General features: G+C 39.2%; 2 protein-coding genes and 1 long non-coding RNA gene across 5 annotated transcripts; 2 read left to right on the plus strand and 1 right to left on the minus strand.

Moving 5' to 3' along the window:
• The first annotated feature begins 16597 nt into the window (after nucleotides 1-16597).
• On the plus strand, nucleotides 16598-29687 carry ZNF518B (zinc finger protein 518B). 2 transcript variants are annotated; one of them, XM_087737530.1, is made up of 2 exons: nucleotides 16598-16723; nucleotides 23528-29687. In XM_087737530.1, the coding sequence occupies exon 2, from the start codon at nucleotides 23736-23738 to the stop codon at nucleotides 26982-26984; it is 3249 nt and encodes a 1082-aa protein (XP_087593656.1). In that variant the 5' UTR covers nucleotides 16598-16723; nucleotides 23528-23735; the 3' UTR covers nucleotides 26985-29687. The 2 variants fall into 2 exon arrangements, with proteins under 2 accessions (XP_087593656.1, XP_087593657.1); XM_087737531.1 differs by lacking the exon at nucleotides 16598-16723 and adding an exon at nucleotides 16822-16889.
• Nucleotides 29688-30743: 1056 nt separating this feature from the next.
• Nucleotides 30744-91319, minus strand: CLNK (cytokine dependent hematopoietic cell linker). Of its 2 annotated transcripts, XM_087737533.1 has the most exons (18): nucleotides 91259-91319; nucleotides 86591-86639; nucleotides 63618-63667; nucleotides 59809-59846; nucleotides 57197-57359; nucleotides 54392-54471; nucleotides 54041-54086; nucleotides 51157-51185; nucleotides 50793-50812; nucleotides 49209-49337; nucleotides 46166-46193; nucleotides 43303-43321; nucleotides 42106-42181; nucleotides 40883-40923; nucleotides 38053-38186; nucleotides 37594-37671; nucleotides 37308-37463; nucleotides 30744-30905 (listed from the first exon to the last, which is right to left on the minus strand). In XM_087737533.1, exons 3-18 carry the CDS (start codon nucleotides 63640-63642, stop codon nucleotides 30759-30761), a joined length of 1209 nt encoding a protein of 402 aa, XP_087593659.1. In that variant the 5' UTR covers nucleotides 63643-63667; nucleotides 86591-86639; nucleotides 91259-91319; the 3' UTR covers nucleotides 30744-30758. The 2 variants fall into 2 exon arrangements, with proteins under 2 accessions (XP_087593659.1, XP_087593658.1); XM_087737532.1 differs by lacking the exons at nucleotides 63618-63667; nucleotides 86591-86639; nucleotides 91259-91319 and having other exon boundaries at nucleotides 59809-59938.
• Nucleotides 49844-62009, plus strand: LOC148051371 (uncharacterized). The gene is made up of 5 exons (XR_015700025.1): nucleotides 49844-49951; nucleotides 50639-50766; nucleotides 54072-54292; nucleotides 57163-57322; nucleotides 61478-62009. It is a non-coding gene; the product is annotated as an uncharacterized LOC148051371 (long non-coding RNA).
• Nucleotides 91320-144179: the final 52860 nt, after the last annotated feature.

Here is a 144179-nt window from a genome sequence, read left to right on the forward strand (position 1 = left end):
GTCCATTTCTTGAAGTTCTCCTTATTAATTTCTAACATACTTGGAGATTGCTCAGACATTCTTCCTCTAAACTAAGGACTGTCTCATCTCTTTAAACAAACAGAGGTCATGTTGGCAGATATATCCTGCACTTGATTGACCTGTTGTGTTGGTTCTTAATGAAGAAGTAAATATTTGCAAACTGGTACTCCAGTGCAAAGCGTCGTGTACCTGATGAGCTATAAAGTTTGCGTATTAGACAAGCATCCTTAATACAAACATGCAACTGAGATTCATCTACACAGTGCCTCTTAGCTGAGAACAGACAGTATGGCAGTCACTTACTTTACGGTGATATCAGCATTGTGATGACTGAACTCCAGATGCTATCTTTGAAAGGTGCTGTAATAATAATATAACTTCAAATGAAGCAAGCTTTTAGGTGTCCATCAGGCACAGTCAGAAACAGCCTTAAGAAAATAACTAGAGAAATAGTGATGCGTGCTGCACAAGTGGTGGGCAGGAAATTTCTAGGAGCTTAGCTACTAAAGCTCTTGACGAGTCATGGCTCAAGGAAGTGTCTGAATATTTTGCTCTACCATCAGAATAGTCATACAGGAGGAAACACTTTACTTCATCATAAAGGCTTTTCCATGATACATATGAAGCCTTTCAGGCAGACAAGAAAACCCACTTCACTCAGCAACAGGATATCTATCATGGCATGTGACAGATGGCACACTACCTATGGCATATTCTGTCTATGAAGGAATACAGCCACAGTTTCACAGCTCAGCATAGTCATTCACTGGTAACTATTGTACATTAGATTGGTAGAATCCAGTTATCTACTCTCAAAATGATTTCTTTTGTCCAAGTGTCAATTTTTTAAACACTATGAAAAAAACGAGTGAAATGTATTAAGTCATTGGTTCATCTTTTTCTCTCTCCTTTAATAGGTATTTTCACAGTTCACTTTGCCATCTCATCATTTTAATTTCAGTTTTTGGAGAACTGCCTTGTTCATGGAATGTTTTCTACAGAACTGTTAAACATTTCCAATGCATGCACACCATCGTGACTGTTGCACCCTATTTCACACTGGTTTGGCAATAAATCACTCCAGTAATAAATCACACTGTCCTGTGGGAAAGTTAGAGCACAAAACAGAGAGAAACAAACTGCTCTTCAAGATACTTATTTACTTACCCTGATTATTTGATAAAAGGAAACTCTTTACATATAACTGCTGGCTCACAGGAGCAAAATGTGGGGAGGTGGCAAATCAGAAAGTGTTCCTTCTCCACTAAAGGTGAGGGAGGTGGCAGCTGTGGTGGAGCAGTGACATTACTCAGACATTTCTCCTCTGTAACTGGAAGAGAGGATGCTGGAGCAATTCCTTTATTTCTGCTCTTCCTTTGCTCCCTAGTAAGGACTGTGACTGTTATTTACACTTGCCTGTGATCTTTGTGTTTTCACTGTATATGGGATGTTTTACATGTGTTAGATACTTCTCTGTTTTCTTTGTGATGCACTAAAACCAGCTCTGCCCGGCTCCGAAGGCTGCATTCCTGCACTGATGAGTCATTGACCTTCTGTGGTTTGTGTTTACACCCCAGCGTGGAGCCTGGCCTCTGCTGTTATCCTCTGCCTGCATTCTCCGGGCCTTTGCGATACTACTGTGAAATCCAGCAGGCTTAAGGCACATAGTGCCAGACCTTCAAAGAGGAGTAGCATCCCAAAGCTCAGTATTAGCATAATAAGCCCCATTGCCCAAGCTCCCTGAGCAGTCAGTGTAGAGAGATAAGCTCTCCAGAGAGAAATTCAAAGTGGTGAAATTGGAGTTTCACTCCCTTCTGAAGCTCCTTGTGACGGACCCCAGCTCCAACAGTCGACGCTAGGAGCCCAATACGTTCAGTCTCAGTAGGTTATATCAGCCTTTGAATACACTGCCCGCCATCCATCATCCCCCGCCTATGCCTCCGCAGCCTTCCTAAGGAAGCGTGATTGTCCTGAGGAGCGATCAGCGTGGGACTGCTGTGCAGCACTAACAGGCGACACCAACAATAAATCCCCCATAAACTAGTTCAGCCAAGGAACTGAATTCAGTTATTGAAAATACAGAGAGGAACAACAACATTTGAAAGATACACTTTAATCCCAGTAAAATTAAAGGAGTGAGTTTTTCCATCTGGTAATGTTATAGTATCACTACAGTATAAGTATATATTCTTGGAGACCCTTTAAAGGACAGAGAGGTTTGTCTTAATTGTTCTCACTCATCAGTCATTCTACTGCTACATCTGGAAAGATTTTTTGGACAGACCTCCTCACTGAGCTCTTCTCAATTAACTCTTATCTTACTTTCTTAACGAGCACTTAGGCCACTGGTGTTCATTCCTATGCTTAATTAATTAACTTCTCGTCTCTGACTCTAAGCTTCCAATTTTTTTAATATCCAAAGTCCACAAGCAAAGTGTCTCAAACTTTGGATCAGTTCTTGTGGATTATAAAATGGTTTTATGGAAGAATAATATAAAAAAGATATGGCAGGTATTCATATTATATAAAATTTATAAAGTAATGGTGCTATTTGGTGAATATCTGAGCCAAATATCAATGGGTAAATTAAATTTCCACATGCTAAAAAACTCCAGATACCTTTGGACTTTTAAGTTACAATCTTGTTATATCACTTTTTAACTTATTCCTTCTGCTCATGTCATAACAAACCTGTTCTTATGTAAGAAATGCCTATTGCTGTTTTTGATGGTAAAATCACCATCAATAGCTTATTATTTAGTTATAGTTTACTGATCCCTAGCAACAGCTTTCTGTTGCTCCTGTCCTTTCTTTTTGACATGGCGGAAGATCATTTGTGCATCAGCACAATACAAATTAAATTTAAGATACAAGCACATAATTGCAGCAGCCTGAAAGTATAAAAATGGCATGTTATGCCAAAGATCCTTCTAACGCAGCAACCTGTAGCAACCAACAGCAGGTGCCCCGTGCAGAGTACAAAAAACAGTAATCATGTAGCGATATTTTCTGAGAGTGCTGTCCCTCTACTTAGCCCCCCGTGGATATCGCTTCTTGTATTTGCCCAATCACTTACTGAATCCATATACACTTGTACAATGAACAACACTATCGCGAGAATTTTTGTAGTTTATTTACTCATGTGGAAGATCACCTCCTGTCGTTTGTTCTGCATCTGCTGCCTGCTTGTTTTATTTGAGAATAACACCCCTATCTCTTGGATTGTAAAAAACAATTGTCCTCTATTTATTGTCTGTGTTGCTAATGGCTGCAGAGGCCTCTATTGTATTCCTTCCTGAGTGGTTTCCTTCTCTTGCTAGCACTTTTTCCTCACAGAGATGGTCCACATCCTGATCATTCCCATTGCCCTTCTCTGAACTCATTCCCTGGAATGGGAAAATCATAACATCCCAGAATACCCAAGATGCAGGCACACATATAGAGAAAAAAATAATGATGTTCCTTGTTCTGTTTCATATAGAGAAAAAAAAATAATGATGTTCCCTGTTCTGTTCTCTATTCCTGTCTTTGTGATTTCTAGCATTTGATTTGTTCATCTGACCCAAGTGCTTGAGCACTTAGTTGGCATTTTCATAAAATTTTCAATTCTAAAGAAAGATCTTTTCCCCGAATGGTTGTAGCAGTCAGAGAGGCCATTATTTTATATATCAAGTTTTCCTGTGTAAATCATCTGATCTTTAATACTTTTCTCACTCTTGGCCAATACTCCTGGCCTTTGTTACCAATAATTCAGTGACGGTTTTGAAAATTTTGTTTTGCTTCAGATCATTTTCAGCTGCTGTCTGCTTTGCATATTGGAAGTACATATCCAATTATTTGATGTAAATCAAAGCTTCCAGGCTACTATTCAATTTAAATTCTGCTTCAAAGCCATGCGTAATTTGAATAGAAAAGGTTAATATCCCCTCTTTTTATTCAGAGACATATTTTAATTCAATAAGGTTTTCATCACACAAGACAGTCCTAAGATTTCTACCTTAGACTATACGCAGTTCTTTTTTAAAAATAAAATGTCCTTATACTTTTTCTCACCAAGACATTTTCGTCAGATTTTTTTACGCCATTAAGTTAGTCCTGATTGGATCTATCATCCTTTATTCTGATCCCACTTTGCTTTTCTCATTCTTTGGAAGTCCTTCATAACTATCCACTTTTCCTTCAGTAGCATGTATATTCCATGTGGAATGTAGTAGGTATGACATTTCTTGAATTTCTGGATTCTTGGTTTTTACAAAACTTATGTTGTCATCTGACAAACAGCACTTGGTCATGCTGCATTATTTTTTGAGATTCAGGCATCTTCCTATGAAGCAATTCAGAGTTCACAACATTTTATGCTGTCACTAATTCTCCCGCCATTACCTATCATCTTGTGCATTTCAGTCCCTTAAGGATAGAGATGCTCTTCTTCTGTTGTGCAATAGACTTTATTGTGTCAGTGCCACAGAGTTGGAAACTTTAGTAAATGTGTTTTTCCTCTTTGCCCTGTCTTCTTGCACCACAAACACACTGTGTTCTAACCAAAATTTGTCATTAACTGCTTGCTGATTGTACTAAACATTCATAAAAGAAACCTCTTTGAAGAAAAAGGCTATCAGCAACTTTGAAGACACAACACGTAATGTTTGGAGAGGGAGAAGAGAGGAAAAAAAGGATATATTTCTTGTCCTGATGGTAGTGGGTAAGTCAGTGCACTGAAACAATGTTATACCTGATTCAGAATGTATGTGCAATTACATGCTAAAGAAAAAGGTAGCAAAAAGGTTTTTTAATTGATGTAAATTTCTTTATGAATGTATATAATTTCTCCACTTGCAGAAACATATGATATTTAGTAATTGATACTGAAATAATTAGTATCTCCTTTTGTGTTGACAGATGTGACATTCGCAGTAGAAGAACTTTTGCATATGTGCATTGTGAGGAGGGACTGGAGTCCTTAATGATTTTTGTTTTTTCTCACGTGTCCTGGTTTCGGCTGGGATAGCGTTAATTTTCTTCCTAGTAGCTGGCATAGTGCTGTGTTTTGGGTTTAGGATGAGAAGAATGTTGATTGATAACACACTGATGTTTTAGTTGTTGCTAAGTAGTGCTTACACTGGTCAAGGACTTTTCAGCTTCCCATGCTCTGCCAGGTGCACAAGAAGCTGGGAGGGGGCACAGCCAGGACAGCGGAACCAGACTGGCCAAAGGGCTACTCCATACCGTATGGCATCATGCTCAGTATATAAACGGGGAGATGGCCAGGGGGCAGCGATCGCTGCTTGGGGACGGGCTGGGTGTCAGTTGGCGGGTGGTGAGTGGTTGCATCACTTGTTTTTTCCTGGGTTTTGTTCTTTTTTGTTGCTGTTTTCCTTTTCAATATTATTTTTATTTTATTTTATTTCAATTATCTTGTTCTTATCTCAACTTGTGAGTTTTCTCACTGATATGAATGGCCACTACTCTGGAGACAACAAAGCTGTGATTGTTTATCATGGGAGGCTCTCATCTGAAGGTTTATGAATGCGAGAGAATTACGGTTTCTTTTAGAAATGGCATACAAATGTAATAACTTGACTTTTCATCCTTTGTTATTTTGTGCTTCAGACCTGGTGTACTCACCATGCAATGCCTACTTCATATTCAGCTTCGTTTCGCTCACCTGATGGCTGTTCACTGTGCTTGTCCTGCAGCTTTATGTCTCTTCCTCTACCTAGGGAGGGTTAGACTCACCCTGTAAACAGATTCATTAAAACTGCTGTGGCCACTGGCATAGCAAACATTGGGGATGACTTTTAAAAGGCACTTTGTTGTACATAACCTATGTAATAATTCAACTGACTATCCATTTTTAAGAAAGACGTGTGTATGTTGGGGTAGTAAGAAAAAACCTGAGACAGTTCAATTCCTGCGGACTTCAGACCTAGAAGCACGTGTGGGGGAGGAAAATGCAACACAAAGACATTGGGCTGTTGGGCAGAGAGAAGCAGCTGGAGGCAAGGATTTCCCTCAGCGCTCTGAGAGGAGCACATAGTCTCACCGATGGGGTAAAAGTCCCTTCTAGCTTACAGGTCTTTGCACTGCCCTCTGCAACATTGCGTGCATGCATCCATTTTGCCAATGCCAAAAATAATTGAAAACAAAGACAGGGAACAGAAATAGCATTCTTAAGTTAATTCTGAAATGTTCACTTTGTAGCAGGTTGTATCAAGAGAAATTACGATCAGAGAACTAAGGTAATTTAATGATACTTGTACAGCAGGTTTCAGGTCTGTCTCTTTAAAATCTGCCTTTACTAGTCTGCTGTTTCATCAGTGGTCTATCCAGTATAGTGAGATTAAATGAGAATTTTGACCTGCTTCATCACTTCTGTAAACAAGCAGATTCAATGAGCTTGTTCATTGACATAATTATCTAGGTCATCTGGTGCTTGACCAAAGCGCAGTGAAAAATCAATGGAAAGACTTCTATCAGGTTTAATGGATTTTGAGTCCTGCCTTTGGAGCTTGGAATAAAGATGACAGAGAGGAAGGCATCCACCTCTGAGCATAAAAGGGACAGATTATACTTCTGTATTTTGTTCTGATCAGTTAATGACTGACTTTTAAATAAAGAATTGAATACAGACATCATGATGTCTCTAATTGTGTTATGAAGTGTCTTGTAGACATTTGTTATAAAGAAAATAGGAATATAAAGGAAATAAATTTAATATTGGTAAAACTGGGTGACACAGAATGTAAAAGGGGAAGCCATTTGCACTTCTTAATTTTAGTTCTGAAGAAATATAGTTAAAGGTACTAGCAAACAAGATATAGCATTTTGTGTTATTAAATAAGTCAGTGATGTGTGCTGTGTAAGGGCTTTAAAGTCCTGTTGATAGCTAAAGAGGTAGATGGGGTCTTGGGGCCATTCAGATATGTAAGAACTGAAAGACCTTCAATACACCGGTTTTGGAGCTCTTAATAGCCAAAATTAGTAATAATTCAAATAAATCAGTGGTTGTTGAATATTGCTCTACAGTTTTAGGGTTTTTTTTAGGCAGAACTCCCAGAAACTCTCAGTAATAACATGAAATCAGACTAGCGCTTTGCTTCTAGGGTAAAACTGCTGTTTGAAGTTACGTGTCTAAAGTCAAGATCTTACACAGAAGAATAGTTCACTTTAAGGAGTTAATGAAATTAATCAATTAAAACTCAGGGCCATGTTTTAGCAATATCAGTGCCAAATAAAATGCACTATGGTAAAGTAACAGCATAAAGAGTGTCTCCATTGGAATGTTGTTGTTGTTGTTGGTTCCCTTTACGTTGAACTATTTCCAGAAATGGAGACGGAAGGCTATATTTTTCTTGAAAAAATACCAATTTGCAGCTGCTAGGAAATGTATTCTAGTCTTGGAATTTTAATTTGACTGAAAGATTTCCCTGTTGCAAACCTCATTCTTTAATGGAATTGTTTACTGCAACTAAAAATATCACTCAGGATGCCTGTTGAGACATCAAATTGACTTCAAAAAGCCAAATAAGCTCATTAGGTGTATTCAAAAGATTAGCTGCATCCATTATTTGTTCGAAGTCAATTAACTGACTTTTATTTAAAGCCAGAAATCCTTTCTACAACTGTGCACACTTTTTTCAGTGACGACTACAAGACTAAATATATGTAAAGAAGTAATCATACTGTAGAATACATTTATATGTAGGTCTCTCCCCATCAAAGGCTGCTCAAAACTATTTCCTTCCTATGTAGCTTGTAGAAGCTGCAAAAGAAATGAGGTATATCAGTCCTCAAACAGGAGCCTCCAGGTATGTAACATTCTGCCAGCACGGTTCTCTCCTAATCTGAGTTGCTCTCTGAACCGTCCAGGCTGATGCCATCAACCTAGACTTAGGCAGCTAAATGCTGAAGCCTAAGAGACTCCCTCAATTCCTCACCCAAGCTCTTGCATGGCACCACTTATGTTTGGCCTTTTGAGCTTGTCTATAGAACTAAGGAGGTTTAAACCTCCAAAGGGGAGGAGAGAGTAAATTTATGTAGGGCTGAAAGTGGTTATACTAAAAAAGCTTGGTTTTTAGCCTTATCTAAAGTACTTTATTGTTTACCACCTTTCTCTACTGGGCACATTTAAAATAAAAATATCTATAGTTGTAGTGTATAGGGAACAAGTGTGATAGTATTTATCAGATCTAATTTCTGATAAACAGTAGAGATGATAACACAGAATTTGTAGTATTCAGTATGTTGTATTTGATGCTTAACAAATTGTTTTTCAGATTTGTGAATATCCAAGGTTTTTGAGGCTCTATTTTGGAGCTGTTTGGTAATGCGATGCAATATTTCCTCTCACTACACTTGGGACTATGCCTGAAGATCAAGGAATTTGCTAAGATTTATTTTGTGACTGTAAAAATCTGAAACGTTATTTTTTTGTTCCTTAATATTAGCTTGGAGAGAGTGAATGATTACTATAAAAGAGCAATGAGACTCTGAATGGAAATGGTAGTTCACCAGAAAGAGAGTTTAATAGACAACTGTGACTCACCAAAGGGGTATTTAAAATGCATTTATTGCTAAAGTTGCCATAGCAGCAGGAAACTTTAAAACCCCATGGATCTCAAGTATGGAAAATCTGTGATTCTGCAGTGTCTTCTAAAATTCAGGCTCTTTTGCATCTAATGATAAACAGGGAATAAGTTCTACAGTAGTAGGCTTGCTGGAAGACTGTCCTAAAAACTACACTCTTATCTCAAATTTTACAGATGCAGCGTTGGCACTCTTAACTATCAGGTGTCTGAGACACTTTCCAGCAATCTATAGGTTCAGAAAAAATTTAAGCCAGAAACTCTATAAACTTTTAATCCCTTTCTAAGGTAAGAAATTAAAAGATGCCCCAGAATGAGGCAGTATGCAGTTCTCAGGCTTTATTGAAACAAGTATTTACTAACTCTAAAAGCTTGAGAACAAATTAAAATATTTCCTTCTATTAATTCATCACCTTTACCTTTTCAGGAATTAAAACTCATAGATACAAAAGTGAAACACAAACAATAATGATGATCTGAATTTCTGAGCTATGGGAGAAAACCAAAACCAAACCACAAACCGACACCAAACTCTTCTTTTGTCCTTTTTCATTTCTTCTAAAGAAAAAGGCACACACTGAGCAGTCTTCTTCTGGATTTACATGTACTCTTGAGTATCTTCTTTAATATGAAACTAGGATCCTTTTAGAAAAAGCCATAAAGGTAAATTATTTTAAATAAAGGAATGTTATTTAAGGCCTCTATAGCTTTAACAGGGTTTGAATATATATAGATTTGACAGGGATGATCTTCCACCTGTCTTTAATTTCCTCATAGATGACATGACAATAATGAGAAAACAGAAGCTTCACAGAGTGGCTAATTATCTGAAAAAAACTCTTATAATAGTTACAATAGGTCTAAGGCACCTTTGAAATTTTGGTAAGTCCAGGGAATGAGGCCCCTATTGCAGTGGCACAAAGCTGCTTTCACAAAAGTATGAAAACAGCTAATTTCTAATGAAAAATATATGTAGTTTTGTTATCACACAGCAGCTAGCACTAATACAGGTAAGAGAACACTCACACTGATTTTAGCACCTGTTTGCTCATCACTGTGTGGTAAGCCTCTCCTGTTTCTCCCAGACAGATATATTTTTCCTTGTATGAACACTCCCCTAGAAAATCTGAAACAGCTAAATTAAGCCTGAGGAGCCAGTGTTGATGGCAGTGGTTCCTAGGAAAGCACTGGGTGTTCATGAGATGTTGGAACAGGATTACTGCAAGGTTTGTTTTTACCAGATTACACCACCATACAGTAGTAATGGATTGTGTTACTGCATGTGTATATATTTGGAAGTGAAACAAATATCTAGCAGAGTATTTATCCCACTTAAAATATACTACATCGTTGGTGTTTTAGTGAACTTTCAGACTGTATATGAAAAGCCTGAAAAGAGTATTAAGACATGTTGTCATGGTTTAACCCCAGTTGGTGACTAAGCACCACACAGCCGCTTGCTCACCCTCCCTCCCTGGTGGGATGGGAGAGAGAATCTGAAGAGCAAAAGTAAGAAAACTCATGGGTTGAGATAAGAACAGTCTAATAATTGAAGTAAAATAAAATAAAAATAAATTGTAATAAAAACGAAAACGGGGCGGGGGGGGGGGGAGAGAGAGAGGGAGAAAACACAGGAAAAAACAAAGTGATGCAACTGCTCACCACCTGCTGACTGACGACGAGCTCGTCCCCAAGCAGTGATCACTGACCCCCAGCCAGCTCCCCCAGTTTATATACTGAGCATGATGCCATACGGTACGGAATAGCCCTTTGGCCAGTCTGGGCCAGCTGTCCTGGCTGTGCCCCCTCCCAGCTTGTTGCTCACGGGGCGTGAGAAGCTGAAAAGTCCTTGACCAGTGTAAGCACTACTTAGCAAGAACTAAAAGATCAGTGTGTTATCAACATTCTTCTCATCCTAAATCCAAAACACAGCACTATGCCATCTACTAGGAAGAAAATTAACTCTATCCCAGCCCAAACCAGGACACTTGTTAATCATATCTGGCTAAGCACTATTTTTCTAACATCTGTGTCAAATGTAAGACTCCATTTCAGATTTCTCTTACTGTATCAGTTTACAGGATACATCTTTACCATGAACACATTTTGTTGCTTGACTAAGATTGTTGCAGGGAAGTTATTCTATCCTTAGGTAATTTCAAATGTTTTTAAGGAATAGCTACAAGCCACAAAAATAAGTGGTGAGAGAGAACTGGTCACTGGTAACTGTGTGTTTTTAATCTAGTTGATCTACTTTTACTTTTTGCTTTCATTAGCTTCATATTTCCTCCGTGTTCTCCTTTAGGAAGCTTTGGGGTGCACTGGGATCCCCACCACTGCCCACTGGCTTCCTTCCTGGGCGCTGCCACTGGAGATCCGCTGGCTGACAGTGGCCATCCCTGGGTCCTTACCCCAGGGGCTTCTCTCAGCTCAGCCACGACCAGGGAACACAGCGCTAGAAGGGGCTGTGGCTCAGCTCCAGTCTCTTTCTTGCAGGTAATCATTGCCTGCTGCCCCTCACAAAAGTGCCCAAGTCTCCCCAAAATTAATAATTGCTCACAGTCTGTCTGTTGAAGAGCCATTGCAGAAGCTCCCGACTCCAGTAGTTCAGAACCTTGTTCCAGTTTCTGCCTTGACTGTACTCTCAGCTGGCTTCTCTCTTCTTCGCCTTAACTTTCATCTGTTAACCTGATTTGCCAAGGGAACAAAGCTTATGTGATCACACAGCCCACAACCTTCACCCTCATACTTAAATCTGTTTCCAAAATTAAACAATTTGATAAACGAGTAGAGATCTACATGAGAATGAGTTCCCTGTAAGACTGTAAAATCTGGTCATTTGCTGGAGGAGCGACAACTAAATTAATCCAACTAGTAGCTGTTCTGCCTTGCTTGCTACTAGCCCATCAAAATGTGTTTTGCTTAGCGAGAGGCCAAATGAGGCACTGCCATGTAGCTCAGGAACAGGGGAGTGAGGCTTTGTGTACATTTTGGGGTGGAGAAAAGAGATACTATTTGTGAATTGGTGAGGTCCCTGACAAATAGGGCCATGGGTGGAAATATTAGAAATGTTGGGGCAAGAGAAGACAGAAAAATGCAAGACTTGTATTTTTAGTTCCTCAAGGCTTGAAGTGTAAATTTCCTTAAACTGAAGGTGAATGTCCGCAGACAGGCTTATAATGTTACAGTAATACACACTGATAACAAAACCTGAAGGCCGTCTATAGAGCACAGCAGCAGGGTTACACGTTGGCCACTAGAGAGCAATAGATAACCGGTACTTGTATGCTTGGTACACCAAAATCTGAGCATCCTGTAGCCATCTAACGCTTTAAAAAATACAGGCGCAGAAATTAACATCATAATGTAAAATGACCCTCTTGACACTTCTTAATAGTCCTAATGCCCTCCAATTAAACAAAATAGCAGAAGGGAGTAGTCTGGTAATTAGCAGGAACGTGTATCTAAAGAAACCTCTAGAATGCATCATATAATGTATGCACGTTGCTTAGCCACTTGAAGTGGCAATGTATTGTACAGCATTAAGATCAGCTGCAGAAATGCAAAGCAACAACTAAGCTGGTTCCTTCAGTCTCAAAGTCCAAGCCTGCATTATGAGGGGATGGGAAACTTTCAGAATTGAAACTTCTTTTGCTGCTATTTTTAATCCTGAGTATTGTCATTGTATGCAGTTTCTGCTTGCACATTTCAGAAAACAAAGATTGCATTTTTCTTTTCTAAGTGCTCTGCATGCTTACGAAGTAGTATATTTTCACCCTGGAAGCCAAAACGTTCCACTCAGCACAATTCAGATCTACAAAGTACATTCACGGAATACATACCCAAAAGAAGCTCTTTCCTCTCTGTTCCCAGAGTTCAATAGACTGTGCTATTGCATTATCACAGCCTGTAGAGTGAAAAACCATATCCACCTGACTGTAGTTATGATAGTGTCCTGAAGTGGGATAGGAGAAGCTCTGATGTGAGGGTACTGCAATGGCTCAGAGAGAAATTCTGTATGTCTCCAAAAAGTGCCCTTTTTCATTTTCAACTCGTGTTACCACTGTTGGTTTTATCCGATTTTCCAGTACATTGCTTTCTTACCTTTTCTGGGGGGGCTTGTAAATTTAGTAACATGCAAAGCAAAACTGTTCCAAGAAAAGCTCCTAGAGCACCTGATTAATCTCGTAGCCCATTTACTCACCCTCTGTATTCTTTCCTCCCAAGCCTTCTCCAAACACAGCTCTTTCATAGTTTTGAAGTTGAGCTGCAAAGCTGAAGCTCTAGAGCAGCAACTGTCTACCTGTGGCTCTCATGGCTTTACAAGTCAGGATCAGCATTTCGTGTCAGATAATCTTCTTGGAGGGTGCAAAGAAATGCAGGACATGCAGCAGAGGAGTCATAGTGAATTCCTGGTATCTGGGTGTCCCACAGCGCATGACAGGACCCATCTCACAGGGGACAGCAATGGTGCAAGGATGCAGGAGGGGCATCTTTGCTACAGAAACCAGGACCCACTATGAAGTAAAACAGGCTACTTGCTTGGCTGCTGCTTCTATTTGCAAAGTAGCAGCGTTATCACCAGCATCTCCTACCTAGGTAACAACCCTTACCATTACTAAGTGATGACCCTCCCGTTAGGGTCCTCAGCGCAGACGCTCACTAGTGCCTAACCAACACCGCGGGGTCAGCGAGCCCCAGGACAAACCGAGAAGGAACAAAAGACCTCGCAAGAGCTGGGAATTCAAAGGTCGCCAAAGAGGACCGGCAAATGGCAAACGAAAGGGGAGCGATAAGGTGGTAACTGCAGCACAATTACACCCTCTGGTAGTCTAAATAGGTTCAGGGCTGGAGACTAAGCAAGAAAGAGGAGCTGTGATCTAAGCTGATCTGGTCGGGTCTGACTCATCCCTGCGAAGACGGCATTCCCACGGCAGGGAAAGGAAAGGGAGCAGCTTTGCACGGAAGGGACTGAATTTACCTAGGTGGAAAACTGAGTAAGACGCAAATTGACTCTCAAGCTTTCCATAACAAAGGCTCTTCTGGGTGACATTGTTTAGTCTGGCCTTATTTAAATACTGAATGCTCTATTTGCATTTGTTACAGGCAATTGCCTTTCTAACTTCAGAGCAAGCTAGCTACACATAGCTAAGGAAGAATGGTAAAAGTGCTTAATCAGAGTTGTGTATCAGATAACTGATTCCATTTTACCGATGTTGCACTCTAGACTGTTTCAGATACAGATAGATGAGCTGAAAAAAACATTTTGACTAGCAAACTATTTCTTGAATTATTACTTGTGTTACAGAATATCGTCTTTTATTTTAGGAATGTTTCTAATTTTTCTGGTTTTGAAGAAAACGATCTGCTGAGTGCAGCTCACTGTTACGGAAAATTTGCCACTGACCTGTGCTGACCAAGGAGAGAGGCTAGGACACAAAGTATAGAATTACACGGGTAAATATTTATTCATGTGCATGCGGTGTGCCAGCCCAACTGGGTCACCCTGAATGTGGTTTTACACAGGGTTCTTATACCCTTCAACCATTCAGGTACAACACGATTTGACTAATTACTAAGACCCACACTACCAATTACTAATCATAGTAAAACTTTGCAAAAGCAACTGTATTTCTGCAGCATTCCTGCTGCTTGTCTATGGACCCAGATATCCCTGGAGTCAGTCTTGCTAGTGTAACTTATCTGTGATGCCAGATGACACTGGGAGGGTTTCAAAGATGTGTTAGAGGGGCTAGGATGCTGGCTTTATCTTGGTTGTCTATGGGTATCCTTTATCCTTCATGGACAGCTCTAAGCTTCCAAGAAGCAAAGTCCTTATTTCCAGGGCCGGGCTGTCCTTCTGTTTGTTCTACTTGAGCGTGAATAATACCAAAGTCTCCAGTAAAATTCCACTACCTCATTACACCGCAGTGTATTATGTGAACTAATATATATTAACAAAGTTAATACACTTTCATATTATAGAGACTGATTGATATAACAGTTAGGAAAGTGAGTTTTCGTAACACCACACAATCACCTTTGCAGAGTAGCTGACACAAGTCAGTAAGTGCAAATTGTCCCTGGTGGCTCTCATGGGATCCACATACACAATTCCCACCTCTGTTTACATTACAATGTACGCTCATGATTTTTAGCCCTTTGTGATATCAAGTAATCTTTTTTCAAACGGAAGCTTACTTAGTTGTTCCTTACATGAAAGTTGAGAGCAAAGTACTTTTGAACATCCTTTTTACCTTTCATTGAACCTTTCTCACTACTATTCTGTCTTTCCTGAGCTGAGGGAACTCGGAACCACCCACAGCTTTGAAGATATGGTCAAATCATGAATTTACACAGCAGCATAAGGATGCTTTGTTCTCTGTTCCTTTTCAAATCTCAGCATACAGCTTGTTTTTCTGAGCCCTATTAAGCACTGAAGTGAGGTTTTCACAGAAACACATTGTAATTCCAAGATTTTGCTCCTGCACAGTACTAGTCAGCTTGGAGCTCATCATTTTATATTTGGAGTTAGGATGTTCTTCCCCACTGTGCATCACTTTTATCTATCCAGAATGTAATCTGCCATTTTACTGCCTAGTCAGTCAGGCTTATAAGGTCCTTCTGCAGATCTTCAGTGGGCTTTTGTCCTTAAGTCCCTGAACAGCTTGGTATCATCAGAAGGCAGTTACCTGAGTGCCCAGCTCCTTTTCCAAGTCACTTGTGACTATGTAGAGCAGGTCCAAGCACAGAGCGCTACAGCAGTGAACCTGTGACCTCGACACTACAAGTACTGCACACTCACTCCCACTCCGTGCACTCCATCTTTAACCAGTTATTCATTCCAAGACATTTGGCCTTATGCCATTACTGCTTAGTTTCTTTGACAGCCTTTGTCAAAAACCTTCTAGAAATCCCAACAGGCTCTGTCAGCCAGAAGACCTTCTTCACAAGTTTTAAAAATGTTCAATAAACCAGAATTTTTCAAACTCCACTGTTAACAGTGTTTTCGTACACTGCTGATCAAAAGATGTAACATCTCATTTTGGATCTAAAAAACTCATAGTTGAGAGGATTCTTTCCCCCCCAAAGTTCCCTGTCCGATAGCTTTAGCTTTCCCTTTCCTTTTTTGTGACCCAAAGAGCCTATCCCAAAATCCAAGATGCCTGAAGATCTGTGTTCTTGTCTAGACAATGGTAAGGACAGGTCAAGCCCTGTTTCCAATCATTCCAGTACGGAATTGATCGGAAGCTGTAACTTACTCGTGGTTCCTCTTATCACACAGAATCCATGCTAACAGAACAATCAGCAAAACAGAGTATAACTTTAAAGTCAAATACCAAAAAGCTCCATTTTAAACCGCCATTTGGAAAGGCTGTGGGCCCTATGTCAAATAAGGTTTCCTTTTTAAGCAGAGTGATTAGATACTGCAGTGATGTCAAAGGTACTTTTAGAGGGCAAGATGCTGGCAGCTAAAATCCTTTTTTCTCCCTTCAAATTTGACCAGGAACAGTTTATTTAAAGAGAAATTTGGATTTTATAGGAAGCATCTGAAAATATGCAACTACTACGTCATCGTGCTACTCAACGGAGCAATCCTCGTGAAACGTGCCCACGCCACACACTAGTAAGACGCGGTGGTGTCAGGGGGAACGCAGAGCGGTTACTGGGAACAACGGCTCTTCCCTCGGCCTGTTGTCCTGTCAGAGCCCTTGAGGGACGGCCTGCCGGCCGCAACCCGGCGCCGCGCCTTTTTCTAGACCCTCGCCTGCCATCTTGCAGGTGCTTCAACACCAGCCTCGCCTCTTCCCCCACGGCTCGCGCTGCGTCCCGCGGGCGGCACCGGGGCCCCCACGGGTGACGGGGCCCCGCGCGGGTGCGGGCCCCGCGGCCCGAGGCGCCACCCCAGCGCCGGGGCCCGCCGCGCGCCTGCGCCGCCGCTGGGGCGCCTCAGTAGAGCTCTACACGGCGCCGCCGGCGGGAGCGGCGGTGCGGCGCTGGCCAATGGGGCGGCGCGGCGCCGCAGCTGCTGCTGAGGTCAGTTCCGTCACCGCGGCGGGCCGTGCTGAGGCGGCGGCGGCGGCGGCGGCGGCGGCGGGGGTCTCGCCCTCGCTCTCGTAAGTACCTCAGGGCGGAGCGGGGGGGTGGGAGCTGCGCGGCGGGGAGGATGAGGCTCGGCGCGGCGTTTCTTGTGCGTCTGGAGACAAGGGGAGCGGTGGCGGCTGGCGGGGTCTGCCCCTGAGGGCGGCAGCCCTTTTTTCTTCTCGGCCTCCTCCGAGCCAGGTAAGGCTCCCCACCTTCGGCCTGTGCCAGCCGGCTCAGCGCCGCCGCCGTCGGCTGCTCGCCGCCGCCCTGCCCGCCTCCCTGCCCGGACCGGGGGGGCCGGGGGTCCCAGCGGTGAGCGCGGGCTGCGGCCCGGCGGCCCGCGCGGTGCTGCCCCCTGCGGGCCGGCGGCGGCACTGCGCGGCGGCGCGGGAGGAGCCGCCTTCCCGGCGGCGGCGGCGGGCGGAGGTCGGTGCGGCCTGCAGAGGGTCCGCCACCCGCCCGGCCGCCTTCGCCCGGGCAGCGGCGGGGCTCGGCCTCCGGAGACGGGCCCTGAGCGAGGGAGGCCTCCCTTCCCCGGAGAAGCGGCAGCACTTGTGCGTGGATGGGCTGGATGCCCAAGAAAATGGGATTTTTTGGTGTTGGCTGGCGGGTGCTGCTGTCTCGTGGACGCCATCAGGCTGCGTTAGACTCGACTGGACTGTAAAGCTGTTGTCCCCAGGTTTGTCATCGTGGTCTTCCTGAAGAAAAGAAGCTTTCGGGTTAGTAACTGTGTTACTGAGCAAAATGGAACATCCTGTATTTTGTATGTAAATTGTGTTCTTTAGAGAACTGTTATTTAGAGAGTTATGTTTGGGCATAAGATTCGCTTAATTAAATCCTACATTAAATTTTGTTGCAAGAGAATCTGTCATAAAAAAGTTTTACATTGGATTTTATCGTTTACTTAGGATAATTCAGACATATAAAATGACTTGGATTTCTTCCAGTGTTATCATAGACGTAGCCGAAGTGTCCCAAAATATATGTTTAATAAAAAAAAGTCTGTTTCATTATTAAGAAGACTAATGGTGTTTTACAGGATTTTGCTGGCATCCTGTTCTGCATTGTTACTACAGTAAATGGTTACAGTCAAGGCCCTTTTCTTGCACATACAGATAGTATGTGGCTAATTTTAGCAGGAATTAAATCTGTAGAAATGAATTTTAGCGTCTACACGAGTGTTTTGAGAACTGGGCATGGAGGGATATGTACTTTTAATGGGACTTTCCCCCCTCCTCTCCCATTTTCTTCAGTGCTGTGCTTCCTTGCTTTATTGCTTACAGGCCGTAAAGCTTAGAGTAAGGTAATGCTAAATACTAGTCAGTATGCTTTGGATATACAGGGAGATTTTGAAAATGGTTGTAAATTGTGTGAAATAACAAAATGTGCAGCATAAATTCAAAAGTTGATCATACATGTAACGATAAACAACTGTATAAACATCTCTGAGCACTCTCTAAAATACTGGTTTTGATACAGTAGTTATTTGAGAATGCCTTACTTAGCTTATTGCAAGAAGACCACCAAGCAATTGAATGATACGTCAGAAATGTGTATCTTTTAGATACAAATAAAGGTAGGCCTCAGTCCTAGAGCCACAGAGAAGCAGACCTCCATTTCAGTAAAATACTGTATAGTTCATATATGTACCTGACTTCTTACAATGCCAATAAATGTCAATAAATTGGACAATTTTTCACCTGTGTATTCTAAAAATAGTGATTTACTTTTACTCGGTATTTTACATAACTTTATATCATAAGTAGTAAAAATTTTGAATGTAATTAATTTTTTTCTGTAGAGTGAAATAACTGTATGTTTTGTAATAAAAGTAAGCGCTGAAAACCTGGTGCATGGTCTTTGCTCTTCGTAATTCTCTGCATTGACATTCCTTATTCATGTTGATGGAAAAACTTCATGTGAATTTCAGATACAAAAAGTGTTATGACTGTGTGATTAGCTGTTATTGTGAAACAGAATGTCTTTTTAAGAAGAAATAATTGTAGATGAAATTTTTTTGGTGTATTTGAATGGTTTGTTTTTAATACAAAATCAGTTCCTTTTATTTATTACAATATGTTACACTTGAGTGAAGCACTTTGGATCTCTCCCCGTCATTAGGCCTAAAATTAATGACTGATAATTGCAGCTGTGTAGTGGGATCAGCAGAACAGCTAACTCTGCTTAACAAGAGATAGTCAATCAATGTTAAATGGATACTATATGGCATATATATAATTGTAAAATACAGACAAGGTAATTTTAAGCTTGCACAGAGATTTAAGTTTTTCACAGAGCCTCAGATTTTACACACTGTATCTTCCTGATACAGTGATGCACAGTGTCTTCCAATTCTGTTTAAACTTTTCTCTTAGGAGATGACTTATATGGGCTTTTCACTACCAAAGCAGGCCTTGATTGTTGGATGCAGTCTGTGAACTTGGTGTGTTAGAGGTGTGCGGTTTGCTAAAGTAAGGTCTTATTTGATCACACATGATAAATGCATGCTGCTCGTCACACCCATTTCATTGATAGCAGTGTGTAATTTGAGATAAAAAAGGAAACTAAAACACTGGAAAATAAATATTTTTCTTTGAAATGATGAACAAAGTATTAATGTATTTGAAGTAAATGGAAATTTCAGGAGTATAGAATAATGGGAAGACACTGGCAATTCCTGTCTGACAGTGGCCACATCAGTGGTTTGTAATCTACTTCAGTGCAAAAAACCTTGTACTGGATGAATTTGGCATAGTCAGGCTGCAGAGGATGTTTCTTCCTATTTTTCTTGTTTTTAACCTTTATGTAAATGTGATACCACCTGTTAGGAATGCCTTTTGACTCCTGCAGATCTACTGATCTATGTGTCTTGAGCAGCAAGGTTCAAGATATGCTAGTGTTGTGTGAAAGGTGGAAGTATTTCCTTTTATTAGTGCACCACTTTTTAATGTCACTCGATTGCAGGTGTTTGGTAGAAGGGGTGAATGAGAAAGTTTGGTTTATCTTCCTTCTGTTGTCCTTTTCCCCTGTGCCTCTGACTTTTTGCTTCCAATTTTTTTCAGAACTACTAGGGCCTCTAAATTTTTTGAATTTCTCCTAATTCGCCTACCTTATTGTATTTCAAAGTATTTTCACAAACTTTTTCTGGATCCATTCCTGTAAAGACAGTGACTGGAATTGATCTTAACACTCCTAGTACCTCTTACTCCATTCTTCATCTATCCTGTTCTTGGGTTTGTCATTCAGACTCCATGTAGACTTTCAGGTCTTCCTTTAATGGTATCTTTGGATTGGTCTGTGTGCTCTGCATTTGATTGTAACTTGAAAAATGGAGTATGTATCTTTTAATTAAATCTTCTGAAGCATATCTCTGCTAACCCTTTAAATATCAAAACAAATCTTCAGGGGAATTCTTCCCCCCCCCCCCCCCCCCCTTTTATAGAGTGAATGGATGGTGGATTGCACCACCTCTCTGTGTACATTGATGGTCTCATTTTTCTGAAGTAACCAGAAAAAGCAAATAGTTTTTTTTAATACAAGAATGAAATTACAATGTACTTTTGGGCTTGTTTTATCCAAAATAATGATAAATGGAACTGTTTGCATTAAAACTTTTGTTAACTACTCAGCGTTCAGGTAAGATTGGTGAAAGTGGAGGAGTGGTGTCACTTCAGCATCACCTGGTTATTCAGTTCTTTTTCACCTTGTACTGGGTCTGGCTGGGATGGAGTTAAATTTCTTGATAGCAGCCTGTACCATGCTGTGTCTTGGATCCGTGGCTGAAACAGTGTTGATAACACACCAGTGTTTTGCCTGTTGCTGAAGAGTGTTTGCACAACGTCAGGGTATTGTTTTACCCCTGTCTCTGCCTCTGCTGCAGTGAGTAGGCATGGGGTGGGCAGGAGACTGGGATGGCATGCTGCTGGGACAGTGACCAGAATTGGTCAAGGGGATAGTCTGTACCATGTAACATCATGCTCAGCAATGAAAACTGGAAGTAGAGAAAGAAGGAAGGGGGGGTTGGCTTCCAAGGTGGCTGTTGCTCGGAGACTGGCCAGGCATGGGTCTACTTGTGGAAGCTGGTGAATGATTTCCTTTGCATCACCTGCCCATCTCTTTCCTTCACCGATTAAACTGCCTTTGTCCTGACCCATAAGCTTTGCTCTTTTTCTCCAGTTCACTCCCCTTCCTACTCAGGGAGGGGTGGGGAGCCAGTGAGTGGCTGTGTGGCTGCTTGGCTGCTGGCTAGGGTCAACCCACCGCACATCTGAAATGCAGTTGCAGTAACTCCAACAACATTTGAAACCTGGATTCTAGGAACATGCTATTTGTCACAGGTCTGAATGAAAGCTTGGTTTTGGGGTTATATACCTATTTGTTTTCACTTTTATATATAAAGCTATTTGAGTTAGGAAAGTTTAGAAGGATTACTAGGCTGTTCTTTGAATTCCCTCTGTAAAATTTTTCTACTGTCCTCTTGGACTGAGCAACCCAGATCTGTCTGGTAAATTGAAGCATTCTTAAAGTGTTTGACAGTGGTTTTTGTACTTTCCTGCTCTTTAAAAGTGGTGGATCCTTTTTCATGTTGTCCCGTAAAGTGAAGCTTACAGTGTTAAAGGATATAGGATAACTCTCCATGTCTTTTAATACTGTTTTTTTGTGGTCCAGGATGTTGATGGCATAAAGTGCTCTATGCTTATCTTTTGATCAGTTCATATGGAGTGCAGTTTCAGTATCAATGGATAGCTGTTAACAGCAAAAAAAGGCAGATATTGATCTAACTTCACCCTTTCCTTTCTAATGCAATTTTAGTGCTTTCTTAAAGCTGTATAGAAATCTTCAAAACATCTTTGGTCTGGATCTTGAGCTTATCAAGATCTCTTACTATCTTTCTCCTGAAATAAAACAGTGGATGTCCTGAACATAGGCCTACCATCACACTTGTGTGTCAACAAGATTAATCTTCAGTCTAAGAAGTGATATTACCAGGGGAAGAATGGTCCATCTCAGATTACCAGAAACATTTGTTTTTCTTTCCTCTTCAGAATCTAGATAACAGAGGGCATAATGTTACCAACATTAGAATTGCTTAAAAAAAAAAATCTTCAGATCATGATACAGTAGTCATATATACTTTTCCTCTGTCCTGGGAGGCTGCCATTGATTTGTTTTTCACACCGGGATATAGAGGTTTTTCACATAGGGATGTACAGCTGTCTGCATTGCAATGAGATGAGATTACTGCAGTCCTAAAAACTACCTGTGGAGGAGTTTTACAGGTGTGCAGCCATCCATCTGCTAAAGAGTGAAAAGCCCTTTATTTTGTCCCTAACCAGTTTTCTAACTTATTTTTACTGTTGTTTGAGGTTACATCAGCATACTTGCTCTTTGCAGACCCCCATCTTTAGGGCAGCATTCCTGTAGCAGTTAGGGATATTGGCAGATGGAGCACAGGGACATGCAAGAAAAACTTTCTGGATCAGATGCTCACTCCTATACATTGTGGAGATGTACCATAGTGTAAAGTTTTCCTCATTCATGTAGGATTATTCTAATATGATGCTACTTAGGTGATCTCAGTGCTGTGCTTTTTGACCCCAAATCAGGCCCTGCTCTCTGTAGATAGACTTGGAGAGTAACTGGATTTCAGAAGCAGAAGCCTTCTGTAGGATGTATTGAGATCTAGAGGAATCTAGAAATAACCTCATGAAATAGGGTCTATATATGAATGCAGATCTGTGCAACAGTGTGTCTGTAAGTAAGAATGTTTGAATAAGAAAGATGTTGAGTAGATTTTACTTGTTTCTGTTAGCTTTGGACTTAATATTGTTTTATGTTTGTCTCGAAAGGCTAATTTAGTTGTTTATTTTCCAAATAACAGTGGTCTCAGACTTGGCAAAAGCTTAAAGGCTGAGCTCTTGCTCATGTCAAATATAGAAAAGAGACAGTAAGAGTGCTGAAACCTGGGGCCAAATATGCTGCACAAGTTCATGTGGTGGTTTTACACTGGCATTACTGTTCTCCCTCTGCTTTCTGTTGCATTGTTTGTTTTGCTTGATTGACACATTCTGTATTATCGGGGTGGAGTGAATAATTCATATGTTTGACCACATATATAGAAATGATTACGTTGTGATATTAGTAGAAGTGAAAGTAATTGATTTTGCAGCCGCAGATTGTTTTGACTCATTACTTTGAGAACATGTGAAGTATAAATCGCACCTTGTTATGAATTAGTGTTCAAGACTGTTTGGATCTGAAACATTGGCACTGATCAGAAAACTTCTTTCTGTACTTCAGGAATTTCCATGTTAACTTAAAAATCCTTGTATTTAAAACAACTCATAGTTGCATGTTTCTAGTAACCATTGTAGTCACTCTCCTTTTTCCTGCTGGGACTCACAAATGAGTGGCACCTGCAGTGTTTCATAATATCTTTTCCTGAGTTAAGGGCTGTATATGAACTGAAATCATTCTGCTGCTCAGTTCTGTTACAGAGTGTCTGTCTTCTTAGGCTTATAAATACATTTCTTAAATATAAAATTCTTCATGATGTGGAAGAAATAGCATGAACTCTTTAGGTTTTGATGCCTAGCAGATACTTTTATGAATTTATGAATATCTTGAATAAGAGCAAATGTTAAAGGATTATTTGATTGGGTATGTTTTGCTTAGAGGTAATGGTTTTATATGCAGAATACAATCAGTGGTATATTAACAGTAGACTTGCACTCTGTAATTCAGCTGTAGTCCACTAATAGTTCAATTATTAGTTCATCATATTTCAACGATCAGTGACTTGTAACTGACTTAATCTTCTGCTTTTTATTCTTCAGTGCTGCAAGTTGATTGAATAAAATTAAGAACATGGAATATAATATGGATCCAGTTCCTTGAGCACCGTTTCTTCCAAAGTGTATATTCTGCAGATTGTTGGCCTGAGTGATTGATTGATAAGCAGCATACACAAGACTAATATCAAGAAAACATTCCATCTGCTGCTGCTGTGTTTGACAAAACTGGTGCAGACTTACGTCTTCTGAAATGCAGTTGAAAAAAATGAGGGAAATTTTACCAAGATTGTACCCTGGCCAAGTTAATGATAAAAATAGTTCCTTAACTACATCCCCAAAGCAATCTTCTGAGGATAAAACAAATCCATCAAAAGGGGATGATGACCAAAACTGCTGTTACCAAGGGACTGAGGCTGAGGATAATAAGTTGTCACTGATAAGCTGTATAAAATGCAGAAGTGTTCAGAAAACTTCAATGCAAGATGTAGAAAAGCATAAGAAGCTTGGGTGGACTGAAGACAAAAATTTCATCTGCAAGAAGTGCAGTCATATTGCACCACCAGCTTTCCATTTTGTTCCTGAGGGTGCCAATGCTGTAGGCTTTGAAAAACATGAAAAAAAATCCCCGAGTAAAACCCAGAAAACATTTAAAGTTAAAAACTTTTTGCCAGGTAAATACTACTGTGATAAATGTAGATTTTCAACAAAGGATCCTTTGCAGTATAAAAAGCATGTAGGTCAACATGAAGAAATTAAATTTATTTGTTCCCATTGTAGTTACGTATCTTACACCAAAGGAGAATTCCAGAGACATTTGGTGAAACACACTGGAACTTTTCCGTATCAGTGTGAATACTGTGAATACGGTGCTGTTAGACATGACTATATAGTAAAACATACGAGAAGAGTACATGAAACACCCACGAAACGGCTGTCAAATACTGTCATAAACCATAAGCAAAAGAAGCCGAGTCAAAGCACTTTATTTGAAAAGCAGAAATACAATAAAATTCCTTTTCAGAATGAACTTTCAAATTCATCTTCAAATATGGTTTGTGAGATTCCAGATAAAGTAACTAAAACAGTCTGTTCATCTCACAATGTAGAATGTAGCGTAAACACAGCATCAGTCCAGGATAAAACAATATTTGAGCCATCTGAAATAAGCGTATGTGAGAATCAGAGTGTGGAAGTTGAGGTTTATTCTCCAAAAACAGAGCCTTTACAACCTGGGATGCCTTTAACAGTAATTGCACCATCTGAACTTGTAGTTCCTTCTAACTGTTTAGCTCAGATAGTAGAGATTAAAATAGTGAATGGAGCACAACAGCTGGTTCTTAAACTAATTCCTATGAAAGAAGCAACGTACAAACCTGTGAGTGGTGCTGAAGAGGAACTTGAGAATCAAGGTACAGAACGATCTGCAGAAGGAAAAAAACAATCTTCTGTATCTCAAAATGAGTTACTAACCATGGAAGTGAATGTAGACAAATTATCCAGTGTTAGTAACCAGCTTAATTTGGATAGTACATATGACAAGAATTCTGAATGTCTTTGTTTTTCTGATTCTCAACTCTCAGACTGTAACTCTGTATCCATACAGAGGGAAGATGCATCGAAATTGTGCTTTCATTTGGTGAAAGGTATTGATGTCCATTCAGGTGTTATAGAACTTTGTTCTCCATCTCTGGTGATGAATAGCACGGAAAAAAAAAGTGATCTTAAATCCTCAAGGTGGGAAGTAGATGGAAAAAATAACTTGCATTATGACTTGTATTGTTATGAAGAAGGTGTGGATATACCCCCTCCAAAATATGCTGCTATTTCTGAAGAGAAAAGTTCCAAGAACATTTCAGTAGAGGCTGCTCAGGAGGGCAAAAATGCCTCTTCTTCTGCAGTCCTTAAACAAAAAGATACTTTGCCTCTAAAGAGGGATGACAAAAAATGTAGGAGTCTGCCAGTCAGCTCTACAGAAACACATTTAGCTGGTAAGGGTTTTGATAAAAAATCCGTTACGTCTTCTGAAACAGGAAAAAACTTCCATGTCACTAAAACTCCACCTTGTGAGGATGTGACTTTTGGCTTTAGCAAAGTGAAGAGAGCTGAAACCATAAGTCAAAAGAACAATCTTCTTCTGGAATCATTAGAACTACAGAAGATGGAAAATAAAGGCAACCCTTCTGAGGGACCTGTTATTTCGTCTGTATTTTCTCTTAGCTCTGGGGCTGAAAATGTTCCAGAGGGTGTCAGATGGGATAACACAACATGCAATAAGAAGTCAGCAACGTTGCTGTGTAGAAAGATTGCTCAGCTCATGTCTGCTGCTGAATCTAACATGAAATCCATGCCTTTGAGATGTCAGGCTTCTAGTAAGAAGGTGCTTTTCCCCCAAGAAAATTCAGCAAGCTGTGAGAGAGTTGTTCCTGCCACTGAGGTGGAACAGTCTGTGTCTTTGCCTCAAGTACATGGTGGAAGCAGTGTGATTAGTAGCGAAGAAGACAGTAAAGATCAGTTGCTTACATTTGCAAGAACATCTAAAAGCAGGGTGACTAAAAATTCCCACGTTGCTACTCCAGTGTTTATCCCCAAAGGGACAATGTTGAGAGTGCTGAATGCTACTAGCAGTCAAAAATCAAATGGAATAGAAAACAGAAGTGAAACATCAGCTCTGTCTATGTATTGCAATGAAATGTTTCTCCCTCGCCCGGTTCCTGTCAGTGTTTCTGAGACACTTAGCAGTAATTTGCCATGTTTGCCTAATCAGAGTGAACCGAATGCTCCGTCCCGAGGTGTATCACTCAGGCAAAGACCAAAGCGAGAGGCAAGTGTTAAAAATAATAGCAAACAAACTGGTGTACTGTTTCAGAAAAGCAGTGATGTGAGTAAGCAAAGCAAACCCTACTCAAAAAGTCAGCTGGGTCCCAAAAATAAGGTGAAACAAGCAAGTTTCAGGGAACTTCCTAAGAGGAAAACAAGAACTCAGTCGGAAACCAGTTCAAGTTCTGACATGTCGTATCTGTTGACAGCAAGGCGTCTTCGGCTTGTCCCTCTGAGAATGAATCAGTTGATAAAATGCCCTCGTCGTAACCAGCCAGTTGTGGTACTAAACCATCCTGATGTTGACTCGCCAGAGATAATTAACGTCATGAAGACTATCAACAAGTATAAAGGTCAAGTCCTGAAAGTAGTTCTGTCAGAACGGACAAGTAGTTGTCTTGGTGTCAAACGTTATCGAAAGCGTCTTACTCTTCAAAATGTTGAGACAGGAAACCAAGCAAAAAAGCAGAGTATGCTAAAAATGAAACTAAAAAAGACCCATAAAAACAACTACCAGGTGGTGGAAGCTTCACCAGCTGAAACACTTCAGTGTATGTTTAAGTGTTGGTTTTGTGGAAGAGTATATATGGACCAAGAAGAATGGATAAGTCATGGACAGAGGCACTTAATAGAGGCAACCAAGGGTTGGGATGTTCTTTCTTTTCCAGCAAAAAAGCATTAATTGAGAGACTGGGGGGCATTCCCCTCTTATTTTTTAATGAGTGCCACTAACTTGCTCGGAAAGTAAGATTGAAATAACTGCTACATTTTGCCAAAAGGCCTCTACTGTTAGCAAAGTGGGAGAGGAGAGCAGAGTTCTAGAGATACAGAGAAGCTGAAAGTGAGGATTCAGCACTACTTTGCACTCTCATGTTTGAAATTTGTATTGGAGATCAACTCCATCTGTTCCATAGGAGAAATTTGACAAAGATTTGCTATGCAAGCATCTTTCTAGTTACCGTTCTCTGTGCTAGGATATGGTGCTGTAACTGGTTTGTGCTAGGTCTGTATGGATTAATATCTTAGACAATGAGATCTTTGTAAATTTAACAGGGTTTAGTTTGCTTTATTACAGCATGGTGTTTCAGAGATTGAGCATACGTGTACCGAAAAAGCACCTTTGATCCTCTGCGGGCAGCAAGTGTATATCCTAGGTTTTAGTGGCAAATTAAGCACCACGCATAAAAAGTAAAACTTAAATGCAAGTACTCTGTTTCAGTGAAACAAAAAAACTTCTGCTGACTTCAGAGGAGATACAAGGTTGTAAATGAAGAATCTGTGGGATTAGAGGTACTCCCACTAGGTCAGATAGCACTAAAACGTTTAATTTTGTTTAGTACTTAGTCTTTACCTATCCTGTATTGCATAGATGTGAGAAAGAGAGCAGAACACTGTCAGCTTTCTGTACCATCTTTGTTCTGAGCAGGCAGAGCCAGAGATGTCATCAGGCTTGGACCAATAGCAGAGAGAAGTTTTTCTCTATCTGGTCTCAAGGCTGCTCTGAAATCTAAGGAAGTAATAGCCAAACGTAAACCCTCTACCACCATGTGTGTGTGTAGCCTGATAGAAACACATTTGCAGAATTGGGCATTTGGTTAGAACTCTAGTCGGTGTGTTAACACTTATTTACAGGGGGAACTTGCTGAAGATGAAGACTTTTCAAAATGAAAAACCATGTTGCACAGCTTTTACATTGACAGTGTTGAACTAGATTTTCAGTGCAATCTTTCATCCTTTGTAATCTTAAGAATTTAGATGTTAGAATATATTTTTTGTAGTTCTCAATTCATACAAGCATGTGCCTAGTTACATATGTATGTCTAACGTGTATGTACTGACTTCAGTGCAGTGTAAACATTGCTCAGTTGCTTAAACACTTTCCTAAATCAGGGCCAAATGTCAAGTTTTTAGTGAAGAGGAGGGATGGATGATACTGAAGTCTAATGTTTCTGTACATGAACAACAGATGTTTTTCTTCATCGTGTCGATTTTAAATCATTTTAAAATCATACAGAACGAACTATATTGAAGCACATACAATTAAAATCACTTCTTACATTTTTACAGATAAGAAAATCAATACTGACTCTAATGCTGGATGTGTGTTATATGTTTGAACTGGGACTACTCTTGGAAAAACTGGTAGTTCCTAACTCTTTTCACTGTTGGTGCATTTTTGTAAGCAGTTTAGGCTGGGAATATTTTTTTATATACTCCAGCAGATTATACATTGTTTTGATAAAGTATGTATTGTATCTGTATTGAAATGTAAATATTTTAAAACTACATCTGACTGAGGCTTATTTTCAAAACCAGTTAAAACATTGCTTTCCAGTCATTTTGCAATACAGTGTTAAAATCCTTCATATAGTTGGTGCTTTATGTCAGATCTTTTTCATCGTATACACATGGAAAGTTTTTGTATCATTTGTATCAGACTAACCTGTTCCACAGAACAAACTTCCTTTTGTCTGTTTTGTCAATAATAATTAAATGACAGTTCTCATTTTGTATTCAAATGGAATTATATTTTTTTAGGTGGGTACACTAGAGGGTTTTTTCACTTCATATACTTTGATGCCAAACCTAACAGTACTATTTGCATTTTCGATTGTGAAAATAGTTCCCATTTTAGAATTCTGGCATATCGCATATAATAAATATTGAAATTGTTAACATAAGAAAACACATGGTTAAAATTCCTCTTTTTTTTTTTTTTTTTTAAACTCCTTCAGTCCAGGTTGCTGTTTGAATTAACTTTGTTTCTGTAGAAGCTAAATAAATAGTTTTGAATTTGCTTCATAAGAGTTGTCACTGGCAAAATTAGAACATTCCGCATAAAAGCTGTACTGGGTGGGGTGGGGAAGTGTTGCTGCTCAGCATTATAAACTCTAGGTGGTTTAAGTATGCTACTAATGCTTGTCTTTTGAAAGGAAGTTTACTGTTGTAGTGAACATCTGCAAAGCTTTGTATGTCACCACCATAATCTGCTATCGAAAAGCTGTGTGTTTTTTATGGGTTTAATTTAGAAAATATTTATTTTTGTTTGTTTTAACATGAAAACCTTTTGTAAGTTAAATTGTGTGGTGGCTATGAAACTCTTAAAGCAGATTACGTCATGCCTCTTTTCCTTTTTATGAGCTCTGCCAAACTAGCAGCTTCTGGTTTGTTAATTTTCATTCTTCTTATTAGATAATGTCATGTCAGAATAATTTCCTTCAAGTTTAACAGTCTCAGTGGTTTGAGAGAAATAATTACAATGAATGTTCTCTTGCATTTTGATGCAGCATTGAGAAATAAAAAGGCTGCAAGGAAATAACGACCAACTGCTAAATTTTTTTAGAGCTAGTTTGTGCCACTACGTACTACATCATAAATTGGGTTGGAATGTCTTGTTTTGGGCTTGAATGTTTTTATTCTTCTTGTTCCTATTCTGTAAGGATAAAGTAATTGAGGTTGCTTTTTTGGTATATTCCAATTACCTAGTCAAGCTTCTGAGTGTGCTTAGAAGGGAAGATTATGGATGCTTTGCAGAAAAATACTGGTTTGCCTTTCATATTTATAATCAATTCAGTTAAGCCTTCCAAAACAGAAATTGTGTGAATAAATATTCCCATATTTTTTGCTGGAAAAATATCACCTTCGTGTCATCTTTGATACATACTGGAACATGTTTTCTTGCTGAGTTTGAGGCACGTCTACTGTTCCTACTGATGATTTTTTATCTCTATATTTGCACATGGTATGAATTCAAAGGGACTGTTTACATAATGGTCCTACTATGTAAATGATCGAAGGCTCAGATATGGAATACAAGTATCTGCTACTTAAGCTAAAGAATAAGTGTTAGTTAAGTAATAGAATTTACATCATTAAAGCTAGCTTTATAATCTGCTCCAATACCTATGAGCACCAGCTGACACCCGCTGACTTCGGTGGCTGCTGAGCACAGCTTGCTATTGTGCAAACACATATACAGACCAAATGAAATTGTTAAACAGTGAATAGTCAGATAAATAGCATTTCGCATGTATTTTTAAAAGCAAGATTTTTTTTTATATGACTGTAGTATGCTTTATTAGGTTTTGCTGCTAACTGAGCTTCAGTGACATTTAGGTAAGCAAGATTGAGTTTGTTTTCTTCTTGTGTTAAAAGGTACAGTGCAAGATAAGCAAATTGCTCAATCATCATCAAGATATCAGGAGTCAGTCTCTCAACACTTTTCTGTGAATTAATACAATGGCATATACTTTACCTCTATCCTCAAAGTTAAGAACAAATTACAAGAATCAAAAAATGGAGTAGATCTGCATTCTCAGTTGGAAAGAAGTTTTTTTAGTGGCTCATTTAGAATGCTTCATAATATTATGGGGAGCTCCTCACTCAAAGGCTAATCTGATTTTTGAGACATTTAAATAATTGTTCTATTTACATCTATACAAACAAATCGGTGTCGTTAAGGCAGAAAACATCTTTTCTGTGACTTGAATGGATACGTAAGGTAGCATTGTTCTCTCTGGATTCCTGATTTATCCTTTCCGTCAATTAGCGTGATGGGAACATATCTGTAGAAGTCAATGATTTCTTTCACAGAATTAAATTTCTGGGGGGAAAAAGAAAAATTGTAATCAGTGACTGAAAATGGAATTGCCACATGTTTTTGTCCATAACATGAAAAGACTTGCAAATGACAGTATTAGAAATAGGCAATATTTTGCATAGAATTATGATTAGATTAGATTAGATGGAAGCTATCATAAAAGGAAAAGCACCAGAATGTAATCCTTTTAATTGCTTTGTGTCTCTGTCTTGTGTAGGAGAAAGCAGCTGGCTGCTTAGGGTAAAAGGGGAGCATGTCTAAGCCCTGAGAATGTAGTATCACCTGTAAAAGTTTGTGATGGTAGATAGGATGATAGATTTTGAAAAGATGAAGCAACTATAAATCATTACTAACTTTCCCCTGTCAAAAGTTACACTTAATGAGCAGTACGTATACTTTATACTGCAAGTTTCTTTGTGCCTTTTTAAATGTACTTTTTTCCCCCCATTGGGTTTACTGAGAAAATTGCTATAAAATCCCTTTAAAGTATGGAACAAGAAGGTTCTCAGCAGGCTTTTAGTCTTGTTCTCTGGTGTTCAAAACAATGACATCTTCCAAGCCCGTTCCTAAAATAATAAAGGTGTGGTTCGAGATTCCTGAACTGATCAAGCAGCAATGGAAATCTATCCAAGGTATTTATCCTCATCTGTCCTGGTGGGAGTCTCTTAATCCTACCATTCTGATGGTTAGCAGTCCTTCAGTTTAAATAGTTCTCCCTGTGTGTAACTTGTAAGCTCTCGTCATACCACTAAGCTGGCATCACTCCAGTGTTTCTCCTCTTCAGCTATTCTTTGGTCTCATTGGTATTAAATCACTAGAACTGTACACAGTAATGCAAGCTTACTGTGACATTGATACTTATCCTGTATCTGTATTATATCGCATTTACTGTAAGCATGGGTATTCATTGTATATGTGATGCTATCTCATGGTAGTCTCTGTCATCTCCACCTGATCCACACCTTGTTCATAACAAGAGAATCCGATTAAATCTGTGATTTGGTGTAATGGTTCCTGTGTTATTTTAAGATGAAAATTCTTTGATCTCAAAACCAGTGTGCTATTTTTTTTAAAGTCTTGTTTCTATATTTTTTACTTGTATACATTTGTTCCACTTTGCTGTTTTGTCTTTGCCTTATGTTCAAGATCACCATTGCTACTAGAAATCTAGGCACAACCGTGGTTTGTATTTCATGCCATACCAAAGTAATCCTAACTTTTTTATTCTCAATTTACCCTTTATCAGCACTGGTTCTTTTTCTGTTTTCTAATGTTTTTTGTTGTTTGGAAAGCTAAAAAGTCTTACTGTAATTGTTCATATTCTTTGGAAATTTAACTTGGCTTATGTCACATTATTCATCATTGTACCTCTAAGCTGTAGCTCTTTGGTAATGAAGGAAGAATCTCTCAGCTGTTACTTAGATCTTTTTTCCATATTTTATTTCATCCTGTACTCTTATTTGAGTTAGTGAGATTTAAATCATTAACCTCTGAGTCTCTTCCTGGCTGCTAGAACATGAAGTTGACTTAGACATCATACTGATGAGCACTGATGGTTCAGAACTTTACGTCCTTGGCCCTTTTAATGGAAACCCACACTTTGTTAGGCATAAAGACGCCTAAAGACATAAAGATGAAGAAAATTGAATACTTCAGAAATGTTCATTTCCCTTCACTGTTTGAAGAGACTCAAACAGATCTCTGCTGTCTCGGGAATGTCCTATCTGCTGGTTTCCAGACTGTTCTGGGGAGATAGGAATAGGGTCTCAAGGATTGCTCGTGAAAGGTGTAGTTTTGAATTGTATTGGGGTGGTGGTAGGACTCTGGATTACATGTCGCACATCCTGAATGAGAACAGTTCATCCTTGAACTGTCATTTAAGCTGTGGACAAGATGTTTACCTTGTAAACATGTCTCAGTTGAAAGTATTAGCATCCCCTGACAGATGTTCACTGTCCCCATTTTCCTGGTGGTAACTTCTGACATACCCCTGTCAGTGGAAGACATTGTGGAAGTGCTCCCTCATCTGCTTTAAAGAGTCAGGCCAGTTTAATGGCTGATGAAGGTAGTTGGAGCTAATCTATTTGACTCACTTTGAAATGAACTGAGTTGAATTGATGTGACCTGTATGACCAATGGTTTGAAAATGAAAGGTAGCTGCAAATAGTGATAGGGAGTAGTGACGATGGAGAAAACATCTGTGGCCAGAACAGCGAGATCCAGAGATACACATTGGGCTGTGCTCTGAGTTTCTGTGTAAAATGGGCACTGAGCTGAAGAGGAGCCTACGTCTGTCTTTCATTTTTAGTTATTGCATTGTGAGTTGAGCCTGATGCTGCAGACATGCTAAAAATGTGTATTTTGTGTGTGGCAGATCTAGTTTTGCAAAGGCAAGAAGAAAAATACTTGTGTCATCATCAGTTTTAAATGTGAGCAAGGTTTTGATTTCTTTATCTTCAAAAGAACTGTGCACATGAAAAGAAGCAGCATTACAGGTATCTCTGGATCTTTCAATATTGAAAACTGACTGGAGTGGGGGAAGGCAACAGCCAAGTAAAGGGTGCTCAGGACAGCAGTTTTGAATATAAATGTATAAATTCCACATACGTCCCATTTGGGGATCTGATCTTTATAGCTTTATGTGATTTGGACTTTAGCGACCTCAGTATAATATATGAAATGTGTATGTAGATGTGAACATCTGTGGCTAAATTGCTAGCAAAAGATATAGCTCTACTAACAGTGTTTGTGGTTTTTTTCCTCTGCTTGTATTTGTTATATTCCAGCTTGATACTAATTTAGCTCCATGGGACTTCAGTTACGTGCTGTTGATCACCACCACATTGACACAGAAGTAACAATTTTTTAAAATAAACAGAAATGTGATGATCAATGCTTCCCCCCCGCCCCTTACGGCCTTCAAAGGCTATATGAGAGCTAATGATGCACTCATGAAATTTGTATTAAATACGTAAAAAGAAAATGGTTAATCAAAAATATTTTTGATCATACAAAGTGCTAACACCTCATAAACTGTGTATGAAAAATCAAGAGTTGTAATCAGATAGGGAAAACTTTGAATAATTATGTGTAAGAAAAACCAATTTTTTAATGGATGGAAATAGACTACTCCAAAAGTGAAAACATGCTGCAGAAAATCAGTAAGATTGAACCTTTGAATAAAATGAACAACTGGGGAGAAATGTAATGGGTCTGCACCTGTTTGTTGTTGTTGAGGTTGCCTTCTCTTTAGCAGGTGAAGAAGGCATATTCAGCTAATCTAGATAAAGCAGCTGGTCTGTCTGCATTGCATACTGCAAAATGTGGTCTAACAAAGGACTTCCCTGTGGAGGGACAACGCAGAGCACTCTGGAAAGTATTTTAACAGGCATTGGAAAATTATAGGCAGCAATTTTGCTGTAATTCACAGCCTTACAAATTGTTTTCACCCTCCTGAGATAAAAACCTTAAGTGAGCTGCAGAAGTTGAGATGACGGTTTTCAAGACAGAGCATTTTTGGGGAATCCTTTCAGACTGCCTGAGATGGAAGCAGCTCTGCTGAGCAAGGTTGGTGCCATCGATTGTTCATTATTGCACATGTGCTCTGTGCCCAGTCCAGTGTTAATTTTCTTTTCATGTCTGCTGCTGAGAATAATGCATAGGAGTGGGAGGCTGTCATTTCTGTGGCTCCCTGGTACTACATGTAGCTGACTAGCAAAACAATTCTGAAATTTTTCTGTTGTAGTTGATCTATGGGAGGATTTCTGAATTTAAGAGAAACAATACTCAAAAAAGAAGGCTTAAGGTAACGTCATGCTTAGAGATTTGGCCTGGTAGAGCTAAGTCTTAGATACACCGTTGGTTATTAACTAGGTGCTTGAAATCCTTATTCTGGAATTGTAACTTTCCAATTTGACCGTTGTCTATCCAGACCCACTGTTTAAGATGCGTGATTTCAGTGCCCAAGTTGGAACATACAACGCAGTAATATATTTTGGTATTTCCTGAGATGGCAGGGATTGCGTTCTCCTTCCTTTTAGTTCAGTAAAAATTGTTCACGTATTGTTCAGGTAATTTTCTAGTTGCCTTAATTGTTAAATCTGTTAAAATGATGAAAATTTAGTTTAATGTCTTTATTCTCTAGTGTACCATACACATACTACATTATCCTGTAGCGTACCGTATTTCAGTTCCATTCCTTTTTTTTAGTCAGTCATCGTTTCTGATCTGAGCCTTTTTTTATCAGGGCCATTACAGGAAGACTAAACAATGTAAAAACAACAGAAAACTAAACTTGCTTTCTCCTAAATCATACTAAAACTTCAGGAAATTATCTGGGAGGTTCAGGTCAGAACATTGTCTGTGTGTTACAGAAGACTGATGGTTCCCTACTGCAATGCCAGGGCGATGGTACCTGCAGTACAGTTCTCGATTTGTTCTACCCTTCTGCTTCCCAAACTGCTGCAGTGTGCTTGAACAATGAAGGGGTTTTTTTTCCTCGTTATTAAGCCAGTGTTCCTGAAGAACAACTTGCCAGTAAACCTTGCCCCTCATCTCTGAAAGGTCATGAATCCTATCCCATGTTTTCTAATAAGAATCCAAATGTAAATCTTGGACCTGCCAAATTCATCAAGTTAGCTTGGGTCAGTTTTGATTTCAGTATTTTTTAAGTCTATCTATAGAAAAGATAAGTTTTGATTATTAACATGCATGAAAAGGACATAATTGAAGATTCAGCTAGAAAGGCTTTGCTGCTTCACCTTAGTTGGATTTCTGTCTGTTGTTTACATAGCCAATAACCCTCACAGGAGTTTGTTGCTTTGCTTTTTTGCATGCAGCGCATCTTTCTGATGCTGAATTTCATGCTCAGCTGAGCATTCTTTAAGTTTCCTTTAATTTTTTTGGCGAGTATCGCATCTTTTTAGAGATTACTGTTTCAGTTTTAACTTTTTTTTTTTTTCCTTCTGTGGAAGACGTGCTGATACAGTATTTGTTATTTAACTATATAGGTAGAATAAGAATTAGACTCTTATCATGAATATGACACTACAGGCTGGGGGAGGAGTGGCTGGAGAGCTGCCCGGCGGAAAAGGACCTGGGGGTGTTGGTTGACAGCCGCCTGAACATGAGCCAGCAGTGTGCTCAGGTGGCCAAGAGGGCCAATGGCATCCTGGCCTGTATCAGGAATAGTGTGGCCAGCAGGACCAGGGAGGTGATAGTGCCCCTGTACTCGGCACTGGTGAGGCCCCACCTCGAGTACTGTGTTCAGTTTTGGGCCCCTCACTACAACAAGGACATTGAGGTGCCGAAGCGTGTCCAGAGAAGGGCAACGAAGCTGGTGAAGGGTCTGGAGCACATGTTTTATGAGGAGCGGCTGAGGGAGCTGGGGTTGTTTAGCCTGGAGAAGAGGAGGCTGAGGGGAGACCTTATTGCTCTCTACAACTACCTGAAAGGAGGTTGTAGTGAGGTGGGGGTCGGTCTCTTCTCCCTAGTAACGAGTGATAGAACGAGAGGAAACGGCCTCAAGCTGCGCCAGGGGAGGTTTAGGTTGGATATTAGGAAAAACTTCTTCACCGAGAGGGTGGTCAAGCACTGGAACAGGCTGCCCAGGGAAGTGGTTGAGTCTCCATCCCTGGAGGTATTTAAAGAACGGATAGATACGGTGCTTGAAGACATGGTATAGATGGACTTGGCAGTGATAGGTTGACGGTTGGACTCGATGATCTTAAGGGTCTTTTCCAACCTTGACGATTCTATGATTCTATGATTGAATTTAATTATGTAAAAAAGCATTGTTAATCTAAAGGGATTTTCTAACTGAAATTTACCATATCTGAAAGACTGATTGGTGGGGACCCACATGATTTAATTGCTTCTGAATATCCATGACAACTTTTGTTCTATTTCCTCATTTTTTTAAAAAGATACTGATTCCCCTTTTGCTATATGAAAGACAGACAATAAGAGACATTATGCAGCAATAACAGCAACAGGCCATGCTGGCAGATATGTGGACTTGTATATATTTGAACATATCTGCTTATATTATAACAAGTTAAAAAATATGCTAAAATAATACGTATACCTGGAAAGGGAGGACTTTTCTTTCCCCTTTACTTTGCAGGTGTTAATTAGAGCAGGTGAAAGTATTATAAGTACTTCGGAAATTTTCACATCGATTTAAATCTGAATGTGGGCATGGTATGTAAAATCCAGTTTTAAATTGTTATCTCGAAGTTGCTTGAAACTTTGAGACATACTTGAAATACAAGAATTGGAAAAGAAACTGTAATGAAACATCAAGTTTGTTATGTGGGAGAGTTTATAACTAATCTTTAGTATTGAGAACTTCTGAAGTGCGACATAAAAGTGATAGACAATGACATTAGATGGGATTTTACTTACATCATCTCCTCTGAGCCCTGTTCCCAGTGCGTATTGTTGGCTCTCTTCCAGAAAACGTACTTTAATGTTGTATACTTTTCTTCCGTAATAGACAACCAAAACGTATGGTTCGGCATTTGATTTCTTTGAACAATCCCTAACCAAGAATGTCTCATCCTGTACGACACGGATTTAAATTATGGATTGTATGGTTAGTTCACAAAAAACCTTGTAAGCTGTCATGGACAGTTTACAGACATTTTCTCCAAGAGTTTACACCCCAGGTTTCAAGGTAAATTGTACTTACAGTGTTTTCCTGTAACAGTGCCTTCTCTGCTTCATGGCGATTATATTCTCCAATGTACCATTCATATTTGTTTAAATCCTTAATTTTAAGATAGTATAATCAGTGTATAGAAATTAACCACAGCTGGCAGAAGCAAAAGCCAGTGAAAATAGATTATATCTAATCTGCATTTAGGGCAAATTTAGCACAGTTTGTAAAAATAATTGTAATGCATGTGTATTGAGAAGTCCTGTTAGGGAATCTGAATCAAATTAGACACGTAAATTCTTATCTGTGGTTTCAGGAACTCACGTGGGACTGCTTTCAGGGGTGCTGAATACCCACAGCTTTTAGACCATTTAACTTCTTGGCGAAAAGTTTTCGGTAAACAGCAGTTCTTACGGGGCGTGTGTGCGCGCCCTATAGTGATAATCCTGTTTTCTAAGAACCTGTCTCCTTATGAAGTGAAGCGTTCTTTACCTTTTCAGTGGGTTGGGTAAGAGATTGCATTTCCTGTTTTACAAGTGAATGTTTGGATTTGTTTTTGCATGCTGTGTACGGCGTAGGAGATGGCGACCTCTTCACTGACAAATTCTCTACATTTAACGTGGACCCTGTAAAAGTAAATTCAGAAGGAAAAAAGTTGTATTTTTTTAAACTTAAGTTATAGTTTCATTTTACCCTATCAGTTTTACTTAGTAAGTCTGAGAATAGCATTTAGAGTTTAGAAATACAGTATTGTGATATTAACCTTTAAAATTTAGAGCTGTTGGTTATGAGTGGTCTTGTGCTAATGCAGCACCAGTGATTTCAGGTTCGTGCCCCAAGAGATTTAACACATTAGTTTCCTGATGTTTTTTTATTGACTTCACTCTGCCAGGTTCTTGCGTACATGAACATAGCAAAATATTAAATATAAACTATTAATAAAATAGCAAATGCTAAACAAAATAATACATATGGGACAAGTGTAACGGTTCATTCTGTTCTACTTTCACCTTTGGAGCCCCTTGTATTTGTGCTGGATCAGAGCTGCTGTTATATTGGATCATATGAAAGCCCCTTATTATCTCATTGCCAGCTAGCACTGCTTCCACCAAGCTGTTGAAACCTTAAAGGATTCAGAGGTTCTGCCATGCCGATGAATTTCAGTCTGCTCTGTGACTTTGGGTCGCCCAGGCAAGCAGCTCTGGTGCTGGCATGATCCAAACATGGACTTGGAAGGAAATTGTAGGATAGCAGGGGAAAGGCCACTTGTTTGTTCTGTCCCTGTTGTTTCATGAGGGCAAGGAATTTACAGAGGAAAAAGGAGATTGTGCCGTCCCAGGGAGCCTGAATGACCTAGAGCGGCAGTAGGGATGGTAGGAAGCCTCTGAAGCGGAGATGGGTGTGGGGCACCTAGGAAAAAGACTGAGAGACTGCTGAGAACAGCAGGAAACACAGCGCTAGATGAGCTTTGTGGATTCTGTAACAACAGATTTTAAGTAGGTATCTAGAGGAGAGTAGGTGGAATTGCACCCCCAGCACAAGAAGGATGTTAATAACCAGAAGTGGCTCAGTGGAAGGCCACCATCAGAATCAGGGAGCTGGAGCCTGTGAAACAAAGCTGGGGGGAGGTGGGCTTGTTCAGCCTGGCAATGACCGAAGTTAAGCTCACTCCTACTTTATCGGAACAAATAATATAGTCCATACATTCTTCCTGGTGTTATTTGCTTTTACCATAAATTCACATTATGCAACTCATAGGTTCTTGGTACAGCTTAGGGGTTTTGATACAAAAGGGCATTTGCAGAGGCAGTTTAAGGAAAATACAAAAGTATAGTAAATGTAGTCAAGGACAGTAGGAAGTTACCAGCATGCATGATTCCTATAGCTCCTTGGTCCCCAAAGCCCCCGGGTCACCCAAGGTATGAACTCTCTTTTTAAGGAACAGAGATACAGCATGAGCTAACTTGGCTGGTGCGTTTTAATGACATTCAAAAAACTAAAAAGACCAAGGTCATGTTATTTATATGTACTCCATCTAAGCTATAGATACACGTCTTTATCAATGAATCTGTTTATGAAAGACAAATACATCAGAGAGTTTCCTTTATAGCATCTTTAGTATGCATTTCTGCAAAAAGAAATCATATTTACACAACAGAATGATAAGTGTTTTCTTTTGCTTACACAGTTCTTATCATGAAGTTTGGCTAATAAAGGGATTCTGCTTTTCAAAAGTTTGTAAGTAGATGCTGGGGTGTTTTTCTGTCTCTTGGGTTTATGGAAATACTTTTAAAAGCAAGTGTAACTATATTGAAAGATAGGGAAGAGCCATAGAAATTTTGGGTTAAATATTAATGAGGTTGTATTTTTCTAAAAGAAATTTGGTAGAGGGGTTGGTGGACAACACATACAATATGATATGAGAGCAAAAAGCTAATACAGCTTTTAGCAGTGTTTGTAGAAGTATCGTCTTCAAGATCAGGGAGACAGTATACGTATGAATCAAGTGATACTGCTCCTGTGTGTTGCATTCAGTTCTGGGAATCTTAAAGAAATCCAGGGAAAATGAGCAGAGGGACATTGCCACGGTTCCTGGGCAAGCCGTACCACAGGCTGTTTCTTGGCAGGGCATCCCACCAATTTTAATGTTGGCTTCCAGTACGTTCCCTTAGGTAAAACCACAGAGTCCAGGGGATGTGTGTCCAGGGATTTCCAACCATAATAATTTGACAGACCTGGCTGACAATGGCACCTACAAGTCCTTCCCTCTAGGAATCTAGGATAACTCTAAAGCAATTTCATCAAAGATGGGTGTATTTGTTTACACAAAGGCATTAAACCTTAGTAGCTGCTCTATAATGTCCTGAACATCTGTAGCTTCCATTTAGCCAGGCTGATTGCATCTCAGCCTGGAAAAGCAGGCTCTTGTGCTCACAGCATGCTCTTTCTCCATGGGTGTCTCTTTGTATGCCCAGTTTGTCTTCTCTTCCTCTCCCCATTGTCCTTCAGTGGGGTGTCCAAATCCCATTCCTTTTCTGGGTGTGGGGGTCTGCAGTGGATTAACATTATAGGCTGGGCATTTCTTAGCTTGAACCAGGCATGGGGTATAGCCAAGCAAGTAACTCTCTGCTTGGTTCTTCACTGCTATTCACTGCGCCATTGTTTTACTTGTTTTCTGCTTGCTTTCTTTAACAATCCCTTTGCACTAACTCAGTGCATTGAAAACCCCAGTGCAGACATACCCACATGGAAACACAAATCTGTTTCTTATTCTTATTTATCCCCGTCTGGTTTAGTTTTCAAAGCAATCTCTGGTTCTTACCTGAGCTGCAAATGCTTTTAGAGCTCTGCATGTATTGAAGGCTAGGAGAAAGCAATGAATTAAAGTAATGTTATAAAAATATTTCTGTTAGTGGCAAGTATTTAAGTAAGAGTCAAATTAGAGAGCAATGCATAGCTGCGCCTCCCCAGAATACCGCTTCCCCCCTCTGCAGATTGCAGCTTTGGGCCTTCCTGGGTTTCAGGCTGTAATTTGGTATTTAGCATCTTTTGACAGATTTCTCTTCCATTAATTTCACCAGCCGTTTTTTGAAGTTATATGAATTTTTACTGTCCACAAGAGACTTTGGCAAGAGGTTCACATTTTAACTGCATGTGTAGTGAAGCACAATTTGCTTTTGTTCATTTTGAGCCCGTTCCCTGCTAATTTCACCTGATGTTCCCAGCCCTTCTGTAGGAAGACCCAGGGCGAAGTTGTTCCCTGTCCTTTCTGATTTTCTAGACCGCTGCTGAGTACCCAGCTGGTATTTGTTGTGCTATTAATGAGAACAGTTACACTGGGAAGAGCACCAACCAAATAACTTCACATAACAGAGCCACTGGTACCACACAAGAAAAACCAAAATACTAGGGGTCTCAAATACTGTCACATTTACTCCAGACAATAATTTTACCTTGGAGAAATGCCATCATCGTAAACAAAGCTAGATGAGAGATCCAGTATTTGTCTAGGAAAGATGTGAAATCATTCATATATTTCCTATACTTTATCCTACACTTTGGTTTTTGTTGAGTACTTCAGGAGGATATAGATTTTAAAACACATTTAGAAAAAAAAGATTTGTTAGAAAAAAATAAGAGTAACTGTGGCAGATTTCTATGGAAGAATAACTGGCCTTTGGAAGGCCAAGTATGTATTCTTTTATATAAAAATAGAAAATAAGGAGGAAAGGAAATGCTGAGACTGGAGATGGCAGAGCTCCGTTATACGGTATATTTAACACCCTATCACAGACAGTGAGGCAGAAAAGTAACACAGTAGGATGCTATTAAAGATAAAAATGGAATGTGCAATTAGAATAGCTTGAAAGCAATTCCCAAAGACGGTTATTGTTATGCGTCAGGGCAAAACATAATATATCACTACATGACATCAGAAAGTGATATCATCTTGCTTTTATTGCATAGTGAAGTATAATTTTCTAGGGCAGAATGTTTAGTCCTTGAAGCATCCGGTACAAGCTCATGAAATTCTTATATTCCTACCTGGCTTCAGGATGATGCTTTGGTTTATACTGTTGTGCTTGAAAAGGTATTTCAGGTTTCTTCCCCAAATCTGTAGCTGTTAATAAAAAGAATAATAACTTACTGTTTCCTCTTATGTGTAACTTTGACAGCATCTACCAACTACTGTGAAATAAATTAACTTAATTAAATTCATATATGAGGGGAGGCAGTTCAATAGAAAAAGTGAATAGGCTACTATCAGTCTGGCTTAAATGAGTCCGCTAACAATTCCAGTGGGAAACATTTATACTAGTACTGAATCTTACATGGTAAACCATACAGGTTTTGCTGATGCCAAATATGGCTTAACATAATGGTAAATAATGCAGAATGCTGTACTAGAAGCATACAGAGGGTTCTTAAATCCTTTTTATAGGACAGGATAGATAAGCATTGAATGTATTAATGCAGTCAATACTATTTCTAGCTGAAGATCAGGAAACTGTACCTTAATCTGCAAAAGGAACTGCCAGAGGAAAGTAGGAACTCATTAACACAGAGGTGTAAACAGCACAAAAATCATGTAGTCTGTATCTGTCTTCAAAGTATTTCAGAGTAACATTTTTTTTTTTCATGGACACACACACAGCCAGTGGCTTAAGCTGTTTTTTCCGAGCTGTATGTACATCTAAAGAATTGACCTGTTTTTAAAACTTTTTTTTTAAAAAAAGCCCCACTTTTTGTAGCTTTAAAAACCTAAAGCTTTTCAAACTCTTTCAAAATTCTCACCCTCAAATTATGGGAGAGGTGTGAGATGGAGAGAGGGGAGATATTCTCTGTGTAGATGCAGTCTTTTCAGGATATCCTTCCCTCAGTTTTTTAGGCTGCAACACTCTTATTTTCCCCAGGACCTTAAGACTTTGATTTGCTTAGAACAAGTGTGATACCCTGGTTCCCCAAATAGCTGCAGTTAATGCCAAATTAAATTCCCTTTTTTTCCACTACATCTTCTGCAACTGTTGAGGTCACTCTAAATCTCTCTGTTCTCAGCAGACATATACCTGGGGGTGTCTCTTACTCATTTAAATATAGAGCCAGACAGCCTGATGCTACAGAGCAGGATAGATGGCAGGGTCCTGTACTGACTACTTCAGCTGGAGTTTTAATGATAGAATATTTTGTTCTTGGAATATGAAGGAAAGACAACAAATTAATACCATATTATTAAGTACTAACCTTGTTCTCTTCCAGGTGCCTATATAAAATGATAACATAGACAGTAAATATTTTTCTTTTGATTACCAACTTGAACTTACCCCAACAGACCCAACTATCTTTTCATTGTAAAACAATTTATGGACATTCAATCATTAATACTTGACCACTTTGTCAAAAGCTCAGGCTGAATGTTGATCTCAGTCCACTGACAACAACGAGAACCAAATTTTTAGGGGTATAAGTGAATGTATGGTTTATCACAATGATTACCATTTCATAATGACTATTGTGCATCAGTTTAACTTACAATATGGTTTTCCATCATTGATCTTGTATTAAATCAAGAGATTGATTTTGATTGACTGGAGATACACTATCCAAAGATCAAAATCAGTCATTTCTTTTCAGGCTTCTTAACTGACAGTACAATTATTTTTACCATCATGGCAGATACTTCGTTCAAAATCACTGTGTTATGAAATCATTATGTTACAAAGAAGTAAATGATAGACAGGTGTCTAGAGACCAGATTTTGACTCACAAACTTTCACTGTATTTCTGTATTATTTGATTCACACAGGAATAGTAATTATTTTTTTCCAATTTCACGAGGCTCCTCTTGACCCTTTCCTACAGCCTGTCTGGGTCCCAGTGAAGGGCAGTCCTGCTCTCAGACCTATTGACCTGCCGTTTGGTGTCTGAAACCCTGACAAGGGCATGCTCTGTCTCCTCCTCCAGGTCACACTGAAACTATTTATGTCTTTGGAACTATATGAATGGGAAGTGATCCAAATGAAATTTTATCTTTTCCATGTTATAAGATATACAATATTTCTCCTTAAGATGTAGCCAAACTAAGAGCCTGTAAGGAGCTGCAGTATTTGTGCAGCTGTACAGTGCCCAGCCAGAAATATTAATTACAGATGTAAGATATTTATTGTTCTTGGGAGCGTTTTCATATTTGGTTTGTAATGAGTCAGTATCTAGCATAAGACAAAGCTTTTTGTGTTAAAATATTGTCTTTCTTGCCAATATATAACTTTTTAGCATTAAATGTTAATTACAATATTGCAATCACACCATGTTTTGTAATGATCTTTCAAACTAAAAGAGTTTCTAGCCATGGAGGACTGAGGTTCTGGCACAGCCTCCCAGTCAGAACTGTGGAGAAAAACTCAAAGGATCTGAAAGTTAGAGGTGGACCAGCGTATAGATTTGTGCTACAGCCCATTGTGATAGGAAATGGCTGGATTTAACTAGTATAGAGATGCCTTTCTTTCCTCTGTTCTCTTATAATGAGATAAAAACCAATATAATAGAAACGTATTTAGTGCAGTAAATAGAACTTGTGGTGAGAAATAGAAAATGCCATAAATTATAACCTATCTTTGAATTTTACAAACATCCTTTAATGCTCTGCGTTGTTGTAGGGACTGTATCTCTTAATACATCTTATAGGAAACCACTTGTCATAACTAAACCCCTTTATTGCTAAACCCATTTCCTCTGCTTTACTTCATTGGCCCGAGTAGAAAGTGAAGGAACTTGTTTAAAACTTTTTACAGAAACTGGGATCTTAAAAAAAAACCAAAACCAAATGCAACCACTTTCCTTTACCAGGCTCTGTGTAAAGGTTACTGCTTTCTGCTTTATATATGCCTATAGGTGAATTCATAGCATTGCCTTTCAGCCGCTGCCCTCTGGCCGCAGCCAGCTGGTGCAGGGGTTGTCGGTGGGGGGCTGCAGGCGGCTGCGCTGGGAGGAGAAGTGGTCAGCCTGGGGGTGCGGGGAGGGAGGGAAGAGCCCTTTTGGTCTCTGTCAGACAGGGGAACTCGGAGCTGCTGCCTCAGCATCGTTGGCATTGAGAGCACGCACATCTCAGCGGTGCCTGGAGCCTAGAGCTGCCCTTGGTGGAGCTTTGCAGACCGGCTTTTAGGATGGTGGGTTGTAAGCTGGAGGATGGGGCCAGTGGGAGATGAACTGGGGGATGTAGTGGGGCTTACTGGCCTGCCCATGGCTCAGGAGGTTTGAGGACACAGCAGAGCGTGAGCTTTGGCAGGTGGGCTGCGCTGGACGGGGCTGCGCTGGGCTCGGAGGGCGGCGAGGACCATGCATTGCTGTGGCTGTGGTCCCCCCCTCGCTGGGGAGGGCGGCGAGGCGTTCAGCTGGGGCACGCCGTAGGACCATGCCGTAGGACCAGGCAGGCGCCTGAGCAGCAGTGTGGTGGCCCCCTCGCTTGCAGCTGGAGCTGTTTTGCAGGCAAAGGTGCCATTTGTCTGAGGTGATGGATTTTGCAGGACTTGAGAGGCCGTAGGGAAGGAGGGGTGGGGGGAGGAGAGGGGGAAGGAAACTGGGGGATGATAGGTGAGGTTCATCCTGGATATAAAATTAGTCAGTTTTTGATTTCTCTTCTTGAAAAGGATCACGTTATTTTTGAGGTAGCCTCATATTTACATCAGAGTAATACTATTATACTGCTCTATTAACCTTATCGTTTCAGTTTTCTGCTTTTAAAAATCTACATGGAATCTCTGTTTCTTTGAAAGAGAGCATCCCTCCTGCTGCTTACCGTTCGTAGGCATCCGCAGCATCTGGCAGTTACGAGGTACGCTTTTATGTGGATAGTTGGGGAAGGTAGCTTTACACCGTATGTATGTTTTTATTTCTGCAAGCAACTTCAGGAACTTACCTTACCGTTCACAGAGTAACAGTATTGAAAATGCTACACACATCAAAGATAGATACATTTATGACCTAAAGCTAATATGTTTCTTATAGTATTTTTACCTAATAGGTTAAAATACTGTTAAAAGAGAGGCAGTGCAGCCATGGAATACGTATGCTTTTTATGGTCATAATATATACAAAGATGATTACTTACTTCATTTAGTTCCTTAACAGATAGATGTCTGGAAAACAAAGAATTATATGCAAGATGTTTCATTATCATAAAATGAAAATCACTTTGAGTACTTAAGTACTTTGGTTACATCATCACTGAAAATTAACAGCCCTTGGCAAGGGAAGGATTTTATTACTGCTATAGAAATTAAGAGGCTGGTTATTTTTTTACATAAATTATTTGCAGGAAAAGGTTATGGACTTCCATAAAAAAGAATAGCATCCACTGAATTCATTATGGTAAATGAGAAAAGCCTTTGTTAAGGATTTATTCTGGGAGGAGGGGAGAAGAGATATGAATGATTATCAGCTTTCTGCACTACTTTTCATCTCACACCAAAATGTCTTATTACAAACTTTAAAGACAGCTATAAATGGAGGTAAATTCCTTGAAGAGTTTCAAAAGAGAAACATTCACAGAGGCAGAATGGAAAGTGTAGAGGAAAGGAGGTGCAAACCAGGAAAAGAGAAATGGAGGATGCTCCTCATGGTCCTGATTCAAGTAGGTGTTTAAGTATTTTTCTGCCTTCTCCTGATATACTTCATCAACAGGAATATCTTCCTTTCCTGAAAAGGATCATTAGAAAATATTCTTCCCCAAAAAGGACAATGTATTGAGTCTGACATATTTCGTTAGATGTCCTGGGTTTGATGAACACTCATGCTTTTTAGCAGCTTGTATCTCATAATAAAAGACCTGATTTTAGAAGTTACTCAGCAGCATAAGGTGTGGATAGGCATCTCATAGTTTTTTGAAGGCTCCAGGATTTAGTCCCTGCTTAGCTTACCTCCTGGACTGAGATAATACGACAGTGAGTTATTTTGCTAAATCAGTCAGAGAGAATGCAAGAGGAAGACATGGTATAGAAAACCCTGGGAGCTACTTTTCAACACTTGTGCAGCGAGAAGGGCTGTGCTGAAAACATGCACATGGAGGGTTAAAGAGGCAAGACATTTGGGAATGATGTGTTAGGGAAAAGTTTCAGGAAGGCTAAGACAAAGGAGAGGAACTGTTTTGGGTTTGGATAGTTGCTTTTGTGTTAGCTTCTGCAATTTGTTAGCTTGGTCTTCAAGGTCATTATTTGACAGGAGAAAGCCTATATTTAAGATATTGGGTGCATGGTAAAGTTAAGCGATAATAAATGTGTGCTTGCTGGGCTGGCCTCCACCATGAGGGAACATGCCACTCATATGGCCTGCTTACCGAAGGCATGTAAAAGTTTAAATCTCACCAAAGCTGCTAAGATACATTCCAGGATCCTGCACATGCTTATGTTTTTTATGAGGCTATTTATAGAGTGTGTAAATAATGATGTGTTTAATTTTCTAAGTCTTCCAAATCTTGTTGGAAAACAGGACTTGCACTGCTAAATCACATCTGCGGTTTGACAGCTTTGCTTACAGTCTAGCAGATAACGGCTGTTGCGCCGTACTCCTCCACACTGCAGCTCATACGTATGTTTTCTCCTTACGAAGCTGTGACTGGACTGAAGATGAGTGAGAAATATTTTGAGTGGAGTGTTTGTGTGGGAAATTTGTGAAGTGCCTTCCCCAGATCATGTGTGGTCTTAGTCTCTTACTCATGTGATTAAAAAAAAATCTAGTACAATTAAAAAAACCTCAACCTATAAGAAATATTTTGGTATCTATAACTGCAGCATGGAGTTTGGTGGTTATGATTTTTGCTCCTGCCTTTTAATTCTAGCATAAGAAATGACATGTATTTATATTACAGATTTTGGCTTTATAATAGGACCTTACAAATCCAAGTGCTTTGCATACTGATGTCTGCTGGCAACCACGGCTTGTAACAGTTCTCACAGAGCTTTCAATGTATGTGCTGCCCTACCGAGGGAGGGGGTCAGTCCGGGGATTTGGAACTTTGCAGCTATAGGTCAGGTCACGCATCTGAATATGAAGCTACTTCGTATTAATAAAATCTCTTAACAACCAACAGCTTTTGGAACCTAATCCATGAAAGAATTTAAGCACCATTCAGGAAAAAAACCCCCATACTTAGAGCTTGCTCCTTAAGTATATACTTAACTTTAAGCAGAAGATTACTTCATAGATTTGTTAGCTTTTTTTCCCCCCATGGGATTTGTAGTGGCCTTTGTAAAATGAAGCAAAATTTTATCCTGATGAACTGAGATTGAAACTATTTACAGAAGGATGGACAGGATTGACACAGCTCAGTTGTGCCCAAACTTCTGGCTGCAATAGGTTTTTGTTGAGAGGCATTTGAGCTCTGTGGCCCCTGGATGTTCCCAGCATGTGTCCACCACCATCCCCATTTATTAATGTCCATTTTGGTCACACAGCAAGAGCGCATACGCATCTGGTTACATGGCAGCGTGTGTTACATGAAAAAAGCAGCCAGACTCATAACCTGACACATACATTTGCTTGGTCATACAGCTGGACACAAGCGGTTGGTGTTTCAGGACTCAGTGCCCATCCACACTGCCATGTCAGGATGCTGAACCAACATGGGTGTTTGTGTGATGGAGGAGGGCAAGACGGAAAGGGCAAGAAGTGACTCATAGTCTGGATTCATTGGTCTCATGGGCTGGAGCAAGACTTCTGGCTACAGATTAGTCATTTCTTTTGCTGAATGTAACGTCCCTGGGATGTGGAGTGCGTTTCTCTGTCGCTGGTGCGGTCAGTGTATTTCCCCATCACTTGGTTCACCAACTGTGCTAAGCAAGTGCAATTGTTTCTACTTAGAAGTGGTTGCAAAACCTCTAAATGTTAGTAAGAAAAAGTAGGACAAACCTTAAACAAAGTGTTCATGAGAGTTCCACCTACTTTCCCACTCCTTTACCATTATTTTGGCAGTTTTTTCTTTAAAAAATGCTAGTGTCACATTACGCTAAATACTTCTCTCAATTATTCACAGCTGTCTAAAGAATAACTGGTTTTTCTTAAGTAAAAGCAGAGGTGCGATGGAGGTAGAGGCTCATGGTTTGACCGGGGAGAGTGTTTTGATTCTCAGGGATTGAGGATGAGGAATGCACTTGTACCTTGTGGCTTTTGCTGATATTGGAAAGGTATGAGCTTGGCTGAGCGTTTTCCTTGTGTGAAAGAACTGGCTGCTTATCTTCGGCTCTGGAGGAAGCGGCTGATACTGCTTTGGCAGCGTCTTCAGAGGCCTGGAGAAGTCAAAGGAGAATTTGAAGAACTATTAGGGCATAAAGGAGGCGGAGGGACTGTGTTGTAAGTGCAAGCTCAAGAAGTAAAACACTGGAATTTTCCAAGAGCATTTCAATGTATTTGTGCCGAGCTTAGCTCAGGTCCAGGAGCTTCTTGGGGCCCTTCAATAGCAATAGTAATTTTGGATAATATTCTACATTTGCAAGTCATTACTGTGCTGTGTTACGTGCCACTTAACACTGCTTTTGTGCACCTCATCAGTATGTGCCAAGTACAGCTCTCCAGTGTTGATATCTCGGGGTGGATATGGCTGTGTATAAGGCCCAGCCAGGGAACACACTGCAGTTCAGACACATGGGAAAAAATGCTCTTCATCCCAGAAAACTCACAGCTAAGACATGCCCGGTGTTTTCTGGCAGACGTGGGCATGCTCTGCCCCTGCTGGGAGACCAGCCAGTCACAGCCCAGCTCCAACTGGGAGCTGTAGCGCAGAGAGCCTGAGTGAGTAAAAGCGGAGGTGCATCTGTCCTGCGCTGCAGACCTGCCCTTCAGCGGTGGGCTCCTGGGGAGGGAGCCTCGTGCGTTTGCACGGCACAGACCAAAATGAAGTCAGGTGAGAGAATTAAGAACCATTCTGGTCACCATAATGCAAATAGAAACAAATAGTGAAATATTGCGGAGTAATGAAACGAGAGTGTTATTTCTGCGCTTTTACAGTTTTGAATTTGTGAAGCTACGCTGTCCTTTTATGATCTTATTTCATATTTTAACTTAAAGAATAACCTGCATATGTCTGTAATGCGAATCATATTTTAAACTTGTTTACAGCTTTTATGGCAGTCAGTACAGGCACTGAGGAATAAGCTTGTCAGTCCTGGATGACCTTTTGGAAGGATGTCTTAATTGTAGCAGTTATTATTAAAGCGATTAATTATTTGTTTGTGGGCATACAATAGAAAAATATATTTGTGGAATACAGCTTGGTCCATTTTTTATGGGAGTAAGTGGCAATATTCCAGGTGATTTCTACGGACATGATTTAGACTTGTACCAAAACAAGGCAGAAGGATTTAAGAGGCAATGAAGTCAATATTATCATGGTGAACAGAGCCTATGGCACCAATACAAATCAATGGAAGATTTTTTTCCTAACAATTTATATCTGGGTTGAACCAGATTCAAGATTTCTAGGCTTTTGACTTGGTTGTAGGCTCAGCCAAGTTGATTTTAAAGATGCAGGCCTGAGCTCCAGCTGTCAACACTTACGGCTCATGTTTTGTTCTCCCTAATTTCATTTCAGAAGCTAAAAAAGTCCAAACAGAGCCAGGTAGTAAAAGGATGCTGGCTCACTTCTAGTCATCTTGTTACCATGAGCGGTACAGATGGATGTGAGCGTTCATGAGCACCGAGTTCCCTGCGGAACCGCAGGTAGGCAATCTCTTAAGTGACCTTACCGTGGGGGAGGCACAGGGTTCTGGAAAAGAGAGGAAACAAAAAATCTGTGTAAGCTTTTTTCCTTGTTTTACTAAGAGAAATGTAAAGAGTTTAGATTAAGCAGACATGCCTGTGTCAACAGTCAAAGTGTTTATGTACTCTACAGCACATAACATCATACTTTAATATGCCGTTTTAAAATCACTGAGGGGTGAAAGACATCTACATAAACCATGAATGCAAATAAGTGAGATAATATAGTACTGCAGATATGAGTTCTCTTATCCTTTAGTTAGTGCTAGCAAAATTGCACCCTGCTTTTAAAAATATATTCAATGGCAAAATGACCTGTGAAAATTTTAATTGATGAAAGATTCTGCTTACCTGGGGTCCATGTATTTTCACTCTTTCTCCTAAAGATAATTATTAATAATTGTTAATAGAGTGCTGTCCATATAATTCACAAATAAAGTTATAGCTTTATTCTGGTGGTGGTGTTATTATTGGCAGTCCAGCCCCATCCTTCCCCCTCCCGGCTCTACCTCCAGAACTCAGCTCCAAGGTCATGATGCTGTCCCCACAGCATTCATCCTACCCGTCACATCTCTGTCTCCATAACTTTTCCTGCTATCAAATGGGAAGCATTAATTTCTGTGAAGGTAGGGCTGGGAGCTTCAGCGGTTCAGTAGGAGGTTGTTAAGTGTGGGAACAAAGGCAAGTCACAGCCTAGACCTGAGTCGGAGGTCACTGAAGCCGGGACTGAGTGTGCGTTTTCGCCATTTAGCTGTTCTGCACATGAGGCCACTGGGCTCGGAATGGGGCTTATTGCACGTGGCGTGGATTTTGTTTGATCTGTGCTTTATTTAGCCTTTTTTAAGGATGGATTTGCGGATGGATTCAGATGCAATTTGTAACTCATTCTCAACCATTTGTGCTTCTCTCCATAAAAAACACAAGACTAAGCGTACTTAGAAAATTATGGTGAGCATAGAAGGGTTAAGAATCTTTTTAGTATCACTCACAAACATTCATTTCATAAGAGACATAACTAGGAATTAGTTAAAGTAGGAAAAAACAAGAATTTTTGTTTTTTTCAGCATAAAATATAAAATAAAGGAAATAAACATCATCATGATACTTGATAAAACAGAGTGAACTTTGGTTTTACCTCTGGCTTTCAGAATGAAACATCTGAGGGTGATATTTATTTAGGTATTGTAAATTTAAATGTTGTTCAGAGACTTTATATATATGCTTATTAAGTTGTTTGGGATGCATTTTTTTGTCTGTTTTGATTTTTGTATAGAAATTTATAGAAATCTTGAAAAGCAATGAAAGTAAATGTATTTTTTTTTTGTTTTCAAATTTACCAAAATATGACTGATTATTTAAATGAACATAGGACATCTTACTAATGAAAAAACCTATCTTACTCTATTTGCATTAGATGTTGATTTTGAAAATATTTTCCTAAGTTCTACATAATGAAATCCTAACTAATGCAAAAAGAAATGCAATATATCTTAAGTTCTCCTTCAAGTAAACGATAACAAATTGCTCTGAATAAAATAATGGTACCTTAAATGTTTAAAAATTCTAGAAAATAACTGTTGACAAGAGTTCTTCTGTGCTGCTCATGCCATCTTGTGGCAAAGCCACTTAATAGCACTGGGCATGAAAATAAATGTTAAGGTACATTTAATAACAGTGTAGTAGTTATCTAAAAAATAATAGAGTCTTCTATAAGCACTATTAGCTCAGGATGTACTAAAATATGCATAAGCTGCATTCTCAAACTGCAGAGGTTACTTGCCTGCACTGACTTTGGTTCGTCTTTCTTAATGTCAGCACAGATCTCATGGAGGCAGACAAACATGTAAATCCAACCTGCTAAATCCTGGTGGAATTTGAAGCTTTATCTAAGCTGGCAAACCGTTAGTGGGACCTTTCCTACTGATTTCTGCAGATTTTGAAGCTGGCTTACTCGAATTTCCCTCAATTCATCTTTTTTACAAGCTACATCAGGATTTGCTCACAAAAGTCAGTCTAACCTTTCATTTTGCAAGCTTATAGTGCTTACTTTCTCATAATCTGCAGGAATTATTTGGCTCTATGATGTTTTGTCTTATAGTATGAACTAAAAGGAAAAAATAAACAAATTCTGTTTGGCATGGAATTCTTTGTGTTATTTTCTGGTTGATCAAATATAATACTTACTCTGAAAATCAGCTGTTACAGCAAACATAGAAAGGATCATATTTTCCCAGCTTGGCAATTGCATTCTTTTTGACCATATTTAGCATATAGTTCAGAGAGTTGAAAATGATAAGAGAAAAAATATCATTCCCTTTCAAGGTTAATCAGATATTTAATCCTTCAGTAGTTGACTTCATGAGATATTGCTACATCTAAAGTATATGAAATATATAGAAAAGTATATAGAAACCTACTTTAAAAATAATCTTATGATTGAATAAAACCATAAATTAAGGGATTTAATAGTTGGACACCTCATTAGGTTCTTGAAGAATAAGATAGCAGTCTGTCTCCAATTTCACCACAAGAAACAAAACAGAACAACAAAAAAATTAAAGGTACATTGGTGACTCAAAATTATAGGATTTTGAAGCAAATTTACAGTTAATGGTAAAGCAGTGGAGAAAAAAATATATGCTAGGCGAGATACCGTATAATTAGCATGTTCTTAGTAGGAGAACATTGTCAGATAGCTTTTGTAAATAGTTACCCTAGGATGTAAATCCTTAGTAGGAATTGCTATAGTTGATATTACTATTTAAAAATAGTTTTTAGATTATGCTTTACAATATATTCGTACAAAATACCTGAGAAGGATAGGGAGCCAAAAAGCAAGAGAGCATGAGAAGAAGTAAAGCATAGCAGGGATCTTGCAGCTCTTTGGTGGAACAGTTCAGGAGACACAGGTTTCCCCCTGCCCTTATGTCCTTGTAATTGTAGGGAAAAGGAAAACCTGATTTTTAAATTGAATGGCTTTCCCCCACCCCACCCTTGAGAAACAGAGAACTCATGAGATAAAATACATCTCCTTTTGCAAAAAAAATTACTTTGATGTTAGATAGTTGAAACGGTATTGCAAATTTTGTGGTATGATTATTTTGTAAAGTGGCTGCTGTTCTGAAAACCACGTCTTTTCTGTCATCTGCAGTCTCTACTTATGTACAAAAGCTAAATATAGAAGCAACAATTTCTATTTTTGATTGCAGAAATGGGTAGATTTTTTTTATCATACCTCTAACACTTGGCACGCTTCTCCCCTCCAGAACGGGCGTGTGTTTCTGTTAATAAAACAAAATAAAGATGTGATGTTCATCATCATCCTTGAAAATATGGCTAGTAGAAACGGCACTGCTCCTGAGAGGGATGCCTCTAACACTTAGTAGATCCCCGGCCGCCAGCAAGTGAAAGCAAGTGGCGAGGACGTTGGTGCAAAGTGAAACAGGAACGGCTCACAGGAACTTGTGCGACCTTGTACAATCAAAGGGTATGTGGCTAAGACTTTAAGTAGACTGCATTTAACTTTAAATGATATTACGGAAAAGGGGAAATCTGTTTGTGAATAGGGTTTAAGATCTTTACTTACAGCTGAGTATTGAGGGGGCTGAGATGTGTGCTGGCTGTTCACTGGGGAAGTGGTACCTGAAGGCCTTAAACAACGTTTATCTGTAAAAGAGGAAGAAAAAGCAAGCCTGAGTAATTAAGTAACACTATGCTTTAAGAAGAAGAGGTTTTAATGTTCAAAATATGTTTTTCAGGTCAGATCTTACCATTTTTATAGCATTTTAATTTTTTCCTTTTCAGAACTTAACCGTTATTTTAGTAGCTCTATTGAGGACACAAGCATGACCTTGGTAATAGCTTCATGGTTAACCTTCTCACCGTGGTTAAAAAACAAAGCCGTCATAAGGTGGTACACAGTTACAGCAGACACTTGACCTAAACTGTGAACAGATTACTGAATTTATTTTTCATTTGAACCTTTGTTCTTGGCAACGCCGTTGTGTTGTTCTGGTTTTGCGAGAGGTGTGGCGGGGGGTTACTCTCTAGAGAGCTTTTTAATTTTTACTTTAGCTTTTAATAAATACTGCACCCCTGGCCATCTAAAAGAAATTCACAGGTTGTATACTAGCATGTGTTTCTGAGTCGTTAATTTTATATCTCAAGGACATTGTTATTTGTTTAGGAAAGATGTCAAAATGGGATGTTAGCACTGAGTTTTGCCTTTCTGAAATACATTCTCAGACCTTTCCTCACTCTTGTATTATGCCACATTATAGTTACTGGGCATAACATGCTTTGGTGGGTTGACCCTGGCTGGACACCAGGTGCCCATCAAAGCTGCTCTATCCCTCCCCTCCTCAGCTGAACAGGGGAGAGAAAATATAACAAAAGGCTCATGGGTTGAGATAAGGACAGGGAGAGATCGTTCACCAATTACCACCATGGGCAAAACAGACTTGACTTGGGGAAATCAGTTTAATTTATTACCAATCAAGTCAGAGTAGGATAATGAGAAATAAAATGAAATCTTAAAACCACCTTCCCCCCACACATCCCTTCTTCCCAGGCTTAACTTCACTCCTGATTTTTTTCTACCTCCTCCCTGCCAGCGGCGCAGGAGGTCAGGGAATGGCGGTTGCGGGTAGTTCATCACACACTGTCTCTGCCGCTCCTTCCTCCTCAGGGGGAGGACCCTTCCATGGGGTGCAGTCCTTCAGGAACAGACTGCTCCAGCAGTCACAAGTCCTGCCAGCAAACCTGCTCCAGCCTGGGCTCCTCTCTCCATGGGACCACAGGTCCTGCCAGGACCCTGCTCCAGCATGGGCTTCCCATGGGGTCACAGCCTCCTTCAGGCATCCACCTGCTCCGGTGTGGGGTCTTCCATGGGCTGCAGGTGGATCTCTGCTCCAGTGTTAACCTCCATGGGCTGCAGGGGGACAGCCTGCCTCACCATGGTCTTCACCACGGGCTGCAGGGGAATCTCTGCTCTGGCACCTGGAGCACCTCCTTCCTCACTGACCTTGGTGTCTGCAGGGTTGGTCCTCTCACATATTCTCACTCCTCTCTCCAGCTGCAGTTGTGCAGGTTTTTTTTTTTTCCCCTTCTTAAATACCTTATCCTAGAGGCGCTACCACTGCCACTGATGGTCTCGGCCTTCGCCAGCGGCGGGTCTGTCGTGGAGCTGGCTGGCATTGGCTCTGTCGGACATGGGGGAAACTTCTAGCAGCTTCTCACCGAAGCCATCCCTGTAGCCCCCTCGCTACCAAAACCTTGCCACACAAACCCAATACACACAGAAGCAAAAAGCAGCTTTTTGTTTAATGTGTCTCTCTGAAGTCACAAAACAAAAATGGTGTCTTTTTGGCATTTCAGGAGTCTTACATAAAAGTCTTTACTACTAACCAAGATAAAAACAGTATTTAGAATTTACTTCAGATTTCCAAATAAAATGCACAAATGAGTCTTTGGAACATAATGTAGAATATCTGGATATTCAGACTGATTGTGATCTGCTGATAAATTTTATCACATTAAAAGCCATCTATTTGTTTAGACATCAAACCAACTCCCACAAAAATAATCAGAAAAGTCTTTGCTGACTTTGACGTGAATTGGAGCAAGCTTTCATACATATATTGATGCTGTATTTTCAGATGTTTTTGGTTTCTGGTTTCCATTCTTCCTTGCTTAGGATTTCCTCCCAGTTTTTTAATGATTTAAAAGCTCCACAGAGTGTTTATAATGGCTTTGATCAATGGATAGCTAGGATGATATTTCACTTCTGTAAACGGGTTATTAATTGGCTATGTATGTTTGGGCATTAAACATGACTTAGAATGGCTTTAGTAAACCAAAACTTGATAAATGCAGCTATCTTGCAAGGTTAAGAATGCCTGAGAAATACACTCAAAGTAATTGGTTATTACTGCTATTGAAAGCAGCAGAGAATGCCTTTAAAAAGAATACGACATTTCTTCATCTGCCAATTATTGTCTAGAGGCAAGTTTCATGTGTTCTTTAATATGTTTTTCATCTTAGAGGTTTCTAGGTTTAAATAGCAGTGGGCTTTTCTGAAACGGTTGTGGGTTTGACCAGTCAGTTTTTTGCACATTCCAGGTCAAATGGAGTCATAGAATTTCTTCCATGAAGTAATATTGAAATTACAAAAGCAGCATGTAATTATTAATTTAATATAATTAATGGAAATAAGGGTAACTGTTGAATATGAAGAGGCAGACAAAGCTCCTCTCTTGTTCCTGCCCACCAGTGTTTCATTTTTCAGTTCAGCCATTTCATTTTAAAAAATATCCAGTCTGAAAACCCCAAGTCTGTACTGTTCCTATTTACCTCTAGGTTTGGCTCACTTTCCACAGACAGCAAAAGTTACCTGCATATTCAGATTCTTGTAGAGGTTTGGCAGGAAGGATTCTCAAAGCACGGATGGCCTCCAGAGTGGAAGATCTTACAGTCTCATAATCACCTTCTTCCTCCTCAGATACCTTGGAGGACGATTGTAAGTCACTCTTGCCCTTCATTGTCAAATCTTTGTTCTGGATAGAAGAAAAGATACACAGATAATACAAATAAATTTAAGTTCAAGATTAATTTCAGATTTGGAAATATTTGATTACCAGAACCAGACATTTTGGTGCACAGGAAATTTTCTGATGGAAATTGAAGGGTTGGAAAGTAGTTGAGCGAGGGTTTTGAGGATCTAAATTTTTTATTTAGATCCATAGAATAGCTATTTGGGAGACAGTTTAGGTCTCTCTCTGAATTTGGCCTGTCACCACTCTTGAAAATATAATGAGTGTGTTTAATGTTGTGATCATTGCAGACATTTGAAACTGTGCCTTTCATTATAATGTTATCCTTGTGGTATTTGTATTGTACTGACTGTTTACATATGTTACTTGTATTAACTAGCTCATCACAAATGTCATGCTTAAAAATAAAAACATGCACTGTTTTTGAGAATTTGTGCTAGCAAATGTGCAGTCCAAGTGAACACGATAGCAAGTATATATTGAACAGTGGAGTCCACAGAAGTGCGGTGCTGCGAGTGACTCAGGATATCTCTGGATGTGTCCATACACTTGCACTATGGTTGTTCAAGATTATTTTCTGGAGTCCTGCTCCACCCTTCATACTCAGTGTTCACACCCTGGAACATAATGGCTGGCTTCCTTCAGGAGCATGCACGAACAGCACAGAGCTGAGATTACTGCCGAGTCACCTCAGCTGAGGGCAGCCAGTCTTTGTAAGTCATATTTTGCTACCAGAGACAGTGTAGGTGCATCCACGCACTGGGATCTTCCCTGATGTTTGTTTTAATCTCTTCTTGAACTCACTAGTAATGGGGAATCAATAGCTTCCTGAGGTCTCTTCTTCCCCTAGTTAACTGTCCTTTCGGTTCACGCTTTTTCTCTTGAGTGCTACAAATGAAACCAATTTGTTTTACCCTCCAAAGAAACTAAAAAAATTGATTACTATCCACTTTATTTCAATTTTTATTATGCTTAATGCCTATAATTATATTTCTTTTTAGTCTTCTCACTAAGCAAGTACAATTCTTTAAAGCTTTCCCAAGTTGTCAACCAACTTAAAAGAGTTTGAACCTCATATCCCCAGTGTTACTTGCCTGTGAACTCTCTCCAGGTTGTATACATCTTTATTACAACATCAAGCAGACCTCCAAGAAGTGTTCTTGACAGTACATTTCAGGATGAGATATGCCTTTTTATAACAGTACATAAAAAAAAATACCACCGTACCCTAGACAGACCCTTGGAGGATACCTGGGTTTGCAGGCTCTTCTGCTGCGTAACTCTCTCCAGTTCAGTAGCAGACTACTGTCAACTAGGCTGAGGGTGGGTATTTTTTCAATCAATTGTGCAAACACTTCACACATTTTCATCTAGACCAGGTTTCCAGGTTTCTACTTGTAAGACTGTCTTCTGGGAAATGTCAAAGACCTAACAAAAATCAAGATATATCACATCTACTGTTTTTTTTCTCCCCATTATGGTCATATTTCTGCTGAGAAGGAAATTACTTTGGTTTGAGGAGCTGATGACATGTTCTTCATGTTCACATTAGCAATTTTTTACATAATCAGACTTACGATTTCCAAAAGATGCTTCCAGACTGACTTTGTTTAATAATCTCTCCAGGTATCCAATGAACCCTCAGGATTTGCTTTCTTTCTTGTAAGAAATTGAGGTTACCACTTTTCCATTGCTTTAGGAACTCAGGACTCCTTGGAGACTTCCCAAAGATAATCAATTAATGTCTCAGAAATTGCTTCAAATACTTCCTTAAGTGCTTTAGCATAAGTAAATATTCTTCTGGCTGTTCTTTCCCTGTTCCACTCTGCGCTATTACTGCCTTCTAGTTGGTGTTAATCCCATATAGCGTCTGATTGTAATTAACCTTCCTATGAAATCTGAAGCAGCCAAAGTATTGATTGCATCAACCTTCTTTAGTCATCCTTTACTTGTTCAACTTGCTTATTAAGCAATAGATCTATGCTTTCTTTTCATCTTTCTCTGACTTGTAAGGTATTTGCAGTCTTTTCTTATATGCCTGAACTGAAACTCAGCTTTCAGATACAAATGGGAAGACATTGAAATGTGTACTGTTTGTTAGCTTTTCAGCTTTCATTTGCAGTGGTTACATATTAAACCTTGAGGTTTGTGACTTACATAGTTGTTCAGCTTGAATCCTGTTATTTTTCACCTGATCTTATGATAAAGGTTTATTTTAGATTCAGACCATAAATGCAGAATTGACTAGTGAGTGAGTCACTTCTCTAATCTAGCTCTCACTAAAACAAAGTAAAAGTTCTCATACATACTTCAAAATTCTCATGCTTTATTTTGCTTTAACAAACAGTGAGGATTACATTTTCTGTTACCAGCGTTATAGCCCAGACAACATCAACACACATCAGGAAGTGAAAGAAAAGTAAAATTTTAGGAAGAACAGTGTGGTACTTACATAATAATAGGTATTAGCAGGCATAGTTCTTCTGTTTTCTGTATGAAATGGAGAAAAAATGTCAGCAGGTGTCATTCTGTAGAAAATTATACAATAACTTACATAAAGGAATAAAAATCTTCCAACTGCACAGTATTTTACAGATACTAAAACAAAGGAGATGAAGCAAATCCACCCATGAGTTTGTTGGCCTATGCAGTGTGTGAGGAAGTGGCTGTGTGGAAATGGGATTCGCAACCACTAGCACGGCTAAGTCCGCCCACAGAATGTACCCAGAGCAGTACGTGCTTGAACTCCTCTCTTGCTCTACTGCGTTTTGCTGCTTGGTGCAGAACTGTGAGGGCTCACCCTGGTGAGCCTGAGGGTCCTGGTCTGGAGATCCCTCTTCTGAATAGAAACATATCTTGTTCCTTTAGTGGCAGAAGAAGATCTGACCTCCTGCTTTCACGACTGAACTGGAAAATGACTTGTGCTGATGCCTTTTCTGTAGTAGCACAACACTTGCCCAGGAAATTGGAGTCCTGGTTTCAGCTTGAGAAGCTCCAAATTCACATTTCCCAAACCCGAGACCACTCCAACTACCAGGCTATAAACTATTCTAGGTAGTGGCTGTCTGCCCGCCCATGGAAGTTATCTCATGGTATAGCCAGAAGAGCATGAGTTACAGGGCCAAAGAGCTGGGGAACAGGAGAGTGAGTTCACTTGAGAAGAGACTCCCAAGTTCTGCCCTTAACCTGATTTACACATTTAATCCAGTGACTGTTTAATGCTAAATGGCCACGGTATGTCCTTGCCCAGTACATGCTCTTGTTCTGGACTGTTGAAGCAATCCTTGCTTTGGCCACCTGTAGCCTCACACATCTTGCATCTGTGGCTACCTAATAGCCTGATTTCAAAAGCAGAGCATGAAACTCCTTCTATTAAGCCTAACCTATAACATATAATTACACCATGCTCTAATACTTAGGAGGAAGGGAGAATGTGGACTGAAACCTTTTTATGCCAAGGAGAGAGTTAAAACCAGACCCACTTCTTGCCCAGGTGTTGTAGCCTGTGCAAGTGTGTGAAAGACAGGCAGCATCCCACAACCCTCCCTTCCAGCTATGTTTTGAAAGAGGCCAGTCTTTATCTAAACAGCCTCTTTACATTTGTCACTATTGTTCTTTTAAGGTCTGAATACTGCATGAGCCTGGTATTGCAGAGTTTTGTATACCCCAGCAGATGGCATTGAATGTTCATTTATTCAATATACGTAGTACAGAGGGTCATTCATGGGGGGGAGGAAGAGTTATTCATGCAAACTAGTCATCCGATTTTCTGTTTAGTTATGCTGGTGCAAATCAGAAGTAAGCCCCGTTAAATCAATGACATTGCCGAGGAAACTGATGCAGACAAGGATAATTGGGTGGTACCAATATAATAACAAAAAAAGGCAGTCAGTGTCTTGAATTGTAGCCTTTTTACTTCTGTTAACAAAAAAATGGTTATTCTATCCTCAACAGTAAGAAATGAATAACAGTGGTAAATATCAAAGCTATTAGCCATGCATTTCATGGCTTAATGCTAAAAGGGGACTGTTTGACACTAGTCTTTGGGGTGATTTATTGCTACCCAACATCAGTTTACAATTTGATGTCCAGGTTAATTTATAATCTATTCTGTTATGCAGGGATCACCAGAGTTTGGAGGAACTCCAGCCCTCCCTCTCCTTTTCTTCTAACACCTCCTTTGCACAGCACCAGTGAAGGGAGAGGCAGTGTTGCTGCTCTCCTGCGAGCATCCCCTTTACATAACGGGAATGCCCAAATATTTGCTCTGTGCCAGCTGAGGAGTGCAAACCAGCTAGAAACCGCTCCTCCTGTTATTTAAGGATGACATTTTGGTAGAGAAGATGAATATTTCATTCTGTCAGCTACGCTGAACATATCGGGCTTTCGGAATGAGAAGTGCTGCGTGCCATCCAGGTGGTGGAAGACTGTCGAAGAGGCTCACTGTTTGGAGGGAGACTATTTCTGCTATTTACTATATATATCACCCTGGAACATCCAATTTCCTGGCTTCTGGTGCACTGGCTGTTGTACAGGGGTGAAAGAGGACAGAATCTTTGTGCCAGGTAGTTGCAATCAGCTGGACTTTCTGACATCAATATTTTTTCACTGCAAGCTAAAGACCTACAGCTGCAGGAGTCAGAGTCTTCTCAAGCTACAGGGACTGATTGTATTTTATTCAGTCTGAAAATTTTTTGTTGCTTTGTTACATCCTCTGTGAAATTAATAAATGGAGTATATCAGTTATAAGAGTAGTAAGGTGTTATATTTCTATAGTAAATGCGTGGGTGTGTTTCTGCCAGTTGACAGAGAATGCCTGATGTCAAAGGACAAAAGGGAAGAAATTAATTTCTCTTTAATTTGCAAGGGAAGAAAATTGTGTGCATCTTGTGGCAACCTTGCCTGCTTTTCATAGTGACCTGTCTGTTCAAAAGGGTGACAGGTTAGCAATTTGTATGTGAAAACCCAATGTCAGAAACGTAGCCCTTCTTTAAATGAGAAAGCAGAAGGTGAATCTGTTCCCATTGACTTCTGTGAGTCTATGAATGCACAGTGATTTTTCAGTCGCTGTTTGTGGTGTTTTGGCCAGTGACAGAAAGCGATAAAGTATTGTGGGTTGTATTTTAATAAACCTTGTGATCCTGACAGGGTATCTCCTAATCAATAGGAAAAAATGAGGCTGGAAATGCTGCAAGGAAGAACCTGCACAGGAGTTTTCAGTCATGTTTTTTCTGTCTGGTCCAAAAGTACGGTGTAAAAACTTGTCCTGTTAAGTATATTGGCATCTTCCTCTAGCCTCTAGAGGGGTGAGGCAAGACAAGTAGGAGCTTCCTGAATTGCATAGGTTTAATTCCAAGACCAATCAAAAGACTAGGCAGGCTTCGCTTCAGAGACTATGAAAAAGGCATGTGAATAAATGCCAGTTATGGTGAGCTTTTGTGATATGGCCAGCTATCCGCAGAGAATAAAAGACTTGCAATAAGATGATAGACTGCTGCGTTTTATTTTTCCAGAACTGCTTCTTCCAGCCCTAAATCTAAATCTTCTGTATTATACTGATATCGAATGCATTTAAGCAAACTTCACATAGCACAATAAACATATGGTATACCAAATAAATGTATCTGGCTAGTTGTGCCCCTATGTAGTTAGATAATTTTATATGCTTTGCATTAAATGCCTCTTAGCTCAGCTACAGTTGTGAAATGCGGTATCATTTTCCACTGACTTAAGTAGGAGCAGTGTTTTACTTAGGAAATCAATGTGATTTAAACACATTCTTACCACTGACCATAATCTGTCATGGAATCAGATTTAGAGATCCTGTGTCATTGTCCCATTGTTTTGGAACAGCAAACAGCAAAAAGAGGGGAGTACTTCAGGAGTGACGGCAGAGGAAAAAGGAAAGTTCTCTTAGTTGCTTTCTAGAAGCCATCAGCCAATGTAATGTTTTCAGTCTCCAACAAGAGGCTGATTTATTGATGGCTTTTTGCAGTGCATAACATCACGAAGCCAACATTTTTTTGAGGCACTCTGGAAGTAAACATCTTTTTGCTTTCTTCATTAGTGGGTATCCAATTTCCCATTAGTGGATATCAATTTCTTTTCCTTTTTTCTTGCAATTCATTTTAATTTTTATCATCTTACAGTGTTCTGATCCTTTACGCCTTGCATGTTACAAACTAGCACTGACTCTGAGTAGTAAGTATGGTAAAAAGACATGCTATAGTACTTCCTTTTTCAGTACAGAAAGAATTTTACCTTTTGGATGTATATCCAGATTCATGGCTGCACATATGTTTGGGCAAGATCTAAAGACATAAAAAAGAAAAAACGATCCACTTTAATAACTTTAATATTAGAAATTGCCATTGTTCTATGAAACTTCTCAAAAAGTCTAGCTTAACAGAATGAGTAAAAGCTGCAAGGATAATAATTAAATTTGAAAAATGATTTGGCAGATTTGGAAATTGAACAATCTTGGGTCAAACCTTACATTTTTGTTCACTTACAGCTCTAAATTTGGTACAGTTACAGAGAACTCTACTCATTTTGAAAACATTCATTTTAGACATGAATATTGTAACAGCCTTATTGATGCTTTAATATATCCAGTATATTGTTTGAGGGATGAATTTGCTTAGGGAGATAGGAGCTAAACCTCTCTTTTAGCATGCAGCTGTGGCACTGCACATGGCTCCCTTTGCCCTTCTGCCAGCCAGCAGAATAGGCATAACAATTTCCCCTAGTCCTGATGTGGTATTCTTCCATCCTGCTATTACTCTGCCATAGGGAATATATGAGATACATTGAGTGTGGAAGAAACACATAAACAGATCTTGACCTTACTCTGGTGTCCTGGATGATGGTTCTCTTGCCATCACCCTCTTTGCCCACGGGACCTTAGCTCTGTATCAGCCGGTCCAGCAACATTTATGGATCACTGCAGTAGTAGTACTTAGTATTCAGAAACAACAAGAAATATTTTGCAATGAAGATGTGGCCAGGGATCACATTAGGACTGCATTAACGCATGCTTATTTTACCTAGTATCTAAGCATCCACCCTTGGAATTGCCCAAAGTTTGTGAGAAGCCAACACAAATCTTTGGGTTTCAACTGCCCCACTCTTAGAATGACACGATAATTTAGGTTAGCAGCAGCTTTTGAACAAAGAGCGAAGCTGAGTGGTTTCCTGTTCCGTGAGGGGGCTGTAAACCACACTAGAGTCATCTGGTCTTTCGCTGTCTGCTGCTTAGAGCATGGACACATCAATAACAAAAATTTTATTGATGTTACTTATCAGTGCTTTAAAAAGTAATTTATTTACTTGCTTATTTTTTGGCTAAGTTGTCCTCCTGCTGGGTGAATCTGCTGGGCGATGTACTGTTGTTTTCCTGTTAGCTCTTACAGAATTGAACAACGTTTACTGTTAGCAAGCGGCAGTAAGTGGGAAGAAATGTGAGTGCGAGCAGAGTTGAAAAACAAATCTTCAAATCTGGGAAACGCATATATGTAAATGATTCCCTTATCCTCTACCTCAAACATTTCCATTCTCTGAATATTTTGCTGAGTTTTCCTGTTGTTTTCAACTATTTGGAGAAAAGAGCAACGGTTTCCTGCTGAGAGAATGAAAAGCTGGAAACTGAATTCTTGCATCCAGTCTTCTGGCTTCTTTAGAGTAGGGTACTTATTAAACCCTTGTACAACTGAATAGGAATTAAAACCCAGGGGCACCTATCCAAGATCTCTATTGCTAGTAAAATACTTGCTAAACACCAGCAATGTAGCTATCAAAGCAACAGAGATCAGTTCTTTTGGCCTCTCTACTTCTGGTTGCTCTTGAGTGGGGCACTCGTAAAATTATATTGATCTGTAAATCCTTGAAACAAACACTGAGATGATTTCAACTTTTACCCTTTGACTACCAGAGACTTCAGTGTTTGCAGCAAAAGAGTTAGGATTATCTCAACAAATAATTCCTACAGATGTAAAGATGGTCATGTTCTCCTCAACAATGCCACTTGGACCTAGTCTTGCCCAAATTCCTTTAAATTCATAGATCCTATAATCAGTGTTGTCAAATCAAGTGTCAATTTTTCTTTAGAAACAAGCCCCCAATTCCTATTTAAAAAAAAAAAAACAAAAACAACCAACAAACCCAAAAACCTTTAATCAATATTTGAATGTGCACATTGATAATTAATTTTTCTAACTGTCAGTGTGGAAATACTAAAGGGCACAAATGCAAAGATGCAAATTTTAGAAGAATGAGAAAATATGATTTTATTTTCGGCTGTGGAGTTAGTGCGAGAGGTATGCTTGAACAGCTGCTATAACTATAGCGAATTTTGGTTAAATAGCTAAATCTATACTGCTGAGTTATCTCTCTGGAACATCAAGAATACAAACAGGTAACTGATTTCTGTCATCTCTCTGCTCTTTACCATTCATATATAATGTTTTTTGTCCTTTAAAAGAACAATTTCATTCTTTGCAAAACTCTTCCCCCAACTGCCCCTAAGGCAGAGTGTATTACAAATGCAAAAGTCTATTGCATATGAATATTATACATACAGTGAATGTCATTTTTGTGTGTTTGAATTTGCTGCATTCCTCCCTGAGCCTTCTGGTGGCGAATTTCCCAACATGCACCTGAAGAGTGACCTTCTGCAAGTTCTCCCTTGCCTACAGCAGGGAACTATTTCCATCTGTTTAGTCTGGTTTTTGTCTGCGTGTGAGATGCAGCACTGAGGTTGAATACCTCTTTTGCTGGCTACCTCCATGAGTCCTTCAGAACTACATACATGCTACTGGTAACCAGTAGCATAAATGGCTCAGAGGTACAGCATTTGTCAGAAACTTATCATGGGTTCAGACTGTGAGGATGTTTGGCACCTTTTGGGTGATCTATGCTAATAAAATCCTCACCTTGCCTAAAAAGATTACAAAAAGTCTTTTTCACCATTTTTGCTTTAAAATACAGCTATGACATTTTTAAAATCCCCATGTCTAATTATACAGCCAAAGCATTTTCCCTTCACAGGATTTTCTTCATTCTCTGGTCAATGCTACAGCAACATTGCTCCCTCCTTCTGCAAAAAGGTGGGATTTTATCTACGCAATTTAAGACACTTTCACTTCTTTAACTTAAGGGGAATGTGGAATTTCATTTACTGGCTATGTTCTATAACTTTTTCCTTTTATGATACTCATTCCAGACTGACCAGCCACAAACCCCTAAATTGTGTGTCTGTGATTGTGCAGTTTAGTGGCACAGACAGAGCAGCAATACCCATTCCGCTCAAGATTCAAGTTACATTATGCATGGCCAGAAGATATACTGGGGAGAAAAATCGAGGGTAGGCTTCTTTTTAAGTGAAGATTGACTAATATTTAACTGCAGACAAATTGTAATGGAGCACCTACAGAAATACGGATGACATTTACATTAATGTCAACTGAATTAATCTTGATGGGTTCTGCTGCAATAAATTATGATTCATTTATGATTAATTGGATGTAAAAAAGTTTCCGTTTCAAAAATCATGAAATTATTAGGTAAATTGTAAGACACTCAATTTGAAAGTTTATTTACTTCACAGCATTTAAGGGATTATTACTAGGGTAAATTTTACTTGTCAGGAATAGAAGGTGGCTAAGTCAATAGGGCTCAGCCCCTTGTTTGAAAATCCAGGCACCTGTCAGGCCTATGGAGAGAGAAAACCACCTTTGTATAATTACTACTATTGAAAGAGGTCAGTATTATATTTTATGGGCTACTTAATACAACAAAAGGATCCCACTATTTATCACTCTGATTATCCCAATCCATGGTTTAAAGCTATTTTCTGAATAAATGTTTACCAGGTGATTGTTAAGGGATGCTATCATTCAGAAACGGGCTTGTTTCCTGAAACGGTGGCTGAAGGTGCACTGCATGTGGCAGTGTGCTTGGATTTTGGGGGACTTTGCAATCAGAAGCTCATTCTGTTACATGGTAGTTTGAAAGCACATTGTACTGTTCATTTTGTTTCCTGGTAACATATGTCTCTATAGATGCTGTTACTTAATAGTAGGGTTTGGGTTGGGAGGAGGCTTAGCCACCTCTGCTGTCACCCTGATTAAGCAAAACTGAAGTCATCAGGGCAGATGTTTAAGTCTAACAACAGATAAAAAACCCTAAGGGAGTGCATAGCAGAGAGTTCACTTTTGGAAGTGATACAGGCAAGTAAGAGAGATCATGAACCTGGCTTGATTGGGCTATCTCACTATTGAAGATAAGCTTGGATTTTGAAGTTGCCTGAACACAGGTGTGCCTTGCCATTTTGGGTACCTGGGTTATCCTGGCCTTCTGATGCTGCTCAGGAGGGAACTAGGTCTTTTGCAGATCTTGGACTGAACTTCTTTGGCTGGTGCATGTAGAGTTAGGTATCTCAAAGCAGGGTCCAAAATCACAAGCTTGCTGAAGAAAGCTGCCATGAGCTAGTGAAGAGCAGCTGCCTGAAATCACAGCCTCAGTGATCGCTCAGGCTGCAGAGGAGCATCCCTGTACTTGCAGTATGCAGCTGGGAGCATAAGGCAGACACTTTCTTTCATGGAAAAGTAAAGGATAGCTATCCACCATCTTTTGTATGAAATAATCTAGTGATTAGAGGAGGTATGTAGCTTAGTACCTCAGACATTACTGTTCTACTTATATGTGCTCTCCCCTGAAAAGAAAACACAGGTAGAGGAACTTGGCGTGCACTCCCTCGCCCCAGCTGAGCCCATGCACCTCTTGGCTCTTCACTCGCAGCCCGCTCTGCTGCATATGGCGAAGGAGGAGTGGTATTTCTGCATGGTGGTTGGGCAGGCGATGAGTGCTTCTCACCAAAATACCCTGCAGTCCTCGTTCTGTGGGTACTTTCCAGAAAGGGGGCTCGGATCCCCCAAGGACGTGAGCCCAAATCGTCCTTTACCCAAACACCGGAACTACTTTAGGTTGGATATTAGAAAAAACTTCTTCACCGAAAGGGCAGTCAGGCACTGGCACAGGCTGCCCAGGGAAGTGGTTCAGTCTCCATCCCTGGAGGTATTTAAAAGACGGGTAGACGTGGTGCTTGAGGATATGGTTTAGTGGTGGACTTGGCAGTGCTAGGTTAACGGTTGGACTCAATGATCTTAAGGGTCTTTTCCAACCTTAACGATTCTATGATTCTATGTACAGAAAGGCAGCAGGAGACATTCGCTACTCCCACCATCCCTCCTATGGGGCAGCAATCAGAGGTGACTTTGGGACTGATCCTGCCAGTGGATGGGAGGTGCAGATCGGGAGTGCATATCCAAGCAAGGCTGTTCAGGGCCTTTAACAGGCTGAGATGGAGCCTCTGTACCCTGACTTGTCTGTGGTACACACTCAGCATTTAAGCTCTTTTGAGGTAACTTTGGACAGGCACAGTCACCTTTCTATGTACGTGAGATAATTTGCAGTGTGCTGTACTGGCTCTGGCTGGGATGGAGCTAATTTTCTTCAGAGCAGCCCGTATGGTGCTGTGCTTTGGATTTGTGACCAGAGCAGTGCTGATAACACACCTATGTTTTGGCTGTTGCTGAGCAGCGCCTGCACAGCGGCAAGGCTTTCTCTTTTTCCTGTTATGCCCTCCGAGCGAGCTGGCTGGGGCTGGGCAAGAGGCTGGGAGGGGACACAGCTGGGACAGCTGACCCCAACTGACCAAAGGGATGGTCCATACCATATGACATCGTGCTCAGCAATAAACACCAAGGCAGGGTTTTTTTTGGAGGCAGCCACTGCTCGGTGATTGCCTTCACACCACTTGTTTTGTTTTGTTTTTTCTTTCTCTTTCCTTCACTTACTAAACTGTCTTTACCTAAACCCACAAGTTTTTCACTTTTGCCCTTCCATCTCTCCCCTGCCCCGCAGGGTGGAGGGAGCGAGCAGCTCCGCGGGGCTTTGGGGCTGGCCGGGGCCAGCCCACCACACGCGCAAAGACAGGCAGAGCAGAAGGGAAGGGAGGGAAGGGCCATTTGACCTTGCAGCTGTCACAGGGGTTTCAGGTTCACAGTTTTGACGCAGGCATGTAAGCATCGTCTGGGTCTGAGGCAAAGGCCTAACCGCTTTTCTGAAATATGTCCCAGATAATGCCTTAAAATGGAGCTTTTTTTTTTTTTTTGCTTTTAATTTATAAAGGTCAGTTTTATGAATCAGTAATAAGATCATCCATGGAAGTATTGTAATCAGTGTTGTGACATTAGAAAAAAACCTCCATAAAACAGATGCTCATATGATTAACATTTTTAAACTACTACAGCTGTGGGCCTCCAAGTGTGTCATGTAGGAGACTTGTTCTGTTTTTTTTACCTGAAGTAAATGTTAGGAACATAATAAGAAATATTAAAGGCTATATTCTCTTATCATAATTACGTAACTGATCACTTGCAAAACTATTTGAAAATTATGACTGGCACAATTAATTTGAATTATTTTCTTCAAAAAAGAGTGCTCTAGGTTTCCCGGGCAACCTTTAAAATTATATGTATAAACAAACCAACCAATCAGCATAACAGCAGTTCAAATAACCCCACAGAAACACAAATACAATGAACACTAATTAATTATTGTACTGGTTAAATGCAGATTTTAGAAATGTCAAATAGAAACATTTCCTTAGAGCCAAACTGCATTAATAAGCTGCAAAATGCCAGCTCTTTGCAAGTCCACCTACAAAATATTAAAAGACATTAAAACTAGCTTTATCAGGGAAAGAGGTCCCCTGGCGAATGTGTTATGAATCCCACTTCTCTAGCACTGGTTAATACAGGTATTCAGGCTGACAATTAGGATACACAGAATGCACTTTTATTTGTATTACAGCCTCATCTGGTTTGGAATTGCAGTAATGAATCCTAGCCAGGTGACTTTGCACCGGATGGAAGAGATTAAAAAGAGAAAGAAAGATTACCCATTGTGGCTGCAGAAAAGGATGGCACTATACTAAGGCATGTTTCAAGCCAAATGGTCGTGATCTTGTAGGAGAGGAAAATATTTTACTCAACCTTAATTGCAAGTAGTCACAGAGACTGGCCCTTTTAAGCCAATACTGTTGCAAAACTGAGATTTGTTTTTTGTTGTTGTGCATGACACCGTGCTGTGCAGAGAAATGCCTGGAAAAGATTTGGTGTTTGGCACAGTTTTCTTCCCACAACTCTTCTATCGGATCAGACAAAACATATTCACACAGCAACAGAGTGTTTTGGGACACTTCAAGCCAAATGCTGCAATATAATCTGAACCACATTGCAAAGCTTCCTTGGAGAGGTGTGGCAGGAAAATTTTGCCCCTGAATAAAACAGTATGAACCGTGGGCCTCGCTCCTCCTTGCCTTACCCTTCCCGTACGTCTCCTTAATGGTATACATTGCACAAGGCAGTACCAGCCAGCTTCATTAATAATATGTACGTGTTTAAGCATAGCATCTGCCACCTCAATCCACACACTTGGGACCAGCGTGCATTTAGTCAGGTTCACGTAGTTTGAACCACTAATAAATTGTCAGGCAGTGGCTTGCTGGCTGAAGAGATGCTGTCAGGAGAGACAGGGGCCGTGGGTACCTAAAAGGTAACCATAGACATTTGACACTTGGAAAAATGCTACTGCAAGGCATTGGTACCCACAGTTACTGTTCATATTACTGTGCATGTTTATGCCAAGCATTTTCTTATCTACAATAGCAGCTCTGCCATGGCACAGCATAGAGCAGGGAGATTAGGCAAACAGCGGACTGAAAGAGAAATGCTTATTAAGTGCAAATAAAAATAGTCTCTCAGTGACTTTTCCTAAACACATCTGAAATCATGTATTCTATGAGAAGATGAGGAAAAAGCATAAATGAACCAAATCTATCATGTGGCTAGGGTTTTCTCATTTTTCAGTCCAAGCAGTTAAATACTAAAGTGAGTGGGCATGACTGAGGGAAGTCTTTAATGCATGTAAAATGGTTTATAATAATATCACAATAATAAAAAGGTGCTCTTGAAGCACTGTGGTTTGTGACCATAGAAATGGGAGTTATTCGATTACAATGCCTCATCTGAACTTAGTCCTGGGATGATATTAACACTTTGTAGAGGTTTAGGGTTGCATCACTGTGACCATTTTCGTTTCTACATTTCTCAGCTTCTGTGCAACTCCTTGGGATTTTTCACATCTAAACGGCAGAGAGTTTCTTCTGGAATAAAGAGCAAAGATGTGAATGGGAAACGAATGTGCTTTACTTTTTCATGAAGATCCTGGTAGCACAAACATTCTCAGAGGACACGCAAAATTTGAAAACATTCCATCTAAAGATAATTCTGCCTGCAATACATGTCTTTCAGAATGTTCATATATATATTTATTTAATTACTTTCTCTTTTGCCTCTCTCTTACAAGCAGTACAGTTTTCAGACTTGTTCTGTGTTGTTACCTACCAAGTTATTTTTACTGGCTTTTTAAGTCCATACCTCAGGATACATTGCTTATCGCTGCCCTTGCATCTTGCAAATCCCTATTCACCTGGGGAAGTCAGAGGGAAAATATTTAAATTCTTAATTCTCTCACTAGTGCTTAAAATCTTGGAGTTACCATCTGTCAGACCTTTTGACAACTGCTTGGTGTGAAAAGGGAAGCTAAAGCCTTCTAGCTTTCCACTTGCCTAAAGAATACCTAGGTATCTCAGTCTCAGTTTTCAGAGCAGCCGAGGGTTTATTATCTTCCTCCTCCTCCTGCACAGATGAGCAACATCCTGGGAGCAGACAAGAAGCCAGGCAGATGATATCTTATCTCAGAGGATGCAATGCGGGCTAGAGCTACTTGCCAGAGAATCGGGGGAGGCGTTGTGCGACCCAGCCCTGCCCAAGGTGTTGTCATTACATGTATAGCTCTTTCTAGCATATACCAGAGTCTGGCAATCTTCCCCATAGCCCTAGGCAAACCTGCTGTTTCAGTAGACATCTGACTCAGAGTTCAATGCCTGAATCAAAATTCCCTCCTTATTCCTGTTAGGCTGATTGTTTGCTGCTTTTCTACAACAGCAAATCCTAAAACAACCTGAGCAGAGCTATTGCACATGACAGGCAAGTAACAAGATAGAACTCAAAGAAATTGCTGTTCCTGTCCTTCTTTGCTCTCTGCTGTCAGGAAGGAGCTAATAGGTAAGCACCTTTTAATTTAATTTCACTCTGAGTCAAGGTGGCGTAATCTACATATGAATATCATAATGCAAGTGCTTGATCCCTCCTTCACAGACATAAAGTCTAACCTAAAATATGGCTCTTAGTATCCAGGGAGAATAAAATTACCCTGCCCAAGGTAGAAGAGAAATAGGTATCTAGAGAAAAGAACAACATATACTGAAGCACTCCAGTTTACAGCTACTGCACTGTAAACCTATATCCACATCCGTATTATCTGTGAACCCGACAGCATTACACTGTAGTTACAGGTTGCCAATGAAATCCAGTTTATAGGTGGATAAAAATGATTGCTCCAAGTATTCTCATAGGATTGGTTTCCATGCTGTATTAGAGGTAAGTATAGTAGTCATTCTTCGAAGTAAAAATGAAAGCAAGTACCTTCATAGCTGGTTCTTTCATTTATATGCATATTGTTGGAGTTTTTGAATCATCAGCAAATAACAAACAAAAATAATTAATTAAAAAGAATTAAAAAAAATAAAATTACCTCTTTGGGTTTTGTTAGAAAAACAGATATCAACATTTCCTAAACACAAAGTTCTTCATGGAGGACAGCAAATAGTAAACCAGAGGTTTCTGTAGGGGTCCGACTGGAAAACAGTATCTGTTAATTACCTGTAAATTTCACAGGATATTTTGGTATCTTGATTTAGCAAGCTGTAGAACTCACACTGAAAAATCAAATGTAAGAAATGCTACAATTTGGGAGAAAGAGAAGGGGCTTTGCTGAATAGGTTATATTTGCTCATTTAAACATTCATATCACTCAGATTGGGGTCCTGAAATATAAATTACATGTTTGAATTAACCTGCTGTTGACTCAATGTAAGCATTCATGTTTGAAAAGACTGGCTTTTCTCTAGCTCTAGCTAAGTGCCCCATAAATTAAAAAAAACCTCTCCACTTCAGAGATTTTTTTCTCTCTCTTTCTCTCTCTTTCAGTTATCCAACTTGATGTAAAAACCCATGTTCTTGACCAGTCCTAGATTGCCATCTGTGTCTGCTCCTGACTAATGCCAGATTAACCCTCTTCTTGCTTTTGACCACTCTTCTAGAGCTGTGCCCCTCTCTGGAGGGTATAAACTCTACAGAAGTCATGGCTGGATGTCTGCTCAGCGCTGCCAGCGACCTGATCTTGTGGCTTCCTGGGATTTCAGTTCGTGCTGCCTGACAGCTACAGACACTTACGTAGGTGAAATGTTGGATGTCTACATGAAAAGCTTGCTAAAGGAGAGGGACTGGGGTGGAATAGACCATGCTGTTTCTGAAGCCTTTATGAATAACTGCCTGATTCTGGTAGCTGGCAAAGATGAAAACAGGACACATTTCACAAGCAGCACAATGTTCCTTTTAGAAAAGATTCGTAAATCATCACTTTCAACTGCAGCCTAATATTAATCCTTGTCCCAGTTCTTCTCTCCTTGAAGGCCATTCAACAGAAGGAGAAACATCCAGGAACCACAAACAAACAATTCTGTGAATAACTGGGCACTCTGGGTTTTCATCATGGATTGGAAAAAGGTTAGTTCAAGTTTGCCTGTGATGGATGGGGATTTGAAGGTGATAAACAGTCCTCAAGTTGTCCATCCTTTCTGCAGTGAAGTGGTCTTGGAATCAGACCAGGTATGGGGCTTGGCTCCACACTGGGCTGGTTAATTTCTTCCAGTTATGCTCAATGGTTTATTTTTTATTTCTATATTTATTTCTTGCATGTAGCAACTTTAGTTGCTGTCAGACATTGCTTAGAGGAGCAGAGACCAAACGTAGTGTTTTCATATCTGGGGAGAGTACAATGGTTAGACAATTTGGTAAAAATCAATAGTGCTAACTTAATGGCATAACCTTCTTAAAACACCTCCCTCATTTCTGCTACTTCTGCAGTTAATGGCAGAATCATTAATATTACATCATTTCATCAGCAAGCTAATTCATAATCTAATGAATGACCTAGAGCCAAATAAGTTTATGGGAAAATTCCCACTGATTTTAAAAGGGTTTTGATCAGATTCCTATAATGCCTTTCTTTGCAATACATGTCTGTAGACATTGTAAATATACTGCTTTCCCACCTTGCCATTTTCAATAGTGGTACCATTACTTCATGCCCTTATTCTAGCATACCACAGAATACTTTCGTATGCATAGATATACACTTTGGCTAAATTAAGGAATATAGCAAAATGAACTGGAGATTCAACATACAGCCAAAATGAGACACATAAAAAAATGCTATCCCAAGTGTCTAACATTCAGATACCATGCCTAGTGAAGCCAAACTCTGCCCCCATGTGTAAATTAAACAACACAAAGTTAAATGTCAAGGAAGCTTGTCCAACATATCTGCAAATAAAAACTTATTCTGGGAAAGGCAGTCAAATGAGAACTGGTAGGCTCCTCCACTGCAGGGAAAAAGATACTTCAGCAGTATCTTTGGTGAAAGCTGAAGAGAGTTCTGCTAGGTTTTAAAGTAAAGCTTAATCCATTTACAGCAATTGAAAGTTTCATTCAATAACATCTGTAAATCCAGAATGACCATTTTTGGTATTCTTTTCCCCATTAGAATACAGAACAGAGCCTAGAGAAAGAGGTCCAGGAGAATCAAAAGGAAAGCAACATTTATCCTCATCTGTCTTGACCATCTGTACAAAACTATTCCACAAACTCCGTATCTTGCTCAATATGTGTATGCACTTTTTCAAATTAATTACTTTCTGTTAAGAAAAACATCTATTCTCAGACTGTTTGATTTTGAATTTGTATTCATATGCATCAATAATTTTTTTTTTTTCCTTCTTACTGTCAAGGTGTCAATGATAACCACAGAGATATTCTGTTTTGACAGCAATAGAAATTTCATGTTGGAAACAGAGGGCTGCAAAAGTCTTGTACTTTTCTCTGAGGATGTCACCAGAAGCAGCATCAGGATGCTACCAAAAAGATAAGGAATGCTTTGGCAGCTTACAGGCTGCCAAATGTGAGTACGTGCTGGAAGAAGGGGAGATTATTTTATTTTACTAACATGAATTAATGTACTAAAACCTGATTTACAATAATACATTTTTGAATTATTAATCCTGTAACATAGTCCTATAATACAGTTGTCTTTAATGTTTCTATAATACCTATTACAGTAAAAAATGAATTTTCATGATGCCTCCCCAGGAAGGCTAGATTAGTCTGAGGAGCTACTCTTTCCTGTCCTACCAGAGAGAACATTACTTCATTTGTTTAAAGACATGGTTTTTTTGTAATGGAAGGCTTTGAATAATTTGATCAATTTTTCCTGTTGTGACAGCAGACTCAAAGGTTCTTCACTGGCTATATAAGACCCTCATTCTTTCAATTAACCCACTGCCACAGTATTAATGCGGGCTTTCCCGCTTGCCCTTGCTGATGTTCAAAATGCTATCAGCAGTACTTTCAAGGATAAGGTCAGTAGTGCTGTACCCAGGCAGCTTTACTATGATGGTGCATCTAAAGTGGTGACCTAAGAAAAATCCTGTGAAAGACTGGCCAATTTTCCCTCTAGGTCAACAGATCGCTGGAATTGCTAAAGCCTGGGTGTTTTGGTTTCAGCTTCAAACATAATATTAGTAAGATCTAACACTCAATAATGTCAATTACAACCAAAACATCTTCAGAAGGGGGATCCACATTCAGTATTTCTCCATGCTAAATTGACCACTGACACACACACACAAATCTATTTTTCTGAAGGAATAACTTTAGCTAAGCCCCTCATCCTTGCTTTCAGCTGATCTGCAACTTGTTCCTGTTCACACCCAGAAAAAAAACACCAGCAAGCTGTTTTCATATTTTTTTTTTTTTTGCCATTTTGGCTTCTTAGTAAGCTCAACCAATACTTGGATTTTCAGTCCCAGTTGGCAAAAAATGTGTCTTAGCCCTCTAGAGAGATACTGCAAGACGATCTATTCTCATCCTAAAACTAAACATAACTTGTTCACTCAGCCAGCCACAGCTCTTAACCTAGCCTTGACTGATCCAGCAATAAACCATGCCTTTTACTATACCACTTACTCCCTGAGTGTAACTTAGCCTTAACCATACTTGAGTGATACCTGCCGTAGACCTAACCATACCACTGCTGTCAGCCCACATCCTAATTCTGTGGGGTTTATCTGATACAGTTTAAAGCTATCTCTTCAATCTACGTCTTGAGCCTCAATCCCAATTCTGAACCTTAAAGGTAGCTCAGGGACTTATAGAATCATAGAATGCTTTGGGATGGAAGGGACCTTTAAAGGTCATCTAGTCCAACCCCTCTGCAATTGGCAGGGACATCTACAACTAGATCAGGTTGCTCAGAGCCCCATCCAGCCTGTCCTTGAATGTTTCCAAGGATGGGGCATCTACCACCTCTCTGGGCAATCTGTTCCAGTGTTTCACCACCCTCATTGTAAAAAATTTCTTCCTTATATCTCGTCTGAATCTCCCCTCTTTTAGTTTAAAACCATTACCCCTCGTCCTATCACTACTGGCCCTGCTAAAAAGTCTGTCCCCAGTGACTTCTGTAACTACTCATCATCATCTACTATCAGGGCCCTGAGGGCACTAATAGGCTTTAATGGTCCTGACCAGCCTCACCTGGAGCCTCTGCCCATGGCCCAGGAGCCCCATTTCAGCTCAGCTGAGGGCCATCAGACCCTACCCAATGAATGATGTCATAGACATTTCATCTCCAGCTCAGCCACAGCCATGCGCTTGTCTGGCCATGGACCCTGTTGATTCAGTCCCTAGCCCACAAAAGGACTTCCCAGCCTGACCTGGAACCTGCCTAGCAACTACTGGGCTGTGTCTGACCCTGATTATCCTCATCAGACATGACCATAACCCTGACCAGCAAACTCACTTCCCAGCTTGGTCTTGGCCCTGTCTCACTGCCATGAACTTGCCTGATTTGGACCCTTGGCTGAACCTGGCTACCATCCCTGGGTGTGCCCTGCTTGTCCCACTGGGGTGGTATGATGGGCCCTGGCTGGCAAGGCCCCTGCCCCAATGGTCCTATCATCCTCCTCGGCTCCTGGCTCTGCATCCCTTGGGGTGGTTCTCATCCTAACTCTACCAGTCTGATCAAATTCACTGGCATATTAAGTCCAGTTCATGCTCATCTAATTCCATCATCTTTGCCTCAGATGTTACTGTGTCTCAACAAACCATATCCATCTGTAAAGTCACCTTCAATAATATGCATTTGCTGACCCTGTGGGTCTCACTGGCATTCAGCAACACAGCCACCTTTTCAGTTCTTACTCTCTGAGAACTTTACACTAACTCCAGTCCTAGTACTAGTTTTAATATAGCCTCAAACAAACATAAGCTCTTTGTCCACAGCAGCAGCAGCCTTCATCTAATCCCTAATGCCTTGCAGAGTCCTGTAATAAACAAGCTCTGGTTACTTTACTCTCAAACTCCAGTCCTAGATCTGATTGTGTCCCAAATTTAAAAAATGCTCCACAACCCCATCTCCACACCCCACCCATCAGCAACTGGATTCACAGTTCTACTAACTGTTTCCACCTCAGCCCCCATTTCTTTCCATGTAACTACAGTGGCTTGCAAGAGACTAGTGGACACTTGGCTGTACTTGAGACACTTGTCCATACTACTATTATAAAACAAAATGGTGAGGTCCACCTAGTCCAGTTCATTCCTTTGATTTATATGAGTGATTAGCTCCCTGTTGTGACCATTTTCATGTTTTTAATGATTTGTCCTGAAATATCTTCAATTTCTAAAAACAGAACTAGAGTGATATTGCATGTAAAAAGGGAAGTAGCAAAAAAATCAGAAAATACCAATTCTGTGCTAAAAGCTTAAGGATTGATGCCTGCTAAAGCTTTGCTTTCCCAGCCAGGGTTCCTGTTTTGCTTTCCCAGGGGCTAGAGATGGCATAAGCACCTTAAAAATAACAACTTTTATTGAAGTGTTTCCATGTGAATTGAAAGGTGAAATTTTAAGCATACAATTTTTGAAATATAAATGTTTAGCGTGTAAGGGAAAGCAGATCAGAAGGAAATCATAAGTGTGTTCAGATCAAAACCACAGGAGCATCAGATGGTCTACCAGTTGCTGGAACGTTGACCTTAATAAAGCTATGACAACTCACACAAGCCGAGCTCTGTACCACAGAGCAGGGAGAGCCATGATGGCTTTGAACTGTATGTTTTCCACTCCTCCTTAATGCAGCCTATAGTTCTGTTGGATGTACATAAACTGCTCAGAATGAAGAACTAGAATGAAAAAGAATACTGCATTGGGAAAAAAATGGGTAATCAGCATTATAAGCATCTCTTTGCTGTGACACGGTAAAATAAAACTAGTGTTTAGTACCAATGTATTATAATTTTTGCCTGCTCCCTCAATCATGTATCATCTAGAAAAGCATTTTCCAACATCTCATAGTGGTGCCTTACTTTAAAACTTTCAGCATTAACTGGAAAATCCAACATACTTTAATAATAACAGATGGCTAAGAAGTGAATACAGAGCTGTATTTCACTCCTGGGGCTTTGTGGCTATTCAGACGCTACTTGAGTTACACGCTCATGGTTAATAACATCAGCAGAGCCACTCCAGTTAATTACAGCATTATATTTACTCCATAGCTCTCTATTATACTTTAAGTCACAGTAAGAAAAGGGCAAGCATATAATCCCTCCAAAGACATTGTACTGCCCTTTTTAAAAAGACTGAAAAAGCTTCATAGCTGTAGACAAAATGTAAACCCCAGTATGGAGTAGATACTCTTTAATGTCTCTTGCACAGAGCAGCTTAATTGACAGTAATTCCAGACTGGCCAGATAGCAAACATTGTATTGTTTCTCATCGTGGGCTAGTAAAATGGAATATTGCCTCTTGCCCAGAGGAGGAACGGAGGAAATGGGAGGTGTAATGAGTATGTAGAGAGGACTCTTAGGAAGCATCGAGCTGTCTCCAGTTTAATTTCGTTTTTCCTCCTGATTTCATCCTATTCTCTACCTTCTTGTCCTCTTTCATTTTATTTCTGAAGGAGAGGAAACATATAAATAAAGCCAAATAAACTGGAATGTTTTGTTCATCAAATAATTAAGACAAAGTAAAATATAGCTACTTCACCAAGGAAATCTTAAGAAGTTTTTTAACAGACCTTTTTGTCAGCAAGGCTGTAAATTATTGACTTAGCTTTTTCATTAAAAATAAAAGGGCAGTCTCTTAAAAGTAGAGCTTTATTCCAGAGGAAATAAACCCCATGACTAAAAAATGGAATTGACAGCCCCCAAAAAGCCTGTTCTTAAGATATTTTCCACTCCTTCCATTGGCTCAATACCCCGTGTAGACAATGGATCAGCAGGGAGTTTTCCTTTTGTGTCTCTTGTCCAGGTCTCGATCCCCTCTTTAGACTCCAAACTCAGAAGGAGAATGGCAGAACTACGTATCTGTGGATCAGGGATAAGACTGGGGTGGGTCTGTGGATTAACCAAGGAAACACTGTTTAAAAATGTATCATAGTTTTTTGTTTTTTGGTTTTTTTTTTTTTCAGTATATTATATAATCTGTGCTTTCCCCCAGCATGAACTGAGCTTCCCCTGAACGCAGTGCCTCTGTGGTAAGGAGCTTGTTCTCACCTGCCTTGCCACACTTACGCAGTGGCAAAAGCCGCCGTCTTGCTCTGAGCTCTCCCTTCACATGCCAAGCTGTGTGCTTGAAGTGTTTTGGTTATTTCTGAACAAAGGCTGGGGAATAATGCTGCCTCTCTGTATAGTAGCACTGGCCTTTTTGCAGTGAACACTGTACTTGGCTAGGTTGTGAAGTCATTCCTCAGTATATTGTATAAATATTTCAGAGGCCTTGATTGATCATAGCAACAGTTCTACCTGACATGCTAATAAAGGCAAATCTTGCTTCCAGCACCTTGCAAAACTACAGGAGGCATGTTTGCGATCCTTTGGAAAGGAAGACCTCTGACAAATGTAAATAATTCACAAATGCTAAAACACCTACTTCATCTAAATAATGTTTTAGAGTGTAGCTATATTTAAAATTGCAAATTAGTGTTATAGATGGCTTCTAATTTATTAAAATGTGTACATTCATAATACTGATGCTGGAAACCTTTGGATCATAAAACCTAGCATGTGTTGAAGCTGGCATCTTAATTCTAGCTCTAGTTCCAGCTGTGGCATCTATGCCTTTGTAGTACTCACAGCTGGGGTTGAAGCTCCTCTCTGCAGACAAAGAAACCTGCTGCCTTAAAACACTGGCTTTAAATTTGCTGTAGCTTAGTTGGAACTTGACTTAAAGACTTGCTTCTCATTGCAGAAAGACATCTCTGTATCTACTTCAAAAGCAGGTGATACCACAACACCTTCAGTCTCAGGTGTAGTTAAAAATTCACTCCCATAGCAAAGGTAAGCCACCAGCCTTAAAACACAGCTTAAAATTCAGTTTCTAGCTATCTTACAGTTAGGTGCAAAGACCTTAGCTTAGATTTCAGCCTCTTTCCCACGCAGAATGTCATTTAATCAATTGCAATATTTCTAATGTACTTATCACCCTCATTTTTGAATACCTCTGCCTGCTGCTCAGCAGGAGTTTTTCCAGAACAAGCAGAAAGTAAGCTCTCCCAGTTCAGGCTCCTTGGTTTAAAACAGCAGGACTTTCTCTGCTGAGCTGCCCCCACCTGTGAGCACTTCAAAAGAGCAGTCACAGCAGGGACCACAGCTGAAACCGAAAGTGGTGTTTTTATCTAGCATGGGAGGTTTCACGAGTCTTCAGCCTTGAGGGCAACTTGTTAATTTAAAAAACATTTTTTTAAAGTGATATATTGCATGGCTGTTGTAAGACCTTGAAGAAGATAATAGTAGCCACACATTCTTTCCCTCTGGTCAGCTTTGTGAGAAAATGAAATAAAAAACAGAAAAGAGGATGAGTGCACTGTTCCAGAAACTCTGTGTTAACCCCATTTCTATACTGCACCCACAGAGCTACAGTATGTGGAAGGGTGAACCACAAAGGTTGTTTGTTCTCTTTGATGTTATTTTATGATGTACAAAGACAGTATCATCTTAGATACTATTTTCCTTCACAGTCTTAGTTTAAAATATCAGGAATGCTGGGTTATGCCTTTGCTTTGTGTGCTAGAGGACTGACTGTGGCAAGGTTTTGAGAGATTTTGGGAATGTCTTTGCTGGGGGATGAAAGAGAATGTTGACTTTAACATAGCGTAAGCTCACGGATTTAAAGGTGTTTAGGTATTTATTTCCCATTGATTTCCAAGTTCGAGTGAATAAATGGCTCTGTTTTTCTTATGATAGGAGAGAAAAGCATGTGCATCTCTTAAGTGTTTTGTATTATTTTACTGACTATAACTCTGATTGACAAATGCTAAGTGACTTTCTACACATGGGGTTTTTCCACAAAAATTATACTGGTCAGGTCCATAGGCATGTGTTTTAATGCCAGCAGATCTTGTGACGACAGTAGTTCATTCAGCGATTACTGAATTTCTGTACTTACAGAATGCTGTGTGTCATGGTCCAAATTCATACATTATTATAATTTTAGATTTTTTTTAAACACCTTCAAAATTATAGACTCACATTGGGTAAGTCCTGCCACTGATCAGTCTCAAAAAGGTAAGCTAGGATGGAGAGCTGACTAGCTACATATTTGACATCGATAAAAGCTATAGAAAAGTATATATCTGATTAACCTGGCAAAACCTCAGGAACTGTTCTTAATTTTCTAGATTAGATTTGCCACTTCTTGTTCCTAAGTCCAGTGCCCTGTGAAAGTCTAACTTCCTAAAACATGCCTTGTATTTTCTGTGATAGCTCAGAAAATGGGTATTTGTGAAGTCTTCTCATTTAGCTAAGCCTGAGCACTGAGAATTGAAAACGTTTCCCTCTCCCCAGCTGGACAAGAAAAAAATCTGCAAGTGCAGCATAGGTATAATTTTTCAGAGTGACCTGATATTGGCTATTATACATACAACTTTTCTTTTACTGTAAAGAGTTGACCAGAGTTACCTGCCAGAACATGAATTTGTGCTAGGCTATTATGTTAGTACTTCTACACACCCACAGATTCAACCCTCCACCCCATGCATAAAACCTAACTGCATATCTTCAATATAGTTACTAGAGGGACTTCAGCCCAGTTGAATCCCCTAAAGCTAGTTTTAAATTGAGAGCTGCAAGCTTTGCCCACTCATGGGGGTAAATACTCCGGTGGATAGTTTTATTGAGCAGTGAGCTGCTGTGGGTATGTTACTATCAGTAGTGAGCTAACTAGTTCAAGCTAAGTTAGCTACTTTACAAGATCTGGTAGCTACAGGGTGTTTCTGCAGTAACATTTTCTTGGCGTCTGGAGTGCCTAAAAATAACCACAACAGAAAATGAAGTACAGAATGAGCTTTTCTACGGAAAGAAACTTTTTCACAGATCCTTATCATTTCTACTGGGGTAGTAAGCAGAAGTTGCCGGTCCCCTGCTCTTTGTGGAAATGTCATGAGGTGATCCTGACTGATGGAACCAAGCCTGAACAAAGGAGTGCCATAGCTTAAAAAAACCCCAACAACCCCTGCCTCCCCAAACCACAAGTTCTTGCTGCTGCTGAAAATAATGCCTTCTGAAAGACAGCTTCAGTCGTAGCCCCTGTGACATGCAAAACCTGTGGGCTTTGCAAGCCTGTAACTAAGAAATTACTTAGTGAATACAGGGAACAGGTGAATACAGACCTCCCTTATGTTCCCTGTGAATTTCAGTTCTACCCTGAAGCCAACAGATGAAAACAGTGAAATGCGTTTGTGTCCCTGGGAGAAAACTACTGATTAGCAAAATTAAAACCTGAAGCAAAATCAGACACTCAACTATTACTGCCCTCTGAACTGCACAGCTCCTACACCAGTCACAGGGTGGGTTCCTCCATCCAAACACACCCCCCTGTCCCCACTCTGAGAATGGCAGGGGCATTAAAGTATGTATGGGAATGCAATAACATCCCTTCTAACATGCTGTTAGAAGAATGGGAAAAGAATAGGAAAAAAGAGCTGCGGCATAATAGGATTTACATACATGTATATGATTCATCCTCATAGACAGCTGAATGTGGGCTAGATAAGCAGGCAGTGAAGAAGATGATTGAAAACTGGATGAATAGTCAGGCCTAGAGGGTTGTGATCAGTGGCACGAAGTCCAGCTGGAGGCCAGTCACTAGTGGTGTACTCCACGGGTTGATACGGGGCCAGTACTGTTTAATATCTTCATTAATGATCTGCACGATGTGGCAGAGTGCAGCCTCAGCAAGTTTCAGAAAATACAAAACTGGGAGGAGTGGTTGATACAGCAGTTGCATGTGCTGCCATTCAGAGGGACCTCAACAGGTTGGAGAAATGGGCAGAGAGGAACCTCATGAAGCTCAAGAAAGAGAAATGCAGAGTCTTGCGCCTGTGGAGGAACAACTCCATGTTCCACTCCATGCTGGGGCTGGAAAGCAGCTTGGCAGAGAAGGACCTCGGAGTCCTGGTGGACACCAAGTTGAACATGAGCCAGCAATGTGCCCTTGCAACAAAGGCGGCCAGCTGCATCCCGAGCTGCGTTAGGAGGAGTGTTGCCAGCAAGGCTGAGGAAGGTGACTCCTCAGCACTGGTGAGGCCACACCTGGCCTCTACTTAGAACTCATGAGGCCACACCTTGAGTATGGAACTTTGGGCTAACCAGTAAAAGAAAGACATGGACTTGCTGGAGGGAGTTCAGTGAACGGTCACGAAGATGATTAGGGGACTGTAGCATCTTTCACACAAGGAGAGCCTCAGAGAGCTGGGACTGTTCAGTCTGGAAAAGAGAAGACTTGGGGGGATCTTATCAATGTTTATAAATGCCTGCCAGGAGGGAGTAAAGAGGAAGCCAGGCTCTTCTCAGTGGTGTGCAGTGATAGGACAAGAGGCAATGGCACTCCCCGAAATACAGGAAATTCCATTTAAATACAAGAAAAAATTTCCCTACTCTCAGGGTGGTCAAACACTGGCACAATGTGCCCGGAGACATGGTGGAGTCTCCATCCTTGGAGATAGTCAGAACTCAACTGGATACAGCCCTGAGCAACCTAGCTGATCTTGCTTGAGAAGGTGGGCTAGACTAGATGACCTCCAGAGGTTCTTTCCAACCTCAACCATCCTATGATTTGTCCACTTATATATTAAGGCAAATTAAAGCTTTCCAACTGTGGAAAATACATTTTCATGTTAGTAGTCAGATGAGCTGTTATAGGAATGGAAGTGTCTTTAAAGGAAGGCCCTACATGGTGGCTCCCATCATTTGGGAGCACTGGAGGAAACATGGAAAAACCCAAGGAGAAGAGGCAATGCGGGAAGAGAGGCTAAGGGCAGAGCAGGAGAAATATAAAGGAGAAAGAAGGTAAAGCTATGAAAAGTCTGACACACACAGATCTAAAACCAAAGACTAATCTGGGGAGTTGTTTCCCATTGTCAATTTTAGTAATTACTCTCAATTACCTAAGGCATGTTTTGAAATAAAAACTACATTCCTGGCAGCATTTGAGTTGCTCTATTCCTTATAACTGAATTGGTCTGCAACAACAGGAATAAATTTCAGTGCTGAATATTTCCTTTCTGTGTGTGCTGTTGAATCCTGATGCAGCACATAGCACTTCCAGGCAGTCAATATGCTGTTAGATATTCACAACGGAAGTGGACAGTGATTTTGTGATGCTGCCCAGAAGCAAAGCCACCCTAAAATGAAGACAGAGAGATTGCAGTAGTACAACATTGCAACACGAATGTAAGTGGTTTAAGTGAGGCAGCCTCAGTGGAAGTTAAGATACTCACTGTGGGTAAGAGGCAAGATGTCTCATAGCGGAAGAAAGATGGGTCACCTTATTAGAGAATTAGATTTCCTTTGGGGAAAATATCTCAACAGCAAACACAGAAGTCCCTTTCAGTCTTTTCCTCTCAGTTCTGTCTTAATATTTTTTGCAAGAGGTAGATATAAATTTGGAGAAGTATGCAAGGTAAAAAAAAACCACATAAAGTGAAGAGTTATTGACTCCATCTCCCAGAGGAGTTCTTCACTTTGGCTGCTTAGACAAGAGAAATATTTTTAGGGATAATTTGTGATACAATAATAATTTTAAAGCCCATTTATTACCCATGGAAAAATCTATTTGCTCCAGGTTATTTAAAACATATTCTTAGAGCTATCCACTAATATATGACTTTGGAACTGCTTTGAAAAACCTTATCTTCAAATGTCCCTGTTGAAAAGAAACACAGGAGGCAGTGTTTCTCAGTGAAGGACATCAGAGTGGGGTTCAGAAAGCCTGCATTCCTTGCTAGGATGTGCTACTGAACCCCTATATGACCTTGGGTAAATGATTCTGGCCATGCATTGTGTATTTTAGCTGGCATCAAAATCAAGCCTGGACTTTGTTGCCCATCCACACTGTTACTACTAGATGTTCCTACAAGCTAACTCGAGAGTGCTGCAGCTGTTTTTCTCAGGTATTGGAAGTTCCTTAGGCTTCCTTTTCTCTCAAGGTCTGCTCAAGGTTGCATATGTGTAATTTGTTCCTGGCTTCACTGCCTCCCTGCATCCCATCAGCACTGGCAGTAGCACTGTATGACTAGCATCAGGCTGATGGCTCTTCAGCCTTCTTTAAAATCCCTGAAATGCTCTGCTAGAAAAACGGATGAGGTTTATATACTGAATACTAGAGGTAAGTGTAGTGGAATTAAGGACACTCTTCAGAAATCATCCTGGAGGAGTGATTTGAGAACTAGGAGATAAAGCAGGAGAGGGCGGTTTCAGAAAGGACAAAAGTAGAAGGCAGTAACAGATTACAGAAGGTGTGGAAAGACTGTGAGACTGCCACGTAACCTTTAGCATAAGTGAAGCATAAAATTAACATCAATAATCAAACGCAATAAGAGCTAAGTATAGAGTGCCAAAGAGAGGCTGGCAAACATTCAGGTACAGTACTTACTCCTTGTTCACAATTCCTGACTCATGGAAATGCAAATCTTCAAAAGAGCCTGTGATGAAAAAGTAAATATATTGTTTATTTAGAGTCTTACAAATCTAGATGTATGCATTTGTAGGCCTTTTTTTTTTTTTTTTTCTGAATACTTTTTGCTAAACTAGAAAAGAACTTAATCTGTGGAGAGAATGCTTCAACTTTGACAGGAGTCAGTCTGTTTGAAGATGTGATGATGACTATGACCAGCATCAGAAAGTGTACAGCATGGTCACATTTTTAAAGGTGGCCTTAATGATATCTCCATTTGTACATGAACAAGTTTTCATTTATGCATACATTGTTCTACCATTACCATCTGTGCAGTCAGTAATGGAATCTATACATACAGATCTGTATTTATGTGAGAATTTGTGAAGTGAGATTTAAGTTTTACAAATGAAGCATAAATTTTGAAATCTCTGAAAACCAAATCTAAACGTTATGGGTCTGTGAAACTCCTTGGTCACAAATGAGGGAATTAAAACATATATATGTATACACACACACACACTTTTTAAAAGCTTGGTTTTGCCATTTTGTTGGAGAAATCTAAAATCCTAAAAGCTGTTTCACAGTTGTCAGCTATTGTATTGCCAAGTCTTTTAAGCTGATGACTCAATCAATTTTCCAATTGTCTGCTTGTCTCTGCCTGATATTTCCTAATAGAAGCCTTAGTAGTCACATAATTTGGACATAAAAATGGAATTTACAACTTTTCCATTTACTCTGTCTCTATCACTGTCCACTGCCATTACTTTCTCTCAGCTTAATAACTGTAGTGAGAGTAAAAAATAGTCTTATTGTCTTCTCTCCTAATGTGCAGCTACTTGTCAAATGGCAGAGCCTTGCAACCTTATGTATACCATTTCTGAGCTTTTTACTATCCTCACCCTATTTCACATTTTAATTTTATACTGACCTTCAATTCACAGACAAAAATTCTTAAGCTTTCTATTTACGGGGGAGTGTGCACATTCAGTTTAGTTTAAAAAGCATTAACCCAATTTTAGCTATTGCTGAATTATATTGGCAGTGAACCAAAATGTTTTATTTTTCTACAGTTAATTTTCTCCTGCTGTTTTTCTGTACTGCATATATTTATTCAGTGTTTGTGGAATTCTTGGTAGATTTCTACGGCAGGTTGCTCTTTATCTGAAATCACAATAGTGTGATAGCAGAAATAGCCAACGGTGGCTTATGATGTACAGTAAGCAGTCACAATAGAAGCAGATGGACATCTGACTGAGAAAAAGGGTTCCTTAATTACTTTTTAAAATTAAGACAGGATTAAAATTCTGGAAGATGTGCAAGAAACAGTGCTTTTGTCTAAGTGACTCTAAATGAACTTTTTAAAAAGTTCACTAGTGTTGATTTCTCTTATCACATAACAAGAGAAGAAAAGCTATTTTTCCTGCCTTAAATATTGGACATCATGCTTCAGATATCTGAAAAGAGCTTAATATTCTGAAGAAAGCTACCTGAAAATTGGCTATCGAATGTGAGATATAGGACGAAAAGATCATTTATGAAAAAGTTTGGCCCACATTTTCTCGCTAGGGTCTCGCACTTGTTAAACTTGTTTCAAAATATTCAAAGATAGCACAAGCCAAATTGTAAACTTATAATAATTCCAATAATTACCAGTAACTCACAGTATTGCAAATGAGAGGGTTATTAGGAATTTAATAATTACATAGAGTTATTTAATAATCTCTTTTTTGGAATATTTCTAAGCATTTTGGTGTAGAATGGAGCTTAAAAGTACAAGGTCTAAATCAGGGAGAGGACAAAAAGAGAAAACACACAAAAAAAATCAAACCTTACAATTTTTATAAGGCTTGCTTTGAGAATATTGAAAGATTGAGGTTGTCAGTAGTGGGGATGTAAGATGAAGTAGGGAGAAAACTTCAAAAACATTAGCGGATTCAACTGAGAAAGATGCCAGGGAGCTCTAAGTAGAACTTAGCTGATGGATTATCCAAATCCTATTCACCTAATTCACAGAAATACTTCCTTATTTCTTGTAACTAAACTTAGCTGGAAACCACTCACAGCACAGAAGTAACACTATACAAAGTTCCCTTATACAACTGTTGTGATAAGCCATTTTTTTGGCAGTCTGCACCTACTGAATTTGGGTGGCTGCCTTTACTGTGGGCGTGGGGGCCTTCAGAAATAAAATTCTTGGAATAAATACAGTTAGTCAAATTACCAGACATGTCTGTTATTGATTAAGAAAAAGTTTTCCAATCATTCAGTAAACTTGGCCCAAATTGTAAATGTAGATGTTCCATGGATTAAAAGAGGAGTAAGTGACAATCAACAAACCGTAGCCGCGTGTCTGCTTTTCAGCAGGACCACAATAATCTTTTGCAGGCAACCAAAATGCTGGGGCCTCATGATGTGCTTTACACTGCCTTTCTCCCTCTCTCCACCAAACACGGGGACACAGAGACATGCAGCGCATTGTGCAGGAGTCAAGGAGATTGTCTCTTTCTTTTGGCTAAAACCCTGCAGTGCAGAGGACCCTTGCCACGTAAACTGATGCAGGGGCACATGCCAGTCATGCCCCTGTCCTAAGAGCACCATCTTAGCCAAAATAACCAACAAAATCTACTCTCCCATAAGCTAGGCTCGGATGGGGTGCTTCTCTTCAACTTAAAAAGAAGCAAGGAAAATAGAAGATCCCAAGCCACCAACAGTTTGTAAAAAGCATAACTAAGTGTAATGAGAAAATGAGAATCAGCTTTTATGTGCTGTCTGAAAAAATAACTACAGTCAACATATGAAGCATGGTTAGAAAGCCAGACAAGTACTATTTGCTGAGAACAATGAAAACTGATCAAAAACTTTCAAATATTGCTACTTGAATGAAATTTCAAAATGAAAGTCAGGGAAAAAAAGTGAAAATGTGTACCCTTGCTTTTGTTTTAGCTCTGTTGCACAAAATGCAGCAGATTTCCTGGGGCTTTTACTTTCAGAAGGGGGATGCGCGATGCAAACAGATTGCAGGCCTCTGCAGAAAATTTCATGCGTTGTTTGTCCATACATTAGAATGGAGCAAATCACAGGAACCTGCAGTATCCTTGGGGTGACCCAGTATCTTAAAATGCTGAGCAGAGATGTTTCATTTTAGAACTGAGAAGGTCACTGTCTGTTCATGTGGATAGTTACTGCTAGTGTTCTATGAATAACTTGCGAGATAGTACATCCTAGTTAGTATTTTAAGTTTTTATGCCATTATTATTTGAATAAGAAGAAAATCTACAGGTTCCGCAGAACATTTAAAATTTTCTTAAAAAAAAACCCCAAACCCAACAGAAAATAACCAAAACAAAACCTACTTGGCGTTGGTGCAGAAAAAAAAGACATTTTTCCCCAATCAAAGGTGAGTTAGCAAACACATAATTCGCTTCTGAAAATAGGACATAAGCTTCTAAATCATTTAGATACCTCTGAAAACAGGATTTGAAAATCCAGCTGACAGCATAGCCAGATTCCTTTTCAGGCACCACTGGAAGAAGAACTGAAGAATTTGGTTTTCAGTTCTGTAAATAATTAACTCAGTCTGTCTCTAATATAAATTACTATAAATAGCTAAAAATGTCTACCAGGAGCCAGATCTTCACACAGAGACTGCGACACTACAGAGGCATCGTGTAAACTTTACGCTGGTTATCCTCGCTCATTTGCCCGTCTGTAATTTCACAGTAAAGTTTAATGGAAACAGGTGAAAGCCGCTGTAGACACTACTATATGTCTGGTTCAGAAGATCAGTTGTAAGATTACAGTTAAGGTGCAGGAAATGTTTGGAAGCTTAATTTTTATGCTGCCAGTATCCTGCTCTATCTCCTTTTGAAGTGCTTTGTAGTACCAGACCAATTGTATTTAATACAAGAGGGAACAGTGGTAGAAACTGAAACAGTCATTTTACCAGCAAGTGTAAAGCAGTTGTCAAATGGCATTGTCAAGATTATTTTCAAAGTCTGTCTTCACAACAACAGCAAACAGTCACATGTAGGAGGAAGTACTTATTTATCTGATTTAAATGAATACAATCTGGTTTCACTAATTTGTTTCTGGCAATAATTAGTGTGTTGCTCAATTTATTTTAATAGCACATTAATTTGATTCCTTCTCTTGCCAGAAATGCAACCAGAAGCTTCACAGTAACAAAACGTATCTCTAATAGGAGCTGCCACAGTTCTCTGTAAAGACAGTTATTTAGGAAACTATTTGCCTTGGTTTATTAAGTGTAACTTTATAACACAGTTCTAATACATTACTTCTACCCAGAAACATAAATTAGCAATGCAGAGAACGCATACAGTGGAATCAGGCAAAAAAGGCCCAGTTGCTTGGTAGAGGCTCCATTGATTTGCTTAAGAGAGAAGGGAAGAAAATGGTTTAAAAAGGCAGGCATGAGCTTTTGCTGTATGCCAGGAAGCCGCCCAAGGTGGCAGGCTATTTCTAGGACCTGCATCCCATGCAAACCACATGTTTCAAGTCATAGTAGGCATCTTCTGGAACACAAGCGGACTGCGGAACACAAGCTAATCCCTTGCTTAAAACTCTTTTCTTCAGCAGAAACCTTTTAAAAGCAGAAGAGCATAGGAAGAAACAAGGGCAACTCACAGATGCTTTCCTTCCGGGCGTGTGGATTTGGAGCTAGCACAAGGCCAAGACGGTTTCCCTTGTAAAGCAGTTTTTGTGCACCCCTGCTAAATGCTTCACAGAGCTATCTGAAGGTCAGCGATACTGGTAGGTTGCAACAGTGCAAGTGGATGAATATTCTGCAGGTTTTTGGTGAGTTTCCTGTGGACGGCTACCAGGCGCCCAGGCACCAATCAGCACCATGAGACCTGACCGGTGGATACCCATTGCTTCCTCTCTATCAATCTGCCTCAAACCGAGATAAGACAGAGGATATACTCTCTCGTTCTTGTCTACCTTAGCCCATATTCAAGAACTCTGTCTTCGTGGCAATAGCCGTTTCAAATGTCAGCACAGAGAAAATAGATTTCTTTTGATAGGGTGCTGCTTAATTTTAATGGGGGAAAAGATTATTCCTCCAGATTTTAAAGTTTTCTCATCTTCTCAAGCTTTTCAAAGAGCTTATAAATTATTTTAAGATATGTTTAACTATTTTCATTATCTATTTCTCAAAAGAAATTAATATTTTTGGAACAATGTGCTTATTCTTACATTATGGTTTCAAAGGATTTCAGTATTGTAGCTATGTATAGGACTACTGTGTAGAATATGAAGAATGTTTTTCCTTGTATTTTAAAACATAAAACCTATATGTAAATCGAAAAGATATATGTGATTTCTAAACATTCTAAACAGATATACTTTAGTAAATATATTTTTTTCTATTAAAAATCACATTTTGTAAAAACAAAAAAATGTTGCTGTGGGAGTGTCGTGGCTTAACCCCAGTCGGCAACCAAACACCACACAGCCGCTCGTTCACCCTCCCCCCCCAGTGGGACAGGGGAGAGAATCAGAAGAGCAAAAGTCAGAAAACTCATGGGTTGAGATAAGAACAGTTTAATAATTTAAAAAAAAAAAAAAAGTAATGAAGAGGAAAACAATAAGAGAGAGAGAGAGAGAGAGAGAAAACACAGGAAAAGCAAGTGATGCAACCGCTCACCACTTGCCAACCAACACCCAGCCCGTCCCCAAGCAGCGACTGCTGCCCCCCGGCCAGCTCTCCCCAGTTTATGTGCTAAGCATGACGCCATACGGTACGGAATAGCCCTTTGGCCAGCCTGGGCCAGCTGTCCTGGCTGTGCCCCCTCCCAGCTTCTTGTGCACATGGCAGAGCATGGGAAGCTGAAAAGTCCTTGACCAGTGTAAGCACTACTTAGCAACAACTAAAACATCAGTGCGTTATCAACATTCTTCTCATCCTAAACCCAAAACACAGCACTATGCCAGCTACTAGGTAGAAAATTAACTCTATCCCAGCCCAAACCAGGACAGGGAGAAAGCTGTATGTCCTGAAAACATCGGTCCATAGTACACAATGAGGAATGGTGTCCAGCATAAGAGCATGGCAGCATTTGAGAGAGCCCAGAAATTAGCATGCATGGGGTACTCACAGTATAGCCCCAATAAATCTTTGTAATGGAATTTCCAAAACAAATACTTCTGTTGTAAGCTGACTCTCCCTACAACAACTTTGCTGCAGGCTTGTATTTCTCAGGAAAAAAAGAGTATTTTATCTAAAAATCTGCTCTTCCTGCAAGAAATCAGATAAAAATGGAATAGGTAATTCCAGTTCTCAACTAGTTCAGCATATGGCCCACAAACCAATAGATATTTTGGTGTATTTGAAAAGCACATTAGGTTTTTATTTGGGATTTTCAATGCAAACATTTGAAGCCATAGCATTTACGGTACTGTGTCTATAAATAAAATATTATAATTAAAATGTTGCATGGAGCCATCATTATGGCAGATGGACAAATTTATAATTATATGCTGCAAAACTACAGAGTCCTGATTTAGCATAAACTGGAGTCAACAGGAGTCCTAATGTTCTCTTTAATTGTTCTTTTAGAGAATGAAGATGAACACTATGACTTCCTTTGTAAAGCAACCTGCAAATTCAGTTTTCTTCTTTCTTTTCTTACTGAGCTATGGGCACTCCTAGCTATCCTGCTGAGGGGGAGTGACTACAGGCATTCTTAGGAAGAGGTTTAACAGAGGTACAACAATGCATGATGGCACGAATACTGGACGGACCTTTCTGGTTGCAGGATTGCCTCCACAGCTGTTCATCCTCTCTTCTTGCTTTCTGTTCAGATCAGCATTTCATCCGACAGAAGCAATGCTAACGTGACTTTTGTTTTTGTTCCAGAAATCAGTCCTTGCTCATGTATTACAGAACAGAAAGTTCTGGAGCTGTGAGGCAGTTTCTGGTGGGATTGCGTCTTTTGTGCTCTGCTTATGACTCTATGACTAGGGTATTTTTTTGCCTAGATTTATTTGCTTTAGTTGCTGATAAAAATAATTTCAGTTGACCTATGTCTACTTGCCATCTACCCGTCTGCTGCTGTGTCCCACTAATAGTTCAGCTGAAGAAAAAGTGAAAAAAAAGAATCAGCCATTTTGAAACAGTTTATTTTGATATTTCTGAAATTAAACATTTGGTTTTTAAGACTATGTTCAGAAAGTTCACACAAGTACCACTTATAAAAGCACTATTTGACTCCAAGGGAACAAACCTCCCTTAATGACTTTCTGATCATACAAAAGTAGTTGTGACAAATGTATATCTTTTTTAAGGCTGAACAAGAAGGTACATGCCGCTGCTGTGGAGTGATCAGTCTCAAAATTGCTCTGTGTAACTCTCACAGCAACAGACATTGACAAAAGCTTAAATCTGTAAGCACTGAGGTCCTATTATTTCAATCAGGAGAAGTTGAAAAATCTCACTTCCTCAGAAAATTTCTCAGCATCCTGAAGTGGTTAGCTGCTGAATTCCCTCAAAATCCCTTTTCTTCAGAAAAAGTTCTTTTAACATTATAATTGACAGCGATATTACTTTGCCTTTAGTAAATGGTACATTACTACTTTAATATCCAAGCTGTTCACTGTATGAAAATGTCTCATTTACAGTGGAGAGACTCAATGGCCGTGTCTTTATGCCTCTGAAAGAGCAGCACCCCAGGACAGATGTAAACACAGCATGATTCGCCTCCCATGTAAAGCTGCTCTTGCAGGCCTACCATATTGAAGAGCTGAGGCTTAATAGGGCCAGTAGAAGTGCCCTTTAACGAACTATACAGACACAGAGCATTTTTCTCTACAAGGTAGAGAGAAGAATGGATTGTACATTGCCTTTTCTGTTTTGCAGGGCATTGCCTTTTCAGTTTATTCCCTTTAGTTCTTGCATGACGAACTAAAAGCCCTATGTTCTGATGTCCACTTTACGTCCCTTTCATTTCTGCACCTTTTATATTTCTTTTTAGTCAATTATTTTGTTAGTTGTGACAACATGGGAACACCCCTCACATTTTGAAATACTACAGGTAGCTATCAACACAGGATGAAATGCCAGAATCACCAAACTCGATTTCTAACAACATAATTATTTTTGTGTGTGAGTGCAGATGAATTATGATGGGAAAGTAAACGAAAAGAGACAGCTTTTAGAACACAATTTAGAGGGATCTAGAGAAAATGGAATGAAGAATAAACTCAGCTTTGAGATATATGGAATAAAAACTTGTTGCCTTTCCCATGTCAGTGAAAGGGCTAAAAAAGGGTTAAGAGTATGGATGCTTAGGAGGAATTTTCTGTCTTACCTGGGTACATCCAAACTCTGTGCTGAGGAAAGCTGGAATGAGTAAATGGTGGGGCAACACCTATTCTTTGTATGTTGTTTATGTTTGTGTACTACAGGTGACACCGTGTAGCACAGACATTGTCTTTGTGTTTTGGTCAATGAAAAAAGCCCCACGATATTTGCCCATCCCTTTTTTTTTTCCAGTTTATGTTTTGATGATGCATAGTTTTATGGATAAAGCCTATTCATAGTAATGGAATTTCTAGTATACATGGAATGTGTATATTGTGCATGGCTTCCCTGAAGCAATAATAAGCTGTCTGTAGTATTACAGAATTATATTTAAACCTTTCTAGGAAGGTTATTTTTCAGTTGCTTACAGATTTTTTTCGCCATTCTCTTTTTTGCAATACTGCTTTGGAAACCAAAGTATTTCCCTCTATTTACAATGCATTTTGCTGACTTCTTGGTTTTCTTTCTTAAATATTCCTCAGTGTCACTTACAAGGCCAAACTACAGACCAGTAAAACCTCCTGTGTTATGGTAATATAAATAAGGCTGGCATATCTGGTTGGGAAGCTCTGTGTACAGTGTGCCTCTGTTATTTTTTGAATGGAGACCACCTCCTTATTAAAATATCTATGTGTTATCAAGGTCACAAAGCCTGCAGTAATAGATCAACTCTGCCAATATAAATGAGGTCAGAACATATCTTTTTAATCGAAATGTATTCTTCTTCCAGGCTAAATTAAAAGATCATAATGCCAGGAAAGCCTTATGGGAGCCTTTGATTAATTATTGGTCAGGTGAGGATGCAGTACACTACTGCTACTGTAGTTTCATATGGTTTGTTAGAGAAATTATGTCAATAGAGATGGGGAAAAAAAATGGGTTTTGCTTTGGTGGATTGAATGATAAATGAAAATAAACAGGAAAAAACTTGCACCAATTCAGGTCAAAATGAAAGAAAAGTAACTTACTCCTGGAGAAGTGAAAAAGCTGAAATTTTGGTGCACAATGATGCATTTATCTTTGTTGCACTTGATAACTCTGTTTAACCCTTTTAATTTGTACAGTCTAAGCTTTCGGTGCCAAGCTTACTGACTGAAGTTGGAGACTGCTCACTCTGTGGTCAATGGAGGGAGACTGAGTTTTTCTTAACGATTCAGAACAGCATCTTTTTATGTCCTCTGAAGCGCTCTGACTATTTCCATTCTCTGTACCGAAAACCTGCAGAGAATGGAAATTTCCAGTGTAGGTCAATATGAATCCCTTTTACTCATCCCCCTAAGTGTTGAAAAGTTTCAGTTCCTTAAATTGTATAATTTTTTTTTTTTCTTGGCAAAATAAATTCTGCCATTTTTGGACCAGGACATCACACTTTGATCAAATTTATGAATATTTTTGGTCTCCTTCTTCTCATTACAGTTATCCACTTTCCTCCAAGCTGACTGGAAATGTGGTATTAGCATATGGCAAAAATGTCTGTCTGTGAGGTACAAAAATTTACTGAAACAAATGATACACGTTTTGACTGGTAACAAATCAAGTTTTCATTGATATTTAAGCCAACTAACTCATTTGTGTGGGTTTTGTGTTTTATTTTGTTCGTTTTTCCAGAGACACAGCATTTGAAATCTGCACACTGCACTGCCAGGAAGCCTGACTTAAATCAGATGAAAGTTTTAACACTACTTAGGAAATAAAAACGTATCAATCAGGCCTGCTGAACAATGAAAATAGTCTCCATTCGTATTTTATTCCAATTCAGCTACCTCTGGAATATACTAATTAAAAAACTTAGCACAAATCATTAGCAGCTTAGCTCCTTTCAACTTAGGTAGTTGTTTGTACTCGACTTGTGGTTTTACATAACACAGCTGTCAAATATGGGCTTGGGTAAAAGTTGTTGAAATCGATTACTTTGTGGAAAGAAGGGTGTTTGGGTTAGTCCATGTAAATTGCAATGAATATCTCTCTGATCAAGCTTGAGTTTGGGGAAAAGGAGTTCAATGGTAAGTTTCAAGTAAAGCCGGAGATACCTTTGTGAAATATTTTGAAATTGCCCATCAATGTAAGCATGCTTTTGGGAGCAGGATGCACCCTGTCACATGGCTGCCTGGTGTTAATGTGGGATTGCCAAAAGGATCAGCAAAGCATTACTGATTCCTCTGCCTATAAAACATGAAAAAACCTACTTTATTTCTGTATCTTCCAGTTCAGCTGATATGACAAGATAACTTACTCAGTGTCTCATGTCTAACTGGACCATGAAGGAACAACTGAGAAATTGGGGTAGTTGCTTTTCTCTATCTTTTCACTCATCTATGTTTCAGTGTCACTACCACACTCTCCAGGCATTAAAGTAACAGGTCATATTCTGTCTTTTCATTTTTTTCCAAACCAAAGTCAGCCTGGACTCCAAATTCCAGAGATGAGAAATGTGGTTTGTTTTGTTTTGTTTTTTTTCCTTCTTTCTTTTTTAATTTTTACTTCGTATGCAAGCTCTGAAATGGTTTCATATGAAGGGTTTTCAAGCAGTTAAAATTAGCCCACCAGTATGTTGTGTACCTCAGTATCAGGTATTGAAGACACAAATACAATGTTTCATCAATATATCATTGATTTAACATTGTCCAGCACAGATGCACAGCTCTCATTAGGGATTATACCTCTGCACTTCAGAGGATCACCGTGACGGTAGCTGGCTAATGACTTTTTGCCACCCTGAGGAGCATGGGCTTCTGCCATAGCATGCAGTTGAAAAAAAGAGTTAGGCAGGACTTGCTGCCTGTCCAAAAGACCGTGTCCACCCTCCGCGTAACAGACTTTCAGCTGATGCTAAGCTGGAAGCACAAGTCAGGAACCAAGACAAGACAAGATACTGTTGACCAGGTGATCACTTATCTTTTCCTTTGTGCAACCTAACACTTGATGAGCTGAGCTGGCCTGTCTGTATGAGAACTGAGTACCTCCCGTTGGGTTCCTGCACACATTCCCAGTTCAGGTGCTTTCCACCAGAAGTGGCACTTAGCTGCTGTTCTGCTCAGAAAGCATAAGTCAATGGCTGAGACAGTGAATTCTGAGCACTGCTTTTGTGATGTATGATTGCACCATAATTTATAGAGTCTTTTCTTACCAAAATTAACATATCCTGTGCTTGAGTCTGACCCAAGACTGGGTACTTCAAAATTTTACTGGTGATACATTTAACCAATTCAAATGGGAGTCGACCGATTTTAGAAAGAGAGAAGTTTGTAAAAACTCATACTGTAGTTAAAAAACTTGAAGACCTCTGCATATGCTCATGCTCAGGTACTTTTCTTTCAATTTAAACTTTTTGTGGTTAGTCATATTTCCTGGCAGAGGTTACTAGAACTAAGCTTCTGGTTAATAAAACTACTTGCTGAACGTATATTTGCTGTAGAGTGTAGCAGCTAGATTCTCATTTAGGTAAACATAGAGATTAAAACACATCACTAGATGTGTGATACATTAAATACATTAGACACATATAGTAAAATACATCTAACTGTGTTTTAATCTCTGAGCGATTATACAAAGATTCAGCATTAGAAGAGCTTTGTGGAGGTTGCACAGTCAGCACTCAGAATTTAAGAAATGCCATAATTTCTGTGTGGGCAAACTTATTAATATTCCCTTTTTCTCAGTTTAATTTCTTATTTAGCTACAAAAAAAGCATTAGGATGCCTTGCTAAATACATTCAGTACGTGGGATTTGCTCAGAAACAGTTTATTCTTTCTTCACTGTTCAGTTCGTGCTTCATCTTTTCACTGCATGTTGTTGGAAACCTACTTTGAAGACAGAGTAATTACTCTCTTGACAGTCTTGACAGACTTTCCTATGGCATCATCACTGTGGTATCTGAGTGCTTCATAAACATTAACTAATAAATCTTCACAGCACCCTTGGGAGGTGATGGCATGATATTATCCAAATTTGACTGATGAGGAACTGAAGGATTCAGGTAAAAATCTTCCATTAATTTTGGGAGTCCACTCTAAGGTGACAAAAAACCCATTTTTCAGAGTGCTTATCCTTCTATGGCACTCTATTTATCCAAAGCACAGCTCTCTGACTTCAGTTAACAAACATACTCACATTTAATTTTTTTTTTCTTTTTTAAAATCAAAAAAACCCTGTTACCCTAAATGTTTCATTTGAAATCTCTCATCTTTGAGAAAATATCAGTGAATGCAAAGGAAGGTGGACAAAATCTCTCCTGCAATTACGATGGGTTACAGCGGTGGGAGAGACCCACACTGGATGCTCTGAGACCAGATAGCTTGCAGCTCTGAATCTGAAATCCTTGGGTACCTTATTTCCCAAGGGAAACACTGCATTCTGGAAACACCGGTCCATTCGGCCTGAGATCTTCCCAGAAGCAGGCAGCCTGGGAGCTCTGGTGACCCAGCTCTTGGGCAGCCTGCCTGATGTGACTCCAGAGGCCACAACCTTAGGCAGCACCATGTAAACACATCCTCTCTGACTGAGGAACCCAGGCTTTAGCCACACGTCTTGGCTCTCACCTTCAGAAAAGGGAGCCTGGGACCACTGAGAAACTCCCATCTCCCTGTTTCTGGATTCTTTGCTGTGAAGTTGGGACTTAGGACATTGGAGGACTCTAGAGTAGTCGGCAAGGAGGGGACTTCTCAGAGTCACAGCTGGCAAGATTCCCCTAGAAGTCATTCAGAAAACTTGCATCTCAGTTTATCTAAGCAATTATAGATTTGTGGGACTATTTAGTTTGCACATAATTTTGAAATACAGGTGTTTTTTCACAGTAGGAAAAAATAGCTGTAACATAAATGTCATTTCTGTGTCCCAGACTCTCCTTAAAGTCTGGGTCCTGGAATACCAGATTTGTACATAAAATGGTGAAAATTATTTTCACACAGTTAAAATATATTTAAAGGTGTTTTTACATGGGCAAAATATTATAACCATCCTTAGTATCCATCTCAGAAATAATTGAGTCATTTGGGCCAAGGCAGGAAATGACAAAAATGTTTTTCTTGGTTTGGATTTTGAGTTTCTAAGTGCAATAGGAACATAAAAATGATAAAAAGTGGATTCGTAATAGTACATACAGAAATCTGAGAATATTTTAGTAGCACAGGGAAAAAGAAGGCTATGTTAGTAAAACTGCTCTATTTAGGCACATTAATCATATTTGCAGACATTAAGCATATTTGCATACATATATATGTATGTAGATATATACATATAAATCTCACCATTTGCTTACACTGGCCAGATGGTAAATGCTTTTTTTTAAAAATTTTTAAATTACTTTTAATTAATTTAATCTGGGTCACAGCAATCGCATGCAACATTTGGGGAAGAGTGGCTAGAAAGCTGCCCGACAAAAAAGGACCTGGGGGTGTTGGTCAACAGCTGGCTGAATACGAGCTGGCAGTGTGCCCAGGTGGCCATGAGGGCCAATGGCATCCTGGCTTGTATCAGGAATAGTGTGGCCAGCAGGACCAGGGAGGTGATAGTGCCCCTGTATTCGGCACTGGTGAGGCCGCACCTCGAATACTGTGTTCAGTTTTGGGCCCCTCACTACAACAAGGACATTGAGGTGCTGGAGCGTGTCCAAAGAATGGCAATGAAGCTGGTGAAGGGTCTAGAGCACAAGTCTTACAAGGAGCGGCTGAGGGAGCTGGGGTTGTTTAGCCTGGAGAAGAGGAGGCTGAGGGGAGACCTTATTGCTCTCTACAACTGCCTGAAAGGAGGCTGTGGCGAGGTGGGGGTCGGTCTCTTCTCCCTAGTAACAAGCGATAGGACGAGAGGAAATGGCCTCAAGCTGCGCCAGGGGAAGTTTAGATTGGATATTAGGAAAAATTTCTTCACTGAAAGGGTAGTCAGGCACTGGCACAGGCTGCCCAGGGAAGTGGTTGCGTCTCCATCCCTGGAGGTATTTAAGAGATGCGTAGATGTGGTGCTTGAGGACATGGTTTAGTGGTGGACTTGGCAGTGCTGGGTTAATGGTTGGACTCGATGATCCTAAAGGTCATTTCCAACCTAAATGATTCTATGATTCTAAATTAATTAATTAGCCCAAAGACCAGTAGTTTATGAAATCATCTTGTTTGATCTTGTTTATATTACAGATCATCAGGTAGGACCAAGTATTTCAGTACTCAGAAAAGAAATGTTTACCACATGTAACAATCAAGTGAGTTTTCTGCAGTGTTGAAGACATGGAGGGAGTAGAAGTACTCTTTTTCAGTCAGAAATTGTGAAAATGAAGGTTTCCTCTGGAGAGGAAATTTATTTCCCTAAACCAAATAAAATTATTTTTATTTATTTATTTATAAAGTATACTAGTTGGGAGGCTCGGAGGTTCATACTTCTCCATGTCTTACCCTTCTCCACAGGTAAATTCTGTTGCTTCTGAGGGAGGTAAGAACCCTTTCCCACTTGGCACCAAATAAGGTTTCAAGAAAAAACTGTTATTTTCAATTCTTTACAGACATTTTGACAAATCCCAAAGCATGAAATTTGTAATCCTTATCTTAATGCAGAACTACAGAGGATGGGTATGCAAGTCTTGGTCTCCCTGGGGCTGAGAAATAAAGGATGATTGATATTAATCCAACCCAAAGAGTTCAAACCCAGAAAGATTCTCCAGCCTTACTCTTCCTTTCATACCATGATCACAAGCTAAGGAATTTCTTCCAAAAGAGAAATTAATTCTGTTTTGGAGAAATAGATCTAATCTCCCTTTACAGGCTCAAGGTGTTAGTAAAGCTAAGTTGTTGAAGTATTTAATCACTGTCATTTCTCTGAAATTTCATCTTTTGTGAAACTTCAGCTACTTTGAAGTCAACTTGTCAAATTTCCATTTCTAGTCATTGGATCTTGTTATGTCATTGTCAGCAAGGTTCAAAGGCCTCCCACTATCAAGAAGCTATTTCATGTATTCATGATCAAGCACTTATTTTATAAGTTGAGCTCTTTAAGTCTCATATCATGCAGCTTATTTTTCCTATCTCCTAGTTCATTATTTTGGCCCTCCTTTGAACTGCCTTTGCATTTTCACATCCTTCATCTGTGGACAACAGAGAAGGTACAGCATTGCTAGCAGTGGTCTTACTAACACTGGGTGTTAGTTCATAATTGTTTGTCGACAGAGCCTCTAATTAGTCTGTCACTGTTGGCAGAGTCTCTTATGTACTGTTAGTGTTGTTACATACAATCATTTCCAAGTTAACTTTTCTATAATATTCCTCTTTTAAAATACAGAGGAAATACCACCCTAGGGGTCTAGCTGTATACAATGTATTCACTATTTTGCAAGCAAACCTACAGGTTAGCTTTTATTATTGATTTGTATTTGCTTTACTTATATTTGCTTTATATATTTAATATGTTAAAATGAGTCTGTAAATTATTTTACTCTCCAGTATATAACTCCCTCCTGTATACTGCAGGAAAGGTCATTTTTATAACATGGTAGTACAAAAGCTAAAAATGCCTACCATCATACTAAATGAGATCAAAAGCATTTAGCAAACCAAAGGAGAACGGGTTCTTCAGGATAAACCAAAATAATGAGTGTGTCAGTGTCTTCTTATGCTGATGTCGCATTTGTGGTTTTAGCTTTTTATTTTGTTCTTCAGACTTTTTTTATAAGTTTAGTCCTTCAAGACACTGAAAGACTACTTATCACTGCTGATCAAGTAAGACTCTGCTTCTGTGCAGTTACTAGAGAAGTTTTCATCTTGGCTCAAGCTTCTCAGTGTATACATGGTCCATCCTGCTGACTGGGTGTAGTTCAACAGTATCCTCCACCAAAAGCCAACCCTTCCCAAATAACAAGCAACTTGTGAACCTTACAAGGCTGCTGAGGAGACAAATTTATTGAAAATGTTTTCTAGGACTTTGATGTCTGATGCTTTGAATTGAATGATTGTGCCAACTAACTGGGCAGTGTGTGTACGTATATGTGTGTCAGCAATACACACCAATGAGCAGTAGTGTACTTTACCACTGCATATATAGTGTAAATGCAGATAGCTCCTTCAAATAGCCCACAGAATGATTCCTAAAAGTGCATGGTCTTTTCCAACCTTAACGATTCTATGATTCTATGATTCTGTGGAATGAAACAGTGATAGAAAAGAGCAGGTGTTTTCAGAGAGCTGACTCTATGAAGATTTCTCTGAAATAGTAGCCTGCAAAATGAGAACTGACTTAAAGCAATGAACAGTGTTACTGGAGGAAGGTTGATCACAAGCTAACTTCCAGTAAATACTTCATTCCACTACCGCTCTGTGTATGCAAGAGGCTGATTTGGATAATACCATTTTTTTCCATATATTTTTCCCAGACAATGATTATTGCTTCTGGGCACTCAAATAATCACTTTCATAAGTGGCTGGAATTTCTAAAACAACAGATACATCTGTTTCAGATAACGTAATATATTTTGTTGGGATTCTCAAGTAGAACCTAGCTCAAATCACACTGAAATCACTGAAAAATAAACTCCTTAGCTGAGTGCCACAATAAGTCATCACGGTGTTAAGTGCTGTAAGAAAAACATCATCATCTTATGGACAAATAGAGAGAGTGTGACTCTCAGTTTCTTAGAAGTTATGGCTTACGATTATTGTTTTATGGTGTGACTATGTTTTATATTATGAAAAGAAGCATAGCAATGCCTCACATTTCTTATTCATTTTTACATGTTAATGCTGCCGTCTTTAAAAATCCATTTCTACAGCTTAGTAAATAATCACTACAGATACATGACATGAGGAAAATAAAATAAGAAATAATGTTTATCTTGTCTCCAACAGAATTACTTTTATTGAGATTCAGAGAAGCTTTTGCTCTTAAACAAGTATTACTCATATTTGTCTACACCTTTCTTCCTCATTCTGGTTTACAGGGACTATGCCAACTTAGATTTGCCTTGTACTCTGCATATAAACAGACTTTTATACAATTGAGACTGACAGAAATACTTGTCACATTTTATTCTGATTTTATATATTTGGTTCCAAACATTCTGTTATGATGGTTGAAAGATCAGCATTGCACTCACTGCTGCCAGTTCTCATGGGTGAGTCTTGCAATATATGTTATTTTTCTTTAACAGGCCATCGCCCCAAAGTCATGTGGTTATGCGAGACTCAGCTTTCCTTCAAAAGGGAATTATGTTTCTAACTCTCAGAGGTAAGCTTGAGTAAATAAAGCCTACATTATTTTAAAAAATCCAAACACCTCCTAAATAAATAATGAAGGTTTTTAAAATTAAAAAAAAAAATTGGATTTTTTTTAATTTCAAAGGCAATGGAATACAATTTTAGTGACAGACATATTTACAATCATAAGGCTAGCAATAGAGAGAACCTAAAATTTAAAAAAAAAAACCAAAACATTAAAAAGATTAATTTGCCCAGTTACTGCGAAATCTAGAAAATAAACTCACAGCAGAAATAATATTTTTTCAACTTCATCTTTAAGGTTTTCTTAGTCTAGATAGGTGAAGAAATCTAGGGTATGGAGTTTGATTTTCTACTACTTCCTATCTCTTAAATCATTTCCAGCTATGCAAAAAGGTAGGAAAATGGCGTACGCAGATGTGATGAGCAGAGAATCAGGCTAGTGATTGTTAAAGGGATGGTGTACTAACTTGGAGAGACATGAATTAAAAACCTGTTTAAAGACCCTCAACAAACTATTTTCTCTAAGTGAATCACTCCAGCAGCCTTGAATGTTCAGTAACTTTTTCCCCATTCAAAATCCTTCCAAATGCTTCAGCTCTTGAATGGCCTCATTTAGCAACATGGCTTTGAATGTCCAGATACGAAGATCAGTGAGGCTGCCTACAGCTGTACAGACATGTACTGCATACTCCCATACTGGCCTTCATAGCTGCCAAGAAAGTGAGGAGTGGCATGGGGGCTTGAGTTTAGTGATGAAGCCGGTGAGCTGAGGTTAACGGGGATTTTCTGTTGCTGTTTTTTAAATAAAACGGCAGGGATAAGCAGGAGTAAAGGTTTGGAGAGTGAAAAAGAGGATGAAGAATGGATCTAGGCTGAGCTGGAAACTGAAAATCTGGCATTGAAAAGATCATAAGTTTAAAACTATTCAATTTTACCTCTACTAAAATTAGCCAGCCTTGACATTTTGCTGCTTTTGCTTTGAATCAAGCTGAGGAAAACTGTAATCCTGATGTACTCTTATGGAGAAAAAGCATATTCTGGAAATGCAGACATGGGCTTTGAGGTAGAAGGATGTGCTTTGTAGTTCTTTTTTCCCCTCTTTTTTTTTTTCCTCCCGCTTTCCTCTTATTTGAGGCCATGACTGATACAATATTCATAAAGAATTGTCTTCTCATATTTTGGACTAAAGTTCACAAAGATTTCAAAATGCAGATAAATTAATGCTATGCTCCAGGAGTCAATGGAGTTTGGTTGGAGATGGTTGAAATTGGGTAACTTGCATTTACAGCCATTGCTACATATTTAAATGCAACCTGTTTCACAGTGTTTTCAAAACAAGTGTACCTGCAGAGTTCTCAAAAGTAATGAGGTTCTGTTGAGCCAGCCACAAGAAGTAGTCTTATATTCCTGTTGCTGAGGCTTCTGTACTAAATTCTCCTTGGACTCATATCTTGTTGGGAAGCTGATTTTAGGGGGACAACTAGTAGAAGAATGGATAGAAAGCAAATTCATAGAGCTGTAAATTGAAACAGCTAATGTTTTAAATGCCACAATATACCTTCACCCAAAAAGCTGCCATATTACTCAAGTTTATATGAAGCGAATAGTAGGGAAAGAAATAACCTATAACCTGCAATCAGGAGAGACAAAAGCATCTGGGAGGAATATACGGAAACAAACATAGAATCATAGAATCATTAAGTTCGGAAAAGACCCTTAAGATCACCAAGTCCAACCGTTAACCTGTCACTGCCAAGTCCACCGCTAAACCATGTCCTCAAGCACCACGTCTACCTGTCTTAAATACCTCCAGGGATGGGGACACGTTCAACTCTAACATTCTTATTAATTGTACTTGAGTGGGGCTCATGCTGAGCAAGGGTTTTTTGGACATTCAACCTATATGAACACCACAGAGAAAACCAACTTCCTCTGAATGTCATTCTATAGTAGACAAGAGTCCTACAGTTTGTGGTCCTAGTCTCAGATCACTCTAACAGAGACATATCTTTGTGCTTGAATGAAATTTCATTGGCTTTGAGTTGCAATGCTGTACCATGATTGGAAAGTTTTAGGCATAGTATTTTATCCCCCAAACTGTGGGCTATATCATAATAATTTATTTTTTCTGATAGCCGCTCATTCAGCAGAACAGTTAAGTACCTGTTTAATTGCTAATGTGAAGCAGATAACTTGTTGATTGTGAAACAGGGAGACAGATGTGAAACCAGGCAAAAAAAGGTTTGGTAGGAGATGTCTATTTGTCTTCATCATTTGGAAGAAAAATCTGGAAAGTTCCTTTACATTAGATTACATGGCTATGGCTAGGTTTTAAAAAAATTCTTACCTTCCTATGGAAAACAGAGGATAATTATCATTCTAGAGAACCCTCAGTTTCACTGTGATTTTTTTGTCAGAATATCCACAGGGTTTAACTTTTCATAACTTTTCCCTGTCATTGACAGTTCTTTGGTAAAATTTGGCATAAGGTGAATGTGAGTGTGTTTGTGTTGCCATTATTATCTGCTTGCTCTTTGAGTGATCTCAAGTCTGTTTTTCCCTGGAAATTAAAAAGACAAAGAGAATTACAATGCTCAACTTCTGCTTTCTCATGAGATGGTTTCCCAACACAAATCCTTAAGTGAATATTGTTGTAGGTTGGTGGGGAGCAAGAATGATTCCTAGTACCTTATCTGGAAGTCTATGCACATGAGGTTTGTTAAAAAGCAGCATGTAAGAAGGGGATTAAGATACATATTTGATGAAAATAAACAGGAACAGCATTGCTTGTATAACAAAGTCTGGGAGGGGATTCTCTGTACTAGGAGGGAAAATAACAGTGAGGGAAGAGTTATTCAAACTAAACAAAATTGTCACAGGAACAAGTGTGTATGAGTATATACATTTGACTAAACTTAGAAGGTTTGATATGAATCAATTAAAAGAATTTGTGTAACACTTTCAAGAGAGAGCAGCTGGAGGGAGATACTCTCTGCTTTTAAGATGGGAAAAAGATCGTGTTTCACAAGAATCAGTTAGCTGCTTAAGAGTGGAAAAAAACCAGACTAGTGCTATGAAGTACCTAGGAGCTGGGGACACACAGAGGTTGGAGATCCAAATCCATCCTCTAACTCAGAAGAAGCAAAGACACATATAGCACTTCCTAGGAGAGAGACCACCAGCCTTTACCATCTTTTAACTCTCTAAACTTCCCTAAGGACCACTTGGCACAAAAGGAAGCAAAGAATTTCTCTTTGTCACAGTGGAAGATGAGGGGTTTGTTGGCACTGCAATAAATATCTCTCAATATCAACACATATGTTGGATAAATACCTTTTTTTTTTCTAATACTAAGTAATTTCGAAATATGAAATTTACCAAGACAACAAAGATGCTGAGGTAAAAAAGGTGTTTAAAAATCCAGTATCTTACTGGGAAACTCAAAGTGAATAAAAGAATAGCCTGTTTTAAAGAACAGGAAAAAAATGAGTTACTGATTAGCATAAAGCTAATAAAGCTTAGAAAAGCTTAACCGAGTGTGGATATAGCCCTGACCTGAACTTATGACTGCAGAAACTTATGAGATAAAATTTTCCAAATAGAAAAAAAGGCACATGTATAATCACTTAAAGGTTGGAGCTATTTAGGTGGAATGTTTTTCACTTGGTCTATTTGTGGCAGGGAGGTATTTGGAGAGAGGCAGAAGCAAGCCAGAGCACAGAGGGAAAAACTGAAGATGCCAAAACTTGCTATGACTACAAAAACACAAGCCCTGAGAGAGTCTGTGGCAGAGTATTGACTAAAAGTGCCTTGTAGCTGTGAGACACAAAACCATCTCTTATTTCTTTGTCCCTGAAAGGCTTAGTAAAAAATGACGATTGTACCAAAGATCCCTAATTCAGTTATTGTTGTCAGAATCCAAACTAGTTATTCAAGTGAAAAAGGATAATACTGGATTAAATAATCTAAAATTTGTTTATTTAGCCAAATCTATTTTTTTTTTTTAATGTTAGCACATGCCTAGCTTGGTTAGATATTGATTAATTGTTTAGGGTGTTTTTCCTTCAAGAAAGTACTCTGGGATCTGATACCACCAGCGTGCTGAGTGTCACTTTCTTCCCACTGTCTCCCCCTCAGCTGCCCTCGAGGAAGGAGTAACCTTCCCCATTTTCCAGGTTTCTTCAACTCAGAGTGTACATGCTGGGCCAAAGAAAATGAAGCAGCTTTTCTGTCTGCTGCCCAGATACAACTTTGTAAAGGATCAAAAACATGTGAACTTGTAGTAATTGTAAATAAACAAATTAAACAATTACACAGTCTGTAACAGAAAGGTTGTGAGGTTGGAAAGCCTCCTGTCCTCCCGAGCCTTATAGTTGGGTAAACGGAGACAAAAAATAGCTGAGCGGTTTGCTCAGGGTCTAGTCTGTGAGTATGAAGTATCAGTGCTTTGGGAGAAGTCAGTTTTGCAGGGAGATCTGTGTGACATTTCAAAGTAATAATTTCTTTTAAAAATGTATGAAGATGTTTCCAACAAACAAGTTTTGTCCCTTTCTTCCCTTTGAAACTTGCTATTCTTCCTTTTTTCTCCTTTTGATGTCAAATCAGAATTCAGGCTGGGATTATAATCTTGAAACATCTGGGAACTCTAAATCCAGAAGGAAAAATCTTCTCTTGTTCTGAGTAATTAGAAGATCATAAAATTCCTAAAGGTTGTTTTTTTACTTTGGCTTTCATATCTGGGAAGAAAGGGATTTTTATGCTTTTTACACCCTAGTGACACAATGTTCTCGTGAGGATATTGCTTCCTACCACCAACTTTCTTCAGAAAACACACCATATATTAATGGCAGTTGATTCCAGTTTATCAGAAATTATATTTGCTACTTAATCACTGACTTTAGTGTTAGAAGACTGAGTTCTTAGAGTGCACATCCCTGCCTCTACCTGTGCAGGACACTTTGATCCTGCTGCATCATTTTCAGTGATATTTGCCAAAACTGATGGACTGGACTTAAGTCCTTACTTAAGGAAGTAAGGCAGACTTAAATGCAAATTTCCCATTATTTATGCAGAAATGTTGCCCTGGTATTGGCTATTTTCTATTTTAAAATCTCTCTTAAGAAAACTGATGATTGGCAGTGCTTTCACGTGCTAAACAACAGACTGGCAAAAAGCCTTAAAGTTTAAATTATTTCCATTAGAAAGTAGGTGTTAGTGGAAAACAAACACTGGCACAGTAAACAACACTACAGAAAATACTGCAAATACCAGTTTTAATGATTGATAAAAAAAAACCTGGTCTGGATCCAGGTGTAGATACAGGCTAGACCTATGTTAGAGGGATAACAGGGGCTGCATAGTCCCAAGATCAGGTTATCATATGGCATTGGATAGTGGGGCTATTTGGGGCAGAGATTTAACTCTCTCGCTGAAAAATCCATGCCTCAAATTCACTGCTGGCAAACATTTCAAAGTCCTGAAGGGTTCATATGTAAAACACCAGTTCATTACTTAGTATCCCCTTCTAAAATGCCTCACCCTTGGAGACTGATCAGGAAGGAATTCTTCCAAGAACCCTCTAACAAATTTCCTGACGGTATTTTTGGACAACGTTTGTAGCAATCCAATGATCAATGCCATGTTTTGCCACATTATTCCTAATTATTCCTAAATTATTCTATCCTAGCTATTACTGCTTGATAAAAGACTGGTTCATATTTGAATTTAAAAATCAAGCAATGCATGCTCCTTTTTCAAAACAGAAATACAGATCCTCTTCAAATAAGTGACAGCATGTTCCCAACACAGCTTGTGGTAAAACTGCAAAATGGTAAATAGGAAACATATTTACTAAGAGCTATGTATCAATAACAGACCTGAATTAACAGTGACTTAACATCAGCCTGTTTGGCAAGGCGATCAGAGGTGGGAGGTGAAGGAAAGAGGGACCACTTCTTCCTGCTTGCAGTGTGCTTGTGGGAGTTTCTGAAATTATGGACAGGCAAGAACAGAAGCACATACATAACTGTGCTTATAGTATGCTAAAGGCTAAAGCAATGCACCCTGGAGTTACATAGTAAATCTTTTAACTACATTATGGTCATATAGATATGCCCTATCTACAACCGTTTTAGAATGTCTAAAGGAAGACTTAGAAAATAAAATTTTCTCCTGAAAAGGCTGCAAGAGAGCAAACTGGAAAATTGAAAGCTATATGTTAATAAGCTATATGTTAATAAGAAAAACTCAATTAAAAAATCATCCCATGAAAAGTTCAGTTCTAAGGATGGTTTTCTGACAAGAAAAGGGCAATAAAAAATTCGACCTCTGTCACCTGATACCTTTGATATTCTGGGTTTAGTTACTGCCTAGCATCTCTCAATCTCTCATTTCATCCTCTTCCTTCTCCATTACTCACCCCTATTGCATTGCTGATTCATCATGGTGCTACAAATAACTGTAACATCACATTCATTATTTACAAAAGGGGGTCTCACTTCAGGTCTTGGCACTAGTTAATTCTATGCAAGAAGCTTCTGGAACAGCTGCATGGACAGATCCTGGGACAAGCATGTCTATGGAGGGAACATCACCACTTTCTAAAATGTGTATTAATTTCTTCCTATTTTTAATTGCATGCTAATTTTAATTAGTAGTAGGATTTCATTGTGTTGAGTCATTCTTCAGAAAAGAGAATCTGAAATTCAGCTATTCATGCAGGATTAAAGGTATTTCTATTTATTCAGAGATTTCAGAACAATCAGGATAGGTGAGTATTTGTACAGGGAATAAGGAATAGTATTGGCAACGCCCTTGGAAATTAATTAAAACATTTTGTAGGTAATTTAGTTGAATCAAGTAATGAACTGTGAAGACCCATGTTTTTAATGCATGTCAGGAGCACTTGGGTATTTAAATGTTGTCCCAATTGAATATTCATTCATTCATATCTTCCATTTTTAAAATACTTAAAATTGCCTTTTAGCCATGCAAGAGCACTCTACTCTTCACTTCCACTGTTAGGGGATTTGAGCATATTTGAAAAACTTAACTCCGAGTCAATTGCTATTGCAGACCCATCAGAATGGAACTACTGTTTTAATGGAACTGCTGTAAGCTCATTGTTTTGTGTTTTGTCTCTGCAATACATCAAAATGAAAGGCAGACTATTGATTTAATCTAATTCAATCCATTTCTAGTGACACAAAGCTGAGTTAATATAGCAATGGGAACTATGCAAAATTTTCAGAATTAATTATATAATTATGAAAGTACAGACACATCTAAATTTAATCTGATTTACTTCTACGTTATAATAGGCTTTCTTTAGACTTCTATGCAAGGATGGAATGGGAAATGTAAATAAAAGTATTCTTGGAAGTGATACTTCCATTTTAATCTCAAAAGGAAACAGATGCCATTTAGAATAGACATTTGCTGGCATTGAGTAATTGTTGAACGTTTGAGGTCATGTAGTTTCAAATTTTCCGTTCTGACAACTCTGCAAAACTCTGGAAAATTTAAAGGGGTGACAAAATTGTCATGTACTACAAAGCAAATGAATTCTAATTCATGCTAACGGAAATCTGTGAAATTTGTGCCAATTGTTGACAAGCAGGACTGAAGGAACAATTAAAACTCTTCCACTCTGAAGTCAGGGCTAAACAAAGGCACATTCACTAGGTTATGTAGTTATCATTGCCAAGTTTCCTTTGTGATAAGAACATTCTGTTTTAGGAGTTATCCATAAAAGATTTAGAATTACAGAGTTACTCTCTTTCTTCTGTTGAGAACTTACCAAACTAGAAGGTGAAGCCAGCTCTTCAGCAGCTCTAATGCATGAAATTCTTAAAATAATAATACAATAGAGCAATGTTTGCAGGTCAGAGTGCTAAGGCCTTTTCAGTCCTGAAAGCCATTATGAGGAAGGCAGGCATTCCACTGGTTAAATAAACCAGAGTACAGACTGAAGTAAGGTATTTTTTTCTTCTGCAACACTCTTTAAAGAGGACTGAAAATTATCATTGCTTTGACAAACCTTGTTGATTTTCCCTCCACTGAAACTAGAATTAACATTGCTGATTTTGTTGCAGAATCACAACTTTAGCTGAAATGACACTTTATCTTGCCAAAGCACATTTGCTCGTGCAGTGCACCTGCTTCATCACTGATGTCAGCTGAGCCCTGGAAAGGGTGATTTCTAGATAAACACTACTGTAGAACCAGCCATAATACTATACAACTTATGGGCAATTGCTCTGTTTCTATCAGGAAAAAAAAAGGGAAAGAAAACAGCGGTCATGAGCTAGTGAGACACTTAGTGCAGCATTTGCCAGCATGACGGGGGAAACGTTAACCACCCAGAACACCAGTATTAACGCCTTTTAACTGATGAAGTGGCCCACAGGAAGTTAAAAATCTTCTCTGCGCTCTCACGCACCTCACATACATGTATCTGACAGCTCCCTGTGAAAGCATCTGGGGCCTGACCTAGTTTGCAGGGTTCAGTTAGAAAAATCAAGCGTGGTGTAAAAGGCCTTGCAGCTCTCTTCATACGCATGCCAGGTGAGTCCCCAAACATGTGAGCCAGCTAGCAGGAACATGATGACCCTTCTGACAGGTTCCAGCAGAACCCTGCACACAGCGAAAGGCAGGAGCCTTATTCCAAAGACCACTTCTTTTCACTATCTTTGGCAAATTCTCAACAATAAAAAAAAGACAGTCATTTAAACTCCGTGAAATGCCTTTCAGATCTTAACCAGTGAAGTAACAACCCATATTTACAGAATAGAAGTTCCACTGATAATCAAATTATTAACAGATTTATGCTTGAATATATTAAAAAACTAATTATAAAGCGTTGAATTTTGTTTTAAAGTATCAAATACTTTCTTCTTTTATTTGTCCTTTGCCTTTCCCATTCACACTGCTGCTTGTTTACTTTCCTTGTCTAACTCCTTGCCCATGTAAAAGGGTCACTGAGTACTGACAAGCATTGTGAACATAAAGCCAAGGTACTGCTTCCAGCCTACTCAGCTATCTGTAGTGGTCCGCATTCCGGTATAAGCGTAAGGAGACTCTTCTACACATCTTAATATGTGAATTAGGCTCCCTTAGAGTTGCATCTAATTATTATCAAGTGTATATTATTATGTTCCGTCCCACCACATCACCTCCTGCCACAAGCTTTAGTTGCACTAGCATCCAAAGATCATGCAAACACTGCGGCTCCACTTTTTCTGCTTCATTGCTGAGCAGCACCACAGGCTGTTTAACACCACTCAGTGACAATAATGTCACAGAATCATAATTCGCGTGGACAGGGACCCCCAGAGGCCATCTTAATCCACCCCCGTACTCAGACAGGCCCAGACTGATTGGGTTGCTCTGAGCCATGTCCAGTTCACTCCTGAGCTGCTGTGCACACTGCGAGTACTGACCACAAACAGCAGCCTGCCACCCTGCCCCGCCAACGGCCGCCCCCGTTCAAACGGCCTCCCCAACGGCCGCCCCCGTTCAAACGCCCCCCCTGCCACAGCTGCCCGCGTTCGCGAGACCCGGGCCGCGCGCTCCCTAAGCAGCGGCCGCCGAGCCCGGCGCGGCTCCCCCGCCCCCTGCCGGCCCTCACGGCGGCGGGTCAGCCAGCGCCTGCGCGGGAAACCGGGTGCGAAAGTAGTCCTGACTAAATCTAGTCATGACTAAATGAGCATGAGGTGAAAAGACAGCGGAGCGTCATTAGACAAACCAGTTCAGGCCCAGCCTTCCTCTGTGGTCTGCAGGTGTTACTAATTAAGCTCCTGACAACCGCAAACTACGGCTCGCCAACCGAGAAATAACCGCTTTTTCCTTTGTTCTTGAAGAAGGGTTTAAACAAGTTATTCTCAAGGCATGTGGCAAACTGTTCTTTTAACTTGCTTGGTTTTATACTATTTGTTACCACTGTGTTACCACCTAGGTGGCACTGTGTGTCCCCTAAGCAGAAGGATGTTACTGATCATTCCGGATTTGATGAACGGAACATATTTGACGATTTTTTTTTTCCTAGAGATGATCAAGGTATACAAAAATTCATTAAGAATTTGGTATGTCCAAATACTGCCATAGATAAGCAAGTCTGCAGAATATTCTTGAGTTTTGGTCATCAGAAAGATACCCATAGTCCAATTAGTAGTGTTACTTATGATAAAATTTAGTGTCATTCAATCAACAACATTAGAAGTAGGAAAACTTGGCACTTTTATTTTTTTTTAGCATTCATTGCTAAGTACTAATAACTGAGGGATAGATTGCTTCTCTTTGATTACTGACCAGACCAAAATTAAAGTTTCCTCACCATTACCTGTTGTGCGTGCTCTTCTACACAAGTGTTCTCCTGAAAGGCTGTTCATCCAAATCCTGTCCAGCTCCACGGACTGTTAATGTGCTGCTGGCTGGCATCAGTTCAACTGTGCAAAGTGGTCTGCTAAACGCACAACCAAGGTCCAACTCATTCTTCACCTCTCCTTTGCATTTGCTCCAGAGAGGAAAGGAGAGATAATTAAGCAGAAAGAACATGGAGTGATTCCTATTCATGTGCCTCTGGATCCAAAGTTACCCTGTGCAAGTTAGAGTGGAGGTTTTTACATCTTCTTATGTCAAAGCAAGAAGCACAGGCCCAGGCAGGATATGTACTAAACTAAAACCAAAAGTTATTGCAGCAAAGAAAAGCAAGCTGCTAAAGTCTTTCTGTTGAACTAAAATAAAATTTTTTACTAATTACTTAATGCTAGCTCTCCAATATGATAGTGCCTATAGATTTGTCTTTTAAATAGCCATTAACAGTAAAAAGATAAAATGGAAAAGTGACAGAGAATTAATGAACAGAGATTTTACATCTCTTTAAAAAGTTCAGACTTTTTAAATAAACTGAAATACTGCATAATTTATGATGTAGGGTTAAAATAATCTATTTCAAAAATTAAACAGACTTGAAGGGTTAGTAGAAAATTATTAGACTTGAACAGAATATGACATCTTTAAAGAAATTTATATTAGGGTAAGTAAGGAATGTTATTGAATTAAAATTAATAAGCAGAGAAAATGTACTCATCTGTACTGTTCCCAGTGATTGCAGGTAACCTGAGATGAAAGAAAAATAAATGGGTTTCTAGAAGTTCTAGTCATTTTTGCCTAGATTCATCTTATTTTATTTCAGCTATCAAAAAAGATACAGCTCTAATCTAAGGTAGTCATCCAGGCTCACTCTCTACACAGTGGAGAGAAATAGCTATCTCCAGAGAGCTATTCATTCCATCTTAAGATGAACGAGATGAATTACCCTTTTCAGTGTCCATCTCTCTTCATTGACTACAGAGGAGTGTAGATGGCTATTTTAGACTAAGAATGGGATTTATTTCCCCAGTCCTTTGTTCTCCAAAATCTAGATGTCTAGTGTAAGGATTTGAACGCATATACTCTTCTGGCCTCTCGTGTAGCCTGTACCTGCCATGCCTTCTGATTTGGCTACAGAACTGGTGACAGAAAGCACTTATTTGAAAGAAAAGAAGGTGAGGAGGCCATGTGTCTACTCCATCTGCTACCTCCTGTTTCCTCCCTCCTCCACATTCCAGGTGCAGATATTTTCATATAGGCTCTCTGGGCAAACCTCCTTCTGTATTTTTTGTGTGTACCAAGAAAACAAAGATTATGAATGCTAATCATCAGCATTTATTTACATTTACCAATAATTTTCTTTTCCTTCCTATAGCAGGTTTCACTTCTGGTGATAAATCAACACTTCATCTGTTAGTGCTAATTAGCTCGTGTCATGTTCTCCACAGTAATATCACTTAGGAAGCACGTTCTTTAGGGAGTTGAGCAAAATGCCAAATGTCAAAAGTTCAGATGAAGACCAGTAATCCAAAAATTGTCATTCAGCCACTCTTTGATACCTTAATATTTCTGCTTAAGCATCTGATCTCTAAAGATAGATACTTAAAAAACCCAAACCTTCACCTTTATCTAAATTGGAATTTCTAAATATCAGTGCTTTAATAATGTTTTAAGAAAAATGACAGCAAAGTGTGAATGGACTTTCTTAAATCTGGCATACTGTGCTGATAGGGCAAACAGGGCAACACGAGCAAAACAAGACTGAAATAAATCAAGAAATTATCTGTGTAGAATGATTAAATTCTCCCCCTTCCTCGCCCTTTTCCCTTGCATGTGTAAGACTCAAATTCAGTATCACACATCAAGATACTAGCAGTTTTTTTTAAATAAAGGGACATATTGGTAGACAGAAGGAGTACCCATCCCTGTAAGAAAGTATTATAGCCTTTATTTTGAAAAGATGTCCGCTATTGTACTTCAGGGCTTAAGCTGTTCTGTTGGTATTAGCAATCAGGGGACAGACAGAGACAGCACATACTGTGGATGGACGTTTTATCTGACCCAGCATGAAAATTCTTACTTTTTCTGCTTGGATCATTGGATTGTGCAAGTTGAAAATTGAAGTAGAGAGAATTGAGGTAGTGGGGAGAAAGAGGGAAGAGACGGAAAAGAAATAACATACAAATTGACTATAGAGTATGACACTTCTGTAACAAAAGCAAAAGGGAACATAACCCTTCACCTAGACACATACATCTACGCGAGGCAAACTATCCTCTGCATTATCATTTCCCCTCTTTTGTCCCACGAATTCCACTTATAGTTTGGTTTCAACAAGTATGACAACTCTACAATTTTGATATGCCTGCAAAGAAAATTGCCTCAGTAAGTGATGTCAGGCCCAGTCCTCATACTTCCCACATCTCATTTAGATTTAGTGATTTCAAAATTATATAGCAGCTGAATAGGAAAGCGCTCTGCAGAGATCACTCATTTGTGCTGTTGTCCTCCGGGGCTTCAACAAAGATTCTCCTTGCATCGCGCTCTTCCAGAAAATCATCTCCATATCATCCTCTGTTCCTATAATTCCTATGCTGAATCATATAGTCCATATGACACTCGAGCAGGGAACTAACATATCTGAGACTCTTAAGCAAAGTTTCTGTTGCCAGAGCTAAATTCCTGGCTTTAAGATGGAAGTTATTCTTGCCTAAGTGAGTTTAACTGCTAACTAGTGCTGAGTTCATGCTAACTTATGGTGGTTCCCAAAGTGTCTTTGGAAGACATCTGAGGAGAAATCTTGTGCCAGTGAAGCTGTCTTTGTCTTTATTTCTAGACAAGGGTAGAAAGTTCCTTCATTTTGGAGCTTCTATTAGTATCTTAGTTAAATAGCCCATGTAGACAAAGCAGCTTTGAGGCTGCTCTTCACCCTGCCTGTCAATGTAAAGAGCTCTTCATTCTCCACAGCAGCATTTTTAAGCGCATACACAGGTGAGCCTGTTTCCAGACTCTTAACCTTATTTCTGAGGTCTGTCATCAAGCCTTAGTTCATTTGATAGTTCAAAATAATCTTAAAAAAGCTTAAATAAATATAGGTAAAAGCTTAGCAAAGCATAAGTAAAAGTCACAGATAATACAGCCCCAGTTTGGCTTTAGTTATGTGCATAGGAAATAAGATGACTAGAAACTGTTGTCAGGAAGAAGAATCAGAAATGACAAATGATTCAAGGCTTTCCATGAGCAAAGACTGAAAGGCAGCTTGATCCAAAATAGACCAATAGTTTTGTTTTTAAACATGAAATAATTTAAAATTAGTAATAGATGTATTTATTTGTCTTATGTAGATGAGAATCATAGTAATATTCACTTACCTCATGCAGAGTAGGAAAATAATTCTGTATTGGAGACAGGATTATAAGGAAGTGCTGTGCTTTAAAATGGTATTTGCCTTGCACTAAACTGACATTCAGGAACAGGCTCCAGTTTCCATTGGATTCAGTCTCCTGGATCTTTGAAACTGTGTCTCTAAACTGAAGTTAGCTGCCTTTCCAGTGAAATGGCAATTTGTTAGTGATATTCAAGTTAATATTTGAAGTTTTGAGTACAAACATTTCTTTTTCATTTATTATCCAGACACTCAGATTTTATACTGCTTTTGTATGTAAATTCTCTGTGTTTTATTTGCAATGCACTATGCTTTGTTTATCATTGTATTGTGAGTTTATGATTTTAAGTGAACTTCTTTGTTAATCTGAGAGCCAGGTTTCTCTGGCAGCTGTTGTTTCCCAGTTTATATCAGGTACCAACACTTCTGGTTGCAAAAGCCCCTTCTGCAATAGAATTTCCATGAAGTTAATGACTTTACTGATAATTTGTATGACCCCAAGAAGCTTTATATCTCTGCTTTGGTAACTCTTGGTGTAGCACCTCAGAGTTTTAAAAGCTAATTTTAAACTGGTTTTGATTCCTTCTTTTTTTTTTTTTCTTCCCTATAAATATATTTCATTTTATATTCATTTATGTGATTTTATTCACTCTTTACCCATTTTATTTGTTATTTATTTTTCCTCTCCCATCAAAGCTCTTGATGTGCAATACATCTGCTAAAAATGAAAAAGAATCAGAATGTGATTTTTTTAGATAGTACTCTGAAAACAAATCTGCTTTATGCCAGTTTCAGACTAATTCTACCTCTACTTTGGAGATAATATTTGAGGAAGGGTATAATTTCTTCACATATCCTTGGAGGGGGCAATGCGCCCTTAACACAAACCACTGAAACAGAACCAGAAAAATCTTCAGTGTGCAATACCTATTTACTAACATTTACATTTCATGATGTCCAAGTAAAATTGAGATGGAGAATACACCCAGCAATTGCAAGTATGTTGCAGTGCCATTTGATTAGGGTGTCCCTTTCTTGGTTTGTATGTCCCTTTCTTGGTTTGCCTATATGCTGTCTAATCTATAGATCCAATCCGTACTTTACATATCAACTACATGTATTTAAATTATAAATTAAGAACTGTGACAGGAAAGCTACTATTGGGAAAAAACCTCCCACATAAGCAAAAGCTATATTTAAAAGACTATTTTGTCTTGCATAGAGGGGAAAAAAGCATAACAGTATATCTTGATGTTATGTAATAGCAAGAGTAGAAATAGGAGAAATATGTATAATCAGTATCTATCTATCTCCCTAAGAGGAGGCAGCAAATGTCTGTGACCATTTCAAAATGAGGAAAGAAGGGCCTAGATTGTGAACATGGGTAAGACTTGTATGTGAAATAGGTACTGAGCTATTCAGCCTTGTTCAGACTAAGAATGCATGACACAAGTTACTGGGATACTTTAACTTAAAAAGATAAAATGGAGGATGTATGGATTTCAGGATTTTTAAAGTCCTTCTGTTATCTCTCTGGGACGGTCACTCATGAGGTAAAATAACAGAATGTAGTCTATAGGCCTGATAATTTTCACAATTTATATATGCTCACATATAGCTGATGTAGTTGTACTGAGGGTGTCACAGATCACAGCTCTATTACCCACATTAGTAACTAATAAGGTCAGTGCAACTGCAGTGCCAGTAAAGTTGTAGGATTTGTCTCATAATCCTATATATGGTGCAGGTGCTGAACCACTAGAAGCTGGCACGATCCCATATATACTGAAACATAACTGATATAGTCCACTAATTAGAGTAAATGCTGTCATGAAAGGTGTGTTTAGGAGGTGGAGAGAAATGGATGTAGAAGCAAAAGGAGGAACAATGTAAATGTCAAAGTAAATGTTATTTTTTAAGCAGTGATAAAGCTAGTGGCAAAATGTTGCATGCTTTGCCACATATTTGTTAAATCCTAGTCAAAGTTTGTCTTTCAAACTGCCAAGTCATGTGGATAGCATAAAAACATAAAATCCACCAACTTGTTCTCAGGATAACGTATTTCTTTAACACAAATTTCTTGTATAGTAATATGTTAGTATGGCTCAAAGTTTAAGGCTCTGATTTAGGTTTTGAAATTGCAGGCTTAGGTTTTCATTTCTACAGCAGGTTTTTTGGTCAATTTTGGTCAAGTCCAGTGACTGAGGCCCTTTGCAGGATGGATAACAGTACTTTGGAGCCCTAGAATTATTGAAGACTCTGAAATACTCGAGGTGCCAGAGTGAAGAAATACATGTTAGATAAAACATGAGGCTGATGAGTGTATCTCAAGAGTGTCCTAACTTCTAGTTATGAAAACAAGCCCTACTTTGTAAACAAATAAAGTATATATTCTTTCTTTGCCTTTCCCCTTCTCATGTAGGATTATGACAAGATTAATGCAGACAGGTGAGGAGGAAGAGCATGTGAGACATTATCTCTGTAACAGTGAGTACATTTCTGCATGCAGTAGGTGTGGTTAGACAATGAAACAAGTTACAGCATCAATCTCTAATTTGTTATGTCAGAAAACACACTATGTGCTCCCTGAATTTTTTTAGCTGTCTATCAGAAATGGTGTGAAAAAGCGTTTTATCTCTCAGTGCTTCTGCTTTGTCAGAAACTAAAGCAGACTTGTTAGTAAATCATTCTAGCTAGCAGTATTCAGCCCTGTGATAAGAGCTGACATTGTGTCCTTCGTTTGTCTGATTGGATAGAAAATCTTGCCTCTAGCTGAAGTGTCATAGGTGTATGCTTTAGAGGTTAAAATAATTCCCTGAATTTCCATGGTGCTCCCACTGGTTATGGACAATGAAGCAGTCTACTTTATGTAAAAGGCTTTGTCTTCTTCTATATTGACACTTTAGTTTAGAACAATGTATTTGATTTTTTTTCGCTGCACATAAAATTCAAAGTTGCATCCAAGCACATGTAACTATAATTTAATGGCACTATTGAAAGTAAGCTGAGTAAGAGATCCAAAAAGCAAAGTAAGTTTAAAATCAACCACAGACAGCAGAAAAATATCCATTTGTACAAAAGGGTCCTATATTCCCTCTAATGCCTGACCTAAAATTTATACTTCTATTTTTTATTATGAAATTAAAAAAAAAAAAACAAACAGGTTCTGTCACCAACTTATTAGCTGCAAGAAGTAAACAGCTACTGGAAACAAACAGAAAAATAATTTCATCATTTTTTGGACAATAAAGAAAATTATATACCACATAGGTCTGTTTTCCTTAAGCTGAGTTGGGAAAATATACCAAATCATTTAAAGGACTGCATTCAGTTGTAACGGTCAAGCCTAAGGGCTATCTAAATCATCTGAAGTCTTGCCTATACATGGAATTTGTAATGTATTAACTGCAGTCATAACACTGAAAAACCTCCTTGGGGATATGGTTAATCTAACATAACACTGCCCTGAGTTAATACAGTTTATACCTCTTTCTGATATGGAGATTAAAATGTTTGGAATGGCATAATTGCATCTGTTTGGTGTTGCATGAGGAAAAATGTATGGTAAAATCTCTCCTTCTAAATGACCTAGTGAAACTACAGAATAGTCCCAACTACACTTTCTAGGACTTTCCTATATTATCAAAGGCTGGATGTATTCAAATCACAGCAATTAGATGTTGATAGCAGTAAGAAAATGTAAAAAAAAATCATAATTATACTGTTTTTAATGAGGTTCCTTCTTCATATTGTGCCTGGTGTTCCTTCTACTTTAGCTCTTAGGTAGAAAAGAAAGCCTCAAAGATGTTGAGAGGCATGAATCTGGCAGCAGTGAATGGAGTTCCTATTAATGGCTGGGAAGTAGAGTGGAGATCAGGTGGGAGGAAGGCAGAGAGGTATTACCAAAGGAACAGAAAGGATGTGGATGTAAGCCACAGGTGAGAAATGTGAGCAAAGTACCAAAAAAAGAACACCCCGAAAAGGTGAGAATTGGGGCAGGATAAGGGTGAGGATAAGATGAACACCTGATGGAGCAGGAAGTATGGTCTTCTGGGAGTAGTCAAGAAGAAAAAATAACAAGGAAAAGGAAAGGAGAAAGAGAAGGAGAAACAATAAAGGGAAGGTTGAAAAACAAAGCTAAGCAAACCCTCAAAACGCCCAAAATGCGTAGCTGCAGTATTGAAAAAAAATTTCCAGAGATGGACAGATACATATTGCAAAGAAGAAAATAAACAACTAAACTAAAAGGGAGTGCAAAGATCAGAACCGGAGAGGGAAGACAGGTGACTCAGAAAAGATAGGTGCTGTATCGAAGTGGGGCTTTTAAAAAAAATTAGTATGCTTGAATATTCCTATGCAGACCTAATTTATTCGGTTATGTGAGGTCTGCGACCAGCCACATGCAAATGATCAGTGCAATACTTATTCGAAGCAAACACTAATTTTCAAAGGTGAATTTCCTTCCTTTCTTTGCCATGCTTTTCCCTCCAAATCGCTCTTGGTTTTATGCTACTCAAAAGCCTTAGGCTCCTAGGAGCTGAATGCCTCTTCAGTTCCAGTAATGGACATCAGTATTTGGATTAGAGGAATCCAATTCCTGTCAGTAATGTTATCTGTTCTTGACAGCCTGGGATCTTCAGCCAAGCTATCATTGTAGCCCATGAAAGGTAAAGGCCAGGAAGAGACCTGCTTTTCACTGAAATCAGACACCGTGCTGGTTAAGGTGATGGCATATCCAGTTACATCCAGTTCCTTCATGTAAAACTTACAATTTTAGGGAATTGGTAGCGCCATGGATTCTCAAATTCAATGTCAGTTTTAAAAGGTCACTATTTCTATTACTGAGCACAGAACATTCCATAGAATTTACATCATGTCTTTTCATAATTTCAGTTGTCACTTTACATGGAAGTATTTCAGATTTAAATGACCGTCTATAGCTGTTTCAACCTTGCATGTTGCAGGACTGTACTCAGACCATGTTCTTATTCTCTTCTCAAAAAAGACTCATAAACCCGTTTAAAACAACTTATTAAAATGCTGGACTGAGTACATTTATATCTTTTTAATTGCCATATTAGTCTATAAGAATTTAATGTACTTCTGTGCAATGATCTGAATGGACTGAGTTTAATTTGGAAGTAGAGTTCTGTGATCTGAAAATTGCTTTCCTGAAATTTCTGAAGCTGTCAGGGTTTGTGGCCCCTTTGGGCTGTGTCCATACTACTAACTAAAGGAGGGCCAAGAATTGACCACTAGTCCTCAGTATAAATGCCAATGATTGGCTCATGTCTGGATATCTTGGGACTCGTCCCCTCTGTAGAAGAGCTGTCTTGGAAAGAGCTAGTTGGAGTGAACCAAAGCAAAGCCAAGGCTGTCTAACAGTAATATGGTGCAGATGATTGGGGATCCACTCCCTTTTCCATTTGTGTACTTTTTTTTACATTGCTTGCTCAACTTTCTAAAGAAATCAAAGTTGTTCTTATGAATGATTTATTGCTAAGTTTTTACTATTACATCTGTTACCAATAGAACAAAAAGATGGTCAAATCAAAACTGTAATTAAGGTTCACTTACTAGATCAATGATTCCCATTAGTCACATCAGCAAATGGATATAGTGGATAACCAATTTTGTTTTGATTATATGGTTGAAGCTGAAAGATATTCTATCATTTGAATCCCCTCTTGATGCAATTTAAGGAAGGAATTTCAGGTACAATGTTTTAAGTCATGGTGGTGCTGACCTGGTGAAAGTATCTGTAGATCATAAATTGCCACTAGATTATATTTTATTCTTAGAATTTGAACTAAGGGATTAGAGTGTGCTGAATCCTCCAGAATGGAAAGGTTGTAAAGCAACTGTGGGTCCTCCTAGGTCACTCAAAGAAATCGGCTTGTAGACTGCTTCCGATGGCCAGCTCAAATGTGTTCCCCCTAAAGACAATATGATAAGATTGTGGCTTGTCTTCATCCCTGAGAACAGGGGCCACTTGTTAAAAGGTGTATGAGACTGAATACCTGTCTCCCTAGAAGACTAATCATTGGAAAGACAGACCATTTTGACAGACGGAATGTGGGGATTTGAGAAGACTGAGTTGTGGAAGGAAAACGAGAACTGTTAGAATTAAAAATCTGAGGGACTGGGAGCCATTTAAAAAGTTGGCTTCAGGTGCATTCATGATAAAAATCTATAGTCATAGAGAGCTATGCAAATGACATAATTTTAGTTCTGTCACTGGTTTTCCTTTATTTCTGGTAAAAATCCAATAGTTTCAGAAGATCTGTCTGTAGTAGAGATGTATTATTTTATCCATGGATTTTCTGAACTACATATCAAACACTTTCACTCCCAGAACATACTAGGTGAGAGAGCAGGCTATGGAACTTGGGCAGGTGTCTCTGTTAAGTTTTTGGAGGCTGGCTGTTAGCATCCAAGTTGATGGTGCACGAAGAATCCATATCCATCCACTGCATAGTTTCAGTGTGTTTTGCTGAAAACAGAGTCCTGTTATACAGAAAGGTTACAGATTGGGAGTGAAGGGGGAATATATGAGAGAACATAGAGTAGTTATCATTCGTGACAAGTGATAGGAAGCCAATGCAATAAAATAACCAAGCCTTTCCTTTCTTCAATAAGTTCATACATATTTACAAAAAAAAGGATAATCTCGAGGCTAATTCCAGTTTCATATATTGTTTTGATTATATATTGCCAGTTATAATCCTTACAGTTTATGAAGGTATGTCATGCTCTGTCCCTTATCCCAAATCATTAATGGCATGATTGCTATGAATTAAGTAAGATTAAGATTACATTACCTAATTGGTATCACATGCTAATTCCTTTGCTTTGTAATTTCATTTAATACATTTTCATTTGAGGCAGGGTTTTTAGAAAGAACGGGACCAGTAAGTTTTTTCTGTAGTTGTAACAAGTGTGGATATGTGATATGTTGATTTGAGCTTTTATAAATGTTGGTGGATACAGCGAATATTAGGAAAGAACAGCAGCAGTAATTGCAGCAGTTTTAGTATAAAAATTGCAAGAAAGTAAAATAATTACAGGAATTGCTTTGGTCGGTTAAAAGTAGTAAAATGGAAACTTGTTTACAAATATTTATTAGTTTAATGAAAGGATGAGAGAGAATATCTAATCCAATTTAAAGGTAACAAGGAGCATGAGGCAAGTAGAATACAATAACCTGTCCAGAATCAGGCTAGGATACCAGTGATAAAATAATGAAGAGAAATCACATGGTAACTTCAGTGACTGCTAATGATCAGCAGCTCAGTTTTATTTCTAAACTGAAGGTGGGATGGTGGAAGGTGGCTGTTACACATGGGATGCACTTGTTTCAGCCTGACCTGCATTTTGTGGTAAGTGCTCAGTGTGCATCTAAGCTTGCCTGGGCAAATCTGCTATGATGTATTCCACAGAAGGTTCATGACAAATTCTGGAGGGCTTGTGACTGGGAAAGCATGATACAACAGTTAAGGACCATCATCTTTGATGGCTTCAGAACTGCTGGTCCTGCTCCTCATAACAGTGGATTGTCTCAGCAGCAGCTTGAGCTGCTGTAAACATTCAGCTTGCCTGCATGGCAGGAAGAAAGGGCTGCTTTTCGCAACAGAGGAGCAGATTATCACCCGTCCAAAAGGATGCAGCATATTCCTTGGTTAAGTCTGGCTTAGCATGACTAAGTTTGCGCTCTCTCGTTTTCTACTCTATTCATCTAAAAGAAGGCTTAATGATGAATCCAGAGAAGACAAGGAATAACTAGTAAAATACTACATGATCCTTTGATGAAGAGTATGCAAATGTAAGTGAGTGTGGGCTCAGGCTGTCTAGGCACTGATTACAGGATCTAAAACAAGTGCACTGCAGAGTTTTATGAGCTGAACAAGGACCCCAGTCCATGGCCAGAGTTTGAGACTGTGCTTTTGGCCAGCCGGACTAGGAATGCTGACTGAATTGTGCCTGTCCTCAATTGACTGTGAAGCACTGGGTACTGACCGTAGGTTTTTCCATGCCTGATGTTATAAAGATCAGGGATAGGTCAAGACATCAAACATAGAGTGTGGTTTGTTTTTGTTTTTGTTTTTTTCTATTAAAGGAGATAAGAAAGTTAGCAATGTCAAGGAGATTCATCCCTCTTAATTTACAAGCACACAAGAGACAAAAGTGAAATCCTCTCTTTCATATTGGGAAGGGAACTTTTTGTAATACCCCTTGCTTCACAGTAAAGTGCAGTTGCAATTGGCACCCCACTCTCAAAGGATTTTTTACTCCATTAAACTGGATGTAACAGAAGTTTCCAGGCACAGACATACAGTTTGTTCTGTGGGCCTCAGTGCGTTAATGCATTTGATTCAAACACAGTAGGAAAAGGTTCCAGTTCAGAGATGAAAAGGATTTACCTAAACTCATTTAGCTTTTTAGAGACATGAATGTGCTGTCTTGGCACAAAACAATGGCCAAGTGCATCCTGTGAATAATATCATCAATTTACAGCAGCATTGTACCATAGATTTAATTTGGCCAACTGCTTTTTTTCTGTAAATTAGTTATTTGTAGTAGAAATGCAGAAATATACTAACATTGTACAGAAAACATGTTAATTAAGAAAATATTACATGGGTAACTGTTTTGCTCATGGTTTTTAAACAGGGTATTAGAGATTTTATTCTTCTCAAATTAACGTGGACTTGAAGAACAAAGAAAGGAAAAATGATACTAAAGCACTAACCATTCTAACAATAATTACTCCCAGGGTGTGTGTGTCCTTCCTAAAACTTCAAATGTTAAGTGTGTAGGTGATTTTCAGCATAATCTTAAGAATCATGCTAAAAGTAGTTTAGTGATCCAGAAATTCCTCTCTGCAGAACTTAGGTGACCTGCCCATCAGAACCCACTGATGAATTCAGCTATCACTTCCTTTGAGTTGTACTCACCGCTAATGAGCGCTGCCATCCACTTGGGAAATCTAAAGGCCATTGCGCTGTCTCTGCCCTGTGCATGCTAAACTTCCCTATAGCTAAAATGGTTTTGTGGGCCAGTGAACTGTGTTCAGGTTTCCTGGAGCCACTGCTTAATTTTATAGGTTGTGATATTGGAATTTTTGGCGTTGAACTTTGTAAGTAATGATGTGTTTATTTATGTCGGTATATGTGACAACAGTAGTGCCGCTTGTGAATGTAAAGAAATGCATCTTAACTGTCCCTAAATAACTGAAGGATCAAGGTCTGTGTGAACAACTGATTTGTTAATGCAGAGAATTTCTGAAAGAACTTAGGTTTAGCTGTCTCAAAGGAATGATAGACCAGTGGAAAAAGGATTCCCATTCTTGCTATATGGAACTTCATGTCTGAGTCAAGGAAGTTAAAGGTTCATTACTCAATAGAAATTTTCTAAACAAATTTTTAATATATGCTTGCTTAAAATATGGGATTTCTGGATTGTATAGCAGTATCTGTAGTATGCTTTCAAAAGCATTGTATACTAGATTAGAATGTGCCCTCCAATGTATCTCTGTCTTCCTTCTGAAATATAGATTCCCTAAAGGAAAACATCTGAATATCTCCCATATGGCCCAACTTATGAAGCTACAGAATGATTAGTAATTTTTATTATTAAATGAGTTTATCTGCATTCCATGTAAGCATAGTACTTTATGTGGATACATAGAGAGCTTATGAAACATATTGTAATATAGCAATATTACATATGAGAGATGCTTTGACATTGAAAATATTATTTGTTCTTATTTCATTAGGCTGCTAAATCTTAATGGCAATATATTCAGATCAAACCGAAGTACGCAGCACATTACCAATACTATCCAATGACAGTAATAATTTAAAAAGCTAGTGAATATGTCAAAGGGGAAAGAACAAAACAAATATTAGTTAATGCTCCCCTATTACCTCATTCCATCTTTGTTCTATTATGGATATTTGTTTTACTTTGTATATTTCAGACAACTCTGATACTCAATCTGCAGAAGATAACTTTTCCCATTTCTAATCTAATGACTATATCTGTGACCTGTGCTGTAGCTTCCTATACTATTCTATTCATTCTAATATTTGAATGTATGCTATGTAAAAAAGAACCAGTTATTATAGTTGAATATTTTCGAAGTTTTTCAACCATTATATAACAGTTTGTTTCATCTGGTGAGTCTATAACACATGACAGAGGAAATTTGACAGTTACCTCAGCAAGATACCTGAAATTTGACCTAGTACTCAAGCCTTTATTCCTTTTCTCCTTCTTGAGGCTGATGCATTTATTTTTCATGTCAAATGACGGCTGACTCTTTGCCCCATGTTATCCGTGCCTTCATTCTTTTTAGGGCCCTAGGAGAAAAGCAATCCCATAATTTCACTTGGTACATCTCTTTTTTTATTTTCCTGGACTCCTACTGGGATAGAAGACATTGGTTAGAATATAAGAAGAACATTCTATTTGTTTCCTAGAAAGCTGTATCTATGTCCTGTGTGCCATAACACTGTCAAGATAAACACACAGCTGTATCTCATGCAGTTATAATCATGACCATTTAATCATATTTCAGCATCAGGCTAGTAAGGCAATTAACGACACTCAAAACTACACACAAAATGTTTTTCTTAATCAGAAAATGCATGCATTTCAATGGAATAACTAATTTACACCTTGTTCCCGAAATTGTACTCACCAAAGGCAGTAGACTGAATAGATGGATGTGAGTGAGGGGCCTATTTATTTATTTTTATTTTGGGGAAAACAAATGGGAAAACATACCCTGGTATCATGGTATGAATGTCCTACTGTAACTATTATGACATGAGCAAGAACTGCAGAATCTGATGCTGACTCCTGCTATTTAGCACACATAATTTTTAATCTTGCTATCTCAATTAATGCAAGCTGTTTAAAGAGGTGATGCCAAAACCAGAAGGATTTTCTGATGATTATGTTTAGTAAGAGTCTAATAGCAAGACTCTAGAAAAATCTTGGAAGACCAGGAACTTCGAGGCGATAAAGCTGAAGCAGGTCATGTCTCCATTTTTCCCCATAAGGGAATGCATTTCGGAGGGATGCTGTTACAGCTCTACCTTTTACTGAAATTTGGTTTTGTTAAATTTTGCATGGAGCTTATCCAGTCAGTTGATAGTTTAACAGGAGTAGTTAACAGCTATTCCATTTGATTGATAGGAAAGGAAAATCTGAGCACGCTGAAAATACCCAAATATATTAAAACAAATGCTCAATTTTCACAAAAGAAGTAGTTCAGTTATCTATCATAACTTCTTGTTTATCAGTGAAGTTGCTGATAATTGCTATACCTGTAGGTGGCAAGTAATAGTTTCTTCCTGAAAAATGAATGTTGTGAACCATCATATCCTCTTTAGCAAATGCACAGCAGAGCATTCTTCAAGAGCTGAATTTTCATACTGTTTTAAGGTTATTGCACTACCTTTTAATTTTAGTTTTACTGATGTGTGAACAATTAAATGATTATCATCTTGTTATTATAATTCCTGTCTTCTCTATTTTGTTTCTATCATTAAATCTCAAAGCAATTTTCAGTGGAGGTCAGTATTATTATTACTGCTTCACAGGAAAAGCAGAAGTGAAATGATTTGTCCAGCACACCCAGAGGCTGAATCAGGAAGGGACATGTAAGTGCATGAAATGAAATTAGTTTCTGTTGTCTAGTGGGACATGCTGTCTCCCATGCACAATAGAGCGCAGGGGGAAAAATCCCATTTGTTTCATCTTATTTACGTCATGGGGTAGGTGGTTGCTTAAAAAAAAGCGAAGGTCTGATTCAACAGCACATACTGGTTATAGAGCGACTACAAGTTTGGCATGATTAAGCACTTACCTAGACTATATAGTGGTTTTATATATCGATGCCGTACATCTGACATCATCTGCCAGTATTTTAACCTGGATATTTTTAGAAAGAAACAAAATCCCATTCTAATTTCCTTAGATCAGGTTCTGGTTGGACGCTTATGCTTTAGTTAAAAAAACAGCCCAAATAATTATGAAGTTTATGTCTTTACTACAGCAGACTTGAGTAAATGGGACCCTCCTCTGAAAATGTACTTTTTTGAGTTAATTAAGTGAAAGCAAATTCATCCTTGCTCTTGCTCACCATTGATTTTCCTCTTGGTAAAAAATTCAACAGCTCTCTACTAGAGCCACTCAAAGAACATTGTGCCCCTTTGGCACAGACTAGTAAACAAGTCCCACAGAGCTTGGAAGATTATCAGCTGCTGAGGAAGCAGACGTTTGACTGTGAGCCTGTAGACATACACAGCAGGGTGCATAAAATAAGGTAAAAATAATTGTGCCAATGTGTCTGGTTGAGAAATTCAAAATTCCTGCAAGTGAGAAAATAAACAAACATATGAGATGGAAAACTGTAATAACATCAGTGAGGTGGTTTGTGGATGATCTGCTTGAGAGCACAGTTTTGCTCTTTGTATTTTGCAGAGAGGAGCAGAAGAACTGTGTTGTGGATATATGACAGGAAAAGAGGAAAAGGATGGGAAGGCAAAGTTGTAACTCAAAGTATAATTTAAAATAATTGTAGATGGGAGGGAGAAAGCAGACTTAAGACATTGATCCTTAATAGGCATGAATCAACAGAAAAATCAGTGGACTGATTTATACCATTTATACCAATTTTTGTAGTTATCCTTCCTCAACTCTGTCCCAGAGAGAAAATAATGACATTAAATCTATCATAAATTGTGAGAGGAAAAGAAATCCGTGAATTAAAAATAGTAAAGAAGTCACTTTAGGTTTTTGCTTTTTACATGTCTCGGGTAAGAAGTTGTGCTCCATAGCTTTTGCCTCATATACTGCAAAAGGTGCAGGATTCTCCATGGCAGTGCCTGTGAGCCTCTAAAGTTTGTGTTAGAGTAAGAGAAGTGGTATTGAGAAGAAGTTGTGGCTGAGATCTCAGCCATTCTATTGTATACTTTCTTATGGAGGTATGCAGTCAGAAGAGACAGAGTTTGAGACCTTTAGGCTATATAAATACTACTCATAAAAACATAATCTCAGGAATGGCAGGGCTCATGGTAGGTTGTCTCCAGTGAATGGTGGCCTGAGGACATTTGTGTAGTCTCTGGGTAGGAGTGTCAGCATACTGTGATGGGGTAAGAAGGCCAAAATAAGGCAGAGGTACATTGAGGAACAGTGTGATCCGGAAGGCAGCTTCTGAGCATATCTGGGGCTTTGCTGACAAATTAAAGCAAGTGGATCTGGGCTTGCAGGCATCTTAGGTGCCTGTATCAGCAGAAGAATATCCAACATAGTAACAGGAAAGAGCCAGAGCACATACGGGTAGACTCAATATGTATGTCTGATCATTTCAATCGTGGAAGAAGCCCAGAGCAAAACAATGAGAAAATAATTATTATGTGAGGAAACTGGAAAGTGAGTAGTCAGGTAAGGTTTCAACAATTTTCTAGCTTACTTTTCCTTGTGCATACTCACTCCAGAATATCTATTCAGCATACTTTGATGAATATTCCCACAGATATGCTGTTGCTGTAAATTGCTTTCTTGATTTCCTCTTTTTTACAAGAGTGCCTTGGACTGTGCTTTTTGTTAACTGTCAACTGCTGCTCCTGTAGCACTGCCTCACCGTATCAGGGTGGCTGTACATCTGTAGGAAACAAACCAGACATGAGCTATGTGATTTACTTGGTTTTCTTTTTCTTCAGTGATTTGTCCTCTTTTTGCATGTTGCGGCAAGTTTCCTCTGCGTTTGGGGTCTATTAAGTCTTTCATCGATCTGAAAGAGGATCAAATACAAATATAAAAAAATGAACTTGTGTGACATGCAAAATCCTCTTGTAGATTTTCTTCTCATTTGCAATAGATTTTGTGTTATTTCTTTTTTTCTACAACATTCTAAAAAACAATGCACAAACTTATTTGGGCTTATTTGGACTTACTGGGATCACCAGTGCATGGTGATATGGACTTGCTAAAGTGAGTCCAGCAAGGGGCCACAAAGATGATTCAGGGATTGAAGCATCTTTTGTATGTGGAGAGGCTGAGAAAGCTGTGACTGTTCAACCTGGAGAAGAGAAGGCTCAAGGGGGAATCTTATCAGTTTGTATTCCCTTCTGATGGGAGGGAATGAAGACAGGGGAGCCAGGCTTTTCTGAAAAAATATGAAATTCCATCTTAACACAAGAAAGCACTTTTTTTACTCTGACGGTGACCAAGCACTGGCACAGGTTGCCCAGAGAGCAGCTGGACATGGTTCTGAGCAATCGGCTCTAAGTGGCCCTGCTTGAGTAGAGGGGTTGGACTTAGATGATCTCAATAGGTCTCTTCCAACCTCAACTATTCTATGAATATATGATTTCTTGCAGTTCTTTTCCCCATGTTTTGTGATTAATGCTTGCCTGCAAGACAAGCTAAGATTACATCGTTATTCTGTAATTATTTGTTAGTAGGCAATCTCTTTACCTAGTAGTCCTGAAATGTTCTAAGTCTTTTTTCCCCTCTCCATTACATCATATTTACAGTTCCATGATAATCTTCTTTAAGAATAATTCCATATAATCTTTGTAAATTTGTCTTTTATTCAGGGAACTGATGTTAATAACACTCATAATCCTCTAAATGTAGAAATCAAATGTCACAAAGTCAAGTGCTTGATTAATTTCTACTCAGCAAAAGCATTTAAAAGTCCTGAATTAAGCTGGCTGTTCTAGTCCTTTCTGAAATAAACCACTGTCAGTAGATGTTTGTCATTTCCATGTTAAGATGATTGAACAGTCTAATGTATGTGTGGTCCTTTCCCCTCTCAATTCTTGGTCTAGGCTTGTAGTCTTTGTTACTGCTTTCCTTGCTCTTCAGGATCAGTGCTATATTGACTGGAAATTTTCCCACTGTGTTTGAGTCCACCTGTTTTACTAAAGGTTGTTTGTATATGTTACTATAATAGCAATAATTTACATGGGTATCTTTTGAGAACTAGATGTATCAAACAGAAGTAGAGTTATGCACAGGACAGTGGCTGTCCTTTCTGGTTTTCTGAAAGGTGCAGAATGTTTGCTACTAGACTCTGATGCATTTATTCAGTTATATTCCATTTTAAAGGAATTCGCTCATCAGTATTGCTTATCGATGTACTTTTTTAATCACAGATATATAACTTTCTAAAAAACCTCTTGAATGCTCAAATAATATTGTTATTTTCAATTTGTGTATCACAGATAGTTGTGTACAGTTGCCAATCAAGGAATGGTGCAGATTAATGATTGACAGTAGTCCTGATTATTTAAGGGTTTCACACATTTTGCAGTACATCAGTTCTGGGCCTGTTACAGCATTTCTTGGGGGGGTAGATAAGGACTGTCGTTGCATCTTTCTTTGATCAAGAACTGAGGATAACTGAGCTTTGTATAGAATTTGAAATGGTATCTTCTGACTTGTAGCAAAACTGGATAGCTCTGGGGTTTTTTTTGGGTGTACAATTTTATGGTTACTTATTTTTTTACAGAGATTATGAATTTTCAGGAACAATCAAACATATGCTAGAAGAAAAATAAGATACTTATACCATATTTGTTATGTTGTTTCTAATACCAAATTAGCAGTTAATTGGAGTAGTTGAATATCTGAAGTGAAACTGAAGTTTTTGAAACTGTTCAGGCTTTTGGAAACATTAATATCTATAGTTCCCTCCTGTCTCTCCAAAGCAGAACAGTTTTGACCTCAGTAGTTACACTCCTTCATCTCCAGAGCCTATTTGCATATGGCTTTAAAGAATATTTAAGGTGATTCCAGTTATCCCATGACTGAAATGTGGGACATGGCAGGAAATATCCTAGCCCACCTACATATGTGATCACACAAACCAAAAATGATTTCCATGTATTACATGAATTTTGGTTTTTGGCAAAATGATAGTTAAAAATAAGAAACACATGACAGATCACCGTAAAATAACTTGAGATGTCAAGTAGAACACCAATGAAGACTTATTTTCATTAGCTTTAAAAACTGTCTACTATAAGACTGTGAGACGTGTTTATATTCACCATATAAACTTGGGATAAATCTTGTCAGTGTTTTTTTCCATTATTCTTATCAACAAAAGAAAAAAAACCCTGTGATATTATGTGTCAGTTAGTTATGTACATTCGAGTCCTTCACTCATGTTCTTGTTATCATGACATGGAAACAAGACTCATAGTATGGGTCACTAGCCAGCATGAACAGGCATGAAGGAATTTGTTCTTTTATCTGATTATACAAATACAAGTTGGGACAAGCTAAGCAGAGCATCACCAAACTGAACGGCAGTGATAACCGTTGATGGGGATAAGGAGAATGACAAGTTTAAATAGTATATTAAACAGTAAAAAGGAAAAGCAACATATGGCTTTGGAAAAAGTGAGCAAGAAGTCGAGTTGTAGCTTAATTTGGAAAACAGCTTAAAGGTTTTGGAGTCTTTGTGTCTGTTGATTTATTTGAAATAATTTCCTTCTTGCTTTGAACCATTTAGAAGAAGTCAGGTTTTCACAGTCATCTTAACGTGCAATGTGGTGCAGTAGAACAGATGCTCTATTTCAGTGTCCTAAGGCTCAGCATATGGGACTCATGGCTTACTGAATTAAGATAACCAGTCGTCAGCTTGTGTTTTTCAAGGCTTTCTGATGTGATCTGGTAAGATATATTCTAACTGAGATACAGATCTACTTTTATAGTTAGGTGTCTAGATCTAAATAAAAGTAGATCTAATCTAAATAAAAGTATCCTATATTTCAGAAACATCTAAAGGAGCTGCGTTTGGAAAAGAAGACTTTGGTCTTCAATGAAATGAAAATTTGTATTAATAGCATATCATAATGTATGGATTCTATAAAAATATGCAAGTGTATTGGCATAACTTGGAAATGGAAGCTGTTAAGGTTGTTATGTTGGGTTTTTTTAATTACTGTCCAGAGTCAATCAGCAAACATAGAATAACTACAATTCATGATACAGTTCCATACTAGGTTCAGTTACACAGGACTCAATGCCAAGACACTCCTGTATGACTTGTACTTCATCATTGAATCAGGAACAGAAATTGCCATCAGGTTTCCTCCTGTAGCGAGGTTGTCCTCCTGTCCTTTACAATAACTCTCTGCTAATATTCATTCTTTTCTTGCTCTTGTTCCTGATTTCCCTTTTATTACTGTCCTGAATGCTAGTGCCATGAGAGTGAAGTGTCTGAAACTTTGATTACTCAACAGGTTTTGTCAGAACTGAGCATCACTACAGTATGTGCTCATAGAAATATACATTTGTTATTGCCAATGACTGCTCAGTTATAAATTTACTGAAGAGAGTAAACATTGTCATTGTGCTTTCAGACAGTGTTCTTATAATTTTTTTTAATCTGCTGTCTGAATGTCTTTATTTTTCATTTTTGTTTTCCTACCACAATGAAAGGGAGATTAAATCTTAATCACATTTTAAAAAAGAAATTGATTCAGAAGCAATCTAGGTGTTTGTTTTTTTTTTTAATCACACTGTTTATTTTGAACTCTTCATTTGACACTGAATCTGTATATCTATTGAACTCTGAGCATTTTGATTCCTACAGTAGAAGCCCTGCGTTCCTCTAAATGTATCATTTCTGCTTGTAAATACTTTTTCTCTTCTGCTTTGCATTGTCCTGCATTTTATTTTTATTGTTAAAGGAAGCCAGGGAAAGTGACAATGCAAATAGAGAGCTGTGCTTTGCAGATGGATGCTGTGTCGGGACATGACATCAGCTACAGGGCCCTGGACGGCTTGTTCTTCTTCTGCTTTACTTCATACTATTCATATTGACTTTACTGCTTTGCTTCATACTGCTCACGGAGCTGTGAGAGAAGTGGATGGAAAGATGATGCTGGTTCTTCTTTGAAATTTTTCTACCTATCAAAGACATTGCGAAGCTGCAGCATTGCAAACTTCCTATTTCCTGATGGTATTTCTTTAGTCTTACTCTGTTTTTCTTAATGTGGTTTTAGAAGAAATTGTTTTTTAAATTTTTTTTTCATTTCCAAACAAATACAGTGTCTATAGAGTCAGGCATCAGCACCACAGCATCCTCTCTCTCTGCTACTTTGGCAGTCTCTGTAATGACGAAAGTAGATTAAAAATAAAATCAGAAAGAAAAACTGATAAAACATTTGGCTGTTGAAACCAAAACGCTCTGTAGAAAAATGATGACCAAATTTGGAAAGGTTTTCCAGACAGGATATGATGATGAGAGGCCCCTTCACATTCCTTCTTGGAACGCATGAGACAAGGCTGTAGCTTCTGTTCTGCTTGGTGGGAAGAGGGATTGGAAACTGATTCTGCCACCTTCCCTTTGAGAGAAATTAAAATATGTCTTGGTTTTATACTGATGAAAGTTGAGAACAACTGTCAAAATCTTGCTGTTTTTCATGAAACAAAGTTCTTTTTTTTTTTCTTGAAGTTCTACAGATAACACTGTGTAAGAGTGATATTGAAAACAAGAATGACCCTCAGTGGTGCAATCTCCCAGTTGCTTTCCTGTCTTCCATTTTATGTTTGTCTTCTTGGAGATATGATAAAAACAGTGGATGTGGGGATGGAGTGTGGGGACTGTCAGCAATTCTGCACTGGCACCACAGCTTCTGAAAGAAAATGGGAGAGTAAGAAATTTTCTGGGGCTTGGAAGAATTTTGTAAGGGGAGGAATTCTCTCTGGCACCTGGCAGGGGGACACAGATGGATGTCTGATGAATGAGATACAGTCCTTACATTTCTTTCTTTAGATTAAGCTGAAGGTCAGGGTCACCAGATCACAAAGGTGACTTACATAAGACCTCCCTGTCTCTTACTGAGTCTGTTCTGTGAGGAGATGAAGACTAGAGCCAAAGTTCCCAAGAATCAGATTCTGGAAATATTCCATATTCTGGAAATATTTATTAATTTCAGCAATATTATTTTGATTTTAATTACATGGCAGTTTAAAAAGAAACTTTCTCTCCTAATTTTGACGTGTCTGGTTGCAGTTTGCTTGCCATTGGCTTTATATTGGTGTAAACCACTGCCTCCAATTTCCTTTCGGCCTAATCCTGATGTGAACAAACCCAACAATCCACAAAACAACAAACCTACTAGTGTAAGAACTTGCACTGACTTGTATTATCAATGAGTACTTGACTTATTTGTCATTATTTGTATCAATAGCTCGAAGCAGTTGGGTCAATATTGTCTGTTTAGCTGTTTCCTTTTGAGCTATCTGTGAGAGAATTTACATCAGTTGTCTGTGGGTTTGCAGTAGTGACTTGTATCTTGCCTCCCACTTTAAATACTAAGGTCTTTTGATCAGAGAGCTGGTTTCATCCTAGTGCCCACATCAGGAGTTAATTGTCCTAGTCACACCTTATAGTCAATATAATCAATATAGTGTGTTTTCAGATGAGAGTAAACCTAAATAAAGTAACATGAGCTGTGTATCCAGCAATGCCTTTTTCTTCTTATTAAGGTAAAGCAAGGCTAGCAAGCTAGCTCAGATGAAGGAAATTAGGATTAAGTGAGGTGAATCCTACCAGATCTGCCAGCTTGTTATTTTGTGTGGTGTTGTACACGTTTGTCCTGCACGTTGAACTGCTGGTTCTGACACAGGCTCCTACAAGTGATCAAGCAGAGAGCACTTGTACCTTTTGTGCAAAGAAAATCAAGTGAAAGGGGTAGAAGGCATGGAAATGACGATGACTTGTGTCCTGAGACAGAGTCAGTAAATAATATTCAGCTGCCATTTAGGGAATTAAATGAAGTTGTTTCCTGTTCAGAGAAATAACTCAGTAATTAGATTTTCTATGTCTAATTTAATCCAAGACTTGTAGGAAACATCAATCTAAGATCTAAGCATGTGGAATTTGCAAGACGTTGACAAAACTCTGAGGCTTTGCTCACAGTAGGATTTCCATTGTTGCCCTTTCATGAGAGCTAAAAGACATCCTGAGGTGTCAGAGAGCTTCTGTTGCAGGCACAGAGGAGTGTCTGCATTCTAATCCCCATAACGGGCATTGCGGCTCTCGCATATGCCGCGGTTACAGTAGGCTCACCTGGCCGTGTTTCACATTTGAGTTAGGTACAGATGCTAGTGGGTAGTTGAAGATCCACAGTCCCTTGCTACTAAGGAGGAAGTATATTCGTCTGTGCTCTCCTACAGCCATGAGGTGTTTTTCTTCTAACCAAACAGAGCTTTAAGATAAAGATAATATGTCTGTCCGGCATGCATGATAAAACCACATCAGAGCCATCATATAACCTCTAAACCTACAAATACTTAGGCGCATGCTTCCCTCTTAAGCACGTGAGCTGTACCAGAGGTGAAAGTATTGCCTGCTGTGTACTAGGAAGATCTAAGATGCAGTGGCAGAATTTTGAAATATGGAGAAAGCTTATGGTTAAAATAAAAAGCTTTTATGGAGAAGTAATCTTCTTGCCAGTTACATCAACGGCAGAAGTCCCTCTGACTTGAAGATGGCCCAATTACAATCAAGCATCATATCTGAGGGATAATATATGTGTGGAGGCATATGGATATGGACAGAGAAAGATCAAGTGCATCAGTACCTTGAATTAGAACTGAAGAGATGTGCTAAATATGTTTGTATTCAACACTGTTAACTCTCCTGAAGCAATATTTGTAAAAGCTTTTAAAAAGTGTTTGCATCAGGTGGGAAAATGTGATGCCATCTGTTTACCTCACACAAGCACACGTTGGTTTCTGCAAACTAGTTATTATGGATATTATAACTGACTTGACAAGCAAACACCTGTTTGTTTCTACAAATACCAGTACTGAAGTTTGCACACACTCCCACAGACACAGAGGGGCCATCTGAAAAGTGAACTCATGCTGAACAAGAGCAAATGAAGACAGCATTAAATACTGGTCACAGTGTAATCTTCATTGTTTCTTATGGATATAAGAGTGAGTCTGTACTCCATCTTCTTAATTTATAATCATTTCAGTATGATTACACTGACTTTCAACCTTTTATTTCTCTTGAATGTTATGCTTATTTCTCATCATCACAGATGTTGGCAAGATGCACATGGGCAGAAATGCCACTGTGTGGAAATTGCAGAGTGAATAAGCTAAGAAGCATGATGCTCTGGCTGGATAGTACTCTGAAGCCTCTGGCAGCAGGACATCTAGATATGGATCCCTAACAGCAAATTCAAACTCCATGTTTGTGACAGAAGACTCACAAAGGAAGTGGCTACCTACCTGTCTGGAGTTTGTGAGCTATATATATGTTTTCCTTAAAATTGCAGCAGGAAGCTAGGGTGGGGAGGTATAAGAAAGGTTATGAGCAAAGGCTGTGGGTTGAAGAAGAAAGGCAGCAACTAGCTCCAAAGAGAACACTGGTTTCTTTAGCTAATACAGTTCTCGGTTGTAAGAAAGTGATTTCTCCTGAAATATATGGTCTTTTTCTTTCTGTCATATGACAAGGCTGACTCCCCCAGTGGAGCCATGCTAGCTGGGAAAGGTCAAATCTGCATTTCTTTGCAATAGCTCCCTGATTGAATCCCAAAGTGTTAAACCAAAAAAATACTTATATCTTTGGGGACAAATTTCTAAGTATGCAAAACAAGAACTGTCCCTCATTGCCCCTGATTCTTCTGCAAGCCATTCACTCACTGTCAAGAGTAGCTTCCGAAGTAGATTGGTGCAGTTGAATCATTAGAAATAGTTTGTGGCAAGTAAATAAGAAAAGAGGAATTGTATAAATCCCTCAGATTTCATCATTTGCTTTCTCATTGAGTGCTGTGAATACAAGTAGTCCCAGCACTCACAAAATATGACAGGAAACCTCTGCCTTTCCTATTCCAGCGAAGCTGCAGGCTTGAAATCAGTTTTCAGATATATTCAGATATATTCACGGGTAGAAGCATATCAGTGATTCCTCTGATGCTGTTTCTAACAGATACTAATGTTGAAAGCAAATTGACCAATAGGGGCCAAATTCACCTGTGTGCAGCTGTCTTCAGTGGTGTTACTAATGGCTGTTAGGTCTAAATGATTATTTTGTTTGGGGGATTTTTCACTCTTCTTGGCCACTGACCCCCATTTTAGTCAAACCTGTCTTTCCTCCACTTGAAACAACTTTTAGTGTACAAATAGTGCAGAGATTTACTTTCTCTGATCTGTAGCCTCTTCCAGATTTGGTGGGTTATATATTAGGACTTGGTTCAAGGACTCACCATTGAAACAGTTAGCAGTATAATGACTTCATTATTGACCAGAATTGATAAACTGTACCTGAGTGTGTTCTTCCAGTTGTCAAGAAACAGGATATGTTCCTGACTGCAAAACGGAATAAACTATACTGGAATACCAAGGTAATCATGTCATGTAACTCTATTAATATAGGTAATAATACAAAAACTTTTATGGAAACATCAAACTTCATAAAAATGTAGTAACACTATTCTGAAGTTCGTTAAGTGGACCAGATATTAGGCTATAACAAGAAATGTTTCAAGCCAACAGTAATTTTAAGGGATGAGACCAAGGAAGAGAGTGCATTTTTTCCCACTATCATGACAAGGGTACTGTCATATCTTGGCAATTGTCTTGATTCCTGCTCTAATGGAATCTCTGTGCTTTCTTTATTTTCCTTTTCTGTAACTCCTTATAGCCTACTTTCTTCCCCCATGTGGGTGACCACAATGAAAAACAATGAGCTCTTGTACAGAGTTTAAGAATATTTGATCCTGTAATGTACATATACACTTCACATTAGATTCTTATATCTCAAATGTGAATCTTCATGGCATTATTTAAGAAAGATTTTTGCATTTTCTCTGAAAAAGTGGTATACTAGATGAAGAGTGGTAGTTAATATTTATAAATGAAGCTACACTAAAATTATCTATTTTTCTATATAAATCTATCCTTTATGTCTCCAGTTGTGGGTTTTACAAGATAACACAGTTTTAGAGACTAGTAGACAGTTATTGTCCCTGCCCATGGCAGAGGGGTTGGAACTAGAAGATCTTTAAAGGTCCCTTCCAACCCAAACCATTCTACGATTCTGTGATTCTGTGCTTTGTGTAATCTTTGCAGATTTTTTTTTTTTGTTATGGAACAGAAAATATTAGTTGTGTTTTATATAACAAATAAAAGCTTCTTTCATAGGCTTTGCTGTCTATCTGAAAACCTCATTTTCTAAAGCATAATATGAAGCAGATACATCCTTTCATCTTTATTCACAGAGATACTGTTGAGGGGAAATATTTCTAAATAAATATTGTCATTAATAATGCATTAATTAATATAATTTGTGACCTGAGGACACAGTGAAAGTGGATTAAATGGCCAAGATGAAAGTGGGAATTGGAGCAGAAAGTTGTGCTGCTGGTTTTGCCCTGACAGTATGCCTGTGTGCTGGTCTCTGAACCAAGCTGCCTTACTGGATGGAATGAGATTTCTTTTTCAGAGAGATATGTAGCTCAATGGATATACACAGGTGCTTGGGTGAATTCTGTTGTAGTTGAGAAACACAAGTATTTGATGGCCATATAAACATAGAAACCTCCTTGTAGAAAAGGAAAAGTTTAAGAGGATTCTATGTTTTTCTTGTTTTCTACAATTTATCCTAGAAAACAGAAATTCTCAATCTTTTCTGAAAGCAAACTTTATATGAGATAATGAGTCCATGGTTGACTGTAGTGACCTCTTTGCCACTTGCCAGCAGTTACTTTCCCTGCCTCCTGTTCAGCTTTGCTGGCTTCTGCCCAGTTTGGCATCTTTGGTACAGAGACAGGAGCTTAGATGCAATTCTTGACTTTCAGCCACTAATTTGATCTCCTTCCCATCACCCTTAGCTAGTTCCTGAGCCACCATACTCAAAGTGGGTAACAGCCCAAAAGGTTAAGGGTGCTAAGGTTTAAGATTATTGTGGACAAATGCCTGGCTGGGACAGGATATCTTAGAATCATAGAATCATAGAATGGTTTGGGTTGGAAGGGACCTTAAAAGTCCTTAAAGGCAGGGACACCTTCCAATAGACCAGGTTGCTCAAACCCCCATCCAACCTGTCCTTGAACACTTCCGGGGATGGAGCATCCACTGCCTCTCTGGGCAACCTGTTCCAGTCCCTCACCACCCTCATAGTGAAGAACTTCTTCCTTATATCTAATCTAAATCTACCCTCTTTCAGTTTAAAGCCATTATCCCTTGTCCTATCACTACATGCCCTTGCAAAATGTCCCTCTCCAGCTTTCTTGTAGGCCCCCTTCAGGTGCTGGAAGGCTGCAGTAAGGTGTCCCAGAGCCTTCTCTTCTCCAGGCTGAACAACCCCAACTCTCTCAGCCTGTCCTCATAGGAGAGGTGCTCCAGCCCTCTGATCATCTTCGTGACCCCCTCTGGACCCACTCCAACAGGTCCATGTCCTTCTTATGTTGGAGGTCCCAGAGCTGAACACAGTACTCCAGGTGGGTTCTCACCAGAGCGGAGTAGAGGGGGAGATTCACCTCCCTCGACCTGCTGGCCATGCTTCCTTTGATGCAGCCCAGGATACAGTTGGCTTTCTGGGCTGCAAACACACATTGTGGAGTCATGCTGAGCTTCTTATCAACCAACACCTCCAGGTCCTTCTTCTCAGAGCTGCTCTCTATCCATTCTCCACCCAGCCTGTATTTGTGCTTGGGATTGTCCCGACCCATGTGCAGGATTTTGCACTTGGCCTTGTTGAACTTCACGAAGTTTGCACGGGCCCACCTTTCAAGCCTGTCAGGGTCACTCTGGATGACATCCCTTCCCTCTAGCATGTCGACCGCATCACACAGCTTGGTGTCATCAGCAAACTTGCTGAGGATGCACTCAATCCCACTGTCCATGTCGCCAACAACGATGTTAAACAGTGTCGGTCCCAATACCGACCCCTGAGGAACACCACTCGTCACTGGTCTCCACTTGGACATTGAGCCATTGACCACAGCTCTTTGAGTGCGACCATCCAGCCAATTCCTTATCCACCAAGTCGTCCATATGTCAAATCCATGTCTCTCTAATTTAGAGACAAGGATGTTATGCGGAACAGTGTCAAATACTTTGCACAAGTCCAGGTAGATGATGTCATTTGCTCTTCCCTTATCCACCAACACTGTAACCCTGTTGCAGAAGGCCACCAAATTTGTCAGACACAATTTGCCCTTAGTGAAGCCATGTTGGCTGTCACCAGTCACCTCATTTCCCATGTGCCTTAGCATATTTTCCAGGAGGATCTGCTCTATGATCTCAGACATGAGACTGACTGGCCTGTAGTTCCCTGGGTCTTCTTTTTTTCCCTTTTTAAATATGGGGGTTATGTTTCCCCCTTTCCAGTCAGTGGGAACTTCACCGGACTGCCGCAACTTCTCAAATATGATGGATAGTGGCTTAGCAACTTCATCCACCAGTTCCCTCAAGACCCGTGGATGCATCTCATCAGTTCCCGTGGACTTCTGCACCTTCAGGTTCCTTAGAGGGTTTCAGACCTGATCTTCTCCTACAGTGACCAGTTCTTCATTCTCCCAGTCCCTGCCTTTGCCTTCTGTGACTTGGGCAGTGTGGCTTGAGCACTTGCTGGTGAAGACTGAGGCAAAAATGTCATTGATTATCTCAGCCTTCTCCATATCCTGGGTGACCAGGTGTCCTGTTTCCTTCCAGAGAAGGCCCATGTTTTCCCTAGTCTTCCTTTTACCACTGATCTTGTTGTAGTGTAAACAGGTGGCAAAACAAAAAAAAAAAAAAAAAAAAAGAAAAAAGCTGTCGGTAGGACATAGCTGTTGTGGGATAAGCAAACAGTCACAGAGAAAGCTGATTCCATACCAAATGATCAAGGAAACCAGGAAAAGATGACTGCAATACAGTCCCTTTAGTCACATCTTCCAAATGCATGGGAGGATCCAAAGATGTGCATGAACTCATAGCAGACAAAAAATCAGAGAGCTGAGCTGGGCCACTGGTATAGGGCTTGTTTGTACTCCTTGCCATGTTCCACCAGCTGGGCACCACTGTGGTACAGAGCAGAAACAGAAGAAACCAGCTGTGCATAAGATGGAGAAACATTTTAAGTTATGGACATTTCTGTCTCTTCCCCATCTCCCTTGCTATTTGGTCATGGCTGGCAAAGACAGCGATAAGGTGTGAAACCCTTACAAAACAAGTAGTAATTAGAGGGAAGTTGAGGAAACAGAAATGATCAGGCAGTGAATCTTTTGCCTTCCAGTCTTCTGGATCTATTTATAAAAGTA

Source organism: Nipponia nippon, unplaced genomic scaffold (genome assembly GCF_047370975.1).
Source record: "Nipponia nippon isolate SJK-2023a ecotype South Korea unplaced genomic scaffold, ASM4737097v1 scaffold_6, whole genome shotgun sequence".
Lineage (NCBI taxonomy): Eukaryota > Metazoa > Chordata > Aves > Pelecaniformes > Threskiornithidae > Nipponia > Nipponia nippon.

What these genes read in the sequence shown, in the direction of transcription:
- ZNF518B (XM_087737530.1), top strand. Translation starts at nt 23,736, where the DNA reads ATGCAGTTGAAAAAAATGAGGGAAATTTTACCAAGATTGTACCCTGGC.
- CLNK (XM_087737532.1), bottom strand. Translation starts at nt 59,883, where the DNA reads ATGACACCTGCTGACATTTTTTCTCCATTTCATACAGAAAACAGAAGA. An exon ending in AAGCGTGCCAAGTGTTAGAG is followed by an intron (nt 51,186 to 54,040) that starts GTATGATAAAAA and finishes AATTATCTTTAG; the next exon opens with GAGAAAGAGTGAAAATACAT. An exon ending in AAGCATCATCCTGAAGCCAG is followed by an intron (nt 40,924 to 42,105) that starts GTAGGAATATAA and finishes GCTTTCTCCTAG; the next exon opens with CCTTCAATACATGCAGAGCT.